The sequence below is a fragment of the Lepisma saccharinum genome, chromosome 1 (genome assembly GCF_977018435.1).
Source record: "Lepisma saccharinum chromosome 1, izLepSacc3.1, whole genome shotgun sequence".
In the NCBI taxonomy this organism is placed as follows: Eukaryota; Metazoa; Arthropoda; class Insecta; order Zygentoma; family Lepismatidae; genus Lepisma; species Lepisma saccharinum.
Genome location: NC_139229.1, coordinates 23,964,682 through 24,108,860, shown reverse-complemented (window position 1 = coordinate 24,108,860; position 144,179 = coordinate 23,964,682). Strand labels below are relative to the sequence as shown.

At 37.7% G+C, this 144,179-nt stretch overlaps 2 protein-coding genes across 3 annotated transcripts; one reads left to right on the top strand and one right to left on the bottom strand.

The window, feature by feature from the left end:
- Positions 1-28,886: 28,886 nt before the first annotated feature.
- Cnep1r2 (CTD nuclear envelope phosphatase 1 regulatory subunit 2) lies at positions 28,887-59,658 on the bottom strand. Of its 2 annotated transcripts, XM_083129461.1 has the most exons (5): positions 59,417-59,658; positions 40,582-40,756; positions 34,615-34,686; positions 33,068-33,202; positions 28,887-29,517 (listed from the first exon to the last, which is right to left on the bottom strand). In XM_083129461.1, the coding sequence occupies exons 2-5, from the start codon at positions 40,619-40,621 to the stop codon at positions 29,372-29,374; spliced, it is 393 nt and encodes a 130-aa protein (XP_082985587.1). In that variant the 5' UTR covers positions 40,622-40,756; positions 59,417-59,658; the 3' UTR covers positions 28,887-29,371. The 2 variants fall into 2 exon arrangements, with proteins under 2 accessions (XP_082985587.1, XP_082985588.1); XM_083129462.1 differs by lacking the exon at positions 40,582-40,756.
- Positions 59,659-59,762: 104 nt separating this feature from the next.
- Positions 59,763-118,400, top strand: LOC145993689 (nuclear receptor coactivator 5-like). Its single transcript, XM_083129460.1, has 9 exons — positions 59,763-59,870; positions 65,381-65,582; positions 70,204-70,311; positions 74,548-74,683; positions 76,483-76,713; positions 79,962-80,135; positions 93,455-93,654; positions 115,796-116,113; positions 117,468-118,400. Exons 2-9 carry the CDS (start codon positions 65,417-65,419, stop codon positions 117,833-117,835), a joined length of 1,701 nt encoding a protein of 566 aa, XP_082985586.1. The 5' UTR covers positions 59,763-59,870; positions 65,381-65,416; the 3' UTR covers positions 117,836-118,400.
- Positions 118,401-144,179: the final 25,779 nt, after the last annotated feature.

Sequence of the window (144,179 nt, the reverse complement as noted above, 5' to 3'; positions counted from 1 at the left end):
GGCAGTGGGAACATTGAAATTATCCAAAACGGACGCGGCGTACTATCAGGCGGGAGGATTCGAAGCAGGGACGAAAATATCGACGAGAAGTCACACGGTGCTCTTTCCCATGCGTCTGCTGCCGGGATTCTTCTCGGACTACAAGGAGATCATGTGGAAGGGAGGACTGCGCGTCACCTTTCGAAGGGCGGCCAACGACAACAACGCACTGATGCGATACACCAACTTGAATGCCGACGGCACGCCGATAGCCAACACTTTACCCGAAGCAGCCAAATGCGTCATCCGGAGCATGGAGTTGAGGATGCCGATCGTGGAATACGAGACGAACTACGCCCTCAAGTACAAAGCGGAGATCTTGAAAAGTCCGCAGGTACCGATTCACTTTCACGGTTACCAGTGCGTGCAGAAGTTGGCGTAGGGAAGTCACATGGAATTCGACGTGACGACTCAGTTCAACAACATACAGTTCGACATGCCAGATTTCGTCGTGGTGCTCTTTCAGACCGGGCGTGACAAGAACCAGGAAAAAGATTCCAGCAAGTTCGACGACTGCAAGATCAAGAACGTTTATCTCAAGAATGGACGCAACGAAGTGTTCCCGCGCGAAAATTACAACCTCGACATGACCAAAAACGATTACCTCAAACTTTACGAAGCTTATACAGCTTACAAGCGCGTGACCGAAGGAAGCGTGGACGTGTACTACGCGCCCAGCGAATTCAAAATCCGCAGACCCATGTTCGTCATCAACACGACGAAGCGGAGGCAGGTGGTGGTCAACGATCGCACCAACATCAAGATCGTCTGCGAGTTCCACGACGCGCTGCCTGCCGATACTCTATGCAGCGTCATCCTGATCGCCGAGAAGTCCTTCGTCCACGACGTGAAGAACAAGAGGGTCACGGAACAGTTTTTTAAAAAAAAAATTCCTAAAAAAATAATTGCCACTTACTAAAAAAAAATCAACAAGGTTATATAAAATATAATGTAAGTTAGTTCGATGCTGCAAATAAAAATAAAAATGATAGGTCACTGAAGATCGTAAAAAAAAAATCGTAAAATATAGGTTAAGTTATATCACGTAAAAGATCGTGATCGAGTAAGATGTTGGCAACACTGCGAGAAAATTAAGGTTTGTGTCTTACAAGAGCAAACCATTAAGTCGAGCCCCACACTTTTCGGTTGGTGAACTCTCTCCAATTTGGGTCTACTACACAGTTCGGTGTGCAAATAAAAAAAATATGATAGGTTAAGTTATATCACTGAAGATCGTAAAAAAAAAAAATCGTAAAATATAGGTTAAATTATATCACGTAAGATCGTGATCGAGTGAGGTGTTGGCAACACTGCGAGAAAATGAGGCTCATGCCTTACAAGAGAAAACCATTAAGGCGAGCCTCACCGAGCCTCACTTTCGTGCGCAGAACTCTCCATTTGGGTCTACTGAGCTAAACGAAGCAATTTTCAATTGCTCAATAATACACCCGCACTTCACATCAACCGTTCCTAAATACGCGTTCATTCCGATAAATTCACAGCACAAAACACGAAGCAACAAACACTCACACTATCCCACGCGCTTTCCACAACTGCAAATGCAAGCATCCACACAAGATCACTTTGAAATTCTCTGAAACAACAGAAAGTGATACCAACCTATTTCCTTAATTTTATCCGTCACAAAGGAAAGATATATCAGTTTGGAGATAAAAATTACGCGGAGGAATCAGAATCATTTCAGCAGAACGAGTATGTACATTAATATTTAAGTAATAAAGTGTCATTCAATGGCGTGCCCGGGGCGAAGGGGGGGGGGGTGGATGGTAGACATAACCCCCTTTTGGCCCAGTATATCTAAGAAAAAACGTCAAAGGAAGGAAAAGATGACAAAATGGGGACCGTAAAAAGACCCTGGGAACACCACTTGCGTCATAATAATAGAACTTAAAACATATTCGGGCCTCCCCGATGGGGCAGTGGTAGTGTCGTCGCCTTGTAATCAAGGGGTTCCGGGTTCGATACCCGGTGGAGGCACAAGTGTTTCAGATCCCATTTTAAACTGTAGGTCCAGTCCCGATTAGCCTTACTGTGCATAAAGTGGACTTAAAACAACAAATCAATCAATAAATCATTAAAACATATTCTTGTGCTCATAATATGCAGAATGTATACGATTTACTTCTATGCCATGTACAAATATCAGTAGATAGTTCTTTCTCAGATAGCTTTATTTTCACCCCAAGTTTTATTCAAAAGCAGTCAATTTATTGATTGTAAAATTTGTGAAAGAGCTCACTTGAATTACTGCGTAAATAATTTGGCAGTTGCAAACACTGGTAGCGGTCAACACTTCTGGCGTAATTTGAGCTGGACCGACCAGGAAGCAGGGTGCAGGACCAAGGTCCGTCCAATCTTCCCTCCCTCCCTGAGAAAACTCTTCACGGGGGTGCAGAAATTCCACTGCCCCAACTCCCAATGTCAACTTTTTTTACGCGTTTTACATTTCGCGAAATCTAAAATAATTTGTAATATAATATGATATATATGGAATTTAGAACAGAGATAATAACTTCTTTTTTTAAAATTATTTTATGACTAACAATTATTATTATATTTGCGATCTTGTTTACGTGTTCATGAAGACAAATATTCGTTACTAGTTTTTGCTGGCAACGTACCCATAGATGAATCCTTCTGCTTTCGGTTGAACTCGGCTATTTTCGGGAATCACGCAAGCTCGGAAAGCACAGCTTTTTGTAGAAGCTTTGTGGACGGGTTCCACCAGAATTTCACGCTTCGCCATGTGACTCCTTCGGAGGCCTTATTTTCCCGCAGAACGGCTGCAAGCATTGAGGCTGGTGCTTGCTACAGAGCTGCTGGGGGAGTTTGCGGCCGCATTTTTTCGCGAAATCGAGTGCGATGGAAACTAAATACGGTTAGAACATTAAGTACATTAAATGATATTCGAATTATGCAAGCAGTGCTTGCATTGCTTGTACTATATCTTCGCCTCTGATGAACACGTAAACAAGATCGCGAATATAACAATAATTCTTAGTCATAAAATAACTAAAATAAGTTGTTATCATTGTTCTAAATTCCATATTTATATATCATTTTATATTCCAATTTATTTTAGATTTCGCGAATTGTAAAACGCGTAAAAAATGGACATTGGGAGCTCGGGCGAGATGGTAAAGGGCGAGCGTTTGTGTTTCCAGGAAGTGGGATGTTTGCACCCCCGTGAAGAGTTTCCCCAGGGAGGGAGGGAAGATTCGACGGACCTTGGTGTGCACCCTGTGTCCCTGTGTTGACCGCTACCAGTGTTTGTAACTGCCAAATTATTTACACAGTAATTCAAGTGGGCTGTTTCACAAATTTTACAACCACATTCAATAAATTGACGGCTTTTGAATAAAACTTGTGATGAAAATAAATCCATCTAAAAAAGAACTCTCTACTGATATTTACAGAGCACAATTAAATCGTATACATTGTACACATTATGAACACAATAACATGTTTTAAGTTTTATTATTATGACACAAGTGGTGCTCCCAGGATTTTTTTTTAGTAGTCTCCTCATTTTGTCATCTTTTCCTGCCTTTGACTTTCCTTTTCTTAGCAATACTGGGCCAAAGGGGGGGGGGAGTTATGTCTCCCACCAAACCTCCCCCGCCCCGGGCACGCCTCTGTATGACACTTTATTACTTAAATATTATGTATCTCTTTCTGCTGTAATGATTCTGATTCCACCGCTTAATTTCTATCTCCAAACTGATATATATATATATCTTTCCTTCCCATGAGGGAAAAAATTAAGGAAATAGGTTGGTATCCCTTTCGGTCGTTTCAGAGATTTTTAAAGTGATCTTGCGTGGATGCTTTCCAGTTGTGGAAAGAGCGTGGAAGTGTCTTCACGTTTTGAGAACCTTGAGACCCTAAGATTTGTTGAATTGTTCGATAGCGGGAAATTTCGCATATATGCAAAGGAGTTTGGAATTTATTGTGGTGAGTACATCGTCTATGCATGTGTTTCTTTGGTTTGAAATGAAATTTTTAAAGTTTGTGTTTAACTTTTTATTTTAATGTTTGACTCCGAATGCGATTTTTAGGGTGCCCACAAATCCTAAATTACAATCACGCAGCGTAAATTAAATAAATGATTCCCCCCTTTATTTGACCTAAATCGGTTTGGTCACCGTTTGCCCACATTAAAAAATAATGAACAAATAAATGTACTAATAAATTAAGAAATTACGTACCCCTTTAGTCGTATGCGGAAACTTTGCATATGTAAGACGTTTACTACCATAAGAATGACGTTACCTGGAATTTCGAAAGTAAATGTGACGTTTGCGGATCATATGGTTTATTTTTAGAACCGTCACTTTATTATATTTTGACAAATCCAGCGACCGGGCCAATGAGGCTATAAACCTTTAATCCCCCCCGGCATGCCATTGTTCTACATGTTTTGTTGTACTGAATCACTGCTTGCCTCCTTCGTAGGACTACGCTTTGCTACAGCCACACACCATCGTGAGGAAATTGGGGAGCTACGAACGAGTAGCGTAACTCGATCATGGAAACCTGCAACAACGACTGGGAGTTCGTCGTGCTGACCAGACGTCACCCTGTAAGTGTTTGGATGATCTCTTATTTTATGGGAAAAAAATGACCTAAACGCACAGCCAAGAAAATAGGCGGTTGGGCAGAATTTCGCTGGTGCCACAGTATGGGAAAAGCAAAGCGAGAGCGGAACACAAGTCGCTGGTTGGTTCCCGTTCACTGTGTGGCAACGTCAACCGGGCTGCGGCGTTGCCTAGTTCGAGCGTCAGACCAACCTCTCTCCGGGGAACTTTTGTGTCATCCCTGACCTTTCGAGCAAATACTGTCGGTTTGAACGTGGATTAAAAAAAAAACAACAACTCTACAACGAGATCCTTCATTCCCTTAAACCTCCGAGACACACGGGGTTGTGCTCCGACGTGGCAACAGCGCCAACTTATGACACCCGCCTAATTTCATGACCGTACGTTTAGCTGAAATTTATTTTAATAGGAGACTGCTTCAGACTAGGGGTGTGTGGGATCCCGAAAAGTCGGGACCGGGGAAAAAAATCCCGTCCCGATCCCGACTTCGGGAAATGAATTCCCGACTTTTCGGGATCCCGAGCAGTCGGGAAATACCGAATGGTCATTTTAAAAAGTCGTTAATTCTCGACGTTTTCTGCATTGTAAATGTCTGGAATTTATCGAAAATTGTTAGTTTTTGTACCAGAAATGCAAAAACAATCACTTAAAGTGAAAATGGCGTGTAGAATTCAAGATTTCCAGAGCTTCGGGAAATTTTGAACATTTCACGTCCCGAAAATTTCCCGACTTTGTCGGGAAATTGCGAATTTTTCCCGTCCCGACCAAAACAATTCTGTCCCGCACACCCCTACTTCTGACGTACTAAAATATCTAACACTTGATTATTTATTGGTAAGTCATATACTTTGCTTGTAGTAATTGCAAAGCAGTGTTCGGAAAGTTACTTTTTAAAGTGAGTTACAGTTAAAGTTACTAACTTTAAAAATTAACTAAATTACAGTGACTGATACTTGAAAAGTAATTGCAAGTTACTTTTAAATTTACTTTCTGTTGGAAATCTTCTTGCAAACGAATAACACACAATCAGTTAGTGGCGTACCCAAAGGGGGTGGGGTGGTGCCGTTCCACTATTACTAAGAAACAGAATGTTAAAGGCAGGAAAAGATGGCAAGATGAGGGCTGACAACCAAAAAAACGCATACGTAACCCTCCCCCCTTTTCGAAAATCCTGGGCACGCCACTGCTACAGTGGCGCAACCACAGGGGTGCAGGGGGCATTGCCCCCAACCTTGGTCGGAAATGAGTTCTAGGGGGTAAACATTGATGGCCAAGTGTACCTGCAGGGGGCAAGTAGAATGACAGCACTATGTTCCTACGCGTCAGCAAAAATTTGATGCGCCTGGTGTTATGTTACATCCGGTGTAGCGGGCCACGAGCGGTTTTATTGTTGAGTCAGCAGAACGTGTCTGATCACCTTGAAGGCATCGGAAGCGGTGGGGGAGGGGGGTCAATGGATTTGTCACGTTGTTTCTTGATGTATGCTAACCTAACACGTGCGTATGTTTGTGTGTGTGTGGAGGAAATGCGCGCGCAACCATTGCGTATGATTCAAAGACATGAAGAAATGATTTAAAGATGGCGCCGAAGGTGCTTTACCTCGAAAGTTTAGCGGCTAAGGTTATTGCTCTGTAAAACAAGAGGCGTCGAGGGTTCGATTTCTGGTAGAGTCAATATTGATTGATTGATAGATTGAGTTAGTTTTTTAAGTCCGTTTTATGCACGGCAAAACTAATCAGGATTGGAGCTACAGTTGAAAAGTGGTGATTCGGACCACTATGTGCCTCCACCGAGTATCGAACCTGGGACCCCTTGATTACAAGGCGACGATGTCAATATTGAATGGTCTCGATTAGCCTGTGTGTAAATAAAGGCAACAAAATGGTTGAGTTCGAAAATCGAGTTGGGTTAGTGGTTAATGTTGTCACCTGGCAATGAAGAGGTCGCGGGTTCGATTCTCTAGGTAGTTAAATTAGGCCAATTGTTTAGTCCCGCCATTATAGGTCCCCGATTAGTCCATCTGTGCATAAATAGTGTTTGAATAAAATCAATATGGCGGCCTTGGGTTAGTGGTTATTGTTGTCGCCTGGTAATGAAGAGGTCGCGGGTTCGATTTTCTAGGTAGTTAAATGAGGCCAATTGTTTTGTCCCGCCATTATAGGTCCCGATTAGTCCATCTGTGCATAAATAGTATTTCAATAAAATCAAAATGGCGGCCGCGTTTTGTGTTTAGCGGCGGCGTCGGCGGCGATTGGGGCGCGGGGCGGGGCGGGGCGGAGCGGGGCGGCGCGGCGCGGGGCGGCGCGGCGCGGTTTTTTTTTATTCCGCGAGATGTTTTAACCAAGTGGTTGAGGGTTCGATTCCCAATGTTGGTGAAAATTGGATATTCAATTGTATTTGTTTAAAAGTTCCGATTAGCTTTTTTGTGCACAAAGAGAAAATGAACTAATTGGAAATAGGATGTTTATGCTGTAATGAAAAGGTCCCGGGTTCGATTCACAATGTCAAATTGGCTGATAATGATGTTGTTTTTAAAATAAAAAAAAAGAAGTGTGGTGAGTCCCCATTAGTATTTATGCAGGAACAGATATTAAAAATCAAAACAAAATGGCTGTGACTGGTGTTTAGTATTCGAAAGGTTCCAGGTTCGAGTTCCTAGTTATAATTTTTTTTTTTAGTTTACAGAATTAGTCCCCATTTATTGCGTTTTGGCGAACACGTCCTCCCCCTTTGTGGCATTTGGACATGTTGGAGATATACATAGAAATTGTTGTCAAAGTGCCTAATAATGATTTTCTGTTTAAATAAAAAAGAAGTGTGTTATCAGTCCCGATTAGCACGAACAGATATTCAAAAAGCAAAACAAAATAGCTGATATTGTTGTTTAGTATTCAAAAGGTTTTGGGTTCCAATGCTGACAAATTTGCAGAATAACATTGATTTGTTTAAAAAGTGAGTTACTATTCCCGATTATTTTTGATACACAAATAGAAAATGGGGTGATTTTGGAGTTTTGCAACCAAGGGGCTAATGTTGGCGTTTTTTAACGCAGTCCCGATTAACCGTAATGCATAAAGCTGTTTCAACGAATATCGAACCTGGAACCTTTTGATTACAATGCAAAGACTTTACCACTAATGTATGCTATGTTTTAAAACAAAAAATAAATAATAGTATCGAATTTTTTAAAAAATGCGTTACCAGTCTCGATTAGCCATTATGCACAAACAGATGTGTTTTGAAACCAAAGGGGGGTCGAGGGTTCGATTACAACTGGGTATGTGTGTTGAGGAAACTAAAGGTCAACAGGCATGGAAAGTTTTTACTCGCCATCTCAAAATAAGTTTTTGGGCTTGGTACAGGTAGCTTTTTGTAGAAAGCCCCACAACGACATCAACGTGGCTACCATCTGTGGGGGCCTCTTTTTTTTAAGTTGGAGAGGGGCACAAAGCCGTTTGTACCATACAACGTTGCACCGAAGAACCAACTTGTCAACTAGTCACTCACTCCATCATTAAAGTGCACAACATAATATCAGATTTGCACTGATAATAAGCAAAAAATTATAGCGGCTGCATAATTATATTTCAATGACAGCAAATGGTTTCAAATGAATGGTTTTCACTTTTATTTTTTACTAAGTAACAGATTTGGTAATGAAAAGCTTTAACATTTGCATATAATATGAGATTTCTTTTGGTATCCAGTTTGTATGTTGACCAAATCACAGATATACTATTACTAAGGATAGCATTAACTTAATCTAATAAAAATATATTCCACTGCATTACAAAATTAACTCATTCTGTTTTCTGTTGTTTGAATCCATATGGTAAAGTCTCGAAATTTGATGCACATCTTTTTCTTTTGGTATATACCACCTGAAAAACCCTTATTTCCGGCTTACTAACAACGGAATGTGTTTTTGTGCGTACGATTTTGTTCGAGTTGAGTAAAGTTAAAGAGGAGGTGTTGTTGAGAATAGCATTGGTGAGTGATTCGAAATTGATTGTGCTGCTGTTTTTATGGTTTAGACATATGCCTTTCACTTTGCAAACAGTAGTAACATTAGTATTGTCTGGATTTACTACCTCAAATGCATAACTTTTCGGCCCACTGGATGAAAATGCTCTGATATAAGCATTTTTCCCATAGAGTTCTAGTTCATTTGTTAACTCCCCTAGGTAGTCTCCAACAGGCAGATCAACATCACCTGGCCTTTGAATATAAATAACGCTATCGGTATCATAGTACAATACATTTTCGCCTAATGTATCCAAATATTCATAAAGCTCTAATCGTGCATGTGTTGTAGTGTATGCTGCAATAACTACATTTACAGTCGATAATGGAAGTGCAGATTCTTCGAGATATTGCCAGTGAACTATCAACATATCTTCATTTATAGGTATAACTTGATGTACTTCAACATTGGGATTTTCTAGTTTATCGAAAAAATCCTTAGGATTGTTGATAATACTAACTTGACCAGGGTTTTCTCTCTGTCCAAATTTACCCCAAAATGAATTCAGCATAAGTTTTGCTAAGCTTCGTAATCCAGGATTAGCACATATTCTGTTTTCATCCAACAACACACCCTCCTTTTCAAAATAGTCAGCTATGTATTTTTTTTTGGATTCTTCATCAATACACCACAATGGCCAGCCGCTTGCTTCAACTTTTGCTTTGAGAAATGTATTGATGTACTCTGCAAAAACACCACCTGATTTTTTTGCAGGATCATATTGTTCAACATTATATTCCCATACCTCATGTAATTCTAAAATTTTGTATTTCTTTTGAACTGCCTTCTGAACTTCATCCACAATCCAGGTTCCAGTTATAGCTCTTTCCCTAGCAGTATGGTTACATTCCGCCTGGTTTATTTCATCGGCACAAGTTCTACATAGAGGGAAAGTTAATTTTGAATTGGTTCGATATGGTAACACAGGATGGTACAGATCTCTCGGTGGAAGTATTGTTGCTTTGACAAGCCCTTCAAAAGAATAAATATCGGGGCATTCTTCCCCCACATAAATTTTCACCGGATGGCCAAAATTTAAACTTTTTAACTTTGCAACAATAAGGGTACAGGCTACATACATCCTTATATTGAATTGTTTCATTTTCTTTCACAGTGTAATGTAGTTTGGTAGCATTAGTTCTACCACCATAAAACGCCTCCCGGGGAATTATGGGGGCTTTAATTGATAACGGATGTTTTTCAACATAATATTTCATGGTTTTGTTATTTCTCAACTGCTGGTGAAATTCGCACCCCCACATCTCATGGACAATGTAGTTAAGTGCTTTTAATCTGGTAATTTTATTTTCTGTTCTTTCATACCGAAAAGACAAAGTATCATATGGGTCATCATGAAGAGGTTCTGTACGTGAAGTAGGGAAACATTTGACACAACCATGTGTTCTGCATCCTTGATATTCAAATACATGCTCTTGCCCCTTTTGATCTTTAAAATATCCATCTACTTTCAAATTTCCTCCAACTTTTACTTCTGGTCCTCTGGCTGCATGTTGGATTTCGATTTTATGTTTTTTTTCCTCCCATACCAACCATTGAATAGCCTCTATAGACTGAATATCACACCATCTGTATCCGTTTTTAGGAATAATTCCTATATGTTCTGCTTTCAAAAATCTTTTACGGAATACTTTATTACAATCTGAAGCGATGGTGATGGCTTCCAATAATGGGTTCACTGTTGTTTCTTTTTCAAAAGTGGTCATGAATTTCAAACAGGCAGCACGTAGTACATTAACATCTTCTACACAGTATTTTCTCAACTCCTTCTGCATATCGAAAACTACCCCTGTTTTCTGTTGTTCACTATGCCATTCCAAAAAACTGGTTCTCTGATTCTCCATCATAGAATCAACAGCGTAAAATTCAGTACCAGGGATACATCCGACATATTCTTTATTTTTCAAAGTATTAAAAAAATGAGGAAAATACCCTTTGGACATTGGGAGATCAAATGCTTTCGGTAATTTGTTGAGCGCCATTGGAATAAAATTGAGAGAATCTATGAAATGGATATTGTGCATCTTCAAAGATAATATTTTGGCTCCATTCATGATCACAGACGGTGTCCATTTCATTTTTTCGATCATAGTTTGCAGTACAAAGTGCGAATCATACCCTCTACTATTGTGTGCAATACACACAATATTGTTAATTTTGGTGCGGTGAGCTGAAACAAATTGCAGAAAATTGTAAACAGGTTCTGTACTATCAAAAATGTGCTGTCTTTTTCCGCATACACTGCACCATTGAGACATATCTTTGTTCTCAATGCAATTATAGCATACATTTTGGCACACCAAAAGATTTGGAATATGCAGAAAATTGTTTTCAGTGCCTTCTAGTTTTGTGTCCTGCCTCGATTCAATATCGTAGAAAACAAGCATTGCTTTTTTTGATATAAGAGAAGATATTTGTTTGCTATAAATTTTTTGGATGTGACATAGATGTTCAGATGGTACCATATTTTTACAGCTGACACAGAATTTCTCTCCACATATATGAGGATTTCTGTTTGTACGGATAGCATACGCTTTCAGGCATTTTTCACAACGTTTTACTGTCTGACAAAGAGAGTTTTTTCTATTGTAACATGTTTTATGATTATTGTAACATTTTTGACCATAGAAAAATCTGTTACAATCAGTGCACTTTATTTTGGTTTCTGAAACAGTACATTTGGGCTTTTCTTGGCATTGTGAACAAACAGCTGTACAGGATCCTAGATGTCTAGAAACATGATCATATTTTTTATGGCAAGTTTCACAATAGAAATTAGCGGAGAATGCAGCTGTAAGAGATGTTATAACATTAAAATGGTTGTTTATGTACACCAAATTTAAAGTTTCGCGCCTAGGTAATAAAGGACCTTCATATATCACATCACTCCCGGAAAATCCATTATATACGGTAATCTTGAAATCAGATAAATAGTCCTGAAATTTTTGAATTTCGGTAGTTCCTCCACCACCATTCAAATTTTCCCCAGCTTCTCTGCACAGATTATCCACTTCTTCTTCCATAACACATTTATGTTGTCTAACATACTGATAACATTTTTTAGGTTCATTTTTGTAAACATTAATACCTTTTGCCACAACCAACGCATAAGCCAAACACCTGCTATCGGAATTTTTAATAGTTATAATTCCTTTTTTAGTTTACAGAATTGTTCCCCATTCATTTGGCGAACACGTCCTCCCCCTCGTGGCATTTGGACATGATGGAGATATACATAGAAATTGTTGTCAGAAAGAAATGTTGTATTGCTCTGCAATACTTTTTCCAATGCTGCCCACAATATCTCCATATTTATCGCCTGTGCTTCCCGAAAAGATAACCAAAAAGGGAGATCAGGGTGATCTTCATTCCTGATAGTAATACCAAAATATTATCTTTGGAATAAAATTGAGAGAATCTATGAAATGGATATTGTGCATCTTCAAAGATAATATTTTGGCTCCATTCATGATCACAGACGGTGTCCATTTCATTTTTTCGATCATAGTTTGCAGTACAAAGTGCGAATCATACCCTCTACTATTGTGTGCAATACACACAATATTGTTAATTTTGGTGCGGTGAGCTGAAACAAATTGCAGAAAATTGTAAACAGGTTCTGTACTATCAAAAATGTGCTGTCTTTTTCCGCATACACTGCACCATTGAGACATATCTTTGTTCTCAATGCAATTATAGCATACATTTTGGCACACCAAAAGATTTGGAATATGCAGAAAATTGTTTTCAGTGCCTTCTAGTTTTGTGTCCTGCCTCGATTCAATATCGTAGAAAACAAGCATTGCTTTTTTTGATATAAGAGAAGATATTTGTTTGCTATAAATTTTTTGGATGTGACATAGATGTTCAGATGGTACCATATTTTTACAGCTGACACAGAATTTCTCTCCACATATATGAGGATTTCTGTTTGTACGGATAGCATACGCTTTCAGGCATTTTTCACAACGTTTTACTGTCTGACAAAGAGAGTTTTTTCTATTGTAACATGTTTTATGATTATTGTAACATTTTTGACCATAGAAAAATCTGTTACAATCAGTGCACTTTATTTTGGTATCTGAAACAGTACATTTGGGCTTTTCTTGGCATTGTGAACAAACAGCTGTACAGGATCCTAGATGTCTAGAAACATGATCATATTTTTTATGGCAAGTTTCACAATAGAAATTAGCGGAGAATGCAGCTGTAAGAGATGTTATAACATTAAAATGGTTGTTTATGTACACCAAATTTAAAGTTTCGCGCCTAGGTAATAAAGGACCTTCATATATCACATCACTCCCGGAAAATCCATTATATACGGTAATCTTGAAATCAGATAAATAGTCCTGAAATTTTTGAATTTCGGTAGTTCCTCCACCACCATTCAAATTTTCCCCAGCTTCTCTGCACAGTTTATCCACTTCTTCTTCCATGAATAATTTCTACGCCATTCCTACGCGTCAGCAAAAATTCGATGCGACTGGTGTTATGTTACATCCTGTCGTAGCGGGGTACGAGCGGTTTTAATGCTGACTCAACATTAAAACCGCTCGTACCCCGCTACGACAGGATGTAACATAACACCAGTCGCATCGAATTTTTGCTGACGCGTTGGAATGAATAATTTCTACGCCATTCCTACGCGTCAGCAAAAATTCGATGCGACTGGTGTTATGTTACATCCTGTCGTAGCGGGGTACCAGCGGTTTTAATGTTGAGTCAGCAGAACATTCTACCCCCTCTACCTCTACTGGTATTAACAGCAATCAATCCAGACCCTCTGTCTCTATTTCTAGTGAGACCAACCAACATGTTGAAATGTTTCCTAACAAGTATAACAACCAGGATACAGGGATATTTGGGTGTATTGGAACAACCGATGAAAAATGTGGAGATATTTTCCATTTAGAATCTGTTTTAGAGACTAAAGAATTGGAGCAATGTACAAATCATATTTCGCCAGTGTTATACCAAATGGTTCTTCGGGATTGTATTCAGGAAGCGGAAGTGTGCAGACAGGTAGGCGGTGGCGATGATGCAGTGTTACATCATGTTGAAGTTATAGAAGAGACAAGAAGGCGTTACCAAAGATTCAATATGGAAGGACGAATGGTGCGTGCTCGGTTGCGGGGGGCACCACACAATGAGAATCCGGTGATATGGGTTCAGGAGGGATTGCAAGAACTGATCCAATATCTTCTACGTGATGTGGCCGAGCATGACCAAGTTGGTATTACTATCAGGAATGAAGATCACCCTGATCTCCCTTTTTGGTTATCTTTTCGGGAAGCACAGGCGATAAATATGGAGATATTGTGGGCAGCATTGGAAAAAGTATTGCAGAGCAATACAACATTTCTTTCTGACAACAATTTCTATGTATATCTCCATCATGTCCAAATGCCACGAGGGGGAGGACGTGTTCGCCAAATGAATGGGGAACAATTCTGTAAACTAAAAAAGAAATTATAACTATTAAAAATTCCGATAGCAGGTGTTTGGCTTATGCGTTGGTTGTGGCAAAAGGTATTAATGTTTACAAAAATGAACCTAAAAAACGTTATCAGTATGTTAGACAACATAAATGTGTTATGGAAGAAGAAGTGGATAAACTGTGCAGAGAAGCTGGGGAAAATTTGAATGGTGGTGGAGGAACTACCGAAATTCAAAAATTTCAGGACTATTTATCTGATTTCAAGATTACCGTATATAATGGATTTTCCGGGAGTGATGTGATATATGAAGGTCCTTTATTACCTAGGCGCGAAACTTTAAATTTGGTGTACATAAACAACCATTTTAATGTTATAACATCTCTTACAGCTGCATTCTCCGCTAATTTCTATTGTGAAACTTGCCATAAAAAATATGATCATGTTTCTAGACATCTAGGATCCTGTACAGCTGTTTGTTCACAATGCCAAGAAAAGCCCAAATGTACTGTTTCAGAAACCAAAATAAAGTGCACTGATTGTAACAGATTTTTCTATGGTCAAAAATGTTACAATAATCATAAAACATGTTACAATAGAAAAAACTCTCTTTGTCAGACAGTAAAACGTTGTGAAAAATGCCTGAAAGCGTATGCTATCCGTACAAACAGAAATCCTCATATATGTGGAGAGAAATTCTGTGTCAGCTGTAAAAATATGGTACCATCTGAACATCTATGTCACATCCAAAAAATTTATAGCAAACAAATATCTTCTCTTATATCAAAAAAAGCAATGCTTGTTTTCTACGATATTGAATCGAGGCAGGACACAAAACTAGAAGGCACTGAAAACAATTTTCTGCATATTCCAAATCTTTTGGTGTGCCAAAATGTATGCTATAATTGCATTGAGAACAAAGATATGTCTCAATGGTGCAGTGTATGCGGAAAAAGACAGCACATTTTTGATAGTACAGAACCTGTTTACAATTTTCTGCAATTTGTTTCAGCTCACCGCACCAAAATTAACAATATTGTGTGTATTGCACACAATAGTAGAGGGTATGATTCGCACTTTGTACTGCAAACTATGATCGAAAAAATGAAATGGACACCGTCTGTGATCATGAATGGAGCCAAAATATTATCTTTGAAGATGCACAATATCCATTTCATAGATTCTCTCAATTTTATTCCAATGGCGCTCAACAAATTACCGAAAGCATTTGATCTCCCAATGTCCAAAGGGTATTTTCCTCATTTTTTTAATACTTTGAAAAATAAAGAATATGTCGGATGTATCCCTGGTACTGAATTTTACGCTGTTGATTCTATGATGGAGAATCAGAGAACCAGTTTTTTGGAATGGCATAGTGAACAACAGAAAACAGGGGTAGTTTTCGATATGCAGAAGGAGTTGAGAAAATACTGTGTAGAAGATGTTAATGTACTACGTGCTGCCTGTTTGAAATTCATGACCACTTTTGAAAAAGAAACAACAGTGAACCCATTATTGGAAGCCATCACCATCGCTTCAGATTGTAATAAAGTATTCCGTAAAAGATTTTTGAAAGCAGAACATATAGGAATTATTCCTAAAAACGGATACAGATGGTGTGATATTCAGTCTATAGAGGCTATTCAATGGTTGGTATGGGAGGAAAAAAAACATAAAATCGAAATCCAACATGCAGCCAGAGGACCAGAAGTAAAAGTTGGAGGAAATTTGAAAGTAGATGGATATTTTAAAGATCAAAAGGGGCAAGAGCATGTATTTGAATATCAAGGATGCAGAACACATGGTTGTGTCAAATGTTTCCCTACTTCACGTACAGAACCTCTTCATGATGACCCATATGATACTTTGTCTTTTCGGTATGAAAGAACAGAAAATAAAATTACCAGATTAAAAGCACTTAACTACATTGTCCATGAGATGTGGGGGTGCGAATTTCACCAGCAGTTGAGAAATAACAAAACCATGAAATATTATGTTGAAAAACATCCGTTATCAATTAAAGCCCCCATAATTCCCCGGGAGGCGTTTTATGGTGGTAGAACTAATGCTACCAAACTACATTACACTGTGAAAGAAAATGAAACAATTCAATATAAGGATGTATGTAGCCTGTACCCTTATTGTTGCAAAGTTAAAAAGTTTAAATTTTGGCCATCCGGTGAAAATTTATGTGGGGGAAGAATGCCCCGATATTTATTCTTTTGAAGGGCTTGTCAAAGCAACAATACTTCCACCGAGAGATCTGTACCATCCTGTGTTACCATATCGAACCAATTCAAAATTAACTTTCCCTCTATGTAGAACTTGTGCCGATGAAATAAACCAGGCGGAATGTAACCATACTGCTAGGGAAAGAGCTATAACTGGAACCTGGATTGTGGATGAAGTTCAGAAGGCAGTTCAAAAGAAATACAAAATTTTAGAATTACATGAGGTATGGGAATATAATGTTGAACAATATGATCCTGCAAAAAAATCAGGTGGTGTTTTTGCAGAGTACATCAATACATTTCTCAAAGCAAAAGTTGAAGCAAGCGGCTGGCCATTGTGGTGTATTGATGAAGAATCCAAAAAAAAATACATAGCTGACTATTTTGAAAAGGAGGGTGTGTTGTTGGATGAAAACAGAATATGTGCTAATCCTGGATTACGAAGCTTAGCAAAACTTATGCTGAATTCATTTTGGGGTAAATTTGGACAGAGAGAAAACCCTGGTCAAGTTAGTATTATCAACAATCCTAAGGATTTTTTCGATAAACTAGAAAATCCCAATGTTGAAGTACATCAAGTTATACCTATAAATGAAGATATGTTGATAGTTCACTGGCAATATCTCGAAGAATCTGCACTTCCATTATCGACTGTAAATGTAGTTATTGCAGCATACACTACAACACATGCACGATTAGAGCTTTATGAATATTTGGATACATTAGGCGAAAATGTATTGTACTATGATACCGATAGCGTTATTTATATTCAAAGGCCAGGTGATGTTGATCTGCCTGTTGGAGACTACCTAGGGGAGTTAACAAATGAACTAGAACTCTATGGGAAAAATGCTTATATCAGAGCATTTTCATCCAGTGGGCCGAAAAGTTATGCATTTGAGGTAGTAAATCCAGACAATACTAATGTTACTACTGTTTGCAAAGTGAAAGGCATATGTCTAAACCATAAAAACAGCAGCACAATCAATTTCGAATCACTCACCAATGCTATTCTCAACAACACCTCCTCTTTAACTTTACTCAACTCGAACAAAATCGTACGCACAAAAACACATTCCGTTGTTAGTAAGCCGGAAATAAGGGTTTTTCAGGTGGTATATACCAAAAGAAAAAGATGTGCATCAAATTTCGAGACTTTACCATATGGATTCAAACAACAGAAAACAGAATGAGTTAATTTTGTAATGCAGTGGAATATATTTTTATTAGATTAAGTTAATGCTATCCTTAGTAATAGTATATCTGTGATTTGGTCAACATACAAACTGGATACCAAAAGAAATCTCATATTATATGCAAATGTTAAAGCTTTTCATTACCAAATCTGTTACTTAGTAAAAAATAAAAGTGAAAACCATTCATTTGAAACCATTTGCTGTCATTGAAATATAATTATGCAGCCGCTATAATTTTTTGCTTATTATCAGTGCAAATCTGATATTATGTTGTGCACTTTAATGATGGAGTGAGTGACTAGTTGACAAGTTGGTTCTTCGGTGCAACGTTGTATGGTACAAACGGCTTTGTGCCCCTCTCCAACTTAAAAAAAAGAGGCCCCCACAGATGGTAGCCACGTTGATGTCGTTGTGGGGCTTTCTACAAAAAGCTACCTGTACCAAGCCCAAAAACTTATTTTGAGATGGCGAGTAAAAACTTTCCATGCCTGTTGACCTTTAGTTTCCTCAACACACATACCCAGTTGTAATCGAACCCTCGACCCCCCCTTTGGTTTCAAAACACATCTGTTTGTGCATAATGGCTAATCGAGACTGGTAACGCATTTTTTAAAAAATTCGATACTATTATTTATTTTTTGTTTTAAAACATAGCATACATTAGTGGTAAAGTCTTTGCATTGTAATCAAAAGGTTCCAGGTTCGATATTCGTTGAAACAGCTTTATGCATTACGGTTAATCGGGACTGCGTTAAAAAACGCCAACATTAGCCCCTTGGTTGCAAAACTCCAAAATCACCCCATTTTCTATTTGTGTATCAAAAATAATCGGGAATAGTAACTCACTTTTTAAACAAATCAATGTTATTCTGCAAATTTGTCAGCATTGGAACCCAAAACCTTTTGAATACTAAACAACAATATCAGCTATTTTGTTTTGCTTTTTGAATATCTGTTCGTGCTAATCGGGACTGATAACACACTTCTTTTTTATTTAAACAGAAAATCATTATTAGGCACTTTGACAACAATTTCTATGTATATCTCCAACATGTCCAAATGCCACAAAGGGGGAGGACGTGTTCGCCAAAACGCAATAAATGGGGACTAATTCTGTAAACTAAAAAAAAAAATTATAACTAGGAACTCGAACCTGGAACCTTTCGAATACTAAACACCAGTCACAGCCATTTTGTTTTGATTTTTAATATCTGTTCCTGCATAAATACTAATGGGGACTCACCACACTTCTTTTTTTTTATTTTAAAAACAACATCATTATCAGCCAATTTGACATTGTGAATCGAACCCGGGACCTTTTCATTACAGCATAAACATCCTATTTCCAATTAGTTCATTTTCTCTTTGTGCACAAAAAAGCTAATCGGAACTTTTAAACAAATACAATTGAATATCCAATTTTCACCAACATTGGGAATCGAACCCTCAACCACTTGGTTAAAACATCTCGCGGAATAAAAAAAAACCGCGCCGCGCCGCCCCGCGCCGCGCCGCCCCGCTCCGCCCCGCCCCAACCCGCGCCCCAATCGCCGCCGACGCCGCCGCTAAACACAAAACGCGGCCGCCATTTTGATTTTATTGAAATACTATTTATGCACAGATGGACTAATCGGGACCTATAATGGCGGGACAAAACAATTGGCCTTATTTAACTACCTAGAAAATCGAACCCGCGACCTCTTCATTACCAGGCGACAACAATAACCACTAACCCAAGGCCGCCATATTGATTTTATTCAAACACTATTTATGCACAGATGGACTAATCGGGGACCTATAATGGCGGGACTAAACAATTGGCCTAATTTAACTACCTAGAGAATCGAACCCGCGACCTCTTCATTGCCAGGTGACAACATTAACCACTAACCCAACTCGATTTTCGAACTCAACCATTTTGTTGCCTTTATTTACACACAGGCTAATTGAGACCATTCAATATTGACATCGTCGCCTTGTAATCAAGGGGTCCCAGGTTCGATACTCGGTGGAGGCACATAGTGGTCCGAATCACCACTTTTCAACTGTAGCTCCAATCCTGATTAGTTTTGCCGTGCATAAAACGGACTTAAAAAACTAACTCAATCTATCAATCAATCAATATTGACTCTACCAGAAATCGAACCCTCGACGCCTCTTGTTTTACAGAGCAATAACCTTAGCCGCTAAACTTTCGAGGTAAAGCACCTTCGGCACCATCTTTAAATCATTTCTTCATGTCTTTGAATCATACGCAATGGTTGCGCGCGCATTTCCTCCACACACACACAAACATACGCACGTGTTAGGTTAGCATACATCAAGAAACAACGTGACAAATCCATTGACCCCCCTCCCCCACCGCTTCCGATGCCTTCAAGGTGATCAGACACGTTCTGCTGACTCAACAATAAAACCGCTCGTGGCCCGCTACACCGGATGTAACATAACACCAGGCGCATCAAATTTTTGCTGACGCGTAGGAACATAGTGCTGTCATTCTACTGGGCAATTACCACCCAGAACTTCAAATTTTATACAAATAAAAATACTTTTCGTAAAATTTTCTTCCTCGCTTCACTCGCAATACCTGCTTTTCTTAGTCTTATCAAGTTCAGGACCATAGCTAGGGAACATCGGGAGACGGCCCTGAGTGCCGAACGATCTAAATGAAAAAAAAAAAAAAAGTTGTGAAATTGAATGATTGATTTGTGTTTTTTTCTTAAGTCTACTTTATGCACAGAAAGGCTAATTGAGACTGGACCTATAGCTTAAAGTCGGTTCCGAACCACTATGTGCCTCCACCGGGTATCGAACCAGGACCCCTTGATCACAAGGCGACGATGTTACCACTACACTATCGGGGAGGCACAAAAGTTGAAAATGATATAATGCCATGGAGTTCCGTGAAATTATTTGTACCCTATTAAATTAATATTAATTTCAGCCTGCAAAATAATTGGATCCAAAAAATGTCTTCCTAGCTTCGCTCGCAATTCATGTTTGTTCGCTGTAATGCATTGTAAATTACCAGACAGAGAAATAACACTTGTCTTAATTGATTTTGTTTTCAATGCATGAACAATTGTTTTGAGGAAAGGGAACGTGCACATTTCAGAGACAATTTATGTAATTTTTGCTGTTGGTTTATTGTGAGATGGATGAATTGGTTGTGTAATGTATTTAAATAATATATGCTGTATATAATATTTATTAAAGAAACTTTGAATACGTACACAATTTAGTGTCCATGGCTTGGGCATGGATGTTTGCGAGTACCCACTCATCATTTTCATCATGCCATCACTCACCATCTTCGAAAATTAGCCAAAAATGCCACAAGAACCGAAGTAAAATAAAGCAAATCAATAATAACAATAGTAATAATAATGTTATAATAATATTATTAGTAACACTATTTTTATTAACATTATTATTATTAAAATATTATTATTATTGGTACGTTTATCCTGGTACTTGCCCTGCACAAACAAAAATTCGTGGTTGCGCCTCGGCACTGCTATCAGTAATGATTAATTGTAATAAAATAAGTATGTGAATACTTACGTCTATTTTATTTATATTCTGGTACATACGAGGGGCGATCAGGTTGCTCCAACCCTAACATAGAAGGAATGACATTATGATTGATTTTTTATTTTTTTATTGTTTAGTGATTCTTTATATGCTTTAATTCCGAATTGCAAGTCTGGGTGGCGTACAGTTTTCTTTTTACAGGGGTTTAACTGAATTAAGTTGTGTCAATGTTCCAGAATGGAGAAATCTGAGGTGAGAGCGGTGATCAAATATTTTGTGAAGAAGAAGTGGACGGTATCCAAAATTCATGAGGATTTGGTGGATACACTAGGGGACACTGCTCCTTCATACAGTATGGTGAAGAGATGGTGTCGTGAGTTTAATTGTGGGAGAGAGTCGTGTGAGGATGAACATGCAGGTGGAGTGCCAAAAACTGTCATGACAACCGAAAAAATTAACAAAGTGCACGATATAATGCTGAAGGATCGTCGAGTCACTATCCGTCATGTTGCTGAGATGTGTGGCCTGTCATATGGCACTGTGCAAAACATAATTACCCAGGAATTGCAAATGAAAAAAATTGCTGCAAGATGGTTCCCTCGAAACCTCACCCCAGATCAGAAGCGCACCCGAGTGCTCATGAGTCAAGAACTTCTTGACAAGTTTCGTGCTGATATAGAATATTTTCTTGCCCGATTTGTAACTATGGATGAAACATGGGTCCATCACTTCGACCCAGAAACAAAATCACAAAGCATGGAGTGGAAACACCCACATTCTCCACCAAGGAAGATGTTCAAGGTGCAAACGTCAGCCAAGAAGATGATGGCGTCAATTTTCTGGGATTGCAAGGGTGTCCTTCTTGTGAACTATCTACAAAGAGGCCAAACCATCACTGGCACATACTACAGTGACCTAATCAAGAAATTACGTGATTCCATCAAGAAAAAGAGGCGTAGGATGTTGACCCGTGGTGTGCTCCTTCACCAGGACAATGCCCCTGTCCACACCTCACACATTGCGAGGGCTGCTATCACAGATGCATCGTTCGAATTGTTGCCCCACCCTACCTATTCCCAAGATTTGACCCCCAGTGATTTCCATTTGTTCAAACATTTGAAGAATGGCATTCGTGGGCAATACTTTTCTGATGATTCTGAGGTGGTAAGGGCTGTGGACTCATAGTTGGAGGACCAGTCGGAAGAATTTTTTTTGCAAGGTATCCAGGCGTTGGAGCACGGATGGGAGAAGTGCATTGGAGTTGCAGGGGAGTATGTTGAAAAATTAAAAAAAAAATTGAAACCCTATTGCTGCTCTTTCTGTTAGGGTCAGAGCAACCTGATCGCCCCTCGTATGTAGGTCTTCATATTTTTATATTATTTCAAACAAATAAAATGAAAGAACAAGGAAGTCAGCTTTACTTGAATGGTTTTAATTCGAAAAATTGTTCGTATGGCAACCCCGGTACTTTGCATGTGGGGACATCAATTCCACTTGCACTGGCTTCTTCTCTTCCATTCTAAGCTCAACAAGACTGGATCCCTCAACAATTATTTACTTTATTTTACTTCGCTTCTTGTGCCACCTTTGGACAATTTGTGAAGATGGGGATGAGTGATGATGATGTCATGAAATTTATGAATGGACACTAACAAATATCCATGGCCAGGCCGGGATTCGAACCCGGGACCCCTGACGTCGTATCGCGATGTGCTAACCACACCGCCACGGGGGCCAGTTAGACTATATGAAAAGCAGATATTGCGAGCAAGAACATTTTACAAAATGAATTTTATTTGTATAAAATTTGAAGTCGAGGGGCAATTGCCCTGCTGTGCCGTCTGGGAGAAATAATGCAAGAAAGACGTGAAAACTAATTCTATCTTCAGTATCCTTTTGTCCTGCTACTCTTACATTCTTCTAGTTTTGCATTCTTTTACTTCAATCTTTGCCCCCTTAGAATTCATTTCCGTCCAAGGTTGGGATAAGGCAATGCCACCTGCCCCCTTATGGTTGCACCACTGAACCCCCTTCCCCCGTAGTTGCTTCGAACTTTCATCGGCTTGAAAATACTTCATTTTCTTCAAGAGTATAATATCGTTTAATAACAGCAATAAGATTCCTCTACACTAAATTTCTAAGTGAAAGTATAATAATATAGGGGCATGAAACGTCTGGAAGGGAAGGGCAAGGATGGCCACACCTCCCCCTTCGAAAACGAATGTCAACCTAAAAGTATATATTTTACACGTATAATTTGATTTCAGTCATAGTAATTTACATGAATTATTATGCGATAATTTCAAATTCAAGTGGTGTTTTTTTGACGGGGCAACACTATTATCCAGGTAATATGCCCCATGGAAAATACCTTGCTTGTCCCTTCGTGGAAATAAATCTGCGAACGTCCGTGATTGGGGGGGGGGGGGACTGCCCCCCCCCTTTCGCACGCCTATGGTCTCTATCTATATTTTACTTATACAGTATTAACATATACAGGCATTTGTGTATGGCAAAAGTTTGCTCCATACAGCTACAAAAAATGCAAAATCAATAGTGCAAACATAAGTAGAACACTTTTGCAAACACATTGATAATAACGATGATAACAGCACGTTTGATTTCCTGTGTATAAGGTTAAAGAAATGTATAAGTTGCAGTGTTTCTTCCCATTTGAATGAATATTGCACCCCTTGCAGCTAGGCTCCCACCCCTAGGGAAGCACCTACTACATCCTAGATCGTGGCACCACCTATGGATAACACCTTGACCTCTAAACGGGTTTTTTTTTTTTTACAAAGTCGATACATTGCCTCGGATGAAAAACACTTTAAATATTCAATAAGTCATTGATCTCTCACTGCTAAGTACACAGTTTGTAGTTGAGATGATTTTTTTGTTTTTGACCTTCACATACATATTATAGTGTCTTTTATTCTGATGATGTACACATGCTAATCTAGAATATATCATGTTTTTGTCCAGCGAAAAGCTTTGTTGACTTACCATACGAAGTGACAGACATTTTACAGTCTTTTTCGCTGCTTACATATTTATCTTGCAGTTGCATTATACCCACTGAACACTATGAGAATATGTGAAAAATTAAAAATAAGCATCACTTGAGCTAGGCAAGGAGGAAGGGAGTGGCCAGTGGCGTCGCTAGGCCATCTGCTTTGGGGGGCTGCAACCAGATACATGACTTACTACTATTGTAAATATTTTTAATGTTTGAAAATAGCAAAGTGATTAATAAAACAATAATATATAACAAGCATAAGGAATTAAAACTAACACAGACTTACTGCATTAATTTTTATGAAAACAGATGGATATTCTTGTCCTGTTTTTCTAATGCTGGTGAACTATGTCTTTATGTATCAGCTGCACTCTGCGGTTCGAATTTCTTGCAAAATTATCAATAACACAATCCACACACAATTCATGACACTCTTCCTTTTCTATGGCCAGTATTGCAAGTCAGGAAAGTCTGTCTTGGCCCATACTATTATGCAAAAATGTCTTGATTCTCTTCAAACAGCTAAAACTCCTCTCACACGATGCTGATGTCGCAGGAATTGTCACTGCAATTTGCAACATTCTGCATAAGTTCGGAAACATGTCTTTTGGAATGGCGTTCATTAAATGTACTATGGATGTGATGGTGTATGTTAAGTTCTTTAGGTAATTTTTTCCAACCATGATTTCAGCGATCGGCACTTGTAATTGAAAATAGTCATAAAAACCACTCAAGAATTGAGGGTTCAAAAACAAGTCAAAATTTGTTGTAAGTAAAGAAGGTGACATATGCTGAATTCCAACCAGAACACTGGAAGTTGCTTTATCTTTGAAACGACTTTCCAGCTCATTTATCATTCGATCAATGATAGTGTAAAAAAGTCCGCAGAATGCAGGTTTTCATTTACAACGTGGTCTTTCAGTGATGATGGTAATGTGTGAACACGTTTCTGAACTTTTGAATAATATTCAACACTTGTTTCATTGAGAGTTACCTTCTGTTTCGCAAATGACTCTGCCTCTTTGTATACAGAGTTAAAATATTCTTCATTTAGCATACCACGTAAAGTGTCAAGCACTGCATTAATTGCCTCCGCAATATCAAGGCTTGGTGACTGCAACTTGTTATTGAGTATTTCTGTTATGGACAGAAGCTCAATGAAAATAAACAGAGACGTCATGGTTGAGAATTTTCTCAAAAATTCATAAAGGCCTAGGGCTGCACATTTATCTGCTGAATCTGATGGTTTCCTCAGATATTTCAAAAGAGCATCATAAGTTTTTCTCACCGCAAGTAGAGACCTTATTTGGCAAGCCCATCTAGTGCTACTTACATTTTTCAGTTCTGCACGAACATTTAACTCTGTCTGTATTTCTACAAACCCTGTATGAGCTATTCTGGATGTAGAAAAGTAGGTATACAAGCACTTGAGGATATCAAAAAAATTTCCAACTTCAGGAATATCTGTACAAATGTTAACTAGAACCAAATTTAACCTGTGAGCATAGCAATGAACATATAGTGCAAAGGGATGTTCTTCCCTAAATAGCCGTTGAACACCACTATTTTGGCCACTCATGACAGCGGCACCATCATAGCCCTGACCAACACATATTGCATTTTTTGTATCATATTCAGACAGCTTTTCACAAAGTCGTGCCTTTAGTCCCATTGCACTTAAATCTTTAACATTCAAAAAACACAAAAACCTCTCATTAAGTTTGTTATAAATAAAATAGCGAAGACACACGCTCATTTGTTCAACCTTACCTATGTCCCTTGTATCGTCTGCAATAACTGCAAAATAGCCATTTTTATTTACCTCATTTTTCCCAGCAAAGCTGCACTACATTCCAGCAGAACGTTCTGGGAGTCTGGAGAAAGATACGTGGTATTCTTTGGCATAACGTTTTGAAATGTTACACTAAAATCAGTATCAAACTTCCCTAATGTCTTCAGAATTTCACGCACATTTCCTTGATTGAAACTTTCTTCACTTTCATCATGGCCTCTTTGTGCTATGCACTGCCTACCTGTGAGCAATAACACTTCAACAACGCGATAAGATAAGAACGGTGTTTTTTTTTTATTTCATTCACACTGGCATTTGTCAAACGATTAACTACGGTCCCCAATTTTCCTGTACTTTGGAACGTCAGCCATTTTTCAGTTGCTATTACATGAGAAGCAAATTTCTCGTGATCTTTAAATTTGTCTATAGCCTTTTTCCAGTTACGAACACCAATACTGGTAAATGCCTTACCTGACTGGCCTACGAAATGTCTACAGGGAAAACAAAAGGCTGCATCGTGATTAACTGTACTCAATCCACCGGAAACTTTTGTACCATACTTCATTAAAACACCTATTCTGGTTACCGAAAACACTACCTGGAAATCTGGAAAGAAACAGCTGTTTAGGCCCTTCGCTTTAACTGCCTAAATCTGAAGTGATGAAACTCTCGACTTCTTTTGTAGATGAACTTGGAGTGGGAGGACATGTTTCCGATTCAGCTGGTGCAGTTGAAGCAGGTACCTTATCTTCATCGAGACAATCTGTGGCTGTGCTGCATTCGCTTAAAGCTTCCGATTTCAGGCGCTTACTTCGAATAATAAATTTGTCCATTGTTGTACGAACAACAGTAAATGTCACAAAAAGCTTTGATAACAAACACACAATATCACAAACTCCGTAACACAAAACGCACCACTCGCGTAGCAACCGTTGTGGAAATAGAACAAATGATGGCGATCGTTTGCACTGTTGCCAGCTAAATACATGACGTGTCAGATGTAAGATCGTGGCTTAAAAAAAAAAAAAAAAAAAAAAAAAAAAAAAAAAAAAAAAAAAAAAAAACTATGTCACAACGAAACGATTCTTTCCCAGAATATGTATCTAGAGGTATGTTCCTGCATTAACAATTGTTCAAATACGTGAATGTGTATATATATGTTTAATGGAGCTTTGAGACCAAAGCGACACATGACTCTTGGCAACCAACCATTAGAAGTAAATGCAACTATAACACCATTAAGCCTTGTTTCCATGATTATGAAAAACTAAATATGCTGACCAAGGCAGTAATTTATTTTTATTAAAAACATAAACTAAATGTAACGTTTCAACCTTCTAGCAAGGTCTTCTTCAGACTCTGCATAAAGTACAAAAGTAACAACATACAAAAAAAGGGGGCATTATATATACACAAAAATTACTCCCTCCAGACTATTAGAAAGTTGTTTGGAACTTTCTAGCAGGTGGCTTTCACTTGCCAACTGTACTTTCACCTAAAAGGCTAAACATAAGTACTTCCATATAGAATGTGGCTGGACTTTTTATCACGCTCTTTTCCCTTCATTTTTCTCCCTTCTCCTCTCCTCTTTCTCTCTTGTTACTTTTGTACTTGATACAGAGTCTGAAGAAGACCTTGCTAGAAGGTTGAAACGTTACGTTTAGTTTATGTTTTTAATAAAATAAATTACTGCCTGGGTCAGCATATTTAGTTTTTCGTAAATGCAACGTTTTGAACCAAAGCAACATAAGCTGCAAGTGTCACTTGGCCTGTACCATTTTCTCAGGGAACTTTCAGACCGAAGCAACAAGTGGCATGTGTTGCTTGTAAGCAGACCTCAATAATTCATTCAACCTTTTGAACCGTACCGTGACCACGAGCTACACATGTGACTTGCATGTTGCTCAGACTGAACTGTTTTCATCGTGCCACTTCGGTCTGTTGTTCTTGCATGCATGGCGAATGTTTGCTTTATAGTAAAAGGAGACTGTGTCACTTGTCATCTGTGACCACAGTCTGAAAGCTCCTGTATGAATGTTCTCTATACTTAAAAATATTGTTTGCTACTTCATCAGAGATTAAGATTTAATTTATAATTTAGCCTGTAAATCAGAGAGAACAAATTGTAAGTACTGCTGTTGGAAAAAGGCAGGTTTTTTGATAGGTTCCTTTTATAATCATGATTAGGGCTCTGTAGTGGAATAAAGTAATGCTGTTGCCTTGTAATAAGAAGGGGTCTGAGGTTCAATCCTCAGTGGAGGCAGAGTGCTTCAGATCTCATTCCAAACTGTAGGTCAAGTCCAGATTTTTTAAATAGATTTGTTTGCCATTTGCAGCCAATCTTATTTGCTTATGCTTCAGTTATAGTGCCAGTGTTTCTCAACCACCGGGCTGCAAAAGGTCTGTTAAACCTAGGGGTTGACGACTAATTTAAATCTAATTTTATATTTGACAGCAAGTCTACATAATTGAACTCTTTATGATTATGCCATAGTTGATATATTAATATTTATTATTCATTGAGGGTGCATATTAATTTACACATAAACTTCAAAGATCAGAAATGTATTTATGAGTGAAATTGTTGGGATCAGGGCATCGACTTGTAAGAAATAAATTTACTGGGTTGTGGTCTCACAAAGGTTGAGAACCACTGCAACAAGCAGCCAAAATACATCACGAGTTGCTCCGTGACCAGGTTTAGCAGCCATTTAACCAAATTATACATGATTTACTCGAAAGCCACAATGCAAATATATTTTACTGAACACAAAATTTAATGTAAAGAGATTTGAATAGATTTTGAAAAGGTAGAGCAGTATTTTCTTTCGTGTTCGTATGACAAATTCAAATGTTGAAAATCATATCATACTACCATTAAAATCATATACAAAACTACTCTAGTTTCCTGAATGAATGGGAAACATTGACATGTTTTATTTTATTTTTTCAGTACTAAAATAATACAGATAATAGAAAGGAAAAGGTATATTTCAACATGCACTCGTTTACACTAACATAAGTACAAATGCAACTTCATTATTATCATTCGTTGTTGTAAGTGAAATAAACAAATCAATGCATTACAATACATTAAATTTATGAAAATTAACAATGATATCAAGTTACACATTTTTTGCTTTGAAGTTGTTCACTGAGAATCTTGCACATACACACAAAACTATTCAACAAAATTCCTTTTACTCATCCACCCATACTTCGGTAGTACGTATACAGCATTAAAAAATGTAACTTTACATTTTGTACATTGGGGATCCCTATTTACACTTACACTGAACAAATGATGAGTTCTTCTCTTCTGGAAAGATAACGAAGAATGGCATTGTCACTACACTTTCTCTTTATTAAGCTGTAACACTTTCCACACACAACACATCCCCCTGGCAGCTGCTGCTACAAGCAGAAAAAGCCATAACTGATATGCTACAGTGTAGCTGTCAAGTTGCGGTGGGCCGAGGTTTTAGTATCAGTTTTCCTGTATCGTCACATGACATGTTAAAATCTGCAAGCACTAATCTTGTCCGAGCAGTTATTATTGACGGCGCTATCACACGCTTGTGTATACCCATAATAAATAACACAACTGCAAAGAAAAGAAATTATTAATCAGTGCACTTTGAATTGATAAAATTACCGTTATATTATACCTTTATATTTTTAAAAGTCCTGTAGGATTCTAAAATGCTAACTTCAAAGTAATAAGTTTATTACAACGAAATATTGCTTCTTTACACAGAGGAAAATTTAAAATTTTGTTCTACCCACATTGCTGAATGACGTGTGTGAAGGCGATCACGCGATTCCAAGGTGGTGTCAATGTAGGGAAAATTTCAGTGTGTGTTATGGCTTGCTGAGTTAAAATCTTGTGTTTTGGTGTGGACAAGGTTCCAAACATTTGGAAAAAAACCTCCAGCAGAGACAAGTATCCAGATATGATATGAAAAGTTTAAGGCTATGTGAAGCTTAGCAGATTTGCCATGTAGTGGGAGGCCAAGAACGAGTGACGATGCAGTGCAGGGGAGCGTGCAACGGAGTTCAATGAAATCTCTTAAACGAAGATCCTTGGAACTGGGAGTGGCAAAGTCTACGTTACACATTATCTTATGCAAGAAAGTGAAAGCCAGGCCCTATAAGTTGACATTTGTGCACGATCTGATAGAAGAGGACTGTAACATGAGGAAGGAATTTTGTGAATTAATGTTAACCCGATTAAATGGTGATGGTGGGGATTCAGTCTTCATTCTTTTCTCTGATGAGGCCACATTCCATGTTTCGGGAAAGTGAATACACACCATTGCCGAAATTGGGGGATGGAGAATCCACATGAGTTAGACCCCCATAAGCGCGATAGTACCAAGGTCAGTGTGTGGTGCGCAAGTTTCCACGGACCACCTCATTTGATCCATCCTTGTTCGAGGAGGAGGACACGGTTAACGGCACCAGCTACCTGAACATGTTACAGGCATTCGTTAGGCATCATCAGAGGACCCATACCTTTGCCTGCAAGGTCACCAGACCTTACACCTTGTGATTACTGGCTGTGGGGACGTGTCAAGACTCAGGTGTATGCACAGAAACCGACAGATCTTGATGACCTGAAGTTCAAGATATGTGATGTGATTCACAACATTCCAGATGAGCACCATCAGATCGGATTCAATCCAAGATTGCAAGAGTGTTTGGACGTGAATAGTGTCCAGCTGGAGATCTGGCGATGAGCCAAACCACATAAAAACATTAATTTTAAAGTTTCCTCTGTGTAACAAACAATATTTTGTTGTAATAAACATATTACTTAGTTATAGGTTTTTAGATTCCTGCAGGACTTTTAAAACACCCTGTTTGTACAGTACAGATCAAAACTTTGTAGAAGATATAACATTATTAACAATGATTAGAAAAAATATGAATGAATGAAAACACTACAAAACGACTCGCAAATTTTACACTTGAATACATTTCTTAAATATTCATCAAGTCATCTATTTAAATTCTAATTCAAATTTTCTATATTGAATGGCGAGGTTCAGTCTGTGACTGTTCTAACCCAGTTTATACATATAACTCGTGAACATAAATCAAATTACAAAAAAAAAGTACAAAAAAATTAACACAAAGACAAAATAAAAAAACAATGAAGACTACGCCCAAAAAATAAAAATACATATTTAGACACATACATACTACACATTTCTGATCAGGAGATTCACAAAAGGATATTAAAATTGATACACATAATTATGCTAGTTTCGTGACCATGATAACTGAAGTAAATTTAGAATCATTTACATAAAATTCATTTTGCAGCTAGAAATCTCGATAGACTGCAATGGTATTGCATGTGAGTGAAATAAAATGATGTGGATTCAATTCAATATGGCGGATGACAAACAAATGGTCAGATAGGTTAATTGGTTGATTGATTGAATTGGTGTTTTAAGTCCACTTTATACACAGAAAGGCTAATTGGGACTGGACCTACAGTTTAAAGTGGGATCCGAACTACTGTGCCTCCACCAGGTATCAAACCTGGGACCCCTTGATTACAAAGTGACGACGCTACCACTACGTCATCGGGGAGGCTGATAGGTTAATTGGGGCTGGGCATACAGTTTAAAGTTGAATACGTACACCGAAATGTGCATTCTCTGGGAATCTAACCTTGGAAACTGTAATTACAAAGGTAAGAGCGTTAATCATTACACCATTCAGGAAGCTTAGAATCAAAGGCAGACTTTTCATCTTCTCAACTGTTTGTCATCCTTGTTGGGAGATGACAACAGTTTATTAACAAATATTTTTAGCTTCTTACAAAGAGCTAGTCTCTTCCACTGTCTGTGAGGACATTTTAAATTTATTCTTAATGTGTTGTGTTTGTCTTCTGCAGGTCCCTTTACAACCTAATGCTTTTAACCTCTCTCAAGGGTCTTCTTACATCCCTTGTTTTAAAATTTTAAGAATTTTAGATAAGGGGATACTTCCCTGTATACACTGAAAGGTGCAAAATGGCCTAAAGTGCCGACACACCCAACTATTTTAAATCAATCAATCAAACTCTTTTCAAATATCTTAGAACTCAATATTTTAGCTATTAGTTTAATCATTTGAAAGATATGAGAACTTCATTATTGAACCTTTAACTATGTACACATAAATGTGAACACTGTCTATTCTGATAATGAAGACATTTTTGTAATAATGTAATGAGCAGTTTTTGCACTAGCTGCCCCCATAGCGTTACAATAAATAAAACAATATTAATAGTTTCCGATCCACTAAATTAAAACAATACAAACTGAATATTCAGACACATTACTGCCAAGAAAACAATGTTATTTCATTTTTGAAATATATATTTTTAAACATAACCTGAAAACTCCATAGAAACGGCAAATCCTGCTTACGACAGTCACTGAGATGGCAGCTTATATGTGTGCATGTATGGGGGAGGGGGTCGGAGAAGAGAAGCCCTAAATTATAAGCTATTTATAGATATATCAGATCGATAAAATGATGGGTAATTTTAGCAATAAACCAACACACACAAATTAATCAGGCCCATCCATAATTTTTACATAATATTGATGTACACAGCGTACACAACAAAGGAAAATGTATTTCAATAAAGTGTTTCAATTTCTGTGCTTCATGTATTAAGATTTATACATCAATAACGTTATTTGCAGTGCACCTTTTTCAGTGCATTTGAAATTATGACATTTTACTATTGTTACCATGGATATTTGACTGTGATGAGGGGGGATATGTCCCCCAATTACTTCACACACTGGTACTAGAAAAGAAATAAAAATTAAAATATTTTCAATTGCTGTCAATGTCAGGGGGGGGGGGGGATAGCTTATTTTTACCATCAAAGTGTGAAATTTGCAGTCACAAAAAAAAGTTGCATGAATTTTTTATTGGGTTAACTTCATCTCAGTATTGTGCATCTTTTGTAAGTACTGCTTTTCATCTTTATCTGTTGACATTAATTTCTACATTCTTAATGCTGTTTCCAAACCTGACATCCAACTGCCTGCTCAACTTTCAAAACCTACTGGCCTATACTATTTCTGTGATATTACTTGCATTTCCCAGTATGTACATAGGTGTATTGTAAACACTATTCTTACCTAAAATAATACTTGAGATAGCAAAGAATGGATGATTCCAGAGAGACTGCGTGAACGAGACAGCAGAAGTTTCAGGGTCAGTCAACCAATGCCATGCTCCAACAGCAGTGCATATAGACATCACAGCCAGCAGTACTGAAAAATTAGGAAAAATAGTTAAGGAAGCAATTACACATCTCCACGAACAAAAAGGCAGGGCAAGCCGACAGAACGACAAACTTCAAATACTGACAATGAAATACTTATCCTTTAGCCCAGTGGTTCTTAAAATTTCGTTTCCGCAGACCCCCATGACATAATTCAGTATTTGAAGTGCATTAAATATTTGTTTGAAGTTCGTAACCAAGAATACATCATTAGAATTGCATTGTAATAATAATAATACTGAACAGTGACTGATGTAGTAATGTTACTTTAACAAGAGGAATGGTGCTACTACATTTCATTTACAAGTCTCATATTATGAGGCTTTATAGCTTAAACTTTATTCTGAGTTCTAGCTCTGTGGTTTACCAAATGATTTGTAATGAGAGTAAAAACATGTTTTTCTCACATGTCATTACAAGGTATCAATACCTTCGAAGCTCCCTTTCTTAGTTCCAGAAAAAGTATTCTTGTAAGTGGGCCTAGAAGTTTTGGATCACAAACCACGGAATGTATTTGACTTTTAAATCAGATTAATAAACTGACAGCCTTGAACCTTTGCGACAAGTATGAAGGTTTGTAACATTTCTTCCAGCCCCTGATGGCCCGTGGACCACAGGAGAAGAACACCTACATAATGTCAAGAATTTCTAACATAGAAGTTTGATATTCATTGGTTCTGTTTACTAAAATAATTGCATGCTGATAGTGTTATATTACTTACAATGCTGTAGAAGGCTGTGTGCAGAATTCAAAATAAAGCAATAATAATAATTGTACGGAATTTGGTTTAGAACATTTTACTGTAGAGTTAGTAGCAAAAGTGGTATACTTAGTCAGAAAATGTCTGAGCTAGTACAGTATACTTTAGCTCTTGATGGTCCAATACTTCGGCCAGTGGTTCCCAAACTTTTTCATTTCACGGCACAATCAGTGTTTCAAGATTTTTCTGCAGCACCCAAGTCAGAATGTAGGCCTATCTAAATCTTGCAAAGCTCAGTTAGTGTGGTTAGGTTCTTTGCCTTAAGTTAAAAAGTAAACACATATTCCAAATTCAGAAACATTTTATATGTAAAAAGTACTAAATAAGCACATATTTGGAATAAGTACAATCTCAGTGAAAATATTGGAACATTTCGTGGTGCCTCTGTAAGCCAACCACGGCACCCCAGGGTGCTGCGGTGCACACTTCGGGAACCACTGACATAGGCAATAGAAGTATTATTCAATTATTGTCAATAAGGTTGCCTATATATTACCCACTAACTACTGAAAAAAGTAACAGACAATGCAACTTTAGGTTTTGCAACCAACATTAATGAGAACATTGTAATAAAGCAAAAAAAAAAAAAATCACGGGTAATGTCATACAAAGATTTATTGCAAATTCAGAAGATACTTACTTCTCCATCTGGTCGTTGCTGGCTGCAAACAGGCTATTACCTCTGTTAACCTCCTCTCAAAAGCTTTTAAATCTGAAACGACAAAAACGAGAAATAAAAAGCCACTGCACTTAGGACACTAACAAGTAATATTAATTTCCTAAACGTACAATCCAAATAGCACTTCCTGGACATTAACTTCGATGCCAGGAGCAAAATTCATGTTCTGAAAATCTTTTAAGTGATACTCTGGTGAATTTTATTAAAACATCATGATGACTGATGGATGTTGTGTCGTAGCACCCTTTAAGCCTCAGTTTCTCACAAAACAAAATTAGTGAAAATTTGGTGAAATTACCCGGAAACAAGTAATATTTTCTTTCATATGGACACATCGACCATCTTACACTATATTATTAACATGACTTCCCATGTAGTGGCATACATAATATACTCCCCTTTGATTCAACATGTGCTGGCACACATGGCAGAGTGGTTAACACATTGTGCTACGACGCTAGGGGTTCTGGGTTTGAATCCCGGCCTGGCCATGGATGTTTGTGTGTCCATTTAGCAATTTCGTCACTCATCCCAATCTTCGCAAATTTGTCAAAACTGACACAAAAAGCAAAGTAAAATAAAGTAAATCAATAAACAATGAAGATTCGAGTTGTGTGGAGTTCACTCCAGATCAAATCCAAGAATCTCAGTATTGAATCGCGAGGGCAAATTGGAAGGTACAGTAAAACCTTGTTAATCCGGAGCCTGATAAGCCAAACTTCGCTTAATCTGACAGGCAAAAATAAAAGAAGAAAAAAGCAGAATGCAAGGTTTTAAATGTGGCTAGAAGTCAACAAGAGAACTTCCCAAAGAAAAGGCAGTCAACCACTGATGAAATTCTGTTTCCCACAGACTTTGTACTGTACTGTATAGTGTATTTACGCTTATGCCCTTTAAATACACCATAATAAACGTGTTTTGTTGCTATAAACTGAGTTTTAATGCACTTTCTACTGTTCTTTTAGGTTATTTCAGTTAATCCGGACTTTCGTTAAACTGGTCAACTTATCCCCCCCCCATTAGTCTGGATTAATGAGGTTTTACTGTAGTTGAATTTGTTTTTAAGTCCACTTTATGTACAGGAAGGCTAATCTGGACTGCATCTACAGTTTAAAATGAGATCTGAACCACTATGTGCCTCCATCAGTTATCAAACTCAGGACTCTTTTATTAACAAAGTGGTAAGGTATTTCAAAAAAAAAAGTGAATTGGGTATAGAAATCCGATAACTATAATTGATTGATTTGATTATTTTACATTATTTTTCTGCTACTTTTGGTAATACGAATGAATAGTGCTAGGATGAAATTGATGAATGGACTATCTGAAACATAATATAAACCCAACAAACACCTACCCCATAGAGTAATATACTGGCTGGGGGTCTGGGTGCCACACCTTCATTAGTCTGCAGAAATGCAGTTCAAGGTGTACTATGTGGAAGTGAGGATGACTTGAGTGACTTCTGAAAAGGTCATCCCTTACACCTCACATTATAATTATAGTGACTATTTATTGTAGACAATTTTGCTTCAACATTTTTCTACGTATTTTCAACCATTTACAACATGAATTTCTGTGGTGAAATTTGGGTGACATGTTTTTCAGGGTGGTAGGAAGGTTTATTGTTGCATCTTTTATCAATAGAAAGAAACTGATAGCACCAAGATCTGTAGGCATATTTCCTCCAGGATGTAGGTTGTCCTCGGAAACCTGTGAGCAAATTATTTTGAACAATCATGAAATGAATAGTATACTCATACAAGCATGTGCAAAATAATCTAACACGGTTCAGTTTAGTGGTTTTTATTTGATTTTATCTGCGAAAATCTGGGAAACCAGAACGACACGTCGCAGATAAAGCCAAATAAAAGCCACTATAAATAACTGTGTTAGTTTATTTTGCATCTACAAAAAGTGGTTATGCGAACCTTTAAGAACATTGACACAAGTAAGTAGAAGAATAGACATATAGTCACATATGTCCTCTTTATTAAAACTTCTTTTACAATATTTCAAGCCAGGGAAAGAACATGACTTAAAAGGATACCAATAAGGGAAGATGCCATGGTGCCATGTAAAGTTCACTATCGCATCGCATATTTTGAATTCAATACAAAAACTAATTTAGGTGGGGTCCAAAAATGACTGGTTATGGCCACCAGATTACATCATTCCACTTCTATTTCATGTCAACAGTCTACCTCTGTAGGTTAACTGCAACACACACAGGAGGATACTGATAGAATAGATGATACAACCATGACACAATCCTGCTCAGGATTTGAACCTGGCATCACTGTTCATTCTAGTTTATGTCATCTCATTGTATCCACACACATTTTTGGACAGATCCTACATAAAATTTCACTTGAGATGTAAGTTTAATATCTCATCAACAAATTAACATGGCACCTTGTATCTTGTAAGTCGAAGATAAATTACCATATATCATTTTGGCCTACTCAGCAGTCTAAGATAAACATTACAGATTCAATTTTGAAGAAAAAAAATGAGAAATAGGTATTGTTCACATACTCTATTTGACCTAATTTGTTAGCACTTGAGTGTGAGATGTTCAAACACAAATTTCATGGTGTATCTCTAGCAGAAATGAATCCAAAATATTTTTTACAATTTTGATTATTATTCTATGAAATAGTTGAAGTCCAACATATTTTGGGGAAGTTCGATTTCATAGTGTTTATATGCAGCTTTGGGAATATGGTCATCTACTAGAAATAAAATAATATTTCGTTTTGATATACAAAATATTCCTGTGGCATGAGCTTACATATACATAGAATTTCAGTTCACTAGCCAACAATGACTATGAATTGTCTTCAAAGTAGGGCCAGTAAGCACATTAAATAAATCTTATAGATTTATGTAGTTTTTCTGTACTTATGATGCTCCGAACTTAAATGAGGAGATTATCTCAACCCTTTGTTAGGTGTGTGGATTACCAGTGTCACCCCCTGATATTCATTGCGAGATTGCAATACTGTGAATTATAATGTACACGAGTGCCTTCCTGTAGCTGAACATTCTCTCTTTATTTTTATTCTCACCTCAGCTGTGAAATTCTGCTGCACTTCTAAAGCCCACACGATCAAAGAATAAAAACAGCCTTTTCATCTCCGGATGTTGGAGTTTCCAAATGCAATGAACAGTGTTGCCACATGCCTGATTTTTCCTCAGCCGTAAATGACACCTTCTGCTATCAACATGCACCCTTCGCTCCCAGTTCAGGGAGAGACAGAGAATCTGAGATCCGTTCATTTGCTACCCACTGGCAGCCGTTAGGTTTGCCTTTACCAGCTGTTTCGAAAAATTTTGCTGTCAGGCATAAGTTTTATTATGCAGAACACCACAGGCATTTCCCCTCACCATGGTTACTAGACGAAGATGATTGGTTCAAGACTTTATGTAACCCTAACTGCCTTTCGAAAGGGTTTCAAGTTGGTTCTCTCATAGCGCGGCCTGTAACACAATACAGGGTAATTATAAATGATTCATCGGGTTTTAAAGTGAAATATTTTCAAAACTACTAACATAATATGTGTGTGCTTATCATGAAACGAAAGAACACATCTCAAAGTCTAATTTCTTATATTTGCAACCTTGGCACCTGCCAACAGATGGCAGCACAAACCTAGTTTTCAAAATGGCATCTATGCAGCAGAATGCATTCTGTGTTTTGGAATATGAGAAGTGTCTTTCCGTTGTTACTGTACAGTGTACATTCCAGAGACAGTTTGCAACTGCACCGCCAGGTTACCAAAGCTTTCTGTGATGACATCCACAGTTTAAGGAAACTGGATGCCTGTGTCAAGGTAAAAGCACAGGATGTCCAAGCATTTCTGATGAAACAGTGGAGTGAGTTAGGGTGAGTTTTGTGCGAAGCCCACAGAAGTCAACGTACCACGCCAGTCGGGAACTTCATATTCCGCAGCCAACTGTCTGGAAGATTTTGCAAACCCGATTGCAACTGAAATTACCGCATACAGTTATTGCAAATGTTACAACCGGACGACCTTGTCAAATGATATGAATTTTGTAATTCCATTCAGGATGCTATGGATGACAATGGTTTTCTTGAGCTTCTGCTGTTTAGTGACGAGACAACATTCCATTTGAGTGGCAAGCTTAATCACCATAATGTTCATATCTGGGGTACTGAACAACTGCATGCTACAGTGTCTAAATCAAAGGTGTACGGTCCCTTTTTCTTCACACCCTGACATGCATGTCATTCCTCGATATGCTGCAGTTGTGGTTGTTTCCACAAGTGAAAGAGCTTTCCAATAACTTTGTATTCAAACTTGATGGGGCACCGACCCATTGGCACACTGAGGTGTGTCGCTACCTGAACGAAGAACTCCCATGCCATTGGATTGGGCAATATTCAGAAGTTAACTTAGCGCTTCTCCCATGGCCTCCTAGATCTCCCGATCTAACAGTTTGTGATTTTTTTTCCTTTGGGGGCATGTGAAAGACACATAAGCCACCACTACCAACAACTTTGGTTGAGCTGCTGGATCGCATTAAAGCTGCATTTACGACCATTAGTAGGGTCTAACATATGGGGCGAACTAGACTATCGCATAGATGTATGTTGTGTGACAAAAGGAAGCCACATTTTGAATATTTGTGAAAGTATGTCTGAAACTTGGACAGTTGTGTTTATTTTCATGTATCATTCTTTATTGTATGTATTATATATTTTTTAATGCAGCCCTTTCAAACCCGATGAATCCTTTATAATTACCCTGTATTATACTGTACAGTTAACATTAGTCGCATTTGTCAACCATGTGCCTACAAGAAAAATGTCAAAGTGCCAAAAGACAGAGCATACAGCAGATTCAGATGCTGTCCAACAGCCTGTGATGGCCAGGGCCTACCTACCGACTGCCGGCCTCACTCCCACTTGCCAAGGTGGGAGATCATCCAACCTGTTACGGGGTGACGTGTGGTCAGCACGAAGAACCCCCAGCCTTCGCTGTAGGTTTTCATGACCGGGTTATGCTACTCATTCGTAGCTCCCCAATTTCCTCACAATCGTGGGTGGTCACTGGTCCCGTACACAGGCTGAAATCTCAGGGGAAAAGTTGTTACGCTTCCCCCACGAGACTCGAACCTGTGCGTGTTCCCTAGACGGAGCCCAAAGCATGATGCCTCACACCACACGGCCATGGTGCGGGACTCACCATGGAGGTGGTTTAACGAAGGAGAGGAGGACACGGAGGCATGTACAAGTAAAGAAAGCAAACATGACACTGCTTCGGTTGTTACATATTCACAGGCATGGGTGACAACATGCCATTGACGTTAGGTTTATAATATTATGTCACTTAGAAGTACAGAAGAACTTAGAACAAAGGCACAAAAGGAATGTTCAGCATACAAGCACAGTATCCTTCCCAGTGTATTTCACACTCTAAAGACAGTTAAAGGGTTTGGCGACAGATGTCACCCAGGTGCCTACACACCTAACGCAGGGTTAAAAGAGCTATTAATTACGCAAATTCACAGTGAAACATACAAGTCACCTCTACTATCGGCAACATAGCACACTAATAAATCTTACTTTACCTATTCAAGCATACTTGTACTCACTATAGCAATACTTTTCATTCAAAGATCTCAACTACTGTTAAGACAAGCAGATTGTGTGAAGATCTACCAATACAGAGGGTTCAAACAAACGCACAAACAGAGAAACAAAAGAAAACTACGCATCCCTTATCAACCAATACTGTGCTACACACTTTTGCACATGTAAGCAGAATGTTTACTCCAACCTACTAAGGAGAGGGTTCATGCATGAGCAGACATCCCTTCCTTATCTGCTAAAAAAAAAAAAGGAGAAACTAAAAAAGTTTCCTTACTCATGTCCATGCATCAAGCGTTACAAAAACCCACCTGAAATTTTGTCCAATGTATCAAGGTTTCTGTCACTCATTTTCTTTGTAGTTGAGCAACTTTTTCACTATTCCCTTTGAAGATGCACCAAGAGTTTTGTGAAGAGATTCAGCAATCTAAACATATCACCAACAGACTCCTCATTACGATTTCTGCCCTCATCTGGCTTTAGCACCTGCAGTGACAAGAGACTGACCCTCAATATTCCGTTAACGATTTTCTAATATGCCACAACAAACGAGTGTTTATTTCATTTGGAGAATTGACTTGTGTTTGTTAACAATGCGATACTGTTGTAGCGACAAAAAATTATGGTTCCGTGAAAGGTTATTCCATTATTGACATGAGATGGGTTCATTTTATATGTTCCCGTCATGTTAATACAGTGCACAAAAAAGAGAATGAGTGAGTCTCGTGGTTGATTTGGCAATGGAGCGGCAGCCAGCGTGCCGGCGGTGAGAGTGCATCTGCTGGCATTTGGATCCACAGCTGTATGCTGACTTGCTGCTGGACGCGTGAGTGTTTCATTATCCAGATAGCTGGTGTCCAGTTTGCACATGTTTGTGAAGTGTTAAGGTGTTAACAAGTGTTTTAGATTGTTTTGTTTTAGTTTACGTATTACTGGTGCTTTTCTGCATTCTAATAATGCCATGCTATACATACAATTTAAAAAAACAAATTTTTATGTACAACTATTACTTCATTACGAATTCTTGTAGAGAAGTTAGAAGGCATTTCGCAGCAGAATTACCAGATGTTCCTGTTCACACAGAGACGGTGTTCGAAAACTTGTAAACAAATTTAGGGAAACAGGGTCTGTTCTTGATAAGAAGCGAAGGGTGAAACAGTGTGTGTTAGCTGAGGAGAAACTAGACGATGTTGGAGCACGATTGGAGGATACTCCTTAAAAAAATAACTCTCTCCAGCGCCTTGCACAAAAAAACAGACATTTCCATGATGTCTGCGTGGTGAGCTACCAAGCTTTTAAACCTGATGCCATACATTAGAAGAATTGAAATAAAACATGAGGAGAGAAATTGAAGCAATTTCGGTAGAGGAACTGATGTGTGTGAGAATTTCCTATAAAAAATGGGATTAATGTGTAGAAGCAGGACGAAAATATTTCTATTTCTAACAACTCTTGTGACAAGGTAAGTGCTCATTTTAATTGTAACTGTCCGTGTAATTGTACGAGCTTATGCGGATGTTGTATCCCATTTGCCAGCAGCCCCCCGCTCCGCAGCCAAGTCGACCATAAGACTAACTGTATTTTGGCTTCACTGATATGAACATAAAGTTTCTGAATGTGAAATTTTCTGCTTCAACATGAGAAGTAGGAATATTACTATACCTAAAGCAACATTTCTTATATGCTGGTGCTTTCGAGTTTATATACTACGTACGCTCTAATAATTTCACTTAAAAAAAACAATCCTTTTGAAAATTTTTCACAAGATTGAGTCGATTTTCAATCATGTTAATCAGCATTCAATTCCAGGATGGAATCAATTCTTGGACCTCATGATTGTCAAGTAATGTATACAGATAATTGCTGCAAGCTCATGTATATCTCCTCTCCACACTCATAAAAATAGCTGATACATGTTAGTAAGATTATTCAATATTTCACATCAATACAGAAGTCCAACCTCGTATCCAGTTACACAAATTTCACAGTAAACCTCTCATACACATATACTTCTAATAAATTTGCATTCTATGTTTTACAACAAGTGATCCAGATTCCACTAACTGTTATATGCACTTTTTTTTTTTTTTTAAATCCTAACTTGGTTGTTAAGCTCATTGATTTGCACCCCAATAATTAAATAATGAATGAACAGGAATGTGGATTTACAAATATTTTATGCTTCAGTAGCTAAGTGTTTCATCATGAATATGGTCACATGTTTTGCAATTTCCACTAAAGTGACAAATGATGGTACAGAAATGAACTAAACCCAAAATTCAGCAAGACAGACACTACAATGTTCCAATCCCAGTTCTAAGCTTTGGCAACACAGGGCTATATGCTATGTTCACTATGCCACCCGAAAGCCATGCTTACGAGCCAAAGAAACAACATTAGATCCGTTCGGCGAGCCAGACAACTTCAAGTCGCCTTGATGATCTTGCACTTTTAGCATCCGGCTGGCGGAAGTTGGCAGAGTAAAAGTATCCAGCCATTCAGATGGCTTGCAGCCATCTTGCAGCCGGAGAAGGTAGCATAATCATTGGTATTTTAATTGGGGGCTAGTATGAATGGTTGGACGAGGAATAGACTGTCTTTGATTAATTATTATATAATTTTACTTTAAAGTGAAAAGGCTTTATTTTTTTAAGGAGTCAAGGAAAAGTTGACTTGTTTCGTCTGCACAAGATCTTGCAAGATGGCGGCGTCTGTGGAGATATATATGTGGATTGGGATAAAGTCATTACAGGGATGATTATAGTTATACTTGGCGATCTGACAACATTCCTTGTATTCCAGATAACTAAATGATACTTTGAAAATGTTTAAATATTGGTTTGAAGTGTAAGAAGAGAGAAGTTGAGTGTTTTATATCAAGACCACGTTCACTGAATATCTCGTCTGCTTCAAAGAATGAAGAGTGTGACTTCAACGCAAGATTTGAACAATACAATCTACTTTAATGAATGCTAAGTATATATCCATAATGAGACCCAACGTGGTAACATTTTTTTTTATTCAGAATAAATATTTTGATTGAACTCTGAATATGAAAATAAACTCAAAATTGAATTTAATTACTTAAATTCAATTAAACATATGACCAAAGAAGATATACTATATTTACCCCTTTTCCGAGAATAGTAGCAGCTACTTCTTTTAATCTTTCCTAAATACATTTATTCTCCGTAATTTTCCCCTTTACAGCTTGTATGCTAGTTGTTGCATTGACTAGTTTCATCCACAGACCGCATGCAACTTGTTTTATCATCCGGCGATTCAGCTAAGATGATCTTAAGCCGGAAATTGGTAGTCACGTGGTTCCTCTCAGATGTATCTTGCAGTTGTCTGGCTCGCCGAACGGGGCTATTCCTGACAGGCATGCTATGATATGACATCATGTATTGAATGATAGTTGGGGAGGGGGAGCTACTTGAAAACCACATAGCTTCGGAAATGGGACTCAATGCACTGATCACACGTCACCCATTTAAACTCCACTTTGCAAATCTTGGCCCTTAAAGGGCTGTTGAGCCATGCAGTTTGCTTGGGTTTTACATTTGACCAAAAACAACAATTTAACAAGCTTTTCTTGACAAGAACACCACAAACGAAAATCTAAAATCAGTAAGCAAGGGTAGATTCTCGGTACTTCTATAAACAGCTCAGTTGATGCGATCTATGGGCAAATGGAAAGATGCATTGCATTGTCTTGTGCAGTCTTGTACTAAGTAATCACGATTAAATACTTGTTGCTGCAGAGCAAACATAGCATACACAGTGTAGTGTACAGCCAGAACTCAGGTTATTTTAAAAAAAAATATTTCATAATAAAATAAATACGTGGGTCAGTCAACAAATTAGTTTTGCACCCCCGTTAAAAATTCTGGTGCAGGGATATTTTCTTGCAATGGGTTGGCAACACTGCAGACATGTATCTGTGGCGCGTGACGTAGTGGCATTGAGGTGGCAGTTGGAGGTTGCTTGCTAACTTGTCGTGAACATGTTTTGGCAGCTGCAGGTGGCGTCCAAAGTGGAAGTGTGTGCAGTGATTCGGTTTTTGTGGGCAAGAGGGTGTAACTGCACAGAAATTTATCGACAGGTGCATGAAGTGTATGGTGAAAATGCAATATCACGTCAAGCTATCGCAAAGTGGTGCACCATGATTGAGAACGAACGTAAAGATATCGACGACGCTTACCGTGAGGGAAGACCATCAACTTCGACAAATGCAGAGATCGAATGAACTCATTCTTGCAAACAGACGCGTAACAATAGACTAAATTGCAAATGAACTTGGTATTTCACATGGAAGTGTGCATACAATCATTGCCGAGCATCTCTAATTCTGTAAAGTTTGTGCACGATGGGTGCCTTGGCTATTGACGGATGAACACAAAGGGAAGCATTTAGACAGTGCTCATGCATTTTGAAACATTATCAACATGAAGGACAGGAGCTTGTGGACAAAATTGTAACCGGAGACGAGTCATGGGTTCATCACTTCTCACCTGAAATAGAACGCAGTTCCATCTGCGGGGAAGGTAATGCTGACACTGTTTTTCGACAGACAAGGTGTAGTGTGTACTGAATTCATGCCGAAAGGTGGCACGATTAATGCACAGTCTTATTGCGAAACCTTAAAACGATTGTGAAAAGCACTTAAAGATCGACGGCCAGGTAAACTTTCGAAAGGCATTGTGCTCCTGCACAACAATGTGAGACCGCATACGGAAAGAATAACGTCGGATCTTCTGAGCAAGTTTCGGTGGGAAGTGTGGGATCACCCACCCCCCTTATAGCCCAGATCTTGCACCTTGTGATTTTCATGTTTTCGGACCAATGAAAGAAGGACTTGCAAAGCGACGATATCACTCGGAATGAAAGGTGTAAGCTGCAACCCGTCAATGGTTATAGGACGTTGGACATGACTTCTTCGCAGCAGGCATAGACAAACTTGTGACATGCCTTGACAAATGTTTAAATACAGGAGGTGATTACGTTGAAAAGTAGTCTTTGTATGGAACTTTTATGTGCAAATAAAAGTTTCGTGAAAGTTCGCTCCCGGTTTGTTTTCTCATGCTGTGCAACTAACTTTTTGACTGACCCATGTACTTTTCTTGAATCTTGATTTGTGAAATACGTCTTTAAATTTCACTATGGGATTTAGACAAAACCACAAAATGGAATGTTTCTTATGGAATATTTCTATCTAATTATACTGATCTACTTCAAGAATTTATTAACACACACTTTTTCCTCTGTGGCTTGTTTCCTTGGCTTTAACTTCTTTAAAAAAACAACTTTCATATGGATATGTCAAAATTTACAAAATTAGCTCAGTGCATATGCTTTACTAATTATTTGAGAAAACTTAAACTTTTACATGAAAAAAATATCTAGCCGTTGTTAATATTTAAATTTCTTTTCAGAAAATCAGATTATTAATTAAAGCTTGAAGTGGTTAAATAAAAATTTCATGCAAATAAGTTCCTCAATTAATTTTCACTTTCTCTGTACGTACTTTTTATGTAGGGTGTATACTGAATTTAAATGTTCAGGGATAGCTTTGAATCAAGAATTGAAAAACCATGTAGCTACAAGATTTCTATTAATAAATATAAAAAAGCAGTGTTTATTTTTAAGGTGAAAATATACAGGGTGTCCAGATTGGAATGCCCAAATTTGAAATTTTTATAATGAACATATGAGACCATTTTGTTTCATATGCCAGGTGGTAGACGGTAGCATAATTGTGAATATTTGAAATAGCTACAAGAAAGGAAGGTGACATTGTTTTGTTTTTATTCCAGGTGGTGAAAATGGCAACCAATACTCAAAAAGCATTAAAAGTATATATATGTGGGGTGCATGTAGAAGTGTACTAAATGTACTAATTGCTACTTTTCTCACAGAAACTTTATGACTATGTATATTCATTTGGATACATCAAATACATGTGGAGTTACAGACAGTTGCCATTAGGGTGTTTCAATTTAGACACCTTGTATTTCCAAAATCGTAAGATGTTGCACATGTTCTGATTAGATTTCATAGGGAAGCAATCTTTAAACTATTTGCAGTATACACTTAAGGGGAAAAAATGGCCATCTATTAAGCATTAAATTAAGTACCATTATCACATGATAAATGATATAACCGTTATGGAATGACCCTGCTTTAAACTGAACTTGTTAAAAAAACTGAAGTGATCTTAAGGAAAAATATATTCTATTGTGCTAATTTTACAACATAAAAAGCAAAAGCAGTTTCAAAACAGATGTACTGTATGTATGGTGAGGAATGGTACACAAAAATTATTTGGGCATGAACTTACTTAGGGTTTACCCAACAATGCTTCACTATAAATATTAAGTACAAGGAATGCTACAACTAGCTGTTAATGTGGGGAATGAATTTCATCCATGGTAGCTTTCGTCAGTAAACAATTCACAAGGTTACAAGATGCACAAAGGATATTTAACCCTTTCCAGACAAACATGAAGATACAGAGTATTTTTCCCAGGAGACTTTTTTCCCCCCTGGTTTTTAAAAAATCATAGAAAATATATTTTTGTGTAATGTTACTATTAATTTTTTTTATTTTCTTCTGAAATCTACAACACGTCCTCTTTCCACAAATATATAATATATTACATTTTACATAAATTTTCTCAGAGTTATGATTTTTTCCGTAACAATTTTTGAAAGTAAAAAAAAAACAAAAAACACTGTAATAAAAGTTACTGAAAACACATTTATACATAATACAGAAATAATTTGATGAAAAATAACCATAAAACTACTTCTTGGGATTGAAATTGTCACTAAATGTGAAATACAAAGCAGAATCCTCGTACAAAATTTACACAATGTGTATATAAGATACTCAATGCTATTTTCAAGAGTATAACAAAAGTGGCTCCTAATTCGACAAGTAAAAATCAGGAACGAAGAAAATGTGACACCTAGCGGTTGGAATTTGAAAGAGGTTGTTACAACCCACACACACAAGAGACACAGTCCGATTATAGCCTGTTGTTCATTCACAATACAAGTTTACAGGAAACGATGGGCATAGGTTAATATTGTTACGTTAAAATAATTCTTTTTGATCTTACGTTGCAGGATACTTTTGGAATATGTTTGTTCAATATTGCTTTCTTGCACCAAAACTATCAGAATAATGGTTCCATGCAAATGCATTTAGACGCATAAATCCTACTGTTAGGTTGACATGGGAAAGGAAATGCATCAATTTTGATATTAAATGTTTCTTAAAACAATTTCAGTTGACAATACTTTGGTTATATATTTGCAATGGAAGAAACAATAAAAGTGATACACAAACTACTGGAAACTACGAAGATAATTGCTTTAATTCATCAAAGTTCCAAAGTCCTAATAGATGCAAAATCAAGTACCCCAATTTGATATGTAACATTATTTTATTTTATTCAAAATGCTGCTTTTCATAGAAACCAGAAGTTTGTTAAATGCCGTTTCATTTCTTACTTTTGCATAAAATTCTTGTCAATTAATCTACCTGATTTAGTTTGCTGTGCACCACTGTGTACTAAGTGAACTGTTCCCACACCAAGACTAATATTGCTACACTTATCAAAATGTAAAATGTACTAGCATGTGAAATCCCTTTAATTTTACGATTATTAGTGAATGTATATTTCAAATGATAAAAATATATTATTATAAGGTACATACAGTATGCGGCAAAACAAACAGTACCGAAAGTCACGGACAGAGTGCACGCAGGTGCAAAATGGTTTCAGCTAGCAGCAGTGCCTGTGTGTCCAGTTGGGTGTGGACTAGCGTTGTGTGCAGTTCGCGTGAGGAGAATGGGACTCACAACAGAGGAGGTGTTTATTGTCGAGCACTACTTCCGCTCATACGGTGTTGGGCATCAGAATGAACCGAGCGTGAAGGTTGTGAAAACTCGGTTCGTGGAATGATTCAACAAGGTGGCTCCAAGCAACACAATAATCTTGTCCGTCATCGAGAAGTTCCGTCGTACTGGATCAGTGTTGTGTCAACGGAAAGGGATGGCTGGGCGCCGAAGGACAGTAACCACAAACGACAATCATGGACGTGTTCTGGATCAAGTGGTACGGTCGCCAAAGCGTAGCCTACGTCGAACGGCAATGAAACTTGGATTAAGTGACCGGTCTGTTCGGCGAATGTTCAAGGCCATTGGTGGGTTTGCATACCGTATTCAAGTGGGGCAGCATCTCAATGCAAGAGATGAGCGGGCCCGGTTACTGTACTGCTCCACAGTGTTAGCCATGGCATATGAATATACAGATTTCATGAGGAACATATGGTTTAGTGATGAAAGCCATGTGCACCTTGATGGGTACATCAACCGACAAACAACTCGTTTTCTCTGGTTTGAACAGCCAGATGTAAGCATTGCATAGTGCGCGGGTTACGATTTGGTGTGCAGTGTCGGGACATGGAATATTGGGCCCGTATTTCATGGAGGATGAACACGGGAATCCACAAACTGTGAACCAGGGACGATACAGATGCTTGATTATTGAGCCATTCTTGCATGATTTGCACACTTTTTGCCACGCAAGAAATCTGCTGTTACTTCTTTCTCTCTCTCTCTCTCTCCATCTCCTCTTTTCTCTCTCTCTCTCTCTTTCTCTGCTTACAACAACAATGGATGCAACAAGACGGAGCCACTGCGCACACTGTGGGGGTCTCAATTGCACTTCTGCGACAAGAGTTTGGGAATCTTTTTCCCATGGAACGGACTTCCACTATCCTTCCCACTCCCCTGATCTCACGGCTTCCGATGTCTACATATGGGGTATGCTGAAAGAAGACGTTTTCCGATCACATGACCCCCCTGTCCACTATACCAGAGTTGCAAGAGAAGATCGGTCATTGTTTGTGTCCTTGCAGCAACCCATGTTCACTAACATGTTCCTCAATCTACAGGCACGCTATGAGGAATGTGTGCGCTGTGGCGGGGGACATTTCGAACACATTATATACAGATGTAAATCTCTGTAACTCTCATTGCATTTCATTTCACATCATCTTTTTATGTCTCATTATGTTGTACAATAAATCATTGTCAATGATGTGATTTCAGTACTGTTTGTTTTGCCGCATACTGTATTTTCAAGAGTTGGATACCCTATGAGTGTATGGCTCCAAATTATATATATATATGTTGTCTTCACAAAATCAAAACACTGTAATGTTCTTGAATATTAAAAACTAAAAATGGCTTATCTTTTAATGCTAGGGATCTCCCTCAAAGGTTTTTTGATTGAGTTGGTGTTTTAAGGCGAAGAGGGACAATTACGCACCAGGCATGCATTTATTCCAATATCGTCGGAATGAGCAATGCTACTAAAAAGATCTCCTGCAGAAATGAAGAGTATGAATTTCTCCCCATGTGGCAAGTGGAAGCGGTTTCCTAAGTTGATTATTAAGCCTTATACGATTTTTGAAAAATATGATGAATTAGTATTTACCGAATCCCATGTATTCCTTATGGGACATCAACTTCAACTTCAAGTTACGGCTCATCAAATGGGAGTTTCGACTTTTCCTACTACTATGACATAGTTCAACGTGTCCTTTTTCCGTCCATGTACTTTTCTACGTCATCGGATGTTTGATATTCCCGAGAGAACGAAAAAAATAATGGTCCCATAAGCCTAGTGCATTTCTCCTTGCCTCCTACGGCCATCCTGGCAGTGTTGCCAAACCTGATGTGCATAATAGAGCTAAATTTCACCATTAATATAGCTAAAGAGGACTTTCAAGGAGCTAGATTAACGAAGGATGCATAACGTTCCTACTAGGGTAATTTTAGTTGTCAGAGGGGTAGGGGTGCTGCTATTACCGTTAGCTTTAAACTGATGGCAATTTATTCTTTCTTAGTTTTCACCGCCTAGATTTGGCGGCATCACCCATCTCAATAATCCAATGATGTTAATATAAAATCGAAAATAAAGGGTTCCCGGATAACAAAATTGTCATCTTCATCTTCGCCACAGCGCTATATATAAAAATACATGGGGAGGAAACAAAAGGTGGGTGACGCAGCCTATAGCTACACGAATATCACGTCACGTGCAAAATGTACACTCATGGCAAAAGTTGGTATTTTTGGGCCGGAGCCAGTGGTGGCATCATAGTGGGGCAGGGGGTGGGTGCCACAGTTCACAGTCAAACGAGTGCACGAAAGAGCCAGATTTGGCTCCAAAAGAGCAAAGTTGGCAACAGTGATCAGCAGCTGCCCCAGCGAGAAAGACCAAGGGGAAATTGTCCCTCCTCGCCTTAAGTCCACTTTATGCACAGTAAGGCTAATCGGGATTGGACCTATTGTTTAAACTGGGATCCGAACCACTATGTTCCTCCACTGGGTATCCTTCAAAGGTTTTACAAATTGAAACAAAATATTGAAAGAAGTAGAAGAGGCCATACAGAGGTGCGTTTTCCCCTTAAACTTTTATAATTGTCCAAACTAGAACGATTTACAAATTAGTTTCTACAAGAGACTTCTCTGTCCACCTCTTTAGTTGTATAAACCACAATTTTTTCTCTCTTAAAAACAAAAACTTCAATACCAGAAAAAAATACATATTTAAAAAATTCCTACCTACTTTTCATGAGTAAAATTTATAGAATAGACTTGAAATACTTGTGCTCTGTGATAAAAATAGTTACCTGACTAGATGTCAACATAACTGTATCAGTTTTAAAACTACCATAACAGTGCATTTGTTACAAATTTTGAATAATTTCTTGCAAAATATCTTATCTGATTGTACATTATAGAAAAAATGCTGACTGAAGAGATTACATGAAGAAAATATTTTTTTTGAGATTATTATCTGCTTTAAGTTATAATTCACTACTAAAATATAAAAAAAATGGTAAGGCCTATTACCTGCTTAATAAAACATACCTGCAGGTTTCATATTGCACTAAGAACAATGACATGTGGGTGAGTGAACTGTCACTCATATTCCCAAAGGCTTCACACACGTGAATATAGCACCCACCACAACATTCCACAACAGCAGCTATAATTTTACATCGTTAGGTTAGTATAGTTAGGTCTGGAACTGATAGTTATTTTTGACATGTTCTCTCACTATTTTAGTGTGCATATAAACGGTTCTTTACTAATAAAAAGAGGCAAAAGTACTCTGAAATGACAAGTTTCTACTTATGTGGGACATACTTTGGTATAAAATATCTTTGTTATTTGTGATTTCCATGCACTGGAACCAATTTTATTTTACCTAAAACATCGAAAACTGTTGATTAAAAAAATTGCAACATAACCCTCGAGGGGTTACAGTGGGTCAACAGTCCCAACAATCCTATCAAACTCAAAACATACAAATAGTATCACTGTAACCATGTAGGAGCATAATTATACTGCTAAGAGCACCAAACTTGACTGATCTAAGCTACTCAAGTAAACATATAGTAGGCAGATTTACGATTGGTAAAATTTTCACATGGAAATAAAAAGGGGACAAATGCAAAGTTGTAACCAAATGGAAGATTGATTGATTTGGTTTATTTTACTTCATTTTCCTGCCAGTTTTGGCTAATTGCTAAGATGAGGATGAAATTGATGAAGGACAATCACCAAGAACAACAATGCCCTGGCTGGGACTCGAATCCAAGATCCCTGGTATTGTAGCATGGTGTGTGGAAGCCAGCAACTAAATGGAAGAGAACATACCAATTTACCGCACACATCACATGTTGTCTGCGACAGTTTCTATCCCATGCAACCACCAATATACTCATGTTCACGAGATGAAAAAAGTTGTTCTGCATAAAATAGGCAGTACGTTTCTTTCATATATGGTTCTACATGTTCACAGGATTCGATCCACATAGAAGTCTATACTGATGGCAATGGACAGAAATACATCAGTGATAACTAGAAACGAGATTTTAAAGGGAATTCCCTTTTTTAAATTTTTCAACATGGAATAAATAAGAACAGAGTTGATAATTATCTTCCACCAACAAGATTACATGGTTTTGACCTTCCATTTTTAAAAACATTTCCCTTTCTAGTCCCTTTATTGACTAGTTTTTCAGCCTAATTCCCTTCTTCTTTCTTGTTTAAAAAACATCTTCTTTGGTACATTTATTAACAAGATATCAAATATTTTGTAGGACTGTATTTTCCCTAAACATTCACCAATTGTCTATTTGGTGCAGCGTAGAGGAAAGAAAGAACAAGCACCTTCTACCTTACCTTCTCTCCATGAGTGTTGGGAGAATGTTGCAGCGATTGTTGCAACAATGAGACATGGGCTTAAGCCATAACAAACGCATTGTAAGTGGCATGCCTGTTGATTTGAAAGTGTACTTATCTGCTAGATTTAGACTGTTATTGTGAAGTATTTTAGAATAGTTCTAACTTTATACTTTACCTTCAAAAAAGGAAATGAAAAAGAACTATAGTTTATTTTTGCACTCCACTAAGAATATTATTTTAAATGAAAGCACAATATATACCATCCATGTATAAAAAGGGATACATTAAATTTCTTGCTTTCTTTACTTTACTTCATATGAAATTTAATGTATCACTTTTTATATATGGATGGTATATATTGAGCTTTCATTTAAAATAATATTCTTAGTGGAGTGCAAAAATTAACTATAGTCCTTTTTCTGGCAATAATTTCCCCTTTTTTGAGTTTGTTTGAGTTGGTGGTTTAAGCCCACTTTATGCACAGTAAGGCTAATTGGGACTGGACCTACAGTTTAAAGTGGAATCCGACCACTATGTGCCTCCACTGGGTATCAAACCCGGGATCCCTTGATTAGAAGGCAATGATGCTATCACTGCACCATTAGGGTTTCCCTTTTTACAGTAAAATTTCTCCCTTTAAAATCCGGTTTCTAGTGATAACTCTTTGGGACTAAATTTCTTGTTGTCCATCTTGCTACAATCATCCAACATACAGAGTCAAAGCCAATGTTTGGTACAGTGGGATCCATGAGTATCACCGTAAAATTGTCCATGACTATTATCATTAGTTATTCTCCTACATCCTATGTGCTTTTAAGCAATAGATTTTTATTTATGCTGGTGCAGAAGTTGTCAACAGCTTGTTTTAAGTTGTTTTTTTTAATTCTTGAAGCTCTTATTGGATCAAATAAAGTGCATGAAAAAGGATGATGGATAATTTGCACGGTAATACAAATGGATGCCACTGGACATGTAGGAAAATCAACATGTTAGACAAAAATAATGAAATTGATCCTACTCTTCCCCCGGGGACATTTGAATCCCAAAGAGAAAACATAGTAGATTCAGTGAAGCTTTAATTTACTTCATAAGCAGTATGAAACAAGTAGATATCAGGGAGACAAGACATGTGCGAAATTCGTAAGAGTCCAGTCTCTTATCAAATGCAAGGTATAGAGCAATGGGTAGTATATGCTACAGAATTGCAGTGTCCAATGTGCAGAAATGAAAGTTTTAGCAAAGTGGAAACCAAACTTAAACATGCTAACAGAAAGGACACTTTATGCTATGAACCCATGCTCAAACACCATGACTAATTTAGAACAAAACATGCACTAAATCAAAACACAATAGATTGGAAGCATAAAAAAGCACTGTTACCCTCTCTCTCTACAAGTGTTACACCACCTTATAAATACATATCCCTAATCACATTTCATTAGGTGTGCAGTTCATGCAAATAACAATAACAAGTTGATTGCAAATTCAAGGAAACCTGTATGTGTGTGTTACTAATCAACATTAGTAAGCAAGCAATGTATTAACAAAGCAAACTTGGGTTTAATAGCTTTTCTTGTATGTACGCATTGCTTGCATTGTAGAATTATTTTCCTGTAGTTTACGGTTATTAGAAGCATAAGAAAACAGTTTTTCTTTGTGACGTTTCAGGAGAACACACGCTCCTTTCATCAGACATTTATTTTCATTTTGACTAAAGATACAGTTATAACAATGGTTAGTAATTTTTTAAACAAAAAGAATCCATTATATAATGGATGTTGTCAATGTTACAGTCTGTTTTATTTTTATTTCAGATTTTTTTTATTTTTAAATTATGAATCCCAAATATCATCAGGTAATTCAAATTCATCATTGTTTTCACAAAGTCTCTTGATGTTTTCTGTTACATTAAATTTTAAAGATGGTGGCTTACTTCATTTGTGAAAAAGAAAACTCCATACTGGATTTATGTTACCATTTTCATTATTTAATTTATTCCAGTGTTCTTCTGCAATGAATGTCTTCTTATGCTTGTAATAACCGTAAACTACAGGAAAATAAAACTTGGGTTTTACAGCTCATGTAATGGCTGCTAATATTCCTTAAATTTGCAACCAGAAATTCCTTACCATATTATGTTTTGAACCCTATGCTAATAATTTTGAGTTAATAATCATAATTCTTACTTACTGTGATGTACTAAATTCAGTTTAGAAACCAAAACACAATGAAATAAATACGAGATCAAATAATTCGGAACATTAACAGTTGTGTTCATGGTTCATGATATATCAATCCCCCATAATTTGTGTTTCTGTAGGGGGAATGTGTTCAGAAGAAGGTGGAACATTCCAGTCACCTTCTGAACCCTCACAAGACATTGTATTCATTTGTGTATCATATGTGAAAGTTTTACTAATGAATGTTGCCACAAAAGTATCAGGTTATCTTGAAACATTGGAAGTTGTGAGATTTTGGACAGTTCCAGGTGTTAGTGGCCCAGAACCAGGAGTTCGAGTTTCTGAAGTTCATTTTATGTACAGATAGGATAATTTGGACTGTACCTACTCCCACCTCCATCAGGCATATGGTACACAGGAATATATCAATTTACATCATATTGTAGACAAGTGGAAATAAATTGTAAAACATGCCAACATGTGAAAAGTTTGGTAGGTTCCTTATTGTAGCAGGAAATAATACAACTTCAAGGCATGTACCTTTACCATGCATTTTTTAAATTAATCCATTTTTTTAGGTTGAGCTTGTCAGGTTTGATGTGACTTTTGCATGTATTTGCATGCAATGCTATTTTTATGAAAATAATTAAAATAAATCCTAGATATGAGAGATATCCTTTATTTGGGTAAACTTTCACAAAAAACATCTTCATTTATGGATTTCTTCTAACTAACTCCCGAGCCTTTTTAAACCCGAAGGTTCATGGCTGCAGCAACACAAGCCTTCCATCTTTCCCTATCTTGAGCAAGTTCTATATACTCTTTTCCATCCCTACCGATTTCCCTTAGGTCCATCTCAACGTTGTCCCTCCATCTTCGTCTTGGCCTTCCTACAGGTCTCTTACCATCAGGTTTCCCAACAAGAATCCTGTAAACTCCTCTTTCCTCTCCCATTCGTGCCACATGGAATGCCCACCTAAGTCTTCTTGATTTAATTATTCTAATAATATCTGGACATGAATACAAATTATGTAGTTCTAAATTATGTAACCTTCTCCACTCACCTGTTTCCTCATCCCTTTTAGGTCCAAAGATTTTCCTAAGGATCTTATTTTCAAATACTCTCAATTTATGTTCCTCTTTCAATGTAAGGGACCAAGTTTCACATCCATATAATACTACATGGATTTCTTCAACTTGAAAAAATTTATATTACATTATATATGGAGCAGATATCTCAAAGAAAAATAAAATCTCTGAAGGGGACAATCGTTCACCTCTCATTATATTCTAACCGTAATTATTATATTCAGAATTCTCTCAAGGTGTAACAGATAACGTGATCAACCCTCTCAGATTTGTTATTTTTTTTCTGAAAACTATCTACATGTTAAATGAAATGGTTGAAACAAAAAAAAAAATCTAAGTGTAATTCTTGTATGTTTTAAGACATGTTTGTTATCCTCATTATCATTATAGTTTTACTAAAACTGTCGTTGTTAATTAGTTAAAAATAACATTTGTGAGACATCCTACTCTTCCCTTAGGAACATTTGAATCCCAAAGACAATGCAATAAAAATTACATAAGAATATTTTTATTTTTGTGTTAGAAACAACTAGTTAACATTTGGAGTTCAGTTTCTTTCCGTAGTTTTGGAATAACACACTAAAAAAATACTATTTACTGACTGGCAAAGCTTGTGGACAAATACTGGCACTCAACGCGGTAAGGCCTACTATTCTATACAAGAAATAATTCCAAACTAATGTTGGTTTAAACAGATTCAACTCTCCTGGAGTTCCCTCACAACTATAATGCGCTGCAGGTTAAATCACACTATCACCGCAGCTCACCTTTACAAGAAGAATTTAGTGACTTCACCAGTTTGTTTGTGCAATGAATATACTGCAACTCCGAACCACATAATATTTCGGTAACGGTTCCCATTGTTTTATGATTTCTCCTAGCACAAAGACTAATTATCGTAGAATTTTGGAAATCATTGTCACACGAAATTTGAACCTTCCTTAAAGTAATGACCGCTGTTTGGACTCGAAAAAAGTTATTTATGTTGAAAAAACAACTTTAAAATTACCTTCTGCAATTCTCATGGACAAGATATTCTCCGTCGACAAGCGACAGTAAATATCGTAGGAGTGTGGGAATGAATGTGGAAGTAAATCGGAACCTTAGTAGAATGCATTTAGGGACTTTATTTTAATGCTAAGGGAACCAAACCTAACCTGCCTAACCTAACCACGATAGCATATATATTGAACAAAATATTAAGTGATCGCTAAAACTCTGCAGTATGTGTTAATAGACAGAAACGGAAATCAAACCATCTAAAAATTGCATTCGTAGCATGATGAAATATATATATACACATAAACATTTGGAGCTTAACCCGTGAACTAATTTTGGTAACTATCCGATATCGCCCGAACAGATTTCTTCAAATTTACAGGAGAAACTACTTACTGAAATCAGTTTCTGTAGCATTGTCGAAGTTCTTGGGAGGTATCTTCTTTCGCAGAAACTGAAAACTTCACCATAGAATGCTGCAGAACAAGAAATAATCACTTGTTACGTAAGGAACTTGCATCTTCTGTAACATTAGGCCGTTGTTTCCATTATGTACGTGCAGATGGCGCGAGCGTCGAAAGTCACACGGTCTTGCCAGTGTTTCCAAACGTGCCCTTTTTTTTTTACGAAATTTTTTTTTAACTATGCTTACCTAACCCAACCCAACCTTGACGGAAATGGTCCGCGGGGCTATCGTGAATGGTTTTGGGGGCTATCCGTCAATGGTTTGTGATGACATAATGAACACGAAAGTAGGTATTTTTCGATTAAGAAGGTTGAAACACTGTATACCCCACTCCAAATTGACAAAACACAAGCACAACGCGCGATGATCCATGACGAGTGCCATACTGTCTGTTACCCAAGCAAAACAAGGAAGACAAATAATGGCTCATAATATGAAAAGTTGACACTATTTTATGGAAAAAGGCATAACTACACCTTAAAGAATCTTCTGCAATGCAGAATAGGTAAGTATCAATGCTAAAATTAAGGAAATAAATGAGTGAGAGGTGTTCAGGCCTTATCGGATAAGGGTACTACTTTACTATACCGGAGACACCTATCAATGATTTATTTCGCAATTTTTTACATTGCTAACGTACTATTCTGCATTGTGGAACATTTCTTTAGGTGAAATAATGAATTTCTAACGAAAATAATGTATATTTCTTACATTAACTAGTACTTACTGTTGTTCCTTATTTCGGTAAGAATTTACAATATAGAGAAAGTCTCCAATTTCGTTAATTTTCGGTATACTATCTAATTTTGGCCTCCTAATCATGAATCTGTTGTAAAAAACCGGGGGTCACGTCTGGAAATTGTACATTTTGATGAAAAATTGTTCGCTAGCGCCAAAAACCATCCACAGGTAGCCCCACAAACCATTGATGTTAGCCCCAAAAACTATCCACGGGTTGCCCCACAAACCATTGACGTTAGCCCCAAAAACCATCCACGGGTAGCCCCACGAACCATTCACACGAGGTTAGGTTAGGTTCCATTAGCACTCATTTCACCCCTAAATTCATCGAAAAAATAAGGATCATACTAGAATTGAACATCATAAATCATTTTCTTGTAAAACAACGGCGTGGTTGGACACAATGACAGGAGATTACATTTTTGTTCGTAAAACTATGCATATACACCTATATATATAAAAAAATCAATCGGCTTTTTTTCAAATTTTCAGACGTGACCCCCGGTTTTTTTCAACAGATTCGTGATTAGGAGGTCAAAATTAGTTAGTATACCGAAAATTAACAAAATTGGAGACTTTCTCTATATTGTAAATTCGCTCCCTTATTTCCCACAAACCATCCACGAGTAGCCCAAAAATTCACGATAGCCCCACGAACAATCACGGGGACGAGGTATGCCTACTAGGTTAGGTTAGGTTCCATTAGCACTCCTTTCGTTCAATTTAGCATATACGGACAATACAAGAGCGTATTGTGCTCTCGTGCAGAAAGCAAATAGCGGCAGCTGCAATAGCACGTCGGAAAGAGATTTTCGTAGAAAACCACATGCATTCGCATTAAAATGGATCAAAACTACATTCCCGAACATCCACAACGCTACAGAAAATGATTTGCGTAAGTACTTTCTCCTGTAAATTTGAAGAAATCCGTCTCTGGTATAGTAAAGTGTTACCCGGATAACTACCATTTTATGTGATCCTTGTGAAAAAAAGTTTTTTTTTTTATCTATAGCTACTTTCAAGACGTTCTCGTCCTTATACTAAGGGGAGGGAAACACATTTTCAGCACAGATACTTACTACCTGTAGTAGACGGACATTACAGAAAGTGTTGCTTAAAATAACTTCAACATATTTATTTGTATCAAGAGATTGTTAACAACAACACATTATACGACGACGGACATGCATTCGGCAAACAAAAATTACGAAAATGCCATACCATTTTTTTTTTATAAACATGACAATACCAAGTTTCAACTGGCATTATTCCCTTTTGTTTGCCTATGGAAAGCATAATTTTCCTTTTACTCAACTCAATATGGGTTAATATATTTGCATTCACAATAAGAAAATTGCACATTCAGCGATTTCCATTTACAAAAGCGGTCTTACCTTCACATGCTGTCTGCTCTAGCGACATTTTAAGAGTTACAAAGAAGCCAGATCGTGAAGTGAAATATCTCTATTTTCATTGATTCAAATAGACATTTCAAATTGAAAGTTCAAAGTAAATACGAAGAAACAAAAAAAAAGTGATGATATATCAACGTATTAGGTGAATTAGAGGAAAATGAAATACATTTTGAAATCTGTTTGCCATCCCATAGTACTTTCACCAGAGGCGAACGAATTTGATTAATTTTGAGTATATAACTGGTGCTCTTGCTTATAAATGGGAAGTTTTCTAAAAGAAGCTATGATTGGTTGGCGATCAGTGGTGAACCAATCAGAATATACATAACAAGTTATTATAGGCTAAGAATAGTAGCTGTGCATGTAGTGAGATACCGGCAAAGACACGCTGAATATTTCTTAAAAATAAAACATTTCAAGAAGGGCTACAAATGTAAGTTAATGCTAAAGTTATCATAGATTTATATGTATAGCGAAGTGTCAATTTTCTTGTTGTTATGGGTAGTATATAGCAATTGACTAATTGAACAAATTCGATGGTCGACATTAAATTATAAATGGTGTGTTTTCGAAACTTGTTTATCCAAGACAAAATATTATTCAGTTACCGAAATCAAATTAAAATTGCTCATTGCAGATAATAGTAGATATATAGATGAATCATGAATTGAATTGTAAAGGAGTAAAGTCGGTGTATTTCTGTAACATTTAACAATTTCCTGTGGAGAGAAATGGGTTAGGAACGAGAATAAATTATCTCCTGTCATTTCATTCTGTGAAGCATGGCAGAATTTAAGTATTGACATATTATTTTCTTGATATGATTAATTTAAGTCCATGATACAGCCATCTTCCCTCGATTTCGAATTTTCTCAGGTTTTGTTGAATTCCTGGTATCGAACCAGCTACTGCCTAAGCTCATTCCTCACCAGAGAGAGAAAAACTAGCAGACCATATATTCCTGCATTAAATAGCCAGTGGCCACATTAGAAACGATCGGCTTCTCCAGGAAATTAACTTTCTAATGCCCCCTCGCACCACGCGAAGCACTCAACTCACTCAAAGTCCCATTATTAGTCGGAAGCCAAGATTAGGCATTTCAGCGCTCCCTGTTCCACAGACTGACAATAGGCCACATTTTAGAAGACTGTTGTGTAGAAATGTCTTAAGTCCCTATCGCATGTAATTTAGGGTACTACTTTCGTATAGGCGAGACACCTATATATCATTTATTTCACACTTTTTTACATTGCTAACGTACTATTCTGCATTGCGGAATATTTCTTTAGGTGAAATAATGAATTTGTAACGAAAATAATGTGTATTTCTTACATTAACGAGTACTTACTGTTCTTCCTTATTTCCACACACAATATGGTGATAGCGTACCCATTCATCGCACGTTGTGCCAGTGTTTTGTGGAGTGTGAATGCAGTGTTACAACCTTGTTTACAAAAAAAATACGTACTTTGAATACAGATTTGAAAGTATGTTAATACCTCGCAAACCATTCACGTTAGCCCCACAAACCATTTCCCGCAAGGTTAGGTTAGGCAAGCATAGTTTAAAAAATTAAAAATACTAAACACGTCATCTTATAGTGAAAACACTGCGTGGTTTGAAACACTGACTACGGGTTTTACGTCATCTAACACACGGAACATTGTGCTCTCGTGCAGAAAGCAAATGGCAGCAGCAGTAATAGCGTGTCTGAGAGAGATTTTCGCATTAAAATGGATCAAAACTACATTCCCGAACTTCAACAACGCTAAAGAAAATGATTTGCGTAAGTACTTTCTTTTGTAAAAAGTAAGAAATCCATCTCCGCTATACGAAAGTGTTACTGTTGATTAGGTAAATAAAAAACCTAACATTGAAATATTCTGTGAAGATTGCACTGCTGTAAGATCCTGATGTTTTGTTTCCACTCTGGGCACCAAAATTACAGAGGTATTTGGTCAAGTAGTATGAGACATGAAATTTTTCCAGAATTTACATCCTGTATTTTATTCAAGCCATATGCAGATCAAGCTATCCAACTGATGTTTATACATATCAGACCAAAAAAGTTGTTGCCGTTTTTAACGTCGCATGGGAAGAAGTGCTCCATGAGAGGAAAATGTGTGCCATGTGTCGGAAAAGTGGTCAAGGTGGGAGTGGGGACATTGGCCTTGTCCAATACAGGAACATTGCACATTCATAGCAGCCATAGCCAAATACAGGGGCGAAGAGAAATGGAAGTGTTGAAGCAGCTCGTTCGGGGTTGTCTGCTTTGACTTTAAGGTGGGCTTGTCCGCAGCAGAATCAAATCTCCGAATACGTCAAGCCTTTGGGGATAATGCTGTGAATGAACACACCGCTAGGAATTGGTTTCCGATGAAACAGCCAGTTTTGCTTCCTTGGAACCGCAACACACCCATATTCGGTCAAATGCTCACCAGTAATGGAAAGTGGGTCCTGTATGACACTCCCAAGCGTGCCAGACATAGGTTGTCAACACGGGACCCTGTGCCTCACACCACAAGACCACCTTTACACCCATGTAAGATCATGCTTTGTATTGTGGACTAGTCACCAAGTGGTGCACCATAAGCTGCTACCAATGAGCCAAACTATCACTGGGGACCTCTACTCACAGCAGTTGGAATGTGCGCAAGAGGAACTGAAACAGAAGGAGCCAGCTTTGGCTAATCGCAAGTGTGTACTGCTTCTTCATGACAATGCAGGCTGCATGTGGCACGGATGGCCAGGAATACCAAATGGCGACCTGGCTGGGAGACACTGTGTCATCCACGGTACTTCCCGGACCTTGCTCCAACAGATTATCACATTCTCCATTCCCTGGACAGCAAATGAGGCAGACTTGCAGCAAGCACTCGTGGACTTTTTTACATCCAAGACCACAGAGTTTTATTGCCAGGGCATTGCACAGCTGGAGACATGTTGGCAAAAGGTGCTGGATGCCAATGGGGATTACTTTGAGAATTAACGATGTGTGACATTTGCTACATACCTTTTTGTTTCTGACGATGAAAAACTACAAGAACTTTTTTGGTTACCTTGTTTATACAGTTCTTGTAATTATTCTGATCAACAACCTTGGCCATTACTTTCCAGCATCAAAATCAATACTACAGTGGTTATCTACAGGTACATGGTTTAAGGCTTGGCTGGACATTTCGGGCAACAGGGCAGCTGTTTTCGAATTTTCTTCTCTAAAGAAATCACTATGATATTCCAAAATATATAGCTATGCTTAGAATTCCTTCCTAGAGCATTTATACGTGAGTGTTCATGTGGGCTTTTGCTGTTGCCTAGACGTTATAAATAGTTTATGTGGTTACCTGAGCTTATTAAACTATTTATTTATTTATTTATTTATTTATTTATTCCTTGTTTTGGATGGCGAAGTTAAGGCACAAGCCTTTTCTTCCACTTAACCATCTCTACATTACATCTTATAAATTGATTTTGATAGCTAACTGTATGTTATTATTAAGATACCAAGAAATGAAATCTATAAAAACTAAGAACATTAAGATATCAAAAAAGAAAAACACAAGAAAAATAAAACAGAAAGACGCAAAAAACATAAAAAATAAAGACAAAAATACATACACACTAAGTAAAAAAAAGAAAATACACGTAAAACATAAACACACACGCAACAAACATAGTCAAATTACAGAAAAAGTCGGTGGGTGTTGGTCCTACCAGTTTACAAGAAGGTTTAATTTTATTTTCCTGTTTTCAGTTCTGGTAAGTTGACTCCAGAAGATGATTTGTTAATTTTGATTTGAATTGGCCGAGAGAAGAAGAGTTTCTTATGTCATTGGGGAGGTCATTCCACGCTCTGGTAGCAGTGACCGTTAAGGAATGTCCATAAAACGTTGTCTTGTGGGAGGGTATGGCCAGCAGAGAGTTGTCTCTCGAACGGGTGGCAAAGGTGTGTGCTGCACTTAGGGGTTGAAATCGAGAGAGTAGGTAGGAGGGCTCTCGTGAGTTTACTATTTTGTAGAGCGCTGTCAGAGCGTGGAAGCGGCGGCGAGTGGAAAGGTCGAACCAGCCTAGGTCCTTGAAAGCCGGGGTCAGGTGGTCAAAATATTTGATATTATAAATGTAGCGCACACATGCATTTTGTATTCGCTGTAGACGTCTTGCTAGTTCACCGTTGAGGTCAATATATGTCAAGTCACAGTAGTCTATTTGAGACAGAACTAACGACTCCACGAGTGTTTTTTTTACTTCTTGTGGTAAAATGTTTTTAAGGCGGTACAGCGAGTGTAATGCTGCGTAGGATTTTTTACATATGGCCTTCACATGGTCACTCCAAGTGAGGTTTTCGTCCACAACGACTCCCAGGTCTTTCACCGAAAGCGACAACGAAATGGGGTTTCCTTCGACAAGAATGTCAGGGATGGAAGACTTCTCTGTTGTGGAAATGAGCTGACGTGAGCCAATTAAAATACATTTCGTTTTCTCAGCATTTACTCGCAGACCGTTTGCCTGAGACCACTTGCAGACGTTCATAATATCATCGTTTAGGGCTTTGATGGCCATATTGATGCTTGTTTTAGGGAACGACAAATAACATTGGACGTCATCAGCGTACAGATGGTAATTTGTCGATTGAAAGTTTCCAGATATATCATTTACGTACATGGAGAACAGCAGCGGAGACAGGACGCTACCTTGGGGTACACTGCAATTCGTCGGCAGCCACGACGACTTATTGTCAGAAACGAATGTGCATTGCTGTCTGGCTGCTAAATATGAGCGAGCCCAGTCAACAGCGGGTTGGGAAAAGTTGAAATAAGATGACAATTTCGCCAGTAGGATATCGTGGTCTACGGTTTGGAAGGCTTTGCTGTAATCGAGGAGAACTAGCATTGTCAAATATCTCTTATCCATCGCCGACCTTACATCATCCACCACTTTAATGAGCGCTGTGCTGGTGCTGTGATATGGGCGGAAACCGGACTGGAAGGGGTTTAACAATTTTTTCGATTGCACATAGTTAAAAATTTGCTCGTGAACGATGTTTTCAAATACTTTTGACAAAGTTGGGAGAATACTGATCGGTCGAAAATCTTCAGCGCTTACTGGGTTGGTGATTTTTAGCCAGGGGGCGTATGTGAGCGAGTTTCCAAATGCTTGGGAATGTGCCAGTGTACAGGGATGTGTTGAAAATATCTGCAATTGCGGGTGAGATGTGGGTAGCAATATACTTTAACATGTTAATAGAAATTTCGTCTGCTCCGGTTGCATTGGATTTGATTTTATTAATTGTAGTTTGGATCTTTTCATGCGTTATAAAAGAGAAATCGAAACTATTGTTGTTGTTGCTTTTATGAACACTTATGGAGTCGATTGTACGTTTCTTAATTTCAGGATTTATACCTGTTACGTTTTGGAAGTGGTCATTTAGTTCTTCTGTGGAGATGCCAACAATTTCATTACTATCATATTTTTTCCCAACGCCGAACATTTTAAGTTTATTCCACAGCGATTTCGGCTGCGATCTGTAGTTTAATAGTTGTCCTGCAAAGCAAAACTTTCTCTTTCGTATTTCCTGCGTGCACCGATTCCGAAGAATGCGGTATTCTTCGAAATAATCTTGTACTGATTGCAGGTTTGCTTTGAGTGTGGACTTATACCGCCTGTAAGCTGCATCCCTACGGGACATCAGCTGCAGAATCTCAGGGGTGATCCACGGGCTGGGAGGTCTCGAAACTCTAATTTCTAGATATGTGAAAGAAAACCACACAAAAGATGGAGTGCTCTAGAAGGAATTCTAATCAAGTAATTTGGAATATCATAGCATTTTTTTTAAAAGGAGAGGAAAATTCAATAATAGATGCTCTGGTGTCGTCCAAAGGTCTAGCCAAGCTTGAATATGAATGTGTGATAGATTATTTTGTAACATATTTTTATTTGTTCCAGACATTACCAGTACACCTTGATAGTAAATTATTCAAGATGTATCAGGATCCCTTTGGGAATGACAACGATCCATATGCTGAAAGAATGTTTATGTCAGACCCAGCAACAGCAAAGTCCCGGATTTTTGTGGGAAACATTCCACATGGAGATGTATCGAAGCAAGACCTGGAAGACAGATTTAATAAATATGGAAACGTTTCTGGTAAGGGTTTCTCCTCAAGGCATGAACTTCTTCAAAGGTGTTTAATATACCCTGGAAATTTATCTTTTCTTGGTGCTTTTCGAAAGCACCCGTCAACCACCCTCCCTCGTAGTACACCCTGAACGGAATTTTGCAGACTACCAAGGCTCTATCATCTGGACTCTCGGCCAGTATAATACTCTGTGGGGTCATATATGTACGTGACCGTCCATTTCATCTTATCACCATTCATCCTCATCTTTGCGATTAGCCAAAAATGGCAGAAATGTGAAGTAAATTAAATCAATTCAATTGAGATAACTTTTTATTGGAAATAGGAATTTTTTTTTGTTGTTGTGTTTTCTCCCACTTGAATTGGCTGTGTTTCCAAAAGAAGCTTTTTCTTTAGCATTTCCTCTAGCAGAAATGCCACATACATGCTCCTATAACTTTTTTGGCTGACATCATTGTTGTTGTGAAATGTGATTGTGATAGGCAAGGAAGATATTCATATGTAATATAAATTCGTAGTATACATGTTTGTGGAACCGTACTCAAGAATTTAGCCTATTGTATGATGTTAATTTGTGTGTGTGTGTGTGTGTGTGCGTGTGCGCACGTGCATGTGTGAATGTAAAATAACACTGTTCCGATTGTATTGTGTATTCTGTTCTCATATCTCTTTTCGTATACAGGGTGTCTCATAAGCAATAGTGCAAACTGACTCAGGTGAAAATACACGATAATAGAAGCAAAAGAGTCTCAATAAACATGGGTCTGCAAATGAGCAGTTTTCGAGATAATCACGAATGTGTGATTACAAGCCGCCACTGACTTCATTGTTTGTTAACATCGTCCTAGTTGGTAAAATGCTAATGATGTGTGCGAATGTGTGGTTACAAGCCGTCATTGATTGCATTTTGTAAACACATTTTGTACTCCTTGTGATGTCTGAGGTTTGTTCTTTGGTTACAAAACAACATTTCTACCCACACATTATTAGCATTTTACCAAGTAGGATGACGTTTACAAACAATGAAGTCTGTGGCAGCTTGTAATCACACATTCGCAATTATCTCGAAAGTGGCTCGTTTGCTGACCCATGTTTACTAAGACCTTTTTGCTTCTAGTATCGTGTACTTTCACCTGTGTGAGTTTGTGCTATTACTTTTGAGCACCCTGTATACATGGTAGTGCTGTACAACATCAACAGCAAGTGTACTTTCTGTTTGACACCTCTTCTTACCTTATACTATAGATCCACATTTTCCACTGATACATTTTTATTGGACAATTTTGTAAAATTTATAATGCACTATGGAGAAAAAATATAGGCTACCCCATTAAGGCAAATACAGATGGTATATTATGTAGATACATGTTCCTGATCATATGTCCATTTGTTGTAGGTTGTGAATGCTACAAGTTTACACATAGCCTTGAATGTTTTAGCCTTTTGTGCAGGCAAGATATATGTTCCAATTTACGAAGTTTGTGTGTTAGCCCAGGATCGTGAGAACAGTTTGGGAATCACTTGGGAAGTTTTAGTGTTAGTCTCTGGTCTAGCATTGCAGATAACGGCAGTGACAGGACACTTGATCTTGAATGACCCACTCGGAGGGAATTTGGCAGCTGTGGCTTGTTGTAACTAGTGTTGGGCGATGTATTGTCCAGACAATATGAACTAGACAATATATCATCATGATATTTTGACGATATATATCGTGTCAGCAATATATCGTCACAATATTTTTGTGATATATATCTGGTCAGTGATATATCATTACGATATTTGAGATGATATATTGCCGATATCACGATACGGAAAAAATATCGCATCGCTTGTGACGATATTTTCTTCATATGTCGCGATATCAAATTTCCGATAACTTCCATGCCTAGTGTTAACCCTCCTTGGACAAGTGATGTGCATTGCCTGTTCTTCACTATACTTGTATTCTAAATGAATGATGGGCTATAATCACACTGGGTCTCTTGTGCATGTGTGTTGTAACCACCTGCTTCAAATTCCAACCGCTAGGTGTGTCAATTTCTTCATGACTAATGTTTAGTTCTACTTATGTCAAATTACTTTGCCCTTTTGGTTCTACTCTTTAGAATAGCATTGAACAATGTATGTGCACATTGTAGTAGCACACTGTAGATTTCGTAGTTAGTGACGATTAGGTTATTTTTGATTTCAGTAACTTTTATTACAATGTTTTATTTGTTTTACTTTCACACAATTGTTACAGAAAAAGCAGTCACAAATTTGAGGAAATTAACATATTATGTATCTGTGGAAATACGTCTTGTAGAAAATAATAATACATTTAGGAACGTATTTCTTATTACTTTGTTAAGAAAAGTCTCCAAGGGGAGGGGGGGTGACACACTACTTATACCACCGGTACCCCCAGTGATGGTGGAACTCAAGAACTGCATTGTTTCTTCCATGGGATTTGTGGTTGCTAGGTTATGTGTAGCAGAAACTTGATCATAGTATTGATGTTCATCCCTTTACTAAACATAGTTGGATAGTTCATCTATAAGGGGGTGTAAGAGGTGGATGTGTGCTGAGTGCCCCTTTACAACCTCAGCTTTTAACGGAAGTCAGAATATTTTAAGGTTTTTAGTTATGCAACGTTAGATTTGTTATTTCTAATGGTAAGGGGCTGGACCCCGTATAATGTGATGGGTGCAATATAACGTAGATGCTGATGCACCCAAAAGTTAAAAATCAAATTCAAAATTCATCTACAAGTTATACTTAATGAGAGATGTATCCCTCACCACTGGGTACATTCTAAGGTTCGATACCCGGTGGTACCACAAAGTGGTTTTAAAATTCACTTGGACTTTGTCAAGATATATGAAAACTTAGGAATTATTTTGTATTACCCTGTACTTATTTTTCTTGGCCATTTTAACACACTCCGCTGTTCACAAGTCAAAATCATTGTGTAAGGGTTTCCACTGACCTCCTGAAATGCCTGGAAATGTCGGAAAGAGCATCATGCAAGTAAAAAACTTGAGAATTTTGTTAACCTCTAGGAACCTGGAAAAGTACAGGTATATTGAATGTTTGTTCAATGATGGCTTTCATGACCAAGGTGATCCTGGGTTCAATACCCGGTGGAGGCACATAGTGGTTCGGATCCCACTTTTAACCGTAGGTCCAGTCCCGATTAGCCTTACTGCGCATAAAGTGGACTTAAAACTCCAAATCAATCAATCATGCCCATGGTGGCCGTGGAGCGGTGGCTGGAATGACGGGAAGTAAGAGCGTGTCTGCCGGTAAACAGCATGCAATATCCACGTAACTGGAACTGGTAGCTATGTAATGAAATAAGCTCCTACAATTAAAATTAGCACTTATCTTGTAACAAGAGGTGTTGGAAATAATGTCCTCCTTCATCCACACATTTATGAAATATTTATATCAGTTCCTCTACCGAAAAATATTGCTTGATTTATTCTCCGAAAATTTTCTTTCAATTCTTCTTATGTATGGCTTAATGTTTAAAAACTTGGTAACTCACCACAGAAACATTATGAAAATGCCTGTTTCTTGTGCAATGTGCCAGAGGAATTTTTAAGGAGTACGTTCCAATCTTGCTCCAACGTAGTCTAGTTTCTCGTTAGTAACCCTTCGCTTCTTATAACGAACAGACCCTGTTTCCCTAAATGTGTCACAAGTATCCAAACATTGTCTCTGTGTGAAGCAGGAACATCTGGGAATTCTGCTGCAAGACTCATTCTAACTTCCCTACAAGAATTCATAATGACGTAAGAGTCATACATAAACATTTGTTATTTAAAATTGTATGGATATCGTGGCATTATTAAACTGCATAAAAGTAATGCAAACTGGACACCAGCTATCTGGATACTGAAGCACACACACGCCCAGTACCAAGGTCAGCATACAGCTGTGGGTCAATGCTTGAAGATGAGCTCTCACTGCCCGGGATGCTAGCCGCCGCTCCACGGACAACTCAACTGTGAAAAGCACTGTGTAATCCTTGTTAAGATTAATTTTCCTTTTGAAGGGGGTTGTAGTGTAGTGTAGTGCACCCAATAATCAACCTCACTTCCACATAGTACACCCTGGACTGCAGACTAACGAGGCTCTGGCGACTGGCCCCATGGCCGGCATAATTCTGTGTCGTCCTGTGTTTTGTCCTTATTTGTGCTGAGCGCCCTTTTTAGCCTCAGCTTTTAACCAAGGTAAGGAAATCTTAGTTTATAGACACACTTTTATTTTTGTTATGATAAGGGGCTGGACCCCATTAGTGTGACTGGTGCAAAATAGCCTTAGTGCTGGTGCACCCAAAAAATGTTTAATTCAAATTCAAATCCTTTTAATGGCAAGTGTAATAAACAATGTGCGCAATGCAATATAAACTTCCTTGAAGTGTCCATTATAAGGGGCTGGTATTTGATAATGCAGTAAATAGTTGCTAAATATCTTGTAGTTCAGCTGGCTTAAACTTCCTAGTGAGCTAGAATAGAGTTGCAGTGCTTCATTATGATAAATACCCTTTCCCATGCAGTATTTTAATGCATATGTTTTTAATTAACGTGCAAGAGTAGACATGACAAATGTTGTTGGTTGACATTTATAAACGTAATATTGCAGGTGTTACCATAAATAAAGGGTTTGGATTTGTTCAGTTTGACAATGAAGAAAGTGCAGCTGAAGCTGTGAGACAAGAGCATGGAACAGTGTTTCGAGGGAAAAGATTAGGTAAGTTGTGTTTCCCTCTCTTTTGTACATTTTTTATTATTTTTAAACTTTATAAAGAATCATGACATTAGGGTAAGGATTATTTATTGTTTAATAAATTAACCTTGCAGCCAGCCTGGTGCCTGCGGACATTAAATGTTCCACTTTCGATCTTGTCACCGAACTTCCGGGCTGCATGCTCCAGCTAGGACATAGTGTATTTGGTATCCTTAACCCTCTGTACCCCCTTGAGAAAGTAAAATATTGTACATGCTTTGTGAAGATTTTGTTGTTTATGAACGTATTCAGTTGATTTTAGCTCATGGAAATGCATTATTGTGAAGTAAGGTGTGTCTGTTACATTAGCATGTTACCTTACTGTGAAGCAGAACAGCCCAAAGACTTCAACAAGTGAAAGTAGCACCAAATGTGATATTCCACAACATCAGCGATAATTTTATGTCGTTAGGTTTGCAGCTGATAGCAATTTCCAACGTGTTCTTTTTTTTTTTTTGCTATTTTAGTCTGCATACAAACTTTCTTTTTTTTTTTACTATTTTAGTCTCCATACAAACTGAAAAAGCAGCGAAAGTACTCGGAGATAGCAGGATTTTATCTAACGCTGGCTATATCTTTGTTATTTGTGTTTTCTGCATGCTGGAACCAACAACAAAGAAATCAACATAATACTCGATGGGTACAGTTGGTTAGTTCGTCCGAATGCGACGTACATGACAGAAAACTGTAGAAGAAACAACACCATGTAAATAAGTGTGCGTTGTCAGATTGGAGCCAAGCTAGCGTGATGTGCACAGCCGTGTTTCTCTGATCATTTTTTTATTATTTTTTGTTGGGCCCGAATGCATTTGTAGTGCAGTATTGTTTGTAATTTAATTTACTTTATGAACCAGGGTGTCTACTGACCTGGAAAACCTGGAATTTGCCTGGAATCTACTTTTGTACGTGGATAACCTGGGAAAAGCCTGGAATTTAACCAGAAACCTGGATTTTTCTCAAAGTTACCACTTTCACTACATATGTCCACTTCACTTAGGGGCTTATGTTTTGTGAGTACGTGGATGGCGACCACAGGGATACTTGAGCAGAGTCTGTCTCTGCCTCCACTTGAATTTTGGGGTGAATGCTGCGATTCAAGGGATTTCTTTGTTAATTTTGAGAAAGTCAGTGAATGCTTGGTCCCTCTACAGCCCTTCACCTCTTTCTTGCTGTAGTCTCTTTTCTCTCTCTTGTTTTCATCTGTTAACATGTAATTAGTTGTAGGCAAATTCAATGTTCACTGTAATCTGAACACATTGTTTTTGTTACAGAATTATTGTACAAGCACAAAGTACATTTTGTATGAGTATATTTTATGAATAAATTTGTACGAGTATGAGTAAATTTTGTAAAAATAAAGTAACTGGCCATTCCCCATCCAAGAAGTAAATGCAGTAACATGTAATTATATAAATTAACATATGCTTAGAATTCAAATTAATGATTTTTAGAACTTTTGTAGTAAAAACAAAATGTAAAAAATATACTACTACCAAGGGATATGAATTACACGGCAGTGAAAGGTGAGAACTCGGCTTGCTTTTGTTAGTTACTGCAAATTTTTCTCAACTGGCCTTCTGGTAGGTGTTATTAACAATAACAACTTTTCTTTGTTTTAAAAAATATAGACCTGGAAAAAACCTGGAATTTAAAAACAGACATTTAGTAGACACCCTGTGAATCTATATTTTTAGAGACATCCATCAAGATCTATCACAATTGAGAGCCAGGAAACTGTGCCTTAGCACTAACTACAATTTTTTCTTTAATAAAAATCTCTTTAACCTGGCCCTTCACCCAGCCCATACTTTCCTGGAATTTTTGTTTTTCATGTGGGCCCCAGGCGTGGCTCGTGCATTATTTACCCGGGGGTTCACTGAAGTCATGTGACATATATTCAGTTTCCGCAAAATAAACTTCCTTCGCCTAACAAAAGGATGGGGGGCGGGCTTAAAAGATTTGTCCAGAATTTTTTTTATCTGGGAGTATAAGGTTTTGTATTAGGGGTGTGTGAATAAATTTAGGGCTGAAACTACAATAAATTGTGCCTTTATGAAAAAAGTTGAGTTTTGTTGGAATGGACGTCCTCAAGTAGGGGCAAGTAATATATTTTTTCCTCAGGAGGAGCAAAAAACACTCCTTCAGTCTGAAGTTACTGCAACGCTTTTATAATAATTACCAAAAATTACTGTGACTGAAATTAAATTATATGCGTGTAATATATAATTTTTGGTTTACATTCAATTTCCATGGGGGGGCTGCCCCCTTTTCCCCTTCCGGACGTCCATGCCGACTAATCAGAACTGGTCCTACATTTATTAAAGGGAAATGGCAACTAATGGCATGTGCATACTAGAAATCGAACCTGAGACCCTTTCATTGATACAAGATAGCTTTGTTCAAATTTGGGGCTGGTCGACCAGCACACGCTTTTTTTCAGTGGACAAGGAAGTTTGTTTAAGTTAATTATGTGCATTTCTATCGGTCATTTCTTACCTGCGCGGACAGCAACGCCTACACTGCATCAAATGACATAACCTAGGTAAAGTCCATCCCTCGCTTCACTCGCAGCATCACTTAATACTTTCCAACAAGTATCCAAGCACTTCAAAAACTAACAAACTTGAGACGATTGACACCGAGCGACAGCGAGTCACGTCTTCGTGCCATTCTTTCTCTTTCGCGAACCCGAAGTGTTTCCACCTTTAAGGAAAAACCTCTGAATGCATGCACGAGCTATTTTGGTAATGTATCTCCTTTATTTTAATTCATCGCATCTAATTCCAGCTTTTATTTGTTTCCACTCATCCATCTCTGCCACAATCTTGCATTTATTCCAAGAAGTTCGGTACAAAAATGATACAAAGAGAATATTGAATATGTAATGTGTGCGCTTCAAACTTGAACCGCACACAGCAACACTGGAAGGGAGGAAGCAGCGAGATCGGAGCCTTGTCCCGCGCCTTCTGCGAGAGAACGAACTGCGCATGACCGTTGGGTGGCACATAGGTTCTTCAAATCTCATCTTCCATGTATTTTGTCCTATACCCTCCTCGAGCTTCTGCTCCCGCACGAAGTTTTCACAATGGCAAGAGCTGTCCTGTGGGGGTTCAACTGAGGGTCTGTATCAGGGCGGCCGAATCGCGGTTTCTTCTTCTCAGCAAAAGAGTTCACCGTATTACGGGCACAAATACATGACTTATTGTGTAGAATTTTTAGCGAAATAATGTGAAAATGTAAAGACATTGTTTATTGTTCATTCTCGAGGTGATTATCGTATATTACTGGGGGTTCACTGATCCTGTGCGCTATAGGGCCAACCGCGCCTGGTGGGCCCACAAAAATTCCTGCAGCATTTTCCCAGAGTCGAATTGTCCTGAAAATTATGTAAAATTCAAAGTTCCTTATTTTGCACTAGTTGTCTGGGGAAAGCTGAATTTGGTGAATACGTAACATGTATTTTTAATATTTTGATTTAAATTGTTGAATATTTTAAATCAAAACTTGTACATAATTGGAGTGGAATACCTCTTTATTTAGAAGAACTTGCAAACAATTATTATAATTTTCAAGCATCAGTATATTTTGGAGTTGGTAAGAGTAATCAACATTGGTATGTGTATCAGTTGAAAGTGGTGCCAGCTTAGCCCTAAAATTTATGCATAATTTCCAGAATATTTAGACTGCAAATATGTTTTGTGGCATATATTCGGACCTCTGGCTCAGAATTGGTGATTAATTTCGAACAAACAATTTCCTGTACCAGTGCCACTGATATGGGTTGATACCAAGGGATCAACTCAATCCTACATAAATTATTTAGGTCAGAGAATTGAATTTTGTCCTGTTAGATTCAGTTTCTGCCCCATTGTGAAATTGTTTCTCAAGAATTATAATGTTGACTTTGCAAGTTTGGTTTTTAAACTGTAGTTGACTAGTTATTTTCAGTTAGTTTCCCAATTGTTCTCACAATACTGGGTCTACACTTACTATTGAACCTAGAAGCTTTGCAATTAAGAGGTAATTTTTGATGAGATCCTAGTTTGTACTATGATTTTCAGGCATGCAGTATGCTAGAATGGCTAGGCAATTCAGATTCATAGGTGTGATTGGTTAGTGAGCAAATTGTATCATTCTTACCTTCTCATTACTCTATAGCAGACAGTTCAAAATAATAATTTTGCGTTCCTGATTTTTCAGATGTGAATACAGCCAGAGTTTCTGACAGAGGAAGGGGTGCGAATAGGGCTGGTGATTCAGTAGATTCTTTCCGAGACAGATCTCCAATGGATGACAGGTCAGGAGGCCGCAACCGTGACTGGGGAAGAGACTCTAGGTAATGTATCCAATGTGCATGTCTGGTTGTAAATTAGTGTGTATATACAAGGTGTTTCTCTCGCTCTCAGGCCCCTGATTTTCACATATAATAATCAAACTATTGTCGTTAATGTAATGAAATTGGCTACGGACATAACTTGGTGTATGAGAAGCACGGTGACGTCATTGGAGATGATGCCATAGTCTCTCTATGATACGGTTCAGCTATTAGTGCATGGCTACTAGGCTCGGCCTTTACAGCCAGAAGAAGAGAAACTATAGACAGATGTGTTCTGTGTATTGCTTTCCTGTATCGTGCTTCATTGTACATGAATGTTTCAGACATAACATCCAGTTTTCTATTAAATATGTTCTTCGTTCACCGTTTGGTTTTCATCTGGGGTAATTAGTATTAACCTACATTACCATGTCGATCATTCGAACCTATCACTCTAGTCCTTGCTTGCATGCATCTGGGTAATTCTGCTGTTAAATGCTGAAATGGAGTCCAGTGGCAATTTATTGCACAGTTTGGGGCCTTGAAAACTGCCTGCATAGTCTTCCATTCAATGTTTGGTGAAGAAGCTGGAAAGAACGGAACATATTTGAATGTGCATGAAAGACAACATCGCAGGTTAATTATAATACTGCCAGAAGCAATGCTGCAGGAAGTGAAAATCAGATTGCTGGCCTCCACAAAGAAGTTGCGTAGGCTGTCACAGGAATTGGGAGTTTTCACAAGCACATGTCAACGAGCTGCATATTACATATTGTGTTACTGCTTTGTAACAATTGCAACCTCCGAAAAAGTGAAAAGAGTAAATTAAGAGAACACTTCTAACACACTCTTGTGACATCACCATGCTTCTCGTACACCAAAATATGTCCGGAGCAAATTTCATTACATTTTGACCAATAGAATAATTTTATAAGCGAAAATCATAGGCGGAGAGCGTGTACTAGATCAACACTAAGCAATCTAAATGTACTTCTTGTCCATGTTAATTTTGATTTCTAAGATTCTGGTCATGCTATGCTATTATTGTTTGATAGCATCTGACATTCACGTCTGTGATCACTTTGGCCCGGACTTTTAGGATTTTATAGACATCGTAACGAATTATAATATTATACTTTCTCTAGAAGCTTCAATCTGACCGAGGGTCATTCACTTGTCATTCACCAGCTGTCTACTCCTCTGAGGTATTTTAATTATGCAGAGTCAAGTGTGTACAGACTTCCTGAAACATTGGAGTACGGATGGGACTGATAATTGGTACTCTATCGGTATCGGCCTATATAGGCATATCGGTGTATCGATTTATCGGTAAAATTACTGATTATTTTACTGGTCTGATATATCGATAAATATCTGATAATTTAGTGCAAAATTCTGCCATTTTGTTGTAATTTTTATTAATAATCTCCATGCCCTTCTTTCTAAAAAAGTAAATGTCTAAATATTCAAACTTCTTTTGCACTGCAGTCACCACGAACACACATTTATTAAGGAAATCAATGAACATTTCAGGTTCTTCAAGGACCATTTCTAATTTTATATCAGATTGGTAGAATATCGGTATCGGTAAATTTTATATTGGTATCGGCCAAAATTTCATATCGGCCCATCCCTATATTAATTAATAAATTAAATGTTTTAAAATCACATTTCATAGCTTATCTTAGTTACACTTTCTTAGCCCGTATTTTTTAAAGAAAGATAAAACTGGCTCCTAAGAATAAGGGCTAGCACCTGAATTATTTTTAGTTTTGTCTACCCCTGCCATGCACTGGATCTTAAACTTGTTTCTCCCTCAGATTTGACAGTTTCCAACCTAAGGGACTGAGTGATCCGTACGGTGCTAAGGATGGAGGATTCGGCAAGGACTCTGGACCTGGTGGCTACAACAAAGATCCCCTCGGTTACGGCAAGGACCTTGGAGGATATGGGAAAGATACTGGAGCCTTCGGAAAAGATAACACAGGATTTTTCAGGGGAATGGACAGAGGAAGAGATGCTCCTGCAGAAGCCCCTGGTGGTAGATTTGGGTATGTATTTTCTCCATATTTATGGTCATCATTTGTGTAATGCTATAACCCATTATTTACATCTAATGAACTGGCCTGCCGAAGTATGGATGTACAATTAAAACTTTGTACCAAATTATGCCGTTTAATTGAATTAACTTAGAATTTTTGGATACATTTGCATTACACAGAATCTCTATGTGGTTAATATATTTGTGTGTGTGGCTGGTGAGAGGCAGTTAGTTGCAGTAGAGAAAACATCAGCTTGTACCCTTGAATATTTGTAAACTTCACTTGAAAACTGGGAATTATCCTTGAACTTTATCATGGTCCTATAGTGGAACCAAGAGCAAGACAACCTGTGCAGACCCGCGACTCCTGTGCACCGTACTCCCACGAGTAGGGGAGGGGGAGAGTGGACCATGCTTCCTTATGGCCCGAGGTGGAGGGAAGAAGGGAAAGCTGCACGGGGACTTTTCATCTTGTGGTCGATCTATAGAGTGGTCACCCAGCTAATATTTCCGGCAGAATTAATCAAAATTCCGTGATTTGCATAACTCTCAGGATAATTTAGTCTACAGAAATTGTCGTGTTGGCAAATAAACTACATTTCATGTTTAAGAGTTTATTTCACATTTTACAAAACATAGTAGAAAATACACCTCCTACCTTTCAAGGACTTGAAAATGTAACATTACAGAGTGTTATTTCAAGTTTTGTGTTTCCATCAAAACTAAATATGCATGCCTCTATGAATGGTATAAAAAGCTTCGATAAAGTAAGTAGTTGTTCTAAGTGGGGATGGCCAACTCTAGATAAAATTTTATCCAGATATCGGATAATTTTCTATCCAAATTTCAAATATGTGGATATTGGATATTCTGATATCCAGATATCCAAATGATCTGGATATCCGAATGTGTCATTATCCGGTCTTTCTTTATTATTTATCCATATTTTTGGCTATCCACATGAGGCCCGTACCCAGGATTTTTTAAGGGGGGGGGCGGGCAAATCCCGAAACCTTGGGTATATGTATATATATATATAAATTGTCATGAAATATATGTCACTTATTAAATAATTAATTAATATCATTAACTAATTAATTAATTAATTTATATATATGGGTCATTCCATGCCAAACCAGCCAATTGTGGTTGCATGACCATTTTAGGAAAAAATCATTTTTAGTACATAGGTTTGTACATGTTTCTAGATATCAAAACCATTGTTCAAAAAAAAAATATTGTCTTTAGTTCTCCTGGGGCAGCCATTTTTTCAACATGGCGCATGGCTTTTTTTGCTCATGTAGCAGTATACAGAAACCTTAATATCTCAAAAACCATTAAAGCTAGAGACCTGAAACAAAATTCATTTTGTAGCTAATGAAGTATACTTCCTATGATATTCAGGTATGTTTTGCTTGAAATTGCATCGTAAGTGCGAAAATTATGATGGAAAATGGGGTAACAATAGTTAAAAAATTGCATTTTTAAGCCCGAGTTTTTTTAATGAAGGGGTTTAGTATAAGTCTTGATTTTTTTTTTCATGTGTAGATCTACCTGCAGGGTGTCTAAATAAAATATCAGTGTTTAGAAATGCACCCCTTTTTTACAGCATAGGCCCAAACATGGCCGTTCATTGAATTTTGACAGTTTTCGGGGGTAAATATCTCAGATGGGTCCCCTTTAAAAATTCTGAAATTTGGCACATTTGAACCTAACTCACAGTAAAAATCTCAACTTTTAGATTCAACTCGTTTTGGTCAATATGAGATAACATAAGTCACCTAATTTCTGACGTTGCAAAGTAAGGTTAAACTACATCCCATACTCAGAATAATGAAGCCTTTTCTTTTTCTTTTTTACATTTGGTTTAAATAAAGGCTCAGAAAATGTAGTAACATAAGGTTTGAATACTTGACTTACCAGAAATATATTCCCGACGAAAAGGAGGTGAGAAATGGAGGAGAAATGACAGGTTGGTCTAATTTCTATGTTCCAGGGGCCTAGGGGGACAATGACAACTACAATGGAGCCAGCTAAGACTGACTCCATTTCTTACTACAGTTGACTAGCTGTATCTTTGCGGGTGGCCTTGGCTACTCTGCGCAGAGTGTGAGAGAGATATGTTTATGTAGTTGCCACCTACTCGCCCTTCGGGTGGTCGACAGCAAGGACAGAACACAAGGATAATGACGCGCAGCCGGTAGCTTCTCCTCCTTGCTACTGCGCAGCTAGGCTTCGGCAGGGTTCACCCGCAAAGATACATCTCGTCAACTCTAGTCCAATTTGATATAATTTAAAAATCTTAACTGTGTCTAGAAGTACGTTTTTACCCCATGCTGTTACCAGCCCTAAAGAGAGAGAGAGAGAACAAAAGATGTATGCAACATTCACACACAGGCAGACATCAATCTTCGTTATTCCTTCTTTGTATGCGTTTATGATATTATTCGTAGTAAAGTATATTTGAAGTCCAAACTAATTGCTTATCTTTGTTGTTATACAAAGAAACTCTTACCCTCGGAAAATTTTAATTCGGGAAAATTTGTTAATAGAACAAGATCGTTGGTGGGAAGGTGGGAAATCCCCCTTCCACCATGGGAATTCGTACCCTGAATGTGACCACCAACGCTATGGAATTATGCTTATAATAAATAACAAGTCTGAATGTGAATTAACCACAAAAAGAGGACATTTTCTCATCAAGACTGCAGTTCGAAAAAAGTCAAAACAGGGAATAAATATGGTGAACTGTCCCGACCAAATTGTAACATTTAGTAGCTTCGCATAAATGGTTATAAAACTAAAATTACTAAATATAGTAGACTGCAGACTTCTGGAGTCTGCCCCTCTCCAGAGGCAACCCAATCATTTATACAAGAAGAAAATCTAAATTCTTGCTAAATCTTAAAAATTATCCATGTTATTTTTATAGGTTTGCATCAAAATATTTTATGGCTCGAGGGGGGGGGGGGCATGGCCCCCTTGGCCCCACCCTGGGTACGGACCTGATCCACATACTCTTTTATACATCATTCGTATTTTGCTGTACAGATTTTCTACGAATCCTTCCATCAAATCTGTTCTATCCGGATATCCAGATTACTCATTGAGTCTGAAACGGATATCGGATAATTTGAAATCTGGATGTTTTTTATCCAGATTTTGTGACCACCCCTTGTTATAAGTGTTAGTATGTAAATGATGTTTATTTCTGTTCCTCGTGCTGCATGTTAACACTTCTGTCATTCTAACATTTAGCGGAGATCAATATGGAAGCACATTCAGATCAGCTCCGAAGGACTATCCAGCAGAACCTGTGAGGCCAGGTGTACCGAAAGAATTCCCAAAACCTTTTGATGCTCCACCAGCTGCTCCTGCTGAAGGTGACAGGCCAAATGATTGCGAAATCATTGTCTGTACTAAGAAGCAAAGGTAGGAGTTAATGTTTTGGTCTTCTTAAAATTTATATTTTTTGTCGACAGCATGACAGATTTTTATCATATTTTTATAGCATATCTCTAACATTGACCTTAACTTTCAGTTCACGACAGTAAACCTACATACCAGAAGATATACCATATTTCACCGCATAATTGTTGCAGATTTTATGCCAATTTATTTTACAAAAATGTGGGGTGCAACCATTATGTGAAGCTTTTCCTTAAAAGAAAGAACAGTGCCCGTATTGCTGCTACTTAAAAATTATTAATTACTATGTATTAGATTAGGATGCACGGAATACTCGTGAATATACATTAAAAATTGAACAGTCTAAATCTACACACGCAATTTCTTTGTGACAGATTAGCGAACATTTTTTCTGTCTGAAAAAATTGCACATTAGTTGTTAATTGATTCGTGCATTGTAGTTGAAATATTACACTTGAGAAAATTTACTATAGTGTTTCAAAGTACGGACTTACAAAATATAATCTTCTGTGTCCAAAGATTGTGCATCGATATTGGTTTTGTTATCTGATGCGACGATTACGCAATGAAAGGTTATAAACCAATTTTTGTGCTGAAAAACCAGGATGCGATGATTATGCGGTGAAATATGGATGTCTTTATTTTTGAGAGGTATTGAAAGAAATTATGTAAGCATTGCTCAGACTACACTGTATGTTGCCAGTAACAGTCGTTGAAAATGCCCCAACAAGTATGACAATGATTGATATTTTCATTGGGCTTTTAAATCTTCTGTGGTCTAGTGAGTAGGGTGCCTGCCATGCAGAGATCCAGGTTCAATTCCCTGGGTGGGTGACATAAGGTTGGAATTTTTAGTCTTGTCACTGCATAAAGTGGCTCTGAGGTTCATCCAGCATCAAACAAAATGGGTTCCTGGCAGTAAAGACAGCTGGAGCATGGTGCTGATAATATCACCTCCAAAATGGCAGAGATTGAGAATGTGTGGGTCTGTACTCTCACATCCCCTAAGTGTCTCTTCACGGCATGGTACACTATACTTGGGGAACTTTACCTTTTTTTTAAAAAAATCTGTGGCATGTAAAATGTTTTCTTTTAATGCCTCTCAAAAGTTATTATAGATTTTTTTTTCAGCACACTGGCAGCTGGTGTTTCATTTTATACTGTATTAAAGTATGGTCTTATAACATAGTATGCAAATTACTACAGACATGTAAATGCTTTGAATAATTATATTACAGATCATATTCTCTGAAAGGCATGCAGCAATAAAACATGCTTTGAGAACCTGTCATTTTTCAGAAGCTTTATGTAATGCATATAAGAATCAGAATTCTCTCTACCGGCAGTAATTAAGCAAAGTGAAAAATCTAGTAGAAATAGAAACAATTTTGACTGGAATGGTGTAGTCAGTTTGGCTTCTGGGAAACCCAGGCTAATTTTTAATTTTGGGTGATCTCTTGGCAGGGATTATTCAATTTTGTCCATGAAAAAAAAAAAAAGGATATCTAGAATCTTACAAGCAGTGTTGCAATATGAAGGGAAATTTCAAAATTTTCTAAGGTTGAAGGGGAGAATTGTACCTTCAATGGGGAAATTTGATAATATTGTCCATGAATAGGCAGTGGGGATGGTGGGTCAGCAGCAGGTAAAAGTAGCCGAAGCATGTTCATGTCTCACCTCCATGATGGCGGAAGCCATTATAGTACTATAAGTGCAGGGGATAATTTTATGTTTTTTATTACAATGTAAAGTAAAATACAAAATGCATGATTTAAAGCATACTCATGCTTCATGCAGTAAAAGTTAAGACAACTTGGCTGATTGACAAATGTCTATTATGTCACAAAGTTCACCTTGGCTTAAGATGATTAAACTATAGTTATACACCGGTAAAGTTAAACTTTTTTGGGCAATCGACACTGTACCTCCTTGAGAATTACATTGATTTTTTTTTAATCAACAGGTTTTGATGTTTTATGTAATGTAAAATTGGTTCCAGCATGTGGAAACACACAAATATCGAAGATATTTGATCTCAAAGTATGGCCAGTGTACGTAAAATCCGTCGTCTCTTGAGTACTTTTGCTACTAAAACCGATTGTGTGCACATTCAAATAGTTAAAGAATATGTGCAAAAGATTCCATTATCAAACTTATCACTTCAACTTAACAAAAACGTCGAAATTTCCTATCAGCACCAAACCTAACATGATGCAAAACTATAAACACCCATAAATCTAACTCTCCTACCGATAATTTTACTTCTATTTTGGTTTCATAAGTTTTGAGTTCTTTGTATTTGATTTACTTTATTTTATAATACATTTATGAAACGGTAGGCAACACCCTGTCTGCTTCTGTTGTGGAATGTCATATTGGGTGCTATATTCACTTGCGTGAAGCCTTCTGGCTGTTATGCTTCATGCTAAGGTTACAGACCAACTTTACTTCAGAATAACACACAAAATATTTCACTTTCTCAAGGATTTTAGAGAGTAAAGGGTACCAAACTTTTTTGACATGTACCTTTCTTACTCTGAAAGCTGTACCACATCATGTGGATTCTTCAGGAAGCTGGGCAAAATTGGGGTTAAAACATAACACATAGATTAAAATTAAGAAGTTAAAATTAAGGTGAAACCATGTTGTGAGAGCTTGCGGAAGAGTAAGGTACATAACATATCCTTTCCCCACAAAAAGGTGAACATTACCAGTGTGACATAACTCTTGAGGAAATACATATCGACCCCTCTCCTAGCCAAACCTCTTTTGCTGTGAGTACCCTGGATCTAGTTTGCCTAGTGAGAACTACTAATGTAAACCTGTCATGGGTACTTTGTATTTTTCCAGTTTCTATATACCCAATGGAGGACAAACCATACTAACAATTTGTAACAAACTGTTTCCTTTCAGTGGAGTTGATCCGACACTTGTTCTGTGAGATGAGTGGTTATTAGAACTACATGGAATGTTTTTAATGTCCATATGTAATAGATGTTTTAGTGGTGTGCTAATAAGTAGCTTGATAAGATAAAGGCAGTTTTCAGTTTTTAAGGTACTCTGCAAACTCTACTTTTCTGCTGGCTGGGCTCTGAAGAACTAATGTGGAAAAATTTATAATTCAGGCAAATTTTATAACAGTTCGCTCTATTGGGACTAGACAAGTAGAATGTAATAAACGGCAAAAGTGAACTGCTTAAAAATGACAAATTGCAAAGATAATTTTTTTTTGCCGAAGTAAGAATTTTTAGGGCCCCACTCAGCTACTTTTGTTTTCTTTCCTATGATTATATATATATGTGTACTTTAATGGGCAGGTATGAAGATCAATTATGTACTGAACCGACATGATGCTGAATTCAACGCAGCACTTCATGCATCAACAAAACAGCTTGATGTTGTCATGTGATGATCTTTGTTTGCTCGGTAAATGCATGTGCTTTGTAGTTGTAGACTAACAAATTATCTTGAAGATTCTTCGTGGTTTATCTGAGTGTGTGAACGTGATTTCCCTTGGTCATATGTTGCAGCGTTACATATATCGTTTGTCTTAGGGGAGAATATATTCTCATTTCATCAGTATAAACACGTAGCAATTATAAACGAACAATAAATCTGAAACAGGATAATGTTTTCTACAAGGATAATAAAATGAATGCATTCTCAGTGTCACTGCATACAGTTATATTGTGCAAGTCGAATAGTGTCCTGCTAGGCGTTTGGGGGGAGATAGGTGGGTGTATCCTTATGTATTTCTATTCATATGTAGTAAGGGTGTTCATGTGACACTTCACTTGATAAGGCTATTTATTCAAAAACCATCTTGTTGGTTAAATGTTTCATATGGGCAACCAAACTTGCTATCCTAATTGTAATTTTGTTCTGAAAGAAAAACATTAACAATTAATCCCTGTTGAGTACTGCAAGAATAGTTTCGAAAAAATACCACTTGCAGACTTATTTCAAGCAATGATGTTGAAAGTTATTCATCTAGTATTTCCACAGTATTAGCCTGTTTCAGTTGCAGACTCACTGAAACATTAGAACAGGTTTTGAGCAATTATTTAAACAACATTGATCATCATCATCATCCTGTGCTGTTTCCTGCCTCTGGCTGAGTCAGCATAGAAGTCAAGCCTCTCCATTTTTTCATCATCTTCCACCACTCCTCTCTTTCCACAGTGTTCCAATCTTGACCTCTTTTCTAACACTCTCCACTATCTGCTCTTTCCACCGACATCTTGGTCTCCCCCTTGGCCTTATTCCCACTCCTTGTGCATTGTAAGCTCTTACTGGTAGTCTTTCTGCATCCATCTTCATGTGTCCGAACCATCTCATCCGTGCCTGATCTATCCTGTCCTGAAGCTTCACCACACCCACTCTCTGTCGGATCTCCATATTCTATCCCTTCTACTCTTCCCCAATGTACTCCTTAAAAAATTCATCTCCACTGCCAGCATCTTTCTTTTGTCTATCTCTGTCATTGTCCAAGTCTCTGCTCCATACATAATTATTGGCACATAGTATGTGTTGTATATTACCTTCTTGCGTTTCATAGGTACATCCCTGTTCCATATTAATCTTCGAACACTTTGATATAGCCGACCACCCATTTGTCCTCTTCTGTTTACCTCCTCATGTATTCTTTCACCTCTCAATTATGCTTCCTAGATATTTGAAGCTCTCCATTACCCTCAACTCTTCCATGTCCATCTTTATTCTTGGTTCATTTCTGGCTCTGTTTCTTGTTATTAGCACCTCACTCTTTTCTGCACTGAATTTCATTCCTGCTCTTCTGATTTCCTCATTCCAACTACCAAGCTGTCTCTGTACTTCTTCTTCCCTGTTCTCCCATATTAGTAAGTCACCAGCAAACAGGACCTTCATCTCTTCCTCCTATCTTCTGCCCCAACTCTCTGTTAATTGCATCCATTGTAATTATGAAAAGCAGTGGGGAAAGAGAACTTCCCTGTTTTAGTGCATTACTTATACTGAACCAGTCTGTTCTTTCCACTGGTGTCTTCACACAGCTCTGGTTGGGCTTGTATGTTCTCTGCACTCTACACACTATCTCTTCTTAGACTCATTTCTCTCTTAGAGCCTTCCAAATCTTTGTTCTGTCCATGCTATTTTTTGCCTTTTGTATATCTAGGAATGCCATAATAAAATCATTTCCATACTTGTAACTGCATTTGCCTTTTGGTGAATACCAAATCTAATGTTGATCTGCCTCTTCTAAATCGATACTGCTCCTCTGATCCAAACCAGAAAATGTTTTCCCACAAAAGTTGTTTGAAATTAATAGACTATCAAAGGAAGTGTTTTTGATGCCCTTTCTCAGTTCTTCCTTTCTCAAGGCACCTGTTGCATAGGCTTCACAGGTCACTGGTAAAGTTCAATATTCCATTTTCAAACGTGCCCCATGCATTTGTATGCTGTGACATTAAAAATATGTGTATTACTGCACTTTTGATAACACAATTTGTGAACTCCTAAGTAACATTTTCATTGCGTTCTGGATTTCGGTAATTTAGCAAGATTCTAGTTTATGTAAATATTTTGTTTATTCCTTATCATATGTTATGTGAGCAAACTTCATGATACTGTAGTGTTGCGTACCATATTTACAACGGAAGCAGTTTTGGAAGAAGTTACCGTATTTTCCATTATGTTTTGTGCGACAAATACCGAATTTTTAGCTCCCGTTTGTCGGTACGGGCACACTCGATCTTGGCCGGAACTATGCTACTTTACTCGGTGATGCCAAAATTTATCGCTCGACAAATGTGGATGTTGCGGCTCCAATATGATGGTAGGTGTGTACTTGGGATCTGCCGGAACCCAGCCACTTCGCTCAATGATTTAATACATTCCAAGAAGTGAAAATCGATGGAAACTGCTTTTGCACTTGGTTTCTTATAGCTGTTGAAATTATTCCGTGTCTAACATAAAATGAAAATACTGATTAAAATCTAAAATTAAAAAACAATGTGCATTATACATGTGTTATTACTGATTAATGGGTAAATTCTACCTCTTCTCCTATTTCCACAAATACTCTGCAGCATGTATTTTATGAAGCATTTTGCAGTATTATGATATTTCACTGCTTAGAACACTGATATTTTATACATATTTATGCACAGTATAGAGAATTTTGCAAGGATGCAATTGAACTTGTCAAGCATTTTATAAAATATTCTGAGATTTTCGTAATCGTTATTCTCTATAGAAAGATTACTGTATTAATTCGAGTTGAAATTGCTGTGTTGTGTTTATAGTTGACGCATTTCATTTTGCATGTTACCATGTGATCCAAAGCATATTTTTTGTTTTTGCGCATAACAATCTGTGGTATTTGTAACATTTAATATTTGGAGAACATTATATTTCCTGAAACTACATGTACTGGGAGTCCGTGCAAGATGTACGTAGCTTGAGTAGACATTCAAATGTGGGTGAAGAACTACTTAGAAACGTGTGCGGAACTAGGCCGTGGATTCCAGATCGATATTTCGTTTCTAAGCATTCATTGACCACTCTTTACTACCATGAATGACGTTACTACAAATGATTGGAACCTGCTTCCCCATTTGTGTTGCATTTTCAACCATATCCCGTGTTTTGCCACCAGTCTCGTTTACTGAGCTTATGCACATTGCGTGAATGTTTGTGACAAACTTAGATCGTCTGTAATTTTTATCGTGGTTTCGAATGATGCTATAATAACGTGCTATGCACAGAACAATCTTTTTTAAGCATTTTATGAGTTACGTGAGATCTAATACACCCATCAGTGTGTGTTCTGAGCATCCAAATATCTAATTTATTTGCAAGATTTTTGTCCGATATTGTGATATTTTGTTGTACTTACATGTGCAAACTATCATTCAAGAGTGGCTTATCTACTCCAGTATTTCCTTTCACTACAATACCTTTTTCCTTAACATATTTCAACTCTTTTAATAAACTGCAATATGTACTGGGTTATTATAAATTATTGACCCGATTTCATAAATTCACTGTAGCTTTATTATTAGACATATTGTCAAATAAACTTTGCAGCCATATAGAAAAACTCAAAAAAGTTTTTTTGTGACATACTACAAGTGCTCTATATGTTCCTCCCTAGCAATTCAGCAAATATCAAGTCGATAATCAAGTTCCTTCCACACTCGGTGCAGCATGTCCCTATCAATCCATTGGAAAGCACTGTTGATGCGAGCTCTCAGTTCTGTTAGGTTTGTTGGTAGCAGAGGCGTGAACACTGTATCCTTTATATAATCCCACACAAAAAAATCACATCGGGTTAGGTCCGGAGAGCGTGGAGGCCATGACAGGAATTGCTGATCATCATCCCCACCACGACCCATCCATCAGTTTGTCAATCTCCTGTTTAGGAATTCACGAACAACGAGATGGAAGTGGGGTGGAGCACCATCCGGTTGGAAGATGAAGTCCACACTGTCTGTTTCCAATTGTGGCATGAGCAATTTTTCCAGCATGTCCAGATACACGTGTCCTGTCACGGTCTGTTCTGAGAAGAAAAAGGGGCCATAAACTTTACACCGTGAGACTGCACAAAACACATAACGTTTGGTGAGTTTCTAATGTGCTGCACGACAGCGTGGGGACTCTCTGTCCCCCAGATTCGCACATTGTGTCTGTTCACTGCTCCATTCACAAAAAATGTTGCTTCATCACTAAAGATGAGTTTCTCACAAACCCCATCTTCTTCCATAAGCTCTTGCAACTGTACCAAAAATTCAACTTTGTCATCAGGCGTCAGGGCTTGTAGCAATTGCAAGCGGTAAGGCTTTTGCTTCAATTGTTTCCGTAAGATCTTCCAAACGGTAGGCTGTGGAATGTTCAGCTCTCTGCTTGCTTTGTTCGTCGACTTCTGTGGGCTTCGTGCAAAACTCGCTCGCACGCGCTCAACAGTTTCTTCAGTCACTGTAGGCCGACCAGTTGATTTCCCTTTACAGAGGCATCCTGAAGCTGTAAATTTAGGCCGACCAGTTGATTTCCTTTTACAGAGGCATCCTGAAGCTGTAAATTGTGCATACCATCGCCGAATGGACTTGGCAGTTGGTGGATCTTTGTTGAACTTCGTTTGGAAGTGTCGTTGCACTGTTACGACAGACTGATGTGAATGGAACTCAAGCACAACATAAGCTTTCTCTCTGCCTGTCGCCATATTGAATAAATGCTCACTGGTGTGCTCTCGTGGCAGAAATCAGAAGCGAACCTGCAACACAAAAAAACTTTTTGAGTTTTTCTATACATCTGCAAAGTTTTTTGACTATGTCAAATAATAAAGCTATAGTGAATTTATGAAATTGGGTCAATCATTTATAATAACCCTGTATATAATGAAGGAGACAGTAAAGACTTAACCACGCGAAAAGAAATAGTTTGATATTTGGCAAAGAAATATCTGAGAAGAAAGAGATCGTGGTTACTAAGTGCAGAGGCACAGAATACTGACGGCAGCGTCACTACCGTCAGTGTTGCCAGAAACAGTATATTGAAAACGGTTACTTTCACCAGTGTTTACTGCAAGGTGGATGGGTAGTTTCCTGATACAACTAACCAACCTTGTACTTACCTGCAACAACTTCTGCTTTGCAGACCAGCATTACCTGCAGATATGTGGCACAGCTATGGGTACCCGAATGGCTCCTCCTATACCAACCTGTTCATGGGCAGGCTGGAACAGGAATTCCTTGACTCCCAACAACTGAAACCACTCCTCTGGCTAAGATTCATTGATGACATTTTCCTCCTCTGGACACATGGCGAACCCTCCCTTACTACATTCCTAAACCAACTGAATGACTTCACTACCCTCAAATTCACCTGGTTCCACTCCAAAGACCAAGTGACCTTCTTGATGTGGACATCCACATCGTGGGAGACCTCTTGGAAACTTCCATACACATCAAACCGACCAACCACCTCCAGTATCTCCACCACTCCAGCTCACACCCCTACCACACTAAAACAGCCATCCCATTTTCCCTAACTCTCAGAGGCCAACGCCTCAACTCATCACCCTCATCCTGCCAAAATTACAACCTATGCCTGCACGAAGCCCTAACCAACCATGGCTGTCCCTCCACCCACATCAACAAACAAATCACAAGAGCCACCTCCCACAACCGCACCAAACAACCCAATACCACCCCCACATTACGAAAATCAGACATACCCTCCACTCGCTCCTCTCCATCCTACACAGTGATAGTCGGGATATACCTAGGTCGTCTTCCATCACCCCCCCCCCAACCTCATGAACATCTTGGTCCAAAACACTCCCATCCCTTCCACACCACTCCCCCCAGTTCACAGAGGATAGAAATCTGTTAGTGCTTTTTGACCTCGCCAACTGTGTGTCTACACCTGCACAGAATGGTCGTAGTGATGGGCAATGAACTCTGCCGTGAACTTCTGGTAATGATGCTCAGCTCCGTCTGGTAATGATGCTCATCTCCGTCATCTCGTAGAAGGCTTACTCTTCATCATCGTGATTCAATGACTCGTAAATCACTGTGTGTTTTGTTGTGTTTAGATACAGGCATAAAGTATAAACATCTAGGAATTACAAACTTGCATTTCCCCATTAATTGGAGACACTGAAGACAATCCAAGACACAACTCACAGTGCACGACAATGTTCCTTGTCCCTTCCAGTATCCCTAAGTTTATCCGGACAAAGTCGAAAAAGCTGATACATTAAAGGCTGGTGATCACGATGAAGCATCACTTGGCATTACAATCACGCAAGGAGCAGAGTTTTTATTCAGAGCGACTTAGTTATAATTCATAAACTGCACTTGTTTTCTTTAAGCAGCAGAGACGAGATCTTTAAGAACATGACAACTGAAATGTCGTGAAAAAGTTATAATGAATTGGGATTTTTTATATTTACTGTACCATAGTGGTACAGTAAAACCTGTCTATCCCGGAACATGATGGTTCCAAGCAAAATTTTCCATCTTAACAGTTTTTCTTCTTATACAGGATTGACTTTAAATACAGTATAGAGCGCTGCAGGAAAGAATGGAAAGACAGATTTACATTTCGCATTACTTATAATGTAGAGTACTAATGCATGTACGTACATGAATAAAAATGTGATACAGTCGCAATAAGCATAGCAGAGATTACAATTATGTAACTGCACAACATGTTGGTACACTTTTTACAATATTGTAAGAACGTACAGTGCATACTTATGTATCTTTTCCCCACAGCTGCTTCAAAGTTGGTTGACATGTTTTGATGACATGTCTGCGAAGAATCAGATTCATACAAAACCAAACACTATCACAGTTCGAGCACAACTGACGTGACATAAAAAAAAAATATGTACAAGAATCAGGCGTTCAAGTTCGTGCAACAATACCGAAACTACAAACCGTGCGAGCGCATTATTTCATATCGACAATGTTACCGATAAGCGAGTGGCAACAGAGGCATGTTCCACTTACAGTATTGCATTGTTTTCTTGCGAGCGAAAAAAATAAAGGAAGAAATTTCCATCTTACTGAGAATAAAAACATCTCGTTGGTCTTTAAATGGTGTTCTGTTTCCACGTTAAGGAGGTTTCCGCCTTAAGCAGGTCATTTTCAGGTATAAAATCGGTCCGTTCTGGGGACTTTTTTTCCGTATTTACAGGTTTCCTTCTTATAGAAGTTCCGGGATATGCAGTTTTTACTGTATTTTGTTACTGAAGTGCCATCAAGTGCAACTTTTACCCACACACTCGATCTACAGCATATGAATATTAACCTGTGTGGTGTTACTCCAAACATTTCCTGTGTACTTGTATATAAGCTGTTGGTGCACATTATATATTTATTACTGTATATACTGGACTACCAAAAGAATACAAATACAAATTCGAACTTTATGATACATTTTAACATTTCGTATTTTTTTACTGTCATATTTATAAGTGAATAAATGATTTTTAGAGAACGATAGTTCCACCATTTATGGTTTCAGACTGAACTATCAAGTCCGTGATTGTTTTAGAGGCGTTGCTAGTACTTAATACAGAAAAACTGGGAACAATGAGTTTTAATTTCCCATCAGGATACAGAAAATGAAAAGTTTCCAACATGGCGAGAAGTGATTTGCTCGGAACGATTGTTACAGTTATTGGTATTTTCTTTTTCAAAAACTGGTTTGTTGTAAGCAACTTAATCTGTTAAGAAAGCATGTCAAGAATGGTTTTGAATATTTTGCTTTTTCCTTAAAATCAGAAAGTATAGTTACGGGTTCTCGAAATGATACATCGTACTTCGGCTCTATCTGTTAAAATTTCCGTGTTCTGACATTTTGTCAGTAATTATAACACTACTTTTTTATTTTCTAGTACCGGTATATAGAAAGTTGCAGAGATGTAGTTTGAATCATGATACATTTATCATGGAGTACCACAAATTATACAGTGGCACTTTTAATTGTTCACCTAGTATACCTACAATCATAGCATACTGATGAAGCAGCCTTCTTTTAACAAGTGACTTGTTTATTCACCATCCTAGAATGGAATTGTTTTGTACCCTTGTTGTTACTACCAAAGTATTTTGTTGTACTTAAAGATATATTTTTGCCATTGAGCAACGAAGCAATAGTCCACTAAAACATTGTTACAGTTCGTGTACTTAGCCTAGAAGCTGAAATTGGCCCAACCATATCTGCTTGATGTGATTTATATTTCACTGCAAGCAACAGATGATTGTAGACAAAACACTGTCATTTCTCACTCTCTTTACTTGAATGAAGCTCACACATTGTCATATTTCATGTATTTAATAATATTGTCTTTAAATGAAAGTAGTCCTTTAGGTGGTTATGAGTTCAAGTCCTAGCAAGGCCATTTCTTTGTATGTTCATCAATTTCATCTAATCATCATTCATCTTTATTGCTGTGATAAGCCAAGAGAGGCTAAAAACAAGAGAAAGTGCAGTTCAATCAAAGTTTTCCTGATTTCCGTCACTTCTTATACACAACACTGCACCAAGCAGCAGTTGACACCTACATCACATTATGTAACTTTATGAAGAACACTGTTAAGTTTTTAGCAGCCAACATTTATGTTAACATGATGAAAGGAACATTCCTCCCGAAGCAAAATGTTGGCAAAGCCGAAATCTTAAGTAGTTACTCTTTATATTTATTTTATAAACAATTGATGTATGTTTCTAGGAGTTTTGGTATGATAAATACATTCTTTAACTTGGCTGAAAAAAAAATGCAATGCTGTGATTACACGGAATGGTTAGTTAGAAATTTGTTCTACAGTCTAATTTTAAAAAAATCCAGTCTGATTATTGCAGAAATATTTTTACACATTCTGTATATGTCTCTCTTTCTTAAATTACTTATACTTCAACCATATTCTTCATAGAAAAATATCAGCATCCTAGAACAGTGTAGCAGCTTTCTAGAAATGAAGATTTTCTTCAACATTATGTAGTTTCATTATACGATTTAGTGTGTGAAATTCCATTCTGCCAAAATTGAAATATATTATAAACATTGCCAAATTTTTATTTGGCTTTGTTACTATCTAACACTGTACTTCATCTCAAACTTTCCATTTTTCATAAATTGTAATAATTAATAATTTTGCACATAAATATTACTGTGTATCAACATTTTTTTATTTTTTCCCCTAAGAAATTCATTTTCTGCGCAGAACATTTCTGATTATAGTTTTCCAGTAACCCTCTGGTAAAGCACGAAACAGACTGATATAAAATGTTCAGTCATGATTTCACGATTCAAATTTTTTCATGGAAGCATAAATATGTTTTTAACAGCATATATTTCAAATGAAAATTTTCTGTTTAACTCATCTGCATATTCGTGAGATACTAATTAAATTGGCTTCTTCAAGTTGGATCCCAGTTTTAAAATAATGTGCTAAAAATTTCAGTCAGCTGTTAAATTCTGCCGATGTGCTACTTGTTTTGCCCCAAAACAAATTATTTAAATACATTAATGTTGATACCAAATATTTTTTGCATGGAATGGCAAGCGTAATGTTATGGATGACTTGCCGTTCAATGCTTTTGTTTATTCCTGTTGACAAGCCGTACGGATGTTTTAAGAAACCCTGTATTCTTCTTAAAACATTGATCTTTAACGGGCATTTCTTTTGTGCATATTCCGCGTTTTGTTATTACTTGCTCTTTTTTAAGTTTGATGGAGTGTTAGCACTTTCCATCCAGTTGGAGTGCACATGGAAGGGAGTTTGTATAATTCGTTGTCATAATCAAATTTATCAACATGTTGTTCTAATCAGGGAGTATGCAGAAGTGATAGAGAGAAGACTCAAGAAGATCGGTCTGTCCGTGGATCTTTTGTTCCCGAACGAAGATATACCACTTGGACGGGTTCTAGCGAATATTGCGAGTAGAGGCAGTTTGTATGCCGTCGTTGTCATGCCTCAGAACGAGGAGCATCGGAGTTTGACTCTCAATATCCTGTATGGAACCCCACAAGGTGAGCAATTATTTTACTTTTCAGAGACAAAATGGATATGTTTTCTTGTGATTTTTATTATTGACCACATGTTACCTTTTTCCATATGCTGTATTATATGTATGTTTCAAAAATCCGTTATGTTGTTGTTAACTGTTACCTTGGTTCGGAAGCTACTAAGAGAACATGAAACATTTCATGTTCAGTGTTCAAAGTTGTATGATAACTTTCTTATGCTTTTCCTGCAAGACAGGCTAATGGCTATTTTGCCTTTATTAGAGTGGTTATAATCTGAAAAAATGACTTTTGCATACTCGAATTTGTCGTTCTTGGATTTAACATTTTCCCGCGTTGTGTAACCTTTATACTCCTGCTGGCCCATATGTGGAATATCATTGATAACATGCCAGAGGCAAGCGTTCCATACATGGATCAGCACCACATGATGGAATTTAATTTGTCATTTCTCTAATACTGCAAATGATATTTCAATTCTGTGCTTTCGTTAATTTATTTACATTATGAATGTGTGATATACTGGAATTACAATGTTGAATTGTTTGATTTTTAACCATTGTTTTTACTTTCTGTTCGTACCTACATTTCAGACTGGTTCTATTTTAATCCTCAGGGTTGTATGTTTGTGATTATTTATTGTTGGCAGAGTTTCTACATCATCTAGTGATCTGGGTAAACTACCAGGGCGAATAACTTGGCTGTATCACAGGCTCCACCATGTGAGACAAGTTTGAGGTTGACACTTGAGGTAATCAATCTGATAATTCATGTTTGATTCTCCTTCAGTGCCGCTTACGTGCACTGCCAGTTCCTGAATGCTTGAGAGCATACAGTTGTCCTGGTGCGTCTGCTACACTGTTCCTTGATTGTATGCTGACTGACCAAAGCAGGGTTTGAGAAGTCTCTGTAAAGACTCTTCAAATAATCCTTCTAACCACTCTGTTTATATTACACCTTACAATATAACCACACATATCGACATCTTTCCCAAATGACATCCTGTGTTCGGGGACAGATAATAGTTAGACACAATTGCACATCCCTGAGAATGGTGACAGAACCAACCTCTAAAATGTAGGTATGAATAGAAAGCAAAGACAGTGGTTAAAAGCCCAACAATGCAACATGAATCAATCACCACTGATCAGCCACAAAGTGGAATTACAATGCTATACAAGGATTGGAAGTTTGTCCAAGCCTGGTTTTATTTCTTAGCCGGTATGTACTGTATTTTAAAGCATGAAATGTTTTTAGAAATTTCAGAAATGGGGACTATTCATTATAAAGGGTTGTGTTTTGTTTTGCATTGAATTGATAAGGCTTTTACAGGAAGTACCTACAGTCGTGCTTAGTTGCAAATTGTTCCATAGTTCATTACAAAAAATATAGTTAAAATGTATTATAGCAAGAAAGTAGTGTTGCTAACTATTCCTAAGTAGTCTATTGGTTCTGTAGAGGCTATGTAGCCTAGTTACTTGAATTTATGTACCACAAAAGACCACCCTTTGAGAGAATATTACTTTCTCATTTTTTTTTAAAAGAAGCACTAAAATAATTTGTTTTTAAAAAATGTAATTTCTTAAACTTTCATCTGCCCCTATTTGACCTCTCTGTAGTGAACAGCAAGGTAAAGGGTTTGTGATATTAGGGTACATATATATGTTATATAGCTACAATAAACAATACATATTTACTCAGCATACTACTAGACTAAGGCACTCATCAGCACCTGTCATTCTTTTTTTAGTAGAACATAATCCATTTATTATTTTTTAAATTGGATTATTACCAACACACCTTTGCATGGTTGAAGAAACCATACAATTTTAGATTTCTTTGTATTCACTTCTGTTTACTGTGGAGCCAAATAGAAATTTGTGTGTAAAATTTAAATCATCATCATAATAGTTTTCTTTCTATGGCTTGAAAACCTCTTAGCTTGAGAGGCTACTGTCTGTTAAAACTGAACCCTTTTTGGTCAACAAAAGTTCATTTTATAGAAGTGTCTTTTGACTTCAAAATTTGATCATTTTGTTGTTAGTCCTGTCAATAGAAAATCAGATTTATATACCGTATTTAAGCATGTATAATACACACCATGGTTTATGATCGGGAAAAGTGGCACACAATCAATCTCTTATATAATGCGTAGTGCAAGAAATGCACATGAGTAGGTGAACACTCGTGTATATGCTTTAAATTACGTACATATTAAATGCACACACACACACACACATACACATATATTTATTCGAAAAAAATCTTCTTTGATGTTCGAGTATACACACACAATTTACTCGGACACTGCCTCCCACGATGTTCCACGGATTGTGTTGAACACAATTGCTGTGCACGTTGCATCAAACACAGCTAAGGGGCTGTTAGCTACTATACCCTGAAAATGTTCACTGCACTACACAAACACGGTGGTGCGAGCCTTGATGCAAGCGGCAATAGTTCTTGCATTCGGTAACAGAGTGCAGTATATGCAAGGCATGTCTAGAGGGACTCGAGACGGTCTGCGCTACATATTTGCATAATGTAGAATTTAATTTAATTATTTCTCTTGATATCGTTATTAAGTGCCTTGTGCGTCGGTGTGTAGCATTCAATTACTTGACCTACAGTGAGAATTTTATTTTCTGTGTAATATCTAGAGCTCAATTGTGGGCTTTGGCCGGTCATCCTTCAGGAGCGAGTTGTAAATGTATCTATTGCAAACAAGACTACTTACTGATTTGCCCGAATAAGTGGCTAAAGAACACATGCAATTTCTTTAGTCACTTATTCGGGCAAATCAGTAAGTAGTCTTGTTTGCAATAGATGCATTTAAAAATATATATAGGTAAATATATCTAAAAGAGAATTGTTAATCTTTTTTCATCAGACAGTTCTTGAAATTGATCAATTCACTCAAATGCATGGATGGGCAAAGGACATATCCTGGGCGTTTGTTACCTTGCACATATAGAAGTGACTCACTTCCGAAAGACTGCTTCTGGAACTATTCGTTTCGTGCAATGCATAAGATCAAGGATGGTAAATGTTTGATTGATTGATTTGGTGTTTTAAGTCCACTTTATGTACAGTAAGCCTAATCGGGACTGGACCTACAGTTTTAAGTGGGATCCAAATCACTATGTGCCCCCACCGAGTATTGAACCCGAAACCCCTCGATTACAAGGCGACAACGTGAAACATGTTAATGACGACTATGAACAGATGTTACTTAACGCTTTAAATCAGTGGTTCCCAACGTGTGTGCGGCAGCACTCTGGTACATCGTGATTGACTTACATGGACGCTGCAAAATGTTTCAATATTTTCACTGAATTGTTAGTCAATGCTATCAGTGTTTCAAATATGTGCTTTTTTAGTACATTTTTACATGTGAAATGTTTCTGAATTTGAAATACGTGTTTATTTTTTAACTTAAGACATGCAGTCTTATGTTGCAAGTGGGCTACATTCTGGGTGCCATGGAAAATCTTGAAACACTAAGGGCACCGTGAAGCAAAAAAATTTGGGAAACCTTGCTTTAAATGGTCGAAAGTCAATATCTGTGAACCATGGAAAATTATGCTAGGATGAAAAATATGAAACACTAGGGAAGAAGGAATACGAGCAATGTCACTGACTGACACTTCAATCATAAGCATCACAACCGATTTATTGTGAGCGGGGACACATTCTGTATAATACCCAAATATCTTAATACACAAAATACATTTTTCTGGACTGGACGCGTCCTCCCCTCGGTCCCGTTAACGATGCACGTGCTTTCAATGCTGAATGAATGTTGTTTGTTAACATATGGTCGATGTGTTGGTAGTCTTGCATTGTACATACCTGAGATTGCATGTTATACTAATTAGTTTGCACTAGCCAGTACTAATTGTAAATTACGTAATTAAAAGGGTCTTAATTGAATAAAAAAATCTTGTATTACTTCAAATATAGCGTGATTTTTGGGGGAAATTGTTGAAAATAAGTTGAACTGTTATTCTTACTTTTTCAATTGAAGATGAAGTTACAAGGGAGAGGAGTAAATCTCCATTGAGTATAAAAATTTTATTGTAAACACCCGTATGTGAACAGCACGCGACACCACTGAAGAAATGGCTTTCTTAGTTGTAGCTTGTAAAGCAGTTTGTATGTTGATCAAGAGCGAATGACATCACTAGAGCACTAGAGGTGAGCACTAGATCACCACCAGAACCGCACCATTTTGCTCAATAACGAAAAATGTTTCTCACATGACAAATAACAATATTACGGCTCTTGTACAATGGTAGGTGAGCACTAGATCACCACCAAAACTGCAGCATTTTGCTCATTAACGCAAAATGTTTCTCGTGTGACAAACCACAATATTATGGCTCTATTAAGAGGGTAGGTGAGCACTAGATCACCACCAGAACCACACCATTTCACTCATTAATGCAAAATGTTTCTCGTGTGACAAATCACAATGTTACGGCCCTTGTGAGATGGTAGGTGAGCACTAGATCACCACCAGAACTGCTTCATTTCGCTCATTAATGCCTAATGCCTAATGTTTCTCGTGTGACAAATCACAATATTGCTTCTTTCGTAAGATGGTAGGTGAGCACTAGATCACCACCAAAACCACACCAATATTTCTTGTGTGACAAATCACAATATTACAGCTCTCGTGAGATGGTAGGTGAGCACTAGTTCATCACCAGAACTGCACCATTTCGCTCAATAACGCAAAATGTTTCTCGTGTAACAAATAACAATATCACGGCTCTCGTAAAATGGTAGATGAGTACTAGATCACCACCAGAACCGTACCATTTTGCTCAATAATGCAAAATATTTTTCGTGTGACAAATCACAATACATTACGGCTCTCTTGAGATGGTAGGTTTGCACTAGATCACCACCAGAAAACTGCACCACTTCACTCATTAAAGCAATATGTTTCTCATGTGACTGTTGGTGAGCACTAGATCACCATCAGAACTGCACCACTTTGTACATTAATGCAAAATGTTTCTCGTGTGACAAATCACAATGTTATGGCTCTCGTGAGATGATAGGTGAACAGCAGATCACCACCAGAACCACACAACTTTGCTCATTAATTAAAATGTTTCTCGTGCGACAAATACCAATGTTATGGCTCTCATGTCACTGTAGACGAGCCCTGGATCACCACCAGAACTGCACCACTTTGCTCATCAATGAAAAATGTTTCTCGTGTGACAAATCACAGTGTTACAGCTCTCGTGAGATGATAGGTGAGCACTAGATCACCACCAGAACTAAACCACTTCGCTCATTAACACAAAATGTTTCTTGTAAATCAAATACGAAAGTTACAGCTTCCATATGATGAATTATTTTCTTGTAGTTACGATTATTACAAGCATAAGAAAACAGTTTTTAGTTGTGATGTTTCAGGAGAACACACGCTCCCTTCAGCAGACATTTATTTATATTATGACAATGGTTAGTAATTTTTTGAACAAAAGGAATCCGTTATATAATGGATGTTGTCAATGTTATATTGTTGTAATATAGCAACCTAACCTAACCTATCTTTAGTCAAAATATAAATAAATGTCTGATGAAGCATGTGTTCTCCTGAAACGTCACAACGAAAAAACTGTTTTCTTATGCTGTAATAACTGTAAACTACAAGAAAATAATTCTACAATGCAAGCAATGCGTACATACAAGAAAAACTATTATTCCATATGATGGTAAGTGCACATCGAATCACCTGCCAGATCAGTCATTTTCCTTTGTAACGCAAAATGTTCCTTGAGGAACAAATACCAATGTTACAGCTTCCGCGTGCTGGTAGGTGCCCACTCTATTACTGTTATCACCCATCAGGAACACACCAGTTTGCTTTGTGATGCAAGACCTTCTGATAGAAGGCGAAAAATCTTGGGAAACATCTATTTTCACATGGTTTTATGTAGCTGTCTGAATTAGTCCATGTATAAGACACTTTATAGTTTTCTCTTAGACAAAATGTTGAATAGTATACATGTATAAATGTGATGCATTTTGTTTTATAAACCCTAAAACACATGACTGTTGGAGTTCCGTGGTATTTTTCATTGTTTTAGCACGAAATGTGTTGACATTCGCATAGCACAACCAAATTGTTCTATTTTTCTAATGTTACTGCAAGAAATTGTGGTTATGTGGGTGACCATGAGTGTTATATGAGTGTCAAGTGAGTTTTTTCAGACAACTCAAAAATTGATCCTCCATTTGCATGCATGCTCAATAGTAGTTTAATTTACACTTATGTCAAGGTGTTTCGTAGAGAAGATGAGGATATTTCATTTTTCTTCTCTTATACTTGCGAACGTGGGCCATAATTTTGATGCTGCATTGAATTTTTAACGTAAAACAGGCATTTTGCCTAATTTTTCAATGTAGCTGTGAATTTTAACTGATTGGCATTACCAGGATAAACATTAAATTTCGTTTTGCGTTTGTGAAATACAAATATTTAGTATATATTAAATGAAACATAAGCCCCTACTTATGTGTGGTTTGCAATTTTTTTACAAATTCCATTGTTTCGAACACACTGGCAGATCTTTCCTCAGCAGTGTCAAAAAGTCAATTCAAAGAATAAAAAGTGGTCAAAAGGAAAAGATAAATGACTTGTGAATAAAAAACTGCATTTGCGTCATTGCTATCAGCTATCTTGCGTAAAGATGCACTATCTACCATTGTGCGGTACGGCCCCCTTTTTACTGATGCATTTGTGTAATACTTGCAAGCTGTGGTTATGCAAACTTAAATTGCTACTCATATTTAGATACTTTGTAACATGGAATTCATTATAACTGAAAAAGAGTATTATGAGGAATTCATTATAACTGAAAAAAAGTCTCGTGAAAATGCATTTTTGAATTTTAATTTATCAGAGATATGTATTTATTGAGCATATTAAAACGTGTATGCCGCTCGGATTTCCGTTACCCTGCTTTTCCTTTTATGCCAACAAAAGCGTGATTATCAGGATCAATTAACACAAGCCTCCGACTCAAAAACTCAAAATGAGTCTCGAGTCTACAAAAACAAACCACGTATATCAGTAGCGCTAGTAGCGGTGACAGGAGGACCATTGTGATATCAAGCTATCAAAGTCAACTTATCGTGATTAGCCAAACCTTTCCAGAACTCAAGACACATCTTAATTGTACCAACCTTCCATGTGACATCCACACCAAACAGATTTAAAAATCTTTCACCTGTTCTCCCTCCAAGCCTCTTCCTTCCAACTCAGGGTGGCTAGCTACTCACCGGGAATTCTGCATAAATTATTGGCTCCGGGAATTATGCGTGGATTCTGCTTGAATTTTTCTCCGGAGACGTGAAAAATTTGCAACTTTTGTTAATCCAACTGGCATTGAATTTATACATATTTATAAATGCATTGAGGCAAGTTTTTCACAGTTTAGCTTTTATATTAATCGGGGAAGGAAAAGAAAGTTGCGTTAAAAATAAAACTGAATTCTTGCAATCCGTTGACTTCGTTACTGTTCTTTGCAGAACAAGATCTGACTGACGGAAGACAAGATATCTTAAAGATGATTAGATAAATTTTAGTCTGAAATTCTTATACAATTAACAATTTTCGTAGATTAGAATATAAACCGTAACATTTGTGACTTGTGTTTGTAGCTGTATTTTGAGTCTGAGTATGCCCTGCAACTGTTTTCAAGAAACAAATCCTCACCAATTCCTTAATGATAGATACAATATATCAATAGCAATTACGAGATTATAACCATTGCTAAATGTTATTCAATTAGGCCATGTGCTGCGTTAGCCTATTGGATTTTCACATTAATCATCATAGTAAGAAAAACATTTACAGTGTTTTGAAAATTACAGCATGCAGGACTGTTTGTACATATACCACCTAATGAAATGTCGTACCTAAAAGAACATGCGATAGCAGGCATGCATTTAACATTAACAGAGCATAACAATATTACTGCTGACCTAAATTCAATTTAGACACTTTCAAGTGACATTCTGTCAAGCATATTATAATACATGCAGAAAATTGTTTTGACTGGATGGATTTCTTTCACCCTAGCCAAAGTTAGCATATGTATCTCAATAATTAAGTCCCTTATATGTTGAACCACCTTTCACCCAAAAAATAGTAAACATACAGTGCGTCAAAACCTGATGATAAGGACAAATAATGTTTTTCCTTGTTTTCTACATTCGTTTGTAATTATTGAACATCTTTTCCCAAGATGGCTGCCCGACGTGCAAAACTCCCTCCAAGTCTTGCGTTAGAAAAATTCGCGAATCATGGCCATGACCATATCACACGATTTGCTAGCGTACTGAAGAAGGTGTTAAACTTTAAAATTATCCAAGTTCCTAGTGCACTCACCTGATTATAGCACAGGTGTGAAGCGAAATGTGTACTTACATATCACAATGTATTCCCATCGAAATCCATCACGACCGAATCCATAAATCAATTATCGTTTTTCACACTAACTTTTGCTTCAGTGTTTGTTGCGTTTCACAAATCGCAAACTTGGCAAACTTGTCGTGCAATTCGGATTCACTTATGATCCTAGAATAACCATGATTCCTGTTGATTCTTCCTGCTCTTTACATTACAACATTCATTATCCTCCATTTTCCTGGACCGAGTATATGATCCATTCTTTTTATCCAGTTCTTTCAACCGATTCCGTTCACCTAAATTCCATAGTTTCCTGCTTCACCAACTAGTTCCGCGATCCATCCTTTTAACCAGTTCCTTGAGAACGATACCATTCTTGAATGATTTTCCTCGCTCTTGCAAACTTGCATATCTCACTTTAAATTAAGTTTGCATTATAAACAGATACTGTTTATTTAAAACACTATCACTCATTGAATAAAAATGACCATCATAAGTAGTTCAATAAACAAAACATTAATTATGTTAATTTGAAATCAGAGTTGCATTGAGGACATCTATTGAGTGTTCCTAATACTGTATAACAGTTCTGTCAGCTGCACTGCATTCAGCTGCCATCTGTGATCAATCATCATACTCAGTCGGCTTCTATATTTCTGTACCAATCTTTTAGCATTTTAAAATCTCACTCTGAACATATATGATCAGCAAGCTAAATTAAATATATCGACTCGTGAAAGATGCTTATGACACGTATCATCATAATATGTAATCATCTTAAAATACTAAGTTTGGTTTGTAATTGTATTTGGTATGCACTTACTTTCACCAGGGTATAGCATGGACCAGTTATTTAAGACCAGCCCCACAATGAATCAGACACGACATGATGCAATGAGTCATTTTTGTTGCAAACTGACTTGGGGAAGGTTTAACATGAGGCTCTTATGTGTGGCCGCACAGCAGACCAAACTTTTGACGTGTCACGTTGTGATGGTTTCTGACAAGACGAGTCACGTTGTGACGGTTTGCGACAAAAGAACGAAAGTCTGGGGAATTTTGTCCTGCGAGGAGCGCCATGCAACAAAATGCTCTGTCCATGCACGAATCCACTTTCTTCAGCACACCAACTGCATGTGATCACCACTGATCATTTGACATCATTTACGTACAGGTTTTACAGTGCATGCAAGGTCAAAATTGGAGTTTAATTCAGAGAATCTAATCGTACTGTTGCAAGTGAGGCCTCCGTTGTATGATTATTCCTCTACTGAGCACCATAATAATGACAAAATTGGTAATGAAGTGGCAGAAAAAAAAATAAAAAGTGTTGGAAATTATCTTGTATGTGGACAGATAATGTAATGTACAAAATACATCTTAAATTGTACAAGAAAAACAATCTTGAAGCCACTTCGATATTTATTTATTGAATAACTATGTCTGCAGTTCACGAATGGAACTTTTTCTTTTTTGGATGGGTTCTATCTATTGCTTGGATTCATGTGTAATGCGGAAATATATTTACAAGGAAATCTACTCTCTTTTGAGGGGAGATAAATTAGCATTACATTGAAAAATAAACTAGAAATACAATATAAAACAAAGTTACGCAATTGATTACTCATTTCCTCACAGAATAAGAAATGTGTTTTCAAAGCTTCAATGGCTTTACTGAAATTCCATGTTTTCATGTATGTGCTTGTAATTTTCTTTTTGTCAAGCAACATATTTAGTTTTTAAACCAACAAAAATAACTGACCTTGTTAACCTGTTGTTTTACGATGAATACTGCAATGCAAGGACCTACATGGATAGCCAGTAGATGTATCAATTGCCATACGTATTGCGCTATGAAAAGGTTGTTGACCTACCAGCACATAGCAGAAATTAATGCGTCATTCTTCAAAAACTATGTGTTTTTTCAGTTCAGTCTTTTTTCTTAATTTGTATACATTCAAGAGTATGACGTACTCGAATCACAAACAATAATGGTTATTACTTCTATTTCTAATAAACTCTTTTTGAAAGAGTGTTTGCACATTTTTTTTTCAACAATCGTTTTGTGTAACTGCAATAATGACAAAAAATTTTAAAAAATGTTTATAACGTACCTACTGCTTTTACAATAACAATTACTTATGTAAACATCGTAAACGAAAATTGTATTTCTCCTTTCAAGGTTTGTAAATATGAACTGTAACACTTGTGTTTGCGTGCATTGAAAAACGGTAAATTCTTTAATCTCTATTCATGTTGGGGTGCCAGTTACCCAGTAGCAGCACGTTTGCTAGTGGAATGACATCATTCAAGCTTCTGCAGAACTGGGTGTGGCTGATCTTGATTTCACACATATTCGTTTCTGAAGCTAACAGTGGCTCTATAAAGGAATTTACGATACACCATTTTATAGTCCCCCCACTGCACACTCTTTATTATCCAAGAGTTGCCAATGAAACTTTGCTTGATTTTAGGTACTAAAGGTCCCGGCCGGTTCAAATCCGGAAATTTTTCTAACGTTGGAAGCAGCGGGTACCTGGGGGGTAAAGGTAGTCAGGGGCGTGATACTGATCACATCACCCCTACTCACGACCAAATCGAGAAAGTGTGGGGTGTTTTCCCCACACCCCCAATACGGCTTCATGGCATCGTGCTAAGCACAGGGGAGCACTTTACTTTTTTTTACCTTTTACCTTGATTTTAGGTACTTGTACACACTACGAGTGTTCTTTTAGCTGTGTGGATAGTAGGCATCGAGCAGGAGATGCCAGATTTCGGAATTAACAATTTTTAAAAAATTACCTGCATTTTCCTTCCTCTTTCTTCCTTTCTTGAAAATGGGGGAATGAGGTTCGTTTCTTTCCTCTCTTCCTCTGTTTCAATCATTTCCTTTTGCACATGTTATTTATTTTTTACATTTTTTTTGTATAGTTTCTTTACCTCCTGTTGGATTACGGGACTTTTTGCTCACTACATTTTACAACATGCAATGTGGTTGGTAGGATGTAATTTTTCACAGAATATGTGTGTGTTCCTTGCAACACTTGCACAAGTTGTTTCACGACAGGAAGCAATGTCTCAGATGTGATCAAATTTTATGTTGGGGTGCCAGCATACAGGCAACAAAACAGGCTTCTTTAATTCTTCATAGGGCCACAAGAACACACCACCCAAAATGTTACCAAGAAACATTGTTTTAATGTTCTCTATGTTTCTGTTGTCCGTGGATGCCATTTTAATGACATCCTATATACAAGTAAGTGCTAATTGTAGTGGAAATGTCCATTAGAGTTCTATCAATGTATTGATTGACGCATTGTCAGTTTACTGACTAGTACGGGTCATTGCAGATGACTTCACAATGTTACCTTGCAACCATTATCTAACATGCAAGGTGTGAAACAATCGTACTTATTTCTTATATTGAAATTGGTGATCATCTTCATAGCAAAGAAGTGGAATGAGATCTTAATTTTTCAGAGATAATTATTTTTACCATGAGTGAGAACAATCCGTAGATTTCAATCGAAGCAACAAATTTCTTTAGGCTGTAAGAATGTACAAAATGACATGCAATTGGGAATCACTGCAGGAAGACAAAGATGTGACATTACTGAATCTGTAAACTATCTTTTTGAATAACAATGCCTGTTTACAGGGAGCGAACCACCTCAATCTAGATACGGATATTGCTTGATATAGATATTGTGCCTAGCTTGATTGAATGAATTAAAATTCAGGGGAAATGGGCAGAAACATGATGAAATGCTGAGAGTTTTGAATCAGTATTTGTTTTGTGCGCATTTGTGTTGTCTACTATAGGTAATTTTTTGCGTATTTGTAGAGGCACATATTTTTCGTAAATAAAAGAAAGTCAATTTAGAGTTCAAACGCGGTAAATAAAATAAAATTTCAGTGTTATAGCGGTGAAAAATTGGATGAAAAGCAGTATATAAAATGACATTTTTTATTTTAAAAACTACACTTATTACACAAAATGAAATATCCCTTCTAATAACGCATTTAACCCTTAGACGACTGAGCGTGTTTTCGTGGTAAACGCACGAACGACCGAGGCATTTTCAGTGGGAATTTTAAATTTCCGCATGCTTTTATATAAAATTTTATAACTCTGGAACTAAGAAAGCTGGAGTTACAAATTATACCTCGTTTTGTTCAGTACAGATGTGGCTATAAGCGTATGACATAAAAACAAAATTTTCCGTTATCTGGTAGAAGAAGAGGAAGAAAGAAGAAATTTGAAAATCGTCATGTCCCCACGTGGCGACGTCACTACGTAAATGTGCAAAATTGTACCAGCACATTGCCTGATATGTTTTGCACTATAGTACAAAAAATCACGCACATATTCGAGATACTTTCCAGGGAAAAAAATATTCCCCAATGTGAAGCACCAGTGTTCACTAATCGGGACTGGATCTACAGTTTAAATTGGGATCCGAACTAATGTGCAATGTGCCTCCACGAGGTATCGAATCCGGGACCCTTTGATCACAAGGTGATGATGTTACAACTACACCATCGGGGAGGCAGAAAAGTTGTAAAAGAGAGAATGCATTGGCGTCCAGTGAAATTATTTGTTATTGTGTATCACTTTACAGAAGTTGTGAGATCGTTACATAAACATGATTCCGAAATTCTGGCGACTTAGCAAAATCTTTTCACATTAAACAGCTGTGTGGGCAAAAGCCTATAGCCTTCTCACGGTACCATCGCTGTAGAAAGTCATGACTTGAGTACATAGAGTTGAATCAGGAATTGATTATTTAAACCCAGAACATTGCAGTATGTTCGACATACTGAGCAGCTCATTGTGTGGCATCCTGAAAGTCTTGGTGTGCGTGTTTTGTCTGCTAAACAAGTGAAGTCACCGATTTCGTGAATATGACTTGACAATATATATAAAGAAACTTTGCTGGCATTAGTGAATCTTTATAGTACATATACTATTCATACTTCGGGACGATACCAGGTGGATGGTTGTCATTATGTAGTATATGTACTACCTTTTGTTGTTGGTGGAGAAAGCATAAACGTATAGTATGCTCTGTAATAGATCTGGCAGAAATAAGATACCACGCCATATGCCAGACGTGTGGATAACAAATAGAGGTTAGTTTCCAATGAAATTTAAAAACAATATTGAGAGGTATGATATAGATGGCTTGGAATTCATTTTTTAAACATTATTTGGCCGCATGCATTTTCTTGTTGAATTTAAATGCAATCTAGTTCTTCCTATCAGTCTTATCCGGCAAAATACCTGAGTGGGTTCTCCACAGCAAATATTTTTTTTAGCTTATGCTCAGCCACTTGCTGAACCTTCAGCACTGATCATGCTGTTCAATGAAACAAGTCTTCAACTGGTGTGGAGTTCAGATAATTTCCAAGGGTTTGACCACTTCTCGCGCATAAAATTATCGAAAGTGTGGATTGCTACAGCCTCCAAATTTGTGTCAGAGCTCTTCAAAGACTGCTTGGCAACATAGATTACGGTGAAGGATGGAACTAAATTCCAGATTATATTTGAACCATTTCATATAATCATAGTGCAATGCATTTGTGGAGAGTGCACAAAATGCTGCTGTAATGATTGTGTATGAAAATTAAACTACTTTGAATCATTATAGTTGTTTGTAAGTGAATGTGATTTTTTTTATCCATTACTAATTTACTTGTTTTCGTGGCTATCAAATCCTTGGATACAAAAAATCTTGTTTGTACTTTTCTACTGTGATATTTCTTGGGTGGTGTACAAAATGACAACAAAAAACTAAAACCGAGTTTTAAGTTCTGCCTAGTGTCTGTTTGCACATGCTGTAGTTTTGGTCTACAGGTAAAATGACATAGCACTCTGCATGTAAGTAACGAAAAAATTGTATCTGTCTTGCAATGTCAATTGCTCAATTTATTTTTATTGGACACATGTCCAAGATTCTTACTGGCTTAATTACATCAGTTCCCAGAAAAATACAAGGGAGAGAATCAAATGAATATCTTCATTTGTTTTTGTTTCTTAGCTAGTAGATTTCTGTGTGTAAGGCTGCGCAAGTTTGCTGCATTTTAGCACAGACTTATGGCTGATCTACATATATTTTCAACTTTGAGTAAGTGCCTGTATACATTAAGAAGAATAAATTCTTTGGGGTCCACGTACAGTCACTTATGGGCCACTGCGAAGGCCTTTGCACCCATCTGCTTGCGAACTGAGGCTAATGTCGAACTTTTTCCTTCATTAATAAACTTGCTGGTGTGGTAAGCATGCACAGAGATATTGGATTTTCATTTGCTGAGAAATTTCTGTTAGTTTTGGGTTGACAGAGTGCAAGAAACAACTCCTCTTCACTCCTCGCCATCTTTAAAATAACAAAAATGTAGTTTTGAACCTCACTTGGTTAGTGTTGCTGCCTTGAAGTCGTGTTGTAAATCACAGTTGATATGTAAATTTGAGCTGTATACATTCGGGCATACAATTTTTTATCGGACTCTTGAAGAAGTTTTCATTTGATTCTAGTTTTCCATTTAGGCCATATAAAAATTAGCATACAATGTGATACAGTAATGCTTCCACATTTAGAATACTTATTGTCCATTGAGTACATCTTACATGGTTGTAGAAGTCTCGTGGATATATATGCATTGAAACAGTTCTAGAAAGTACTTGCAGGTCTGGACTTTGTGACGAACGTCCTTAGTATTCAATGTTGATTGGACGTTGTAGTTGGTTAGTGCACCAGATTGGTAGTAAAATCATAGGTCTGTCATAGGTTTGTTCCCCCGCCACCGGAAAAATAATTTGTTTACTTGGGGACAAGAGAAAAGTTCTCTCTCGAAATGTAGTGTTGGAATAAATAATGTTAAGCACTGGGCAGTGGATAACGTCCAATTAATATTGCATGCTAATACACAACTGGTGGCACTTACATTCAGAGAATTATAAGAATCTCGGGCCAACATTTGACACAAACTACAGAGTGTAGACGATGAACCTCCAGGATTTTGAAGTGACTGGAAATTAAGATGAACACACCTGCACATTTTTTGGTAATTTTATTGCAAAGAGTAACTCAAAAAGTTTCTTTCAAAATAGTACCACACTTCTGTGTGAGTACCTTTAGTGACACAAAGAATGTCCAGCCGGTATTCCACTTCGCGCCACGTCCGCTGCAGCACGTCATCAGGGATGGTATCAATGGCAGCAACAATTCGGCCACGCAAAGCATTCACATCTGGCACCTTCGTTGAGTAAACTGCATCCTTAACATACCCCCAGAAGAAGTCCAGAGGAGTGATATCTGGGCTACGTGGTGGCCAGGGGATAGGGCTCAACTGTCTCGTTGGAGACACATGGCGTTTCTTCCCCTGGCTTCTTCAACACACTCCCCGTTTCCAGAAAACTTATGTACCATGCCCTGATGCTGCTTGTTCGTTTTGTTAAAGACTCGCCAAAACTTACGCTGCACCGTAACAATTGATTTTAACTCTGCAAACTATACCACAGCGTGTGCTTTCTCTTGATAAGATGACATTTTCACAAAAGTGACGACAGTGCTGCCAAGCATGATGCACATGAACTAAAAAACACAAAAGACTGGATTGTCGTAACTTTTTTTCCTAATTTTCAACATTGCACTGAAACCCCGAAATCCCGGAGTTTCATTGTGTACACCCTGTATTTTATTTTCTAAGGTTGTGAAATGTTGATCACATCACATTAACTTGTACTGTATGTGCATTTCAACTGCTAACGAGGGTAATCCTTGTCTCTTTAAACTAATAATAATAAGAAAAAACTAAGATTTTTACTTTTTTTATTTTTACTTGCCAAATTACAAACCACCATCATGTATGCACGTGAGTGCTCAACCCCTTTTTTTTTTTAAGATCAGCTAAAAGTTGTTTTCTGCTACTGAACTAAAATTTCAGAATTGTTTTATAAACTTGGGAGCAATTCATACATTATACGGCGTACATTTTTAGAAGTGATATCAGGCGGCAACACAGAGTGTGTTTTTGGCAACCAGCCTATAGCAGGAGTGCAATGTTGTACAGTTAGGAAACTGCGGTGCGTGAGTTAATAGATGTGTCCTGTATTGTTCTTGCGTGCAAGAAGTTTTCATGAAACTCGCCACTTTTAAGGTTCATCATAAGATGGGGCATGGCATTTTGAACCTGGCTCTGCAAGTGCCATGAATTTCCGTTGCCTACAGCTGGAGTTAGAGCTTCTTGAAGAAACACGGGAAACAGCATGTCTCAACACACACACACAATATCCCTTTCATTTTCCTTCCATCTGTTATTGTCGTTGCCACTGTGTTGACGCTGCTGACTTTTTGTGTCTTCCAAATGCTATGGGTGTTAAATTCTGCTGAATATACACAATGACCCTTCATTGTCATAGGTGTTAACAAACGTTGCAAGTCTGAGTCAGTGTGAGTTCAGCGTTTTCGTAGCAAGGGCAGTGTAAAATTATTTTACTTGTATGCCACAAAGAACAGTTGTGACTTGTGAGAGGATTCAATACAGCCTTTATTGCTGGCCCCCGTGGCGGAGTGGTTATCACATCACGCTTTGATGCCTGGGGTCCCGGGTTTGAATCCCAGCCTGGACATGGATGTTTGCGGGTGTCTCCTTATCAATTTCATCAATCATCACTCATCCCCATCTTCGCAAATTAGCCAAAAGTGGCACAAAAGACAAAGCAAAATAAACAAATCAATACAGCCCTTATTGATTGATTTAATTGGATTATTTTACATCATTTTTCTGCCACTTTTGGCTGATCGCAAAGATGAGGATGAGTGATTATGTGATGAAGAGACATTTGCAAACACCCATGGCTGGACCAGGATTCAAACCCGAGACTCCCAGAATCATAGCACGCTGTGCAATATGGCCCTTATGTTTGACTATTGTGCAATAGTGTGTGTTCCGCGAGTGTTATTTAATAATTTTGCTCTCAAAACCTAGCACGAGTAGTATAGGCACCAAGGGTAAAATAATACGTTCACAAGACAGAAAATTATTGTCGTGTATGTATGCAGAGTTAATTAATTGATTCATGGTACTTCATGATATAAAGATTAACACGAGGATACAAAATAACAACGATTTAATACTCAACTTACAAGACCATTTCTAAGATGGCTGAACACATAATTTTATATTACACAACGTTACAAACAATTGAATGCCGATTCAAGTATTATGTACACTTAACACACACTTATTTTGAAAGTTATTCTTACTTCAAGGAATTGGTTCTGAAGAAGTGCGTGCGAAAACAGTTTTTTCTCGGTCGAGAACTTATGCTAAAGCGTGTGGTGTAGGTGTGCATACAGTGTCGTGTATTATAAAACTGGGTAAAATATCTACCACAGAAATCGGTGAACCCCTATTCATATCTCCTGGGAAACATGCTAGAAAACAGAAATGAGAGCGATGATGATGACCTTGCAGTTCCCCTACAAAACATACCTTCAAAATTCTTTCAGGTACGAATTTCTCTTATAAGCTGCAGTGATATGATATTATAATCCTGTGTAGATATTCACTATATTACTTCACTGTACTAGAATATAATGTGCATGCATTATATGTAAAAAAGCAGAATATTGGACACAGCAAATTCTCTAGGTTTCCCTTCCGCTAGCAGTTGGTTTGGCAACAGCACTGGCTGCATATTGGCTGAACTTATGTTCCTTCTAAAAAGCGTACGCCGTATAGCAAGAATTTACTTTATACCGTGCGTCCATTTCGATCTGCAGCCGAGAGATCGGGAGAAACGTGGCGGGCAGCGCTGACGGAGGTGCCGACATTTGCGGCCTGTAATGCCCGCATACTTTTATGGACATATGCAGACATTTATATAAATATTGCAAAACTAGCACTAACCTGTGTTATAAGAGTTGTTCAAAGTGATGTCCACCTACGTTCACACATTCCTGGCATCGTTTGATGAAATTTTGATTCACACGCAAAAGTTCTTCTTCCGTAATTCTTCCTAGTTCTGCCCTTATATTGTCTTTTAGTTCGTCGATGCTATGAGGGTTATTTCGGTAGACTCTATTTTTCAAGGTTCCCCACAAATAATAGTCACATATGGTAAGATCTGGCGAACGTGAAGGCCATAAACCTCTTGAAATTATTCTGTCATCAAACACCTCCCTTATAGCGTCCAAAGAATCAGCGGCGGTATGGGCTGTGGCCGAATCTTGTTGAAAATACCCATATTGTCTCTCATTATCTGATAACAACTGAAAAAACGGCGCAAGTATTTGTGTGCGGTACCTCTCTGAATTTATTGTGTCTTCAAAAAATATAGGCCCTATTATTCTTTTGGCACTTACAGCACACCACACACCAATTTTTGCATCGTGTAACGGAACTTTGTGTATTATTCGGGGATTTTCAGTGCTCCAGTATCTATTGTTCTGTGAACAAACATAACCACGCAAGTGAAACCATGCCTCATCCGAAAAAATTATTAACTGTGGATCAACAATACCATCTACAATATTCTGCAAAACCCAATTACAGAAATTTACTCTACTTACGTTGTCAGGGGGCCGTAATTCTTGCACTATAGAAACTCTGTACGGTTTTAATTTTAGTAGCTTAGTGGCTGTATGTGCTGATGATTTTGACACGCCCATCTCCTGTGAAACACGGCGTAGAGGTTTGTTTGGAGAACGTTCTAACGCTGCACCAATTTCATCGAGTTTTGCTTCGGTTAGAATCCGTCGTTTTTGCTTAGGTGTTTTAAAATTTAACGATCCAGTTTCTCGTAATTTAAGGACAAGACGTCTAACCGTATCTCTATGTGGAGGTGAAACGCCTGGGAATTTCTGTACAAATTGCCTACACACGTCTCGACACGAGTCTGTTTTCACGTAAGTGTCATACATAAAAATTCTTTGTTCTAACGTGAACCTTGCGGCTGGCATTCCAATCGTCTGACTGACACAACACACATACACACTGCAATAACACAAACAAGTAACGGCAAGTAACCAAGAATAACATTCTTACGCACAGTACGAAATTAACACGCTCTTGGTTTACATCTGCCTGCCACTATATTCACAGCTCTGTAGTCGCGAAGGAACAAAAAACTTGAGCTAGGAGATTTCGGATTGCAAGGAAGCTCACAAACACCATTAGCTTTTAACGGTTCGTCTGCAGCGTAATCTTGATACAGTGTTGCACATTCGAAACCTCCAAACGATCCCCATCGACACAAAACTCTTTCAAGGATATAAACTTAAGCAGGACGTTACTGGTCAAAACTATGATTAAAATGTTTTACAGAGTATTATCTGTGGCTCTTAATATAATTTCTAAAGCGTATTTATTTGTGTATATAAGGGTGGAACTTGGAAGAATTACAGAAGAACTTTTGCGTGTTATAACACAGGTTAGTGTTCGTTTTGCAAGATGTCCACAAAAATAAGCGGGCATTACAGGCCTCAAATGTCGGCATCTCCGTCAGCGCCACCCGCCACGTTTCTCCCGATCTCTCGGCTGCAGATCGAAATGGACGCACTGTATATTATGTTGGATATGCCTCATCTCACAAACTTTCATGTGCAAAATTTGTGATGCATTCTTGAGTAATAAAAGTTTGTGATGTGTGTTCATAAATTTGTTCACCCAATTAATACCCATCACTTCTTAAAACTAATCAATTTGCTTACTTTTTGTGTTCTGGCAGATTTTTTTTTTATATATAAGCCATGGAATCGTGAACCATTGTTGATTCTGGTGTCATGCTTCAAATGTCACAATTTGCATTTACAGAATGCCAGTGTGTATATATATTTTATTTTATTGTGATATTAACACATTCACACCCAGCACTGGGAGGGGCATTTAAAAGGCCAGCCCAGTTATTTTCTGAATCTAAACTGTTTTCAAAATGGCACCCTGGAGGCTGCAAAAGGTGCTTTCTCGTAGACTTTTTCAGTCTGGTGGATAGGAACCCAACCTCTTCGATGGTTCCTGCTGGTGTACAATATCGATGACCCCCCTCCCCCCTCCTTCCATTGGTCCTCCAAGGATCCAAACGTGTTGGGCCTGGACATGCTCTCGGGTACCCTGAAAAAACGGACATCTCAGCTAAACTACCTTAGTCGTTTACAGGCAAATACAAACACATACTTACGTGGAACGTGTTAATATAATAATTCTAAATAGGATTGAAATGGTTTTGTAGTTAAAAGGCATACCCGTGTGAGACAACACCTAGTAACAACGTGGACTACTTTGATGGATAAAAAGGAAGATGGTAATAGTGCTCCCCTTTGACAACTATATCCAGTAATAAATTGTCATCAATGCAAGAGTAAATTGTGATTATCATTCCCTTTAACATCCAAAAAAGTGAGCACCCACCATGTAACATCTAAAAGTAAGTAGTTATCACCTTCACCTTCCTTGAAACATCGAAAAAAAAAAAAAAAAAATTGTAAATTAAAAGTAAAAGGGTCTTTCTGTACAAAATTAACTAGTCAATCGTTGAGACGTTCAAAAAGTTAATCCTGCATTGAACTTGAACAGGATAGACCCCCACTCAACCTTTTTTGTTTCTTAATTCAGGAAGGGTTGTTGTTCTGTATTGCAGACATCAGAAATCCTTTGGGACAAATCAGGAAAATTGTTGTCTAGCTATTTATGTTTCACAGTGCTATTAGCTGATTTTGTATTTAAAATATTTAGACAACAGCAAATGATATATACACAAGGATTTACGTACTAGAAAATTAGAAAAATATCCCAATTATTCAAAATTAGAATACCAAAGTGGATTTCAAATAAGTCCCTTCTGAGACAAGTTGAACCACATGAACAGGACTCGGAAGTTGATGACCTAAAAAATCTCAAAAGATGACCAATAGAATAGCCTTAAAATTGTAAAAAATGGCCTAAAAATAATATTCCCTCTAAAAGTTTGATTTTTTCATAAACTACAACAAAGTAGTTGAATAAGTATAGACAAAACTACTGAAGCAAAGAGAAAAAGCAATTTAAGTGTTAATATATTTTTTAAAAAAAATTAGTTCAAGTTTTTTCTGTGTAAGTTATTCACATACATCACATTATATTTTTTTACATTGTGACTAAAACCCAAAAGTAAAGCGATTCTAGTGGCCAGCAAGGGAACATTAAAGTAGGCTTCAGACAAAGTATTTTAAGTGCTGGAGGAAAAATAAATTTTTCACCATTAATTATTTAATCCATTGCCCCGTATTTTCGATTAATGGTGAACCTGCTAAGCTAAAGAAGAGCATGTCAGGAAATGTAAATAAAAAAATTATGCTAGCACATGCATTTGAAATTCACGAAACAACAGGGGAGAAGAAAATTCAATAAAGATGGCAAAAAATACTGAAAAATGAGCTTAAGAAGAAAAAAAGCCGAAAAATGGTAAATGAAAGCAATGTTTTCTCATTCTAACTTATGAGAAACTGACTGGTTACAGATTTAGCCTTGTTTTCAAGCCTCAGCAAAAAAAATGGTGATTTGTCATAAACTTTCGAGCTCTACATATGAGAGTATATCTTTCTATACGGAGATGCCTCGTGAAGATTTTTTTAGATTCAGGCACGTAGGACTTAATTATAATGAGTAGCATTATAACAACGTGAGCAATCTTGAGAATCTAATACCCGTTTTATTTCAATCAAACAGAACACCGCAACATGCCTCTGGAAGATGCAGTGTCATTTATTGGTCGAAACTTCGACTTGTATTGCCGAACAAAGGGAAAACCGCCCGTTGGCCCAGGAGCACCTCTCCCATCTCAGCCCCTGATGGCACCCCCGGCACAAGAGCGCCACCCTGAGCATATACAGCTTCTGTTGAGTGCCTTTGCAGACAACAGGCAGTTGACGGTACTGCAGTATGACCGATTTATTCGGTACCTTCAAGACAGGAGGGAAGTACAGATGAAGGTGGAGATAGGTGATGCTAAAGCAGCTGCAGAGATGGCCGGCGCTGATCCGGGTGGTGAGTAGATACAATCGGTGATCTTGCATGTGAAGGTTCTGACTTCAGCCGTGGATGTTACTTTCTGCTTGTCCCTTTGCTGATATTTAGTAGGCAGTTGGAAAAACTGATGGAATATGTGAGTCATTCTCTTGTACGTGCTTGTTCAACTAACTCTATAATGACAGATGAGCCTTATTTATATAGATATAATGGGTGGGGTAAAACAGCCCAATGACTATAAATTTCATAGTTACAATTTGTTATAATGTATACAATTTCGATGCAAATATTGACTTGATCTACATTAATTATATTAATCCTAACAATTTTATCCTTACATTTAACTATTAGAATTGGGCTTTTATTTTTAAAATACTTACTTTGTGTGTGTGTGTGATAACTTTCTGGACCTTTTCAACCAATGTAGTGTTGTGACCTATTTTGAGATTTGTTTGATTATAAAAATAATGAAAATAGTTACTCAACCAATGAAAGGGGTTTGGATTGGTTAAACCCTCCCCTTATATTTGACCGTGTAAATAAATAAGTGCAGTGCATGATTTTTCAATCATTGTCAAGTACTTCAAAAGCATATACTGTATTATTTCAGGTTTGTTACAATTTTGTCAAAAAAACAGTCACATGAGAAAAAAAAAACAAAGCTGATGTTGCTCCTTCACTAACAAGTTCTAATTTCATCTATTTGATTCGAAATTCATTCATTTCCTAAAACCAAATGGTACCATGCCAGATTGGATAGATCTGATGTGTTGGTAATGTACAACAATTGCAGCGGTTGGTGTTCATTGTTCAACATTCAATAACGGGGTTTCATGTCTGAAACCTGTTCTATTTAGTGTTTTTAGTTGAGTCTTGAAAGGTTATTGTGTTTTGACTTTTTGTGTAACGAAGATAAGAGTTACGTATATTGTACATAAATGCTTGAATTTAAAAATTAAAAATTGTCCAAAAATGTTTGGCTGTGCATGTTCTTGTTTTCTAGAAAGATGCCAGTTCTTGCCTTGACTAAAAATAAAGTAGCTAATATTTAAATTGAAGTACTCCAGTGTGGGTAAATTACCCTTTTTGCGAACTTCACTTTCTGGTTTCACATTACAGGGAATGAAAAACATGGTAGTATTTTAATATACTGGAATGATGAACATATTTATCTGAGAAACTAATTTATCGAAGTTCTATTAATTTTGTTGAGCACTAAAGCTGCTTGGGAACTTGAACGACAATCAATGGGACTTCGATAGGTCTGTTTTGTGGATAAAGAAGTACCTTATCCCAGTATATTATTTCACTTTCTTGTTTAAAGATCTGTCTCTCCATACGCAAATGTGCTTTCACGATTCGTGATTTACAGATGAACCATCTGGCCAGAAGCAAGCAGAACTGCAGCATAGGATTCTCAGCATTTTGAACAGTTCCGGCTCGGGTCCGGCTCCACCATCCCAAGGTGCACCAGCACCGACTGGAGTGCCACCGCCAGCTAACTGGCCTCCCCAAGCAAACCAGGGAACAAGCCCCACCCCACTGCTCAGCGACCCGAATGTCCAGAAGGCCCTGGAAAGCTTAATCCAAGGAGATCTTTTCCGCAAGGTGTCATCGGGTGCACCCCCACCTTCCACAACGGCTGGAAACACAGCTCCCGTCAACAGCAGCTTGGGAGCACCTCCTGCACAGCCTTTGTTTGGAGCTTACGCCTCACCTTCTGGCGGAAGAAGATACTAGAAGATACGATCAAGACATGCAAAGAAGAATATCTTAGCTCTGGTTGTCAGTTATTCATATTGCAATTTTTTTTTATTATTTGTGCTTTGCATTTACAAAATCGAATTAAGTAACATTGTCCTAGAAAAAAAAAATGTGTAACCTGCAAGTGATATGAAAGAGTGGAAGTAAGTGTTTGTCAAAAGAATTAGATACTATTATCGCACACTTAATAGAATGATTATACAAAAAAAAAGTACAAACCTCCTGTTGAATGTAACCAAACCCATTGTAGATTGGCAATCGGGCAGACATTGTGACTGAGGTAAGCAAGAAGAAAATACAAGTGTATTATTTTTGAGCATTCTGTATTTGTTTACATTTGCATACCATCATATGCACATTTTTTCTTGATGAATTATGTGGCTAATATTCATTTCAATTACAAGTGTATGTTGTAAGTGTTAGTAGAAACCTTGAAATTGCTTTCAATTTTACAATCTGGACGATGTTCCAAATGTACCATCATTATAATTTTGTCTGTGTAGTAATTTTATATTGTATGAACAAGAAGGTATTCCTATAATACTTGCATATGTTATTCTATGATAAAATATCCCATGAAGATAAGTTAGGAAGTGCAGTGTTTACTTTCATATATGCTTACATTGCTCTAATCATCAGGGAACATTGAATTTCATTCCATCTCCTATTTGTCTTATAAATTGTGTCCCACATTCATTGGGTATGCAGTATACTCCTGGAATATGAAGTTCCGGGTCGCCTTTGTCTTGAGTGGTAGTCTGGCATTAGAATGGCCCCTACATTCACAGTTTCTTTAATAAGTATCCCGTTTTTCTTATTTTTTCCTTGAAATTTTGTAACTTTTCAGGTTTTTTTTTGTCCATTTTATGGTGGTATATTACAAAACATAATATCTTTGTAAAATTTCACATACTCCTAGGACAGCTGGAGGGTTGAAATTGACCCCTGTAAAGTTTTGTTAAGCAGTGCTGCAATACCAGTATTTTTTGTCTTTACCAGGTTTGCACTTGTCACAGTTTACATGCAGATCTTCATTTAGGTAGTGTTCTTGGACCTGGAAAGATGTCTCCAAACATGTTAAGTAACAGTTTCTCGTGATGAAATGTTGCATATTCTGGAGTGTTCAATTGTTGATTATAATTTGTAATCAAAACATATCACAAACCACCTAAACACTTGATTATAATACATAAAACTGAAAATAATATAAAATAAAATTTCAATTTCAAAATAATTTGCAATTTTTAAATGCATTTCTTGTGAGGGTTCAAAATTACCGCTGTTCTAGCTTCCCCCCTCACAGCCTGCCCCTCAAAATCAAGGACCTACTTCATCCAGTCAAAATTTAGCTGGAAGCTCAAAAAAGTTTCATGTAGGTTACACATAGGTGGTTTGGGCTGCTGCCTAAAGTGACACACAATCCACTATGTTCCCCACCTGGAATCAAACCAAGGACCACAAAGGAGTGAAATAAGAAAGGGGAAAAGGAACAAGGTAGGCCAAATGAAAAAGGGTGGAGGAGCAGGAGATAAGAGAGAGGACAGAGTAGTGAGAGAAGAAGGAGAATATGTAGTGGGTGAGAAGAAAGAGCGGTGATAGGGGAGGGGAAATGAGAGGTTTGAAAATTATTTAAGTTGTACCTAGGGTGATTTTTATAGCATTTTTTGTCAAACATTCACCAAAATTTGCACAATGAATTACTTATTTTTATTTGTCAAAAATACATATGTTTTTTAACAAACAATAATTGCAAAAGCTATAAACTGACGAAGAAAATGCAGAAATCATAATGTTAGACCAGCAAAAGACCTGAATTGTGACTTACCTGCATGGAATGTTAATAACAGGCATCCATGCTAAGTTAATCAGTCCTAGGTCTAACAGAAAATCTAGGGTGGATGCAACCAAAACTTTTGACCAAGGTCATATGGTGACACAGATGTCAAATCTCAGTCATCCAAATATAGTTGTGTAATGTAATATATGGAAACAAAAGTATGGACGAGAAACAGTTTGGTACTATTTTTAGGTCAGAATATCCATCTCAGAAGTATGTCATGTAGATCAAAATCCATTCGAATATTTGTAAGATGCGTAGCCAATTGGTTTAGCATTGGTGCTTGCTATTAACATTCCATGGATTAAACATTTTTTAAAGCCTACTCAGAAAAATAGCTTGTTTTCCATGTGCTCTGCACCATATGCTATGTACGATCCTGGAGATAATTTGGTATTTTGTGTACAATATATATAAAAAGAATAAGTAACAATATGGCAATACTGAACTTTGATATGAAAGTTTTGATTAAATTATGCTATTGTAAACGAACAGTAGAAATTCCTGAAACTATAAGAGTATTCGGCACACGTACAATGATTTTTTTTTTTTTTAAATGATGGAAATATATCGAAGAATAAGCAACAACTGTTTGTCTGCAGACAAACAAATTGAACAAAGAAACCAGTGTGTTCAGAAAATATCAAACCATACTTCACAATTTGAAACTTGATATTGGAAATTTGAGTTCTTATTTTTAAATGCACTTTATACCCAGATAGGGTAATCGGAATTTGACTTTCTGTTTAATGTAGGATCCGAACCAATATGTGCCTCCGAGTATCAAACTTCGGAACTCTTTATTGTAAGGCACCTCAAAACTAATACTACAGGGAGGTTATTTAAGTCTTTTACAGCGAGAGTGTTGGCTGCATGCAACAGGTCCCGGCAAATTGCGTTACAGGAAGTCGTAACAGATTAGATGCCAGAAATATCTGTATTTGGGACACCTTTTCCAGCATCCTTGCGACAAGGTACGTGCTTATTTCAATTGTAACTGTAATTGTGAAAAGTGGAAACTTTACAAAACAAACTATTTCTGTTACAGACTTCCTGTAAGGCAATTTGCAGGGACCTGTTGCATGACGGGGCCGCCGATGCTCTCGTGGTAAAAGACTTAAATAACATCCCTGTATATTGTTTATCTAGCTGTTTTCCATCCAATTCTATTTATTTTACATCATTTATCTACCTCATAGTCTAATCGGCACAATGATGAATGGTGAACAGGATAAACACAAAGATACATACATGGCTTGACCAGGGTTCGAAGCTGGAAACCCTAGCTTGATGCTGCCTACCTTACCTGGAGCCGACTGTTATTTAGTTGTGAACTGTTCACTTGCATTTAACGATAACATAGGACAAGAATATTCTCCTTTTAACATCCGTGTGAGATTGAGGTGATGGTGATGGCAATCTGCCTGCAACCACCCACTGCCAAAACAATGGGATAGGGGGAAAGACATGTATAGTGCCCAATATGCATGTAAAAGGATAGAGAGACCTCCAATAGCCTCTTGAAGTGGCAGAAGCCAAATATACCACAGCCCGGAATGATTTTCATCCTGTGCATAGGCACACAACAACAGAAAATGCTGACCAAATAATTTGCTTTGTGATTAATGTAACTATGTATTATTCGCTACACTTTCGATGCAAGTTCAACGCTGCTTCTCATCCAGTTCTATCACGAGTCCTTACATGTTCTTGTCACAGAATATCAGAAAGATGGAAAACTGCATTGTGGAGTGCACATCTATCATCGGCCACATTTAATGAAAATGTCGAAACCTATTAACTATTCTCATCTCACTGCCCGTCAAGATGTTTTTTCCATTCAGTATGAGTTCAGTTGTGTTGGTTGAATACATGCCAAATTCTGTCTGTAATTCATTCAGCCCAGAACTTGCTTTCAAAAAGTTCAGATGTGAAGGCTGCTCATCAGAAATAGAGGTTATTCAAAATGATTGTTGGAGTTTCAATATTTCTTTCTCACCAGTTCATGAACTGTTTGACATTTAAAACTGCATCAATTGATGGAGGCACACTCAAAGTTTTCTTTTGGAATAAGTAGTGCCTTGTTGTTACTCATGTGGCTGCTAGGGGACAGGTTTTACAAGATGGTGCCTCAAAACTCTGAGAAGACTTTCCCCACCTCAAATTCCATCAAAGGCAGTCAGTTACCATTGATCAATGCCCTTCTCTGAAAATCTTTCGATCAGAATCCTCAGGTGTATAAGCTCGAAGCATAGTCACTTTGGTTTGCGGAGTTCCCTCTGGTTTTCCACTATGCAGGCACAATGTCTCCTGAAACTGTAAACATCACCGGTGATGTGTCGTTTGAGAACGACAACTGACTGACTATGATTAAATTCAAGCCCAAAAAACATCTTATCAGAGCCGTGACTTGCTAACTTGTAAAACCTGCCTCCTAGCGGCCAAATGCATAACTGCAGGACACTGCTTATTATAAAGGAAAACTTTGCAAGTCTCTCGATGAATTGGCATGGTTATAAGTGCCAAATGTTTCACGACCTGCTCACAAAAAATATTGCAATTTCTACAATCATTTTGAATAACCCTATATAACATTCTCAAATTGGGACTATGACCTACTTCTGAAATCAATATTTTGACCTAAAAAGAATACAAAACTGGTTGTCTCGTCCATACCTTTGTTTTGATATATTACATGACTATATTTGGATGAGTTTGGAATTTGAACTTCAAATGACCTTTAAGGTCAAAATTTTTGGTGGCATCCTTTTCTGTCAGACCTATGACTGATTGATTTAGCATGGATGCCTGTTATTAGCATTTCATGCAGGTAAAAGATTTTAAGCTTTTTTGCTTCTTGGCTGGTCTACTATAACTTTGTGTCTACAAATACCTGCCACCGCGAAGTTGACATGTAGTTGAACAGAAGATTTCTTTGTTGCTTGGGAACCTCTTCCTCCAGGATCCCCAGCTCATTATCCTCTGCTGGGCCACCTCCAACTGAAAAATTAGGAATCGGGCATTTACATGCTGGTAAAACAAAATTACATGATATTGAAAATACTACACAAAACATTTTGTACAAAATTTATTTTAACCCTTCATTGATCGCACCTGGAAAAGGAACACAATCGGTTGTGCTGTATCTGTGAGATACCAAGTCCAGGATTATTTTTAATTTAACATATCTTTAGCACTACATATGATATTGTCACCTTACAAACATTTATTTATATGCATTACTCGGCTGTTCATTTCTGTCTTCTTCACATTCCAGTTCAGTCTTCGAATAACCTTCTCTTATCCCTGCATTATTACAATTGCCAACAGGCCCTTGTCACTGATATAACATTCATTGCATTCACCATCACTGCTGTAGAGCATAGAACGAATGAATTCAGCATTTTTCTGGATCCCAACAGTCCATTAACCCAAACAAAATCAGTCATATATATCACAGATACAAATAGCCTACTAAGCCTAGGCATGAAGGAGCACCAAGCTAGGCTGTGGTCGTTTGTATTCAGAAGCTACTGAAAAGCACATGCCTAATCATATCTGAGAAAATAAACCATTTTTGTTGTATGTATCTCAGATACAGTCAGGCCCGTAGCCAGGGGGGGGGGGTGAGCCCCCCTGGCATTGAGGTCAGCCCCCTTGACATTAGGTAAAACTGTTTTGTGTAATTTGTTTGCAGTGAAGAGTGAAAATGTAGACAGCAGATATTATTTTCCTCAACTTTGGTGAAGGATAAATTCAGGGAGCATGAATAGCAGCTATTACATTCGTTCATCTTATTTATAAGAAGAAGTCTTTAAGTAGTGGCAAGTACTTAGGAGATTCTCTTCTCTAGACGTCAGAAAGTTTCTTCACAGGGTAGCTTCTTTGTCTCTACCTTTGATGCCCCTGTTGCAACCTCCCATTTATGCAGAAATCTGCGACTTTGATGTCATTATGTCAATTCCCTCCGCATCTGTGTCAAAGGTTAACAGCTCCCAAGTTTTGGGAACGAAGGGGAGTTTTATTGTTTCGGCCGGGGAGTGGAATGCACGCTAGGCACTATGAATGTTGTCCATCTTTTCTTGTGTGATATAAATATCTGTATCATAAAACGTAGTATGGAGTGTGTAGTAAGAGATGATTTCAGTAGCAGCCAATTAGCACTTCAAGTGATATTTTAAAATATAAGCTTGCTTCTCATTGTGTAGACATTGCAAAATCTTCCTTACAATTAACGTGCAATTTTCTCAATAATATCGTACCATTTAAATGACCCCATACACATAGCTGCGAGATGAATATTTTCCCATTTACACTTGTCCAATGGAAAGATATATTAGTGATTGTTATGCAAGAATGCTACTTATAAAGTGTTCACAGAATGACAATGAATGATGGTAAAATGGAAATTAAATGTTGAATTTCTTGAATCCAATGTCGTTTATTTCCTATTATTGTTGTCTTTCTGTGGATACATGGTATGTTTTGTTAGCTGGCATAGTCGAAAATCTGTTTTAAAAATCACGCATATTTAACAACTCTCTAGCCTTCTTAAACCCAAAGGTTTATGGCTGCAGCAACACAAGCCTTTCCATCTGTTCCTTTGCCAGGCAAGATCAATCCAATCTCTTCCATCTTATCAATTTCCTCTAGGTCCATCTCAGTGTTATCCCTCCATCTTTGTCTTGGCCTTCCTAGTGGTTTGCAAAGTTGTTACAAAAGGCTAATTTAAATAAGAAATTAATGCAAATGTTACCCTTGTATAGTGTAACATTTTACAGTTTTGTCATTTTAAAATGTTTGTTTCAATATTTTTTTTTAAAAGGCCCTGTTTAATATGAACTCACGATGTTTCCTTTTCAAGAGATTAATATGAAAAGTCAATTGAGCAGACCATAAATTATTGCTAATGTTTCCAATGTTGAATGCATATTTTTTGTGTGCATTTATAACAGAAGGAAGTAAACGCAGCTGTTTTCCAAATTGTCAGTTCTAAATTGCGTAGTAGATCTGTTAATTGCCAATTAAAACTTTTCTCCATGTGGTTCATATTTTATATCTCAGAATTATAATTTTGTGTTATTACAAGGGGGCGGATTTTTGCATATTTGCATGTTTTTTCCCCTTAAAGAAAATTCATATGCTCTTTATTTATCCATTTCACTTGTGGATTACTCTGGTGAAATTTTATAGGACATATAAATACATATTTGGGATGTTAGTGCATACTTTAGCTTAAAATGCATATAATTTGCATATATTGGGAGTAATTTTCATGTAGTTGTTAGTTTGAAGCTTGTCTGCTTCATTTTCCCCATTTTTTGTCAGGGTCAGCATTAAAAAATAGCCTAGTTCTTCTGGTCATGGGCACTAGTAGGGTCAAGGACATTCCAAATCTGATTTCATAGCATTGCGGATGGTCTGGTTGCGAAGATAGAAAAACCCACCCTCTCTTCAACCTTTCTGAGATGAGAGTCACATTTCCAAATTCCAAAGACAACACTGGGGTCACGTTATTTGAGGATTATCTGTTAATGTGACATCTTGATAAAACTGCGTGTGTGTGTGTGTGTGTGTGTGTGTTGCAGAAGTGGCAATAAATTCTGAAGGAGAGAAGAAGTAACAGCATATTACTCCAACAATGGGTAGAAGGTAACGATGAATTTACAACCACTGCTGGGAATTATATTTGTCAAGTATGCTAAACATGTAATACATTTCAGGTATTTAGAGTAGATTTTGGCAGCTTACCATGCTCAAACAGAGCTTTTATTTTTGGTAACAGAAATTTTGTTGCCTGTGTAGGCCTGGACACTGATTTTTATAAACTTTTGTTAGGGGCATGTGGACATCTCCGCCTGGCTTTCCCCTCAGAGTAAGTGTTGGCAACTTAGCTTTCTTGGAGCCAGATCTGGCTGGCTCTTTCGTGCACTTGGTTGGCTGTGAACTGGGGCGCCCACCCCCATGCCTCACTATGATACCACCACTGGTTTCGGCCCACATAGGCCAACTTTTGCCATGATTATACATTTTGCACGTGACATGATATTGTTATGTTGGCTGTGTCACCCCACCCCCTCTTATATCCCCAGCTACTTTGTTTTTTATAGTGCAATTATAACACCATTAAGCCTTGTTTCCATGATTATGAAAAAATATAAATATGCTGACTAAGGCAGTAATTTATTTTATTAAAAACATAAACTAAACGTAACGTTTCAACCTTCTAGCAAGGTCTTCATCATTTGATTTTGATACAGAGTCTGATGAAGACCTTGCTAGAAGGTTGAAACGTTACGTTTAGTTTATGTTTTTAATAAAATAAATTACTGCCTTGGTCAGCATATTTATATTTTTTTATAGTGCAGTGTTAACATGATATTGGCATGCTATTGTTATCAGGGAATCCTTTATTTTCCATTTCATATGACCACGAGATGAGTGATGCCACCGGATCTAGATTGTGAAAACTAAGAATAAAGTGTCATCAATTTAGAGTTAGCTCTTTTATGCGCACCAGGTTTAGAAACACTTATCAGGAGGCAAGGAGGATTTGTTCTCTTGGAAATATCAAACTTCCAATGGAACAGAAAAAGATATCAACGATAAGAGGGCAGTTTGAAGAAGTGATTGCCAAGCAGAAAAGTCGAATCTCCCATTTGATTAGCTGTAACTTGATGTTGAAATTGATTCCCCATAAGGAATACATGGGATTCCAAAAATTCTTATTCTTCATATTTTTCAAATATCGTGTCCAGCTTAATAATCAATAAAAAAAATGCTTCCAATTGCAACATGGAGAGAAATTCATGCTCTTGATATGCCCAGGTTTTTTGTTTTTTAAGTAGAAGTGCCCATTCGGGCAATATTGAAATAAATGCACAATTGGTGCGTAACTGTATCTCCTCCCCTTAATTTTTCGGACAATGCTGCTCTGTATAACCTAGTGAAGGATCATTCTGTTAATTTGAGTACAAAATAAGGAGGAGGCAGTAGAAAACAAGGGAATGATGATGATGGGAGCGGATGGAAGATGATAAAGGTTTGCACTATGAGTGTATTTTATTCTTAAATTAGATATAATAAAAATACAGTAACTTCTTGCGATTATGTCTGTAGATGGATTGCAGCTAAATATTTAAAAAAAACATACTGGTCAGGATTAAACATGATTTTTGGGAGAGTTCCTTCATGAAAGTAGTAGTGACTTGAAGTGCTAATTTTACTATGAAAGTAATTTGGATGGAGAAAGATTGCAGTCCTATAGAAACTGAAATTGCGTTCGTGGAATTTGTGTACTTATTTATATTTAATGCCGTTTTTATGGGAGTATAACACTGTCTCTATTTTTGATAAGGAAGATTGTCACAATTTTATCTCGTATATAATCTGCAGCACAATTTATGTTAAAAAAAATTATGCTTTTCTTATTCTTTGGTCTATTATTCTGCATTATTTTCCATTAGATCTCATGTAACAAATAACATTTGTTCGACTCCCATGTTATGGTACGAGCGAACCACAGATTCATAGTGCAGATGGTTTTTTCTGCCAGAGTTCATTATCTATAATAAATACATTTATCTCTGTGCGAACTCTATCGCCACCAGAACTGCACATTAAATGTAGCAATCCAACATTACATCCTTTGAATTGACGGTTAAGGTGATGGATTCACAGTGTTTGCAGGTTAAATCCCCGCACTAGGCCATCCAGACCATTGTGGTATATCTGTAGGTGTACTGTGTGAAATTTATGATTGGATTGTCAATCTGAATCTTAATTGAAGTATTAAAAATGTGGTAAAATTTCGTTGATAGTTTTGAAAGGACAAAGATTAATTTTCTTCTTCCTTTGCCCATCCAATCTCTCTTCGATATTGCTAAAAATACATACGAGGTTTATTTTTTAATTAGGGGCAGTTTTGAAATAAAACAAAAACATGCAAATGAAGAAATTTAATTACCTCTGTGGCTGTTCAGATGTACATTCAGCTACTTCTCCACGTAGTTCCCATAGTTGTTGAGACACTTTTCGTAGCGGTAGATGAGCTTTATCGACCCTCATCAAAGAAATCTGCCGCCAGGTTAGACAGGCAATCAGTCACAGTCTGTTTGGCTTTATCGGCGTAGTTTATTCTGTATTGCTCGGATTGGCTTAGTCTTCAAGTGGAGGAATAGGCAAGATCCGGACTGTATGGAGGGTGGTCCATCCGCTCCCATCCAAGTGAGTCAATGAGAGACTGTGTGGCAAGTCTGTTGCATTAACGGTTTGTTTGCCAAGTGTCTCATTAGAGAAGTTTTTCATTCACGAAATATTCCTAGAATGCATCATATTGCCTAGCGGGTGAGCATGCATTTCTTGGTGGAGGTCGCTTGCTTGAACATCACCTTTGTGGCGGATGATGTGTACACCATTCCTTGGATTGAGGAGCATTCGTCAGACATTCGTGCGACCTGCCTTAAACAGACGTACCCACTTACGCACCTTGCCTTCAACAATGACATTCTCACTATACACCTCACGTAACCGATAAATGTCTGGCGCTTTCACATTTTTCATGGTCAAAACCTGATCACTGATCGTATCTCACACTCGGCGGAATTTTCAATCACTTGCCCCACTTCCATTGTCCACCACAACCACACCAAGCGTTTCACGTGCAAGGCATGTCGGTAACTAACGCACATGCACAAAACGCCAAGCACTCAGTGTTGCCAACGTGAGCGCAAAATGGCCCCTAATTAAAAAAAAATAAGCCTTGTATATAGTACACGCACGCACACACACACACACACACACACATTATATATATACATAAATATATATATATTAGTACCAGGAGAAGTTGAGATAGCTGAATTGGAGAAGCAGTTAGCAATAGCTTCCAGAAACCCAGGTTTGCAGTTCCTGCAAGGGGTGAATTCGGTGTTGCAGGGGGAAACATGTCCAGGATTTGCCTGAGTATTCCACAACTGAAATTTATTTATTTGAAAATTCTGAACACAGAAAAATCTATTTTACATCAGGATATCAACACAAGAAAAATGAAACTAACAAATACTGTCCAGTGGCATCTTCTGAAATTGAAAGAACATTTTCAAAATACAAAGACTTACTTTCTGACAATCACAAAAGTCTGCTCTGAAAACATAGATAAATAACCTCTAGTGTATTGAAATGCTAATGTAGAAGAATAAGATACTGATACTTTCATTTCCAAAATTGCATTCAGTCTTCGATATGCAAGTTGAAACCTTTCTCTACCTTAAGACACAAGGAATACTGAAACCGGTTACAAACTGAGGTAGTCCAGAAAGGGCTATTGTCTCCTATCATGGCTGTTATTGTAAAGTGGGTGTTCGCTGCAGCTTTGTGGCAAGCAGTATTTCTGCAAATTCACATTATTTCCCTGAAGTATAATTTTCCTTCAACATGGAATTTCCTTCCAGGTTTAATATTTAATTTGCAACATTAGAAAGCTCGTCTGCATGATATTGTCATGTTTACAAATTTATGAATAAAGATTTCTTCACTATTTTTTCCACCACATTTCTCAGGTTTCACATGAACACCACAAATGAAAACTGTGATCTGCCACCAGTAGTAAAAAATTGCACCATCAGAAGATCGGAACCATGTTTGCCTCTATGCAAGTTCAAAATTTTCTGAGATTTCTTCTGTGGTAATTTCACACGTGTCACTCTGAATTTTAAACTTTTTCTTCTTGATTTTACCGTTGGTGCTGCCAGTGAGTTTTAGGTATGAGCCGTGGTTTAGGTGTTTTCTTTGTGCACCTTCATCAATTTTAATTTGTCCTCGTTATGATTAGTTAGAGGTGAGGAAAAGTGACACTAATAAAGATATAAATTTCTTCTTTATAGTAATGAAGCATGTAAAATTGTAATAAAGTCTGCCAGCCTCTGTGGCAGAGTGGATAGCACAATGTGCGACGATGCCAGTGGTCCCGGGTTGAAATCCCAGCCTGATCATGGGTGTTCTGTTTATGTCCCTTCATCATATTGTCACTCATCCTCATCTTTGCGATTTGCCAAAAGTGGTAGAAATGCAAGGTATAATAAACCAAATCAATCAACTGTAATGGAAGTTTGATTTCTAAATATTCTTATTTTTAGTGCTTCTAGATTACAACAGTTTTCTTCAAAGCTAAGCTTCTGTAGCATATGTGTCACCTGGAGCAGTGTGCTCAAAGATTTTTGATGTAGTACAAACAAAACTGGGTATTTACAAAAGTGTGAATTTATTTTTATGATCTATTTTTGCTGTGTCCTCCTCCGTGTGCTTTGGGCTCAGACTGCAGGATGGCATAAGGGTTCAGTCTCTGGTTTCTCAGTCTGTGTATTATAGGGCCGGTGGCAACCCAACATCATGAGGAAATTGGGGAGCTACAAGTGAGTAGCGTAATCCGGTCTCGGAAATCTCCCCAGCAGGAAATTTTTCCAATTGGTTCAGATAGCCAATATCAGTTTTTAGACACACTATCAGAACAGATTTGTCAATTAGAACCGATTGGTAATTGTAATGGATTGGTTTCTATTGGAAAGTATTTTATTGTTTTCAATATATTGGTTATGAAAATTTCTTATATATACAAGACAACTGTAAATATATGAACACATTTTTAACTCTCTGGCTTCATTATGTTCATCACACTCGAAAAACATGCTGCTTCAGTCATAAATTGACATGTTCTTCCTTTATACATGTGAAAACAGCAACAAATTAGGTTAAACAAAGAATCTGACCCACAACACTTGAAAAACAAACAAAACAATGTCGAGATCGACTTAGTTGATCAACAGATTGCTCATTTTTCCAATTGCATTCCATACACACAAGAATAACCATGGAAATTCCATATTGCAAAAAACAAGAACTAATATGAACATTTATTAAAACTACTAGCTGCTTTAAGGTTGAATTGGTTCTTAAGAAAGAGTCCTTTAGGCATTTATTAAGATAAATCTGACTTCAGTAGTATCAATTCAGTTCAAGTGTGCTGTTTATATAAAGTTACCTTGGTTTTATCCAATGAACTTCTGAATCACAGGAAATGTGGTGTCATGAATTAAACTACCTATTCTTTGAGTCTAGGGTGACCACACATCCTCTTTTACCGGGACATGTCCTGCACAGAGAATGTATCCATGCATAAGGATCATTATTTGTTATTTTACATCTAAAGCTTGGATGTTTTACTTCGCTTGGAGCACGTTAAATGCTCACCGAGGATCTAAGAGCTGATCTACCATCACTTTATCCAAACATATCATCCATTACGAGTCGTCATACATACGCGGTACTAAGGTTTTAATGATGGCAGAAACTAATAAGATGCACAGTGTAAAGTAGTCAGTCACTAACGGGAAGGTTCCATATATTCATGAAACCGGAATGCCATTCCAGTCAGCTCCGGTCCATTCGATCCCTAGGTATCTCTATGTACAGTCAACGGCAAAGAAAATAGTAGGCAAATTGTCCACCGCTATTTTCATTACTTTTTTATTCTACATCCTGTGTTGTTTTAAGGAATGAAACTATGTTGGTTCGAAGCAGGCATTGTTCTCTGCTTATTCACGTCTTTATTTCAATTCATTGTCAACACATTGTGAAATTCAGACCGAATGAAAATGGTGGTGGACAATTCGCCTACTGTTTCTTTCGCCGTTGGGTGTAAGTTACATTAAATTGTTATGAAGAGGTGGTGGGTCTGACAGCCCCCCCCCATTTCCACCTCCCTCGGGTAAGCTAGGGTTAAGAGTAATAATGGCAAATGTGTTATTTTTTTTTTTGCGATGTCCACTTTCTTGGGCTTTGTCCTCCTTTTTCGCCATACTCTGTCCTCTTTTTTTGAATGTGTGTGTCTGGTCACCCTATTTGAGTCGATAAATGAATTTATAACACATTGATTCTACAATATATACAAACTTACAATTGGATACAATTCAGTTCACCAATTGGAAGTTGTCTTGATTTTCCAACTGGTTTTAGTTGAGATTCCGATTGAAACTATGATCTCAAAATCTCTAATTCTACACGTCATTTTCACTTAAGTGATTGTTTTTGCATTTCTGGTACAAAAACTAATAATTTCCGATAAGTTCCAGACATTTAATGCAGAAAACGTTGAGATTTAAAGACTTTTTTAAATGAATGACCATTCGCTGTTTCCCCGACTGTTCGGGATCCTGGAAAGTCGGGAAATCATTTCCTGAAGTCATGATCGGGACGGGAATTTTTTTTTTTTTCCCCGATCCCGGTCGTACTATTCGGGATCCCGCACACCAATACATCAAAGGAATCGTAGCTTTGATAGGAAATGAAATGTATATGAAGGTAGTTGTGGGCAGCCCGGGTCCATATCCATGGTAAAGCTTCAATTTTTTTGTGTGTGAAGACACGTGAAGTGACGGAATGTCAGTATTGCAATGTGCAGATATTTAAAAAAGTATTGGCATTGCAAGTGTCTTGGTCTGGAACTTATCGGAAATTGTTAGTTTTATTCGAGAAATGCAAAAACAATAATTTAAGGTGAAAATAATGTGTAGAATTCTAGATTCTTGGGCTGCGGGAAATTTCAAATGTTTCCCATCCCACACACCCCTAATTTCTAGATATTTCATGGGACGGGTGCCATTGATGGTTGTCGTAACAACTGTGTGAACTTGTGTATGTACGTACCTTATATTTTCTATTTGTTTTGAACAATTTTGCTCCTAAAGTTTCTGTTAAAAAACAGAAGATGAGAAGATGTATATTTTCTAACAAGTGATGAGAAATTTTACCTTAGGAACTGGGTATATGGAAGCTGTGTATACCTGGCAACTGTGATTGAAGTAAAATGAAAATCAAGAATGTATTGTTTACAAACAAAAATAATTTTAAGAAACAATTCATGTATACACAGGTATGTATAAATAAGAATATCGGAACGTAATTGTAAGTTTAATGAATTCATTCTGTAAGGTGGTAATACGTTTGAAAGCTTGTTAAGTGACCGAGTCTTTTTTACCCAGCGACAGCACCGGAACGGTAGCATGGCCCGAACGCTGCCGCATAAGAAAAAGTTAGTTTATTTGCGGGCGGCTGGTGACTGACCATATACCTTCGAAAATTTCGACTCCCCCCCCCCCCCTTCAACCTACAGATTTCGATGTTTTACAATGCCTGAAAGTTGTTTCAATATGCAGAAACCACAAATAACGAGGATATTTAGTCCTGAAATATGACCACACAACGCCAAATTCCTCGCATACTGGACCACTTTCACATTTTTAAGAAGCAGTGTTGGCCCAAGTTCCTTTTGTTTTATTGCTATTTCATCATGCTATGTATGTATTTTTGCCCTGGTTCGATGTCGATTTACTTCTGTGGAGCGATTTTACAATACCAGGCTTTCCCCAATTTCTTTCATATTTCGCATACTCAATAATTTAGGCCTCGTAACCATGTATCTGCAGTTGAAATTTGGTGCTCACGTGTAGAACTTGCAAAATAAGCTGGTCTGTGATCGCAACCAATACCCTCGATTTCTCAAGAAAACCAATGTTTATCACAAGATTTTGTGTTCCAAATACCTAAAAAACGAAATACATACTCCTGATATTATTATGACTCCAAATTTTAACTATGTCAGTCTAACCTAACCAGCATCGTGCATGGTTCATGGGGCTATCCGTGAATGGTTTGTATTTTACAACTTCTACACGTTAATTTACAATTTCTACACATAAGCACCAAATCTTAACTTCAGATGTGTCATCAGGACTCCATAATTAGTGAGTAATTGAATTATTAACGAAATTATGGCTTTTTCTTGTATTGTAAAATCACAACCTTCTACACGTTATTTTGCAAGTTCTACATGTGACCACCAAATTTTAACTGCAGATACGTGATTACAAGGCATAAATTATTGAGTATGCGAAATATGAAAGAAATTGGGGAAGTGCCTGGTATTGTAAAATCATACCACTTCTGTTAATACATACTGCGGAGTTTTAATGATTACTTACTGCGTGTTTCCTTGACACTGTTTTTTCACTTCCATTTACTCGGTACTTTCCAACAGTCATTCGTTTACTATCGTCTTAGTTATAAACTTAAGTTATGTGTGAGGTACGAAGGGATTTCCAGTGTCGGTTTATGGAATCTGCTCGTTTACTGTTCTGTGTTTAGATGTGTACTTTCTTCTTGCCGCCAGAATATTTGACACTAGGTGTAATGCAGGTCCATCCCAGTATCAGACTGGCGTAAGGAAATTGTGTTCAACCAAGTAGATGTACGTAAGAATAGCAGTGTATGCCTGCTTGATGCTTTCAGCTAGGATGTGCCGAAGCCGATTACAGATGTATGAAAATCGGCAGAAATTGACATATCGGTATTGGCAAAAATCAGATATTTAAACCGGTACAGATAATACTAGAGTTTTACCTTCTCAGTACATTGCTGAACCAACTATTCCATGTGACCAGGATTCGCCGTTGTATTGGAAATTCAAAAATGAATTCATTCACAAGGGGGGAAATTTTATAATGAGTGTCAAGTAGAAAATTGCGATTGTTGGTCCAGGCAGCAGTAAGGATAAGAATTGTTCGATGGATTGTTGAATGATCGAAACCACAAGGAAAGATAGCATGAATTTTGATATCGGGGGTGATAAGTACATCTGTACGGCAAGCTATGTGTAACAATACTGCACCGGATTCGTTAAAAGTAGTAAGATTATAATGTAAAGCGGAGCAATTAGCGTAGAGAAAGGTGATGGTAGGAGGAGGATTAATTATTGCATATACATTTAAATCTAATTTGACCACATCGGTGAAGTGGGATTCGTGACATGTGTAGGTACACACATTCACCGTATTGGCCACGGTTGTTGCTTGAATCAATTTGGAAAAAACAGAAATTGAGCCCAGCTGTGCGAGATTCGTCAACGGGTAGGTCGCGCATGCGCATATATTTGTGAGAGTTTTTTTTCTTTTTTCTTTTTTTACAATCTGCTTGCTGCAGACAAAAAAAATCACGATGTTTCTAGCGAGTGGAAAATGAATGAAATGATGGTAGTAGGGGTGTTAGTTTTAGGTGTACTGGTTTGGATTTCTGGGCATTTCTTTTTTCGTTTGGGTGTTTCTAGACCACCTAGAAACTGTGGATGATCGGGATGTTGAGCCTTGGATCTGGTTATTCTGGGGGAAGGAGCAGGGGAATTAATGGCGGGGGCTAAGGATAGAATCTGGTCAAGAGAACGGTCTAGCTCTTCGTGAAGACTAATTTGGGATTCGTTCATGCGAATTTAGGGAGGGGGGAATTTTATACACTTATTCACAAGAAATGAAGATAGTAAGCAGAAAAGAAAATTTACGAGTGGGGGTTTATAATACGAAGTGTATTATCGAAAAAGAAGAATGTAAAAAAAAAATATATATGCAAATCCACCATGTAGCGTATGGTACAGGATCGAGTCATGCCAGGACGTAGCTCAGATAAATAAGATAGGTTTGATTTAGCTAACCACCTCTACCCTTAAGGAAACTGATGGATCGTTTGGAGCCTGTGATGTTGAATGCTACTCACACCTTGCTGTAGGTCTGGCCCTCGGCTTCTGGCGTCGGCGACTGTTGTACGGTGACAGATGCCCGCTGGAGATATCGAAGGTGGCGATAAGAGGCAGCAGGCAATTCGGCAACTTGATTTTATGGACTGCAGATTCTCCGGTTGGCTTTGGCTGATGTTCCTCCGTAGTCCAGACTGTTTCCAGGGCTTCTCGCTTGTTGCCGCCTCGTAGCGTTGCGATCTCTGAACAGGCAGTCGTCGTCTTGTCGTTGATCAATTTGCTGGTAATAGTGAGAGATCGATTTACCGTCTCCAGGGGTTTTATACTTTGGAATTGAGTCATGACTTTGTGGACTTTGCACCTCCAGCTGTACACTTGGGGTATCCCTGGATGCAGATTCAAATTTACAATGGAGGTGCACTCACCGCTGGCGAGGGCCGTTGCCTTGCTGACTGTGCAGAGCAGAGTGGAAAATTCTTGTTGCTCGGCTCTGCATCCGGTGGAATGTGGGGTGAATGAGCGTTCAACTTGCGAGCTTCAGAGCGAAGTTTTAGGAAAATTGATGTTTCTACCTTTATGCTCCCAATTCCTTCGTCAATACATATGATCCTTATCAGCTTTCCTGGACCAACTTAACCACTTCCGTTCCCTAAAATTCACCTGGACGCACTCCCCCAACCAGATCACCTTCCTGGATGTGGACGTGCACATCGAGGGAGGACACCTGACTACCTCCATCCACATAAAACCCACCAACCACATGCAATACCTACACTTCTCCAGCTCCCACCCGTTCCACACCAAAAAAGCCATTCGATTCTCTCTGGCCCTCAGGGGACAGCACCTGAACACTTCACCCACCTCCCGCCAGAATTATAACCTCTGCCTACACCAGGCCCTGGTCAATCGTGGATATCCCTCCATCCTGGTCACCAAGAAAATATCGCGAGCTGCCTCAAACACCACTACCACCAAGAAACCTACTGCCACCAACCCACCTGCACTCATCACCCAATATCATCCCCACCTCAACAAAATCAGGCACACACTGCACTCTCTTCTCCCAATTCTCCACAGTGATCCTGAAACCAAAAACATATTTCCCGACAAACCCAGAGTGGTTTTCAAATGCCCCCCAACCTCCAAAACATCCTGGTCCACAACACTCCTTCACCACACAACCAACACCCCCCCTGCCCATAAATGCAACCGCCCCAGGTGCAAGACCTGCACCATCCTCATCACCTCTCACACCCTCCAGGTGCACACGGCCACTGGCAAATTTACCCTCCATCCCACGGGGACCTGCCATGCCTCATACCTAATCTACATCCTCACCTGCAACATCTGTGATGATTTTTACCTGGGGGAAACATCTACTGCCCTCAACCTCCGCATCAATAACCACCGCTCCTCCACCCACAACCTGGACTTCACTGTCGCCGTCCACACCAACCACCACAACATCCATCTCCTACCCCAACCAGCCAACACCTCTGTTCGCAAATATCGGCCATGAGTGCACCTGGCCTGAACAAGGCCAACCAGTAATGTCTCCACCTTCACCCACCCTCCCTCCCAACCCACCTCATCCCTCCGCCCCTCCCAATCCATCTCGCCCACTCACAGTTTCCGATGAGCCTGGTGACGAAACAGTGTTTTTTTTCATTCTACGCACCGCTTCTTCTTCGATGGGGACCTGGCAACTCTGCAGGGCCCCAACTTCCGGTTCAGTCTCTTTCTCATCACACCGACGATGCTACGAAGTTAGCAAAAAGTTTGAATTTTTCTACTGTTCGGTGAGTGTTTTCTTTTACCTTCGTTGATTTTTACTTAGCTCTTTTGGTCCTCCTTGCTTTATCCATTATTTTCCACATATGCAAGAGAAATGTACATAGCAAATTTATTTTTGTCATGCTGAAAATAACATCCCATTTCTGTTGAATAATCTTATGTATCTGAATCGGTTAAATATCGGCATCAGTATCAGTGCGTACATTGGCATCGGTAAATTTTCAGCTTCGTTCACATCCCTACTTTCAGCATTCATTGATTGGTTAGCACTATGATCGATCATACACCACACTCTGCACTGCTCCAGAAGGTTGTGAAAATGGTGTAGATATCAAATCAATGAAGTACACAACTCAATATTGTACTTTGTAATCAACTAGACATGCAAGTGCAGAGTCAAATAGGGTGCGAACTACAGGGTGGTCAAAAATTAGGAAACACCTGAATAAAAATTGAATGGCATGATATTTCCAAAAACTAACATCGCAGGTTTGTAATAGGGGTGGAGGAAAATGTTTTAGGGCATATGACGATGATGACCGCCATCTTGAATGCAACTTTAAAAGTTCAAATGGAAACCATGTCGTGTAATACCTCATTTCAATAGGAAATTTTCTCAAGAGTTCAACGGTGTGCATAATTTTGCTCTAGCACCAACAGGACACCGTTGAACTCGTGAGAAAATTTCCTATTGAAATGAGGTATTAAACGACATGGTTTCCATTTGAACTTTTAAAGTTGCATTCAAGATGGTGGCCGTTATCGTCATATGCCCTATAACATTTTCCCCCACCCCTATTACAAACCTGCAATGTTAGTTTTTGGAAATATCATGCCATTCAATTTTTATTCAGGTGTTTCCACACTTTTGGACCACCCTGTAGATGGCGCTAATGGGTATCAGAGAGAGAACGATAACGAGCATGGTGCTGATCACATCAGTTCCACTATTCAATCCCTCAGTTTGGTACTAAACCTTAAACAGAACAAGCACCTCACCTGTTCTTCCTTTCCAAGTCTGTAGATTCACTTTCTTCTTACAGACAGAAGAGCAGCTACCATCATTAAAAAGGATCCTGTACCATAACCCAATCCTAGTTGTGTCTATTGGAAACCTCTGGTGGCTGAAAAACAACGAACAATCTTAGTATACCAAAAAAGCAGCCGAATTTTCACAAATTTATAGAAATGGATCATTCAAACACTTTCAAGCATATAATTCTACATTTAAATATGAATAATAAAAGCAGCAAAATAATTGGCAAGCTGATTTTCGTGCAAGATACATAGAGTTGTTACTCTGTGGAACTCGAAGTATTTCTACTGTGTCAGTGGCGAAGTACATTGGGTGGTTGACTTTCAATGTCCCCACCGAACTTCCCAGTTTCGAGTCTGAGCATTAGGGGTGTGCAGGACAGAATTTTTTTGTTCGGGACGGGAAAAATTCACCATTTCGGGACTGGAAATGTTCGAAATTTCCCGAAGCTCTAAAAATCTCGAATTCTACACATCATTTTCAACTTATGCGATTGTTTTTGCACTTCTGGAATAAAAACAAACAATTTCCGATAAGTTTCTGACACTTGCAATGCAGAAAATGTCGAGAATTAACAACTTTTTAAAATGACCATTCGGTATTTCCCAAATGCTCGAGATCCCAAAAAGTCAGGAAGCTATCCCCGAAGTCAGGATGAGGACGGGAATTTTATTTTCCCGATCCAAACTTTTCGGGATCCGCACACCCCTACTGAGCATGGTTGTTCTTTGTGAGTGCCTGTTCACCTAATCATCATTCAACCTCATCATTACAATTTGTCAAAAGTAACAGAAAAGCACCACTAAATAACAAATATACATAAACATCAAAATTATTTAGTCTCCAACTGTATTCCACAATTACATGATAATCTGAGGTGGATTAAAATTTATGGGTGCATCAGCTTAAGGCTATTTGCACTCCTCAGACTGAGGTCAACACTGACTAAAAAATAACTTTTTTAACAACAGAACCATCAACATTCTCTCTTTTTTCAACAGAATTATCATTCTTCTTGCAGAAGGTAAAAATTTCACATTCATACAGCGAGATGCACAAATATCACCAGAGAAGTCATCCACTACGTTTATATATTTTACTTGTAAATGCTACATCTTTTTAAGGAATGTCACAAGAGTTACCAACTGCTTCGTTCACTTCTTGAAGCTGACACTACAAAAACAACATGAACGAATACAGCAATAGCCAATTTGCTGGTAACATTTATGCAATCTCTCTCTCTCCCCGAGTTTAGAGTTGTAATTAGCCTTTTTATTTCTTAAACTTCTGTAATGTCTAAGTAAAAAAATTGCATTCTCTTCTCTTTATGAACATTATTCTCTTGAGCCTATACGTGCTGTTATTTTATTCAGATATCAGTTAATTTAATGCAGGTCTAATTGTTATTACTAGGGATGTGAAGTTTAATTTTTACTGCAATTCAGTTTTATTTTCTGCGGTTTAGGACAAAATTCGGTTATTAATTTAAAATTAATTTACATGCATTTTTTACTTAAGATTTTCACATTGTGTTGGTTCTGGAAAATTGTGATAATTTTCGTTTTAATGACAAAAAAAATTATGGCTTGCCTTTATGAGAAATTTCTTCCATTTGGAAAACTATTTCATCTCATCAGACACTAAATATGAAATGTTTATTGAATAACACCCAAATCTTTGAACACAATCACACATCATATTTCCATAACAATGCCAAAAAATCCCTCTGCGGCCTCCAAATACTGTTTTGTGTACACACACACACGAAACACAACAAGTGCTTCTCATTGAAACTTTTCCCTTCTGGGAAGACCGCCTGAGTGAATTCCATTTCAAGACGAGTTTAAATACCGTCAGTATGTCTGTGTCAAACTGCAATAAATGAAGCATGACAATCTCTTTTGAATCAAACTATCACCAGTTAGATTACAAATGACAGAATAGCGCTTCACTTCAGGTAGTTCTCTTTGATTAGAAGAAGGGCTATCCCCAGTTAATATTGTTTATTTCGTGGCACTTTTCACGTTAAAAGTGTAAAATTTGGTGTTATTCTGAAAAATTGTATAATTCACATTATTTCGAGATTCCAAAACACCGGAAACTTGCCTCCTTTACCTAGAATACATTTAAACACTTTATTTTGCTTTCCTCAACTTTTTGGTGTTATCATTAAAATGAAAACTTCACATCCTTAGTTATTACTATTAGCAGCTTGTGCTGGTATAAAAGAAGAGAAAGTATAAATGAAGACTACAAAAGTCTTCAATCTTAACATTGTTTATTCTTTTTAATCTTAGAGAAAACCAAAAGAATGAAATAATTTAAGCAGCATTACATCATCACAATACACATAATGTCACTAGTCACAAAACAACGAAACATTAAATACTTGTTCCCATATTTAATATTTTCCCACACTACCCCCTAAAAAAGCATGTGAATGAGGTTGCACTGTATTTGTGCACCAAATTTATGTAGTATAAACATGCTTAAGAACTTAATAAGCACCTGAAATACACTAATCAATGCTCATACATGCAGTAACTGGTAGTTGTAAAAAATGCAGTAGGAAATGTTTATAGCGGTAGAAAATTATTTTTCGTGCATTTTTTAATGATTTCACGGCTTATAGAACCAGAAATTTCTGCATTCCTACACTTTACAGAACACATGACAACTGATGTTGTGTTCTGTTTAAAAGAACTACCTGGCAAAGTGTGCAGAACTAATGGTGCATGAAAGTTTAGATTGCAAACTGTAGATAGAGATTTCCAGCAAAAAATCTGAGGTTTTTATGAAAGACATATTGCACTTCATGAGTTGTGTTACCCTGACTATATTCCTAACATGCATGGAGCACTTTTCCTCCTCCTTATATGAATATTAAAAGAGGGAGAATAATGGTACTACCTTATTAATGACCCCTTGATGATCCACATATTCGTCAACAATGGCATGGCTACGAAACGAGGGGCTACTGCATACAATTTCTTTCCGAGCTGCTTGCTCTGTTTTGCTATCGGTTCAGATCATCTGGTCCTCTGTAGTAGGTGATCAGGAACTTCATCTAGGGTGGGAATTACAGCATTGCCCTTTTCCAAATTCTTCGAAGTGGCATTATTTCTCTTATGGTTTTAACTGCATACACAGCAGTAACCTCATATTCACCATCAATGTTGTATGTATTCTGTTTGACAACTGGTTGTAATGTGCTCTTGTATAACTAACGGAGCACGACTATATTGGAAGGAAACACTGCTATGTTGGCTTGACTGAGCCATGTCAATTAGAACACGGAACTCTAAAACTCAACTTAAAATCTGCTAAATCAAAAAAGTTCACTTAAAAAATTAAAAAGTACGATGTATAAAATTGCTCAAATCGTGGAGATTTTTTGTGAAATTTGAAAGGCCAAAAAATCCTATGGTAATGTAAATTCAGTCACTTATTATTAGTAAAAACAAAATTAAGAGTATCTTGCATCCAATTGGTTCACCCAATAAATTTAAATTTCACATGTACAAGCTTTCAATATGCTTACCAAGGCAGTAATTTATTTTATTATAAAACATAAACTAAACGTAACGTTTCAACCTTCTAGCAAGGTCTTCTTTAGACTCTGCACCTAGTACAAATGTAACAAGATACAAAAACAGGATGATTTATATACACAAACATTACTCCCCTCCAGTCTATTAGAAAGTTGTTCTGGAACATTCTACCAGGTGGCTTTCCCTTGTCTACTGTACTTTCACCTAAAAGGCTAAAAATATTAACTTCCATATAGAATGTGGTTGGACTCTTTATCTCACGCTCTTTTACCTTCATTATTCTTCCTTCTTCTCTCCTCTTTCTCTCGTGTCCTTTCCACTCTCTCTAACACCTTCTTCCATTCTTTGTTTAACTTCAGTCCCCCATTCCAGTTCATTATGTCTTCACCTTTCTTCTCTATTTCCTTGGCCTCCTTCCATTTTCTCACTAATATTCTCTTCTCCCTTCCTATCTGCTTAGCCTCATCCCACTCTATGCCATGTCCTGTTTCTCTTGTGTGTTTAAATATCGCATTTCTCTCTCTTAAGTCGTACATCATCCCTATGTTGTTTCAACCTGTCTTTCAGCCTCTTTTTCATTTCTCCTATGTACACACTCTGACATTCTTTACATTTCACTTCGTATATAATTCCTTCATCTTCCTCTTCTCTGTTTTCCTTTTTCTTGTTTGCATTCTTCGCTATTCTTAAGATGCTTCTCCCTCCCTTCCTGTAAGTTTTAATTCCTGCTTTCCTAAGCACTTTGCATATCTTTTCTGTGGTCTTCCCCATACTCCTTATTCCAAACCTCTTCTCTCTTTCTTTCTCTTCCAAGGAAATAGAGATGAAAGGTGAAGAAGACACAATGAACTGGAATAGGGGACTGAAGTTAAAACAAAGAATGGAAGAAGGTGTTAGAAAGAGTGGAAACGACAAGAGAAAGAGGAGAGAAGAAGGAAGAAGAATGAAGGAAAAAAGCGTGAGATTCTATATGGAAGTTAATATTTTTAGCCTTTTAGGCGAAAGTACAGTTGACAAGGGAAAGCCACCTGCTAGAATGTTCCAGAACAACTTTCTAATAGTCTGGAGGGGAGTAACGTTTGTGTATATAAATCGTCCTGTTTGTGTATCTTGTTACATTTGTACTTGGTGCAGAGTCTGAAGAAGACCTTGCTATAAAGTTGAAACGTTATGTTTAGTTTATGATTTATAATAAAATTAAATTACTGCCTTGGTCAGCATATTGAATTTTTATATCTTGGAAACAAGGCTTACTGGTGTTATGTATAAGCTACATAATTTTGCATAGTTAAACTCAAACTTCTTATGTGGATTTTTCAGCGAAAAATACAGACTTGACCAGAGTATCTGGCATACCATTCCAGTGCTGCTCGACCACTGAACTACCGAGCTGGCCTGACTTCACATGATTTTTCGCCGACACTTTTTTTTTTAACTGTGTGGAATCGTCACTGCAAGTGCTACCGCTACATAGTACACCTGTGTGTGCCTAATTTAACAAATTTACATCTCTACTCTGGGAGGAACCAAGTAATGTTGACGTCTGCAGTGTTTCAAAGGCAACAGTTTCCATTGTGTAGCATGCAGAGACGATTCCACACAGGTAAAACAGTGCCAGCAAAAACTCAGGCAAATTCAGGCTGGCTTGGTAGCTCTGGTGGTAGAGCACTGGCACGGTATGCCAGAGACCTGGGTTCGAGTCCTGGTCGAGCCTGTATTTTTTGCTGATAAATCTATGTAGTACATCTCCTGTGTGTGCCTAATTTAATTAATCAAACTTCCTAGTTTCAAAAATGAACATACTAAATGAGGTTATCATGCAGTTCTGGTTTTTTGAATGTTCATAGTTGACTATTTTGAATAAGAATAAAGATGTTTTCACACACATAGAACAGAGTATTGTCTTGTTTGCAGGGCAACCAAAGGAACCGACATCGAAATCCCACTGAAAAGGTAAGAAATTGGAGTTTCTCTTCACTCAGTAAAGGTAAAGTGATCCCCTGTGCTTAGCACCACACCATGAAGGCGTATAGGGGGTGTGGGGGTAATGCCCCACACTTTCTTGATCCGGTCATGAGTGGGGGTGATGTGATCAGCATCATGCCCCTGACCGCCTTTACCCCCCAGGGTTTCCCCCAGATACCCATGTCATTCGACGATGGGTGGGTGCCGGGGCCGCTTCCAACGTTAGAAAGGTCCCAGATTTGAACCGGCCGGGGATCGAACCCGGGACCTTGAGCATGGTAGTCAGACGCGTTACCAACTGAGCCACCGCAGCCATCCTCTTCACTCAGTGGTTAATTCTATGTTCCTTACATGATTTATTCCAGTACTAGACAGTTTATAACCCTGTCACTGCCTTACAGATAAATTGTACCTATGGAAGGTGGAAATGTCACAGAATTACCACTTACTTGGTCAAAAATTTCCGGACTTCTTAATTTTCCACGTCCAGATCATACAGTAATATTTTAACTTTCTTTACTCTGTTCACAGAATATTTCTTAGTGAAAATATGAAAGCAA

Bases quoted from the DNA above. Each gene is read 5' to 3' on its own strand.
- Cnep1r2 (XM_083129461.1), bottom strand. From the start codon at position 40,621: ATGAGTGACAGAAACCTTGATACATTGGACAAAATTTCAG. The intron at 34,687-40,581 runs GTGGGTTTTTGT...TTGTCGTTTCAG, and splicing joins TACATTGGACAAAATTTCAG to ATTTAAAAGCTTTTGAGAGG. The intron at 29,518-33,067 runs GTAAGAATAGTG...TTTTCTTTGCAG, and splicing joins TATCTCAAGTATTATTTTAG to TTGTGTTATTTATTATGGGT.
- LOC145993689 (XM_083129460.1), top strand. From the start codon at position 65,417: ATGTATCAGGATCCCTTTGGGAATGACAACGATCCATATGCTGAAAGA. The intron at 70,312-74,547 runs GTAAGTTGTGTT...CTGATTTTTCAG, and splicing joins GTTTCGAGGGAAAAGATTAG to ATGTGAATACAGCCAGAGTT. The intron at 116,114-117,467 runs GTGAGTAGATAC...CGTGATTTACAG, and splicing joins GGCCGGCGCTGATCCGGGTG to ATGAACCATCTGGCCAGAAG.